Raw genomic sequence first — 144,179 nt, 5'->3', positions numbered from 1 at the left:
GAGCATTCCCTGTGTGTGTGCTGTGTGTCGGTACGTGTGTGTCGACAGGTAGGAGGACGATGTTGGTGAGGAGGCGGAGCAATTGCCTGTAATGGTGATGTCACTCTCTAGGGAGTCGACACCGGAATGGATGGCTTATTTAGGAAATTACGTGATAATGTCAACACGCTGCAAGGTCGGTTGACGACATGAGACGGCCGACAAACAATTAGTACGGTCCAGACGTCTCAAAAACACCGTCAAGGGTTTTAAAACGCCCGTTTACTTTAGTCGGTCGACACAGACACAGACAGGGACACTGAATCCAGTGTCGACGGTGAATAAACAAACGTATTCCTTATTAGGGCCACACGTTAAAGGCAATGAAGGAGGTGTTACGTATTTCTGATACTACAAGTACCACAAAAGAGGGTATTATGTGGGATGTGAAAAAACTACCATAGTTTTTCCTGAATCAGATAAATTAAATTTCCCCCCGATAGAAAATTATGGGCGGTATACCCTTTCCCGCCAGAAGTTAGGGCGCGTTGGGAAACACCCCTTAAGGTGGATAAGGCGCTCACACGCTTATCAAAACAAGTGGCGGTACCGTCTATAGATAGGGCCGTCCTCAAGGACCAGCTGACAAGGCTGGAAAATATAATAAAAAGTATATACACACATACTGGTGTTATACTGCGGCCAGCGATCGCCTCAGCCTGGATGTGCAGAGCTAGGGTGGCTTGGTCGGATTCCCTGACTAAAAATATTGATACCCTTGACAGGGACAGTATTTTATTGACTATAGAGCATTTCTATATATGCGAGATGCACAGAGGGATATTTGCACTCTGGCATCATGAATAAACGCGATGTCCATAACTGCCAGAAGATGTTATGGACACGACAGTGGTCAGGTGATGCAGATTCCAAACGGCACAGTATGGCCGTATAAAGGAAGAGGACTTGTTTGGGGTCGGTCCATCGGACCTGGTGGTCACGGCAACTGCTGGAAAATCCACCGTTTTTTACCCTAAGTCACATCTCTGCAGAAAAAGACACCGTCTTTTCAGCCTCAGTCCTCTCGTCCCTATAAGATCATATCTGCCCAGGGATAGAGGAAAGGGAAGAAGACTGCAACAGGCAGCCTATTCCCAGGAACAGAAGCGTTCCACCGCGTCTGACAAGTTCTCAGCATGGCGCTGAGACCGTACAGGACCCCTGGATCCTACAAGTAGTATCCCGGGGGTACAGATGGGAATGTCGAGACGTTTCCCCTTCGCAGGCTCCTGAAGTCTGCTTTACCAAGTCTCCCTCCGACAAGGAGGTAGTATGGGAAAAAAATTCACAAGCTGTGTTCCCAGCAGGTGACAATTAAATTACCCCTCCTACTACAGAAAAGGGGTATTATTCCACACTATATTGTGGTACTGAAGCCAGAAGGCTAGGTGAGACTTATTCTAAAAAAAATTTTGTTTTGAACACTTACAAAGGTTCAAATTAAGATGAAGTCACTCAGAGCAGTGATAACGAACCAGGAAGAAGGGGACTATATAGTGTCCCGGGACATCAGGGATGCTTACCTCTATGTCCCAAATTTGCCCTTCTCACTAAGGGTACCTCAGGTTCGTGGTGCAGAACTGTCACTATCAGTTTCAGACGCTGCCGTTTGGATTGTCCACGGCACCCCGGGGTCTTTACCAAGGTAATGGCCGAATTGATGATTCTTCTTCGAAGAAAAGGCGTCTTAATTATCCCTTACTTGGACGATCTCCTGATAGGGGCATAGTCCAGGGAACAGTTGGAGGTCGGAGTAGCACTATCTCGGATACTGCTACAATCAGCACGGGTGGTTTCTAAATATTCCAAAATCGCAGCTGATCCCGACGACACGTCTGCTGTGCCTAGGGATGATTCTGGACACAGTCCAGAAAAAGGTGTTTCTCCCGGAAGAGAAAGCCAGGGAGTTATCCGAGCAAGTCAGGAACCTCCTAAAAACAGTGCATCATTGCACAAGGGTCCTGGTAAAAATGGTGGCTTCCTACGAAGCAATTCCATTCGGCAGATTTCACGTAAGAACTTTTCAGTGGGATCTGCTGGACAAATGGTCCGGATCGCATCTTCAGATGCATCAGCGGATAACCCAATATCCAAGGACAAGGGTGTCTCTCCTGTGGTGGTTATAGAGTGCTCATCTTCTAGAGGGCCGCAGATTCGGCATTCAGGATTGGATGCTGATAACCACGGAGCCCAGCCTGAGAGGCTGGGGAGCAGTCACACAAGGGAAAAAATTTCCAGGGAGTGTGATCAAGTATGGAGACTTTTCTCCACATAAATATACTGGAGCTAAGGGTAAATTTATAATGCTCTAAGCTTAGCAAGACCTCTGCTTCAAGGTCAGCCGGTATTGATCCAGTGGGAAAAAACATCACGGCAGTCGCCCACGTAAACAGACAGGGCGACACAAGAAGCAGGAGGGCAATGGCAGAAACTGCAAGGACTTTTCGCTGGGCGGAAAATCATGTGATAACACTGTCAGCAGTTTTTCATCCCGGGAATGGAAACTGGGAAGCAGACTTCCTCAGCACGACCTCCACCCGGGAGAGTGGAAACTTCATTGAGAAGTTTTTTCCACATGATTGTAAACCGTTGGGAAATACCAAAGGTGGACATGATGGCGTCCCGTCTGAACAAAAAACGGGACAGGTATTGCGCCAGGTCAAGGGACCCTCAGGCAATAGATGTGGACGTTCTGGTAACACCGTGGGTGTACCAGTCGGTGTATGTGTTCCCTCCTCTGCTTCTCATACCTAAGGTGCTGAGAATTATAAGACGTAGAGGAGTAAGAACTATACTCATGGCTCCGGATTGGCCAAGAAGGACTTGGTACCCGGAACTTCAAGAGATGCTTACAGAGGTCTTATGGCCTCTGCCGCTAAGAAGGGACTTGCTTCAGCAAGTACCATGTCTGTTCCAAGACTTACCGCAGCTGCGTTTGTCGGCATGGCGATGGAAAGCCGGATCCTAAGGGAAAAAAGGCATTCCGGAAGAGGTCATTCCTACCCTGGTCAAAGCCAGAAAGGAGGTGACCGCACAACATTATCACCACGTGTGGCGAAAATTTGTTGCGTGGTGTGAGGCCAGGAAGGCCCCACAAAGAAATTTCAACTCGGTCGTTTCCTGCATTTCCTGCAAACAGGAGTGTCTATGGGCCTCAAATTGGGGTCCATTAAGGTTCAAATTCGGCCCTGTAAATTTTCTTCCAGAAGGAATTGGCTTCAGTTCCTGAAGTCCAGAAGTTTGTCAAGGGAGTATTGCATATACAAACCCCTTTTTTTGTGCCTCCAGTGGCACTGTGGGATCTCAACGTAGTTCTGGGATTTCTCAAATCACATTGATTTAAAACCAGTCAAATATGTGGATTTGCAGCATCTCACATAAAAAGTGACCATGCTCTTAGCCCTGGCCTGGACCAGGCGAGTGTCAAATTGGTGTTTTTTTCTCAAAAAAGCCCATATCTGTTTGTCCATTCGGACAGGGCAGAGCTGCGGACTCGTCCCCAGTTCTCTCCCTAAGGTGGTGTCAGTGTTTCACCTGAACCAGCTTATTGTGGTGCCTTGCACCTACTAGGGACTTGGAGGACTCCAAGTTGCTAGAAGTTGTCAGGGCTCTGAAAATATATTCCAGGACAGCTGGAGTCAGAAAATCTGACTCGCTGTTTATACTGTATGCACCCAACAAGTTGGGTGCGCCTGCTTCTAAGCAGTCGATTGCTCGTTGGATTTGTAACACAATTCAACTTGCACATTCTGAGGCAGGCCTGCCACAGTCTAAATCGGTTAAGGCCCATTCCACAAGGAAGGTGGGCTCATCTTGGGCGGCTGCCCGAGAGGTCTCGGCATTACAACTCTGCCGAGCAGCTACGTGGTCAGGGGAGAACACGTTTGTAAAATTCTACAAATTTGATATCCTGGCAAAAGAGGACCTGGAGTTCTCTCATTCGGTGCTGCAGAGTCATCCGCACTCTCCCGCCCGTTTGGGAGCTTTGGTATAATCCCCATGGTCCTTTCAGGAACCCCAGCATCCACTAGGACGATAGAGAAAATAAGAATTTACTTACCGATAATTCTATTTCTCGGAGTCCGTAGTGGATGCTGGGCGCCCATCCCAAGTGCGGATTATCTGCAATACTTGTACATAGTTACAAAAATCGGGTTATTATTGTTGTGAGCCATCTTTTCAGAGGCTCCGCTGTTATCATACTGTTAACTGGGTTTAGATCACAAGTTGTACGGTGTGATTGGTGTGGCTGGTATGAGTCTTACCCGGGATTCAAAATTCCTCCCTTATTGTGTACGCTCGTCCGGGCACAGTACCTAACTGGCTGGGAGGAGGGTCATAGGGGGAGGAGCCAGTGCACACCACCTGATCCTAAAGCTTTACTTTTTGTGCCCTGTCTCCTGCGGAGCCGCTATTCCCCATGGTCCTTTCAGGAACCCCAGCATCCACTACGGACTCCGAGAAATAGAATTATCGGTAAGTAAATTCTTATTTTATATTATAACAAGTCAGACCTTGTGGTTTACATGAAAAATAACATATGGCTGACATGGAATAAACATCAGCGGCTGACGTGTGGAAATCTGTGGGATGAATATAAACTACACAAATAACATGGTAGCGTGCCGCATCTCCAGTTTGCACTAAATAATTCCTGTCTGGTCTTACCCATATAAATTATTTAAATTTAGCACATCTACGATCACTTTCACAGACGTGCGGGGAGACGCCCAGCACAGGGCTAGTCTGCCCGCATGTCTGGCTCCGCATCCCCCCCACCCCCCCACCCCCCGCACAGGTACAAAAACATCGCACAGCAGGGATGCTTTTGCACCTGAAGAGTAGCTCCCAGCCAGCGCAGCTCCTGTGGGCTGGGAGGGAGCTACACGTCGCTCTCCGGTCACAGCGGCTGCGTGTGACATCATGCAGCCACCTCGGCCCGCCCCCCGCACGGTCAGGGCACGCCTGCATTGCACGGACTGCACCCCCAAAACGGTGGCCCAACACCGCCAGCCCGCCACCTCCCACCCAACGAGTGCCTCTGCCTGTCAATCAGGCAGTGGCGAACGCTGGGCTGAGATGCCGATCACATTTCTGTCATGTGCTGGTGCACTGCGGCACATGCGCAGTTCAGACCTGATCGCCCGCTTTGCGAAAAAGCACAGTAGCGATCAGGTCTGATTTAGCCCTTATGTACAGTCCCTGTGGAAAGATTGATAAATCTGAAACATTGCCCTGGACATTTACTGTGACCAGAATTTGATTTGGGTATCGAAAGTAGAGATGAGCGGGTTCGGTTTTACTCGGATTTACCCGAATCTCCTTATTGGCTATCGGACGTCACGTGTTTTGGATAGCCAATAAAAAAAATCCAGAAAATAAGAAATGGCGATAATTCTAGCGTAAAAAACTGAGTAAATCCGAACCCGCTCATCTCTAATTGAAAGTCCTGTGAGTGGCGGCTCTACGTGCTGAAAAAATTAAACCTTTTGCTTTCTGATGGCTCAGTGTACACACACTTTGTTTAATGCACAAAATTATTAAACACATTCTAAAACATTACCTTCAGGCCATAGGCAAACGCAGGTTTTTTTTTTTTCCAGTTGCTCGAAAACCCCCCTCCTCTTGGCAAGTGTTTAAAATTATGACAATAGTAATTGTATATAATACTATTACTAGAGCTGCCGCCACATCATGCAGTGTAAGGGACAGAGCAAAGCTGCTGCACTTGCCCAGTGGTAGCAGCTTTTATTTTACCAAGTTTGCTGTGTGTGTGGATCTGAGTCCTCAGTCAGTGCTCTGGACCAGAGAGTAGCTGCCAGGAAGAAGAGACAGGAGCCTTCCCATGAGGTGGGAGAATGTGTGCTTAGAAAATGCAGTATTGGTTCTAAAAGACCAATGTTTGCATTAATGTCCAGGGTCGTTACTGGGTTCTTCTACCGCTCCCCCAGACTCCCACACTTGCTCCAATGTTCCGCAGAGTGGTAGATTGTGGGCTGCATTTGGACCCCCTACCCCCACCCCACTCCTTCAGGCTATGTGTATAAGAAACATAAGTGCATCCTGTGTTTATACTTGGGTCCCTAAGATATCTCATTATGGGATGCAAACATTCCAAACTACAGAAACATCTGCTATCTGAAATACTTCTGGTTCCAAGCATTTTAGATATGGGAAACTCAACCTGTATATACAGTATATTTTTTGTATGCCTCGCCTCCTTTTTCTCTTTTTTTTAATATTTATTAAATGATCAGGAATTTACCCTGATAATGAAAAAAAAATTATTGTCGCTTATTGTAGCAATAAGAAATTAAGGATCGCCGGAATATAACGCCGGGGTGATTGCAGCATTCTTGCTGGAGCAATGACAGCAGAAAATATCTTTGCAGCTCAACACTGATTTGATTTATTGAGCTATTTATCTAGATTTGTCTAGTTGCAAATACCCAGAAAATGTGTTTTGTGCACACTCTATAATCTGTGCCAATGCATTGCGCTTTAATGTCCTTGTAAGGTAATCAAATCTTTGTAGGAACTAAGTGTATATGACTTTGATACAGTGTCCGATAAATGAATAAAACTGCTAGCTATGTATCCAAGACACATCTGTTAGAGATTTATGGAGTCAGGTATAACCAATACATTTTCATGACTGAAGTGGAAAAACTATGATGATGTGTATACAATGGCCCTCATTCCGAGTTGTTCGCTCTCTAGCTGCTTTTAGCAGCATTGCACACGCTAAGCCGCCGCCTACTGGGAGTGTATCTTAGCATAGCAGAATTGCGAACGAAATATTAGCAGAATTGCGAATAGAAATTTCTTAGCAGTTTCTGAGTAGCTCGAGACTTACTCCTACACTGCGATCAGTTCAATCAGTTTCGTTCCTGGTTTGACGTCACAAACACACCCAGCGTTCGCCCAGACACTCGCCCGTTTCTCCAGCCACTCCCGCGTTTTTCCCAGAAACGCCAGCGTTTTTTTCGCACACACCCATAAAACGGCCAGTTTCCACACAGAAACACCCACTTCCTGTCAATCACACTCCGATCACCAGAACGATGAAATTTCTTCGTTAAGCCATGAGTAAAATTCCAAACTTTTTTGCAAATTTACTTGGCGCAGGCGCACTGCGAACGTTGCGCATGCGTAGTTTGCGACTAATCGCTCTGTTGCGAAAAAAACTTACGAGCGAACAACTCGGAATGAGGGCCAATATATGGCCCCCTGGCCATAGTGACCAACGAAGAGATAATGTTGGAGTCGCCATCTGCTGTCCAGATGTGGTACTGCAATTGGTACTATCTCCTCGTCCAGTGTTCCCGGAAATTCCTACGCCGGAACATGTTTTGCCAGACACATATGTTAAACATCACTGTGATAATTCTGGTCTATCTGCTGAATCTAAGAGCAGGACTCCAATCCCCTAATGCACATTTGAAAAAAAAAAAACCCTGTTTATGGCTGTGTCGTTTGTAGTTGATGCAGATAAGGAAAATCATAAAAACATAAAAATAGAAACATTTTAGTGTGGCTGATTACAGAACAAAGATACAAATGAACAAGCTGGGAATTATGACAGTTCTCTAAAAGCTCATTGCTGCCCCCTAGTGACTGGTTCTATAAGTGATCCGGCTGCTAGTTTACTTGTCAGTCTTCTTGTGAACTTTAAGGGGCAAGCAGAAAAGTGCATGGGCCCTCATTCCGAGTTGTTCGCTCGTTGCCGAGTTTCGCTATATTGCGATTAGTCGCTTACTGCGCATGCGCAAGGTTCGCAGAGCGCATGCGCTTAGTTATTTTACACAAAAGTTAGGTATTTTACTCACGGCATAACGAAGATTTTTCATCGTTCTGGTGATCGGAGTGTGATTGACAGGAAGTGGGTGTTTCTGGGCGGAAACTGGCTGTTTTATGGGTGTGTGCGGAATAACGCTGCCGTTTCTGGGGAAAACGCGGGAGTGGCTGGAGAAACGGAGGAGTGTCTGGGCGAACGCTGGGTGTGTTTGTGACGTCAAACCAGGAACAAAAAGGACTGAACTGATCGCAGTGGCAGAGTAAGTCTCGAGCTACTCAGAAACTGCTAAGAAATTTCTATTCGCAATTATACGAATCTTTCGTTCGCAATTCTGCAAAGCTAAGATTCACTCCCAGTAGGTGGCGGCTTAGCGTGTGCAATGCTGCTAAAAGCAGCTAGCGAGCGAACAACTCGGAATGAGGACCATGGTGTGGTTTCCTATTTATTATAGATAATAAATAAGACAGTTGTTTGCCAAAGTTTTCTTGGTCCATAGTGGTAAACTCTAGGCTGTCTCAGGACATCAGAGATACAATGCTTTGCAAACCTACACATCTTACTTACACTAGGACATATGTGTAATCAGGGTGGGACTGGTCCACATGGGTACAGGGGAAACCACCGGTGGGCCCCACTGCCTGAGGGCCCACTCCTTCCTCTATCTCCCCATGTCTGCCTCTCCCCCTGTGTCTCCCCATGGCTGCCTCTCCCCCGTCTCCCCATGGCTGCCTCTCCCCCTGTGTCTCCCCATGACTGCCTCTCCCCCTGTGTCTCCCCATGGCTGCCTCTCCCCCTGTGTCTCCCCATGGCTGCCTCTCCCCCTGTGTCTCCCCATGGCTGCCTCTCCCCATGGCTGCCTCTCACTCTGTGTCTCCCCATGGCTGCCTCTCCCCATGTGTCTCCCCATGGCTGCCTCTCCCCCTGTGTCTCCCCATGGCTGCCTCTCCCCCTGTGTCTCCCCATGGCTGCCTCTCCCTCTGTGTCTCCCCATGGCTGCCTCTCCCCTTGTGTCTCCCCATGGCTTCCTCCCCTCTGTGTCTCCCCATGGCTGCCTCTCCCCTGTCTCCCCATGGCTGCCTCTCCCCCTGTGTCTCCCCATGGCTGCCTCTCCTCCTGTGTCTCTCCATGGCTGCCTCTCCCTTTGTGCATCCCCATGGCTGCCTCCCCCCTGTATCTCCCCATGGCTGCCTCCCCTCTGTGTCTTCCCATGGCTGCCTCTCCCCCTGTGTCTCCCCATGGCTGCCTCTCCCTTTGTGCATCCCCATGGCTGCCTCTCCCCCTGTATCTCCCCATGGCTGCCTCTCCCCCCCCCCCCGTATCTCCCCATGGCTGCCTCCCCCCTGTGTTTCCCCATGGCTGCCTCCCCTCTGTGTCTCCCCATGGCTGCCTCTCCCCCTGTGTCTCCCCATGGCTGCCTCTCCCCCTGTGTCTCCCCATGGCTGCCTCTCCCCCTGTGTCTCCCCATGGCTGCCTCTCCCCCTGTGTCTCTCCATGGCTGCCTCTCCCTTTGTGCATCCCCATGGCTGCCTCCCCTCTGTGTCTCCCCATGGCTGCCTCTCCCCCTGTATCTCCCCATGGCTGCCTCCCCCCCCCCCCCTTTGTCTTGTCTCCATATGGCTGCCAGGAAGCCTGACCTAAATTTACCTCAGAGTGGCTCTTACTCTCCTCCTATACCGTGTGTGCGTGCACATTCCGCCTGGTGAACATTTTCCCTACTTATCATATGACTTTTTTCATGTTGGTAAAGCTGCGGCCTATGAATACACTAATAATATAATCCAATTTCTCCACAACTCGTTAATGTATAAAGGACAAAGTAAATTGAGTCTAAAGCGCCTCTGTGACCGCCACCCCGGGGACGTCTCATGACAGAGCCATGCCGATATTGCTAACGGGAGAGAGCGGACAACTCACCCAGATTATGCAAATAGGTCTGTAAAGTTATGTCATTAACTTCACGCGTTTCTGTGGTAATCCTGAGTGAGTGCTCTGCAGCATTGTAAGTACATCATCATAACAAACAAATGCTGAAAATGAAATATAATTTCTAATGATCATTATTACTATGATATTAAGTGCAGTTCACTTCACTGAGGGGAATGGCTATTAATAAAATGACACCTTCATTTGTTATCGTGCAATCTGGCTATGCTCTAATGACGGACGTGAGCCGTTCCCTGCGCCGGTTACTGCATGCTTGTACTGTTGAGGACTTTGAAAAGAGAGAAAAGAATTAGCTTCATAACAGCAGCACTCTTTCCCTTCCATAAGAAATAAAATATATATTTTTCTATTTAATTACTACGTAAATACTTTATTGATAAACCTTATAAAATCTAGAAGAAATATCCATATGTGATATGTGATATGTGTTTCTTTAATATTATTTCCTGTGATATTTCAGATTTATTGTTCTGCTCTTGAATGATCGGGTGGTTTTCAGTATGCCGACGCGGATCCCGGCGACCGGCATGCCGACACATATTCTCCCTCTTGGGGGTCCACGCTATTCATAGGGTGGCACGCTTGCCCGCAGCATGGCGAGCGCAAGCCCGCAGGGGGCTCATTAGTGCTCGCCCAGATGTCGGTCTGCTGGCGGTCGGGATCCCAGCCGCCGGCCACTCATACTACACCCGAATGATCACTAGATTATTTCTAGCAGTGATATCTAGTGAAGGTTGCAGATGTAACAATATTATGTCTAGTGTTTATGAATTCCTCGTTTAGGAGTTAGAAATGTTACATTTGTTACTTTCCTGTAGCATAATAGAGATGTTTCTAACAATACTGCAATATTAGGTATATTCCTGGTATCTCTCTGCTGGATGATTGAGTATATTCCTGATTTCTAAATCTTGGATAATTCCAGCTATTAATCCAGCTATTGGTTTCTATATGCTGGATAATTCCAGCTAATAATAAACATTATACCAGGACCTGTGCAAACATACTGTAAGTGCCCAGGCTTGGACTGGCCCACAGAGGTGCAGGGGAAACCACCGGTGGGCCCTACTGCCTGGGGGCCCACCTCCTGCTCTAAGGATCAGGTTCCAGACTGTGCACTTGAATTATACATTATACATATTTTACCTTATACTGGACTGTGGTGTATTTTCTACAGTGCATTGCTGTTATTATTCTGTTATTACTCTGGTACATTATCATACATGCAGCAGCTGAATTTACTGTATATATTTATGAAGGGGCCCAGACATTGCACTCTCTAATGGTTAGTCAAACCAATGAGGTGGCAGGCCACACCCCCTCAGCAGACTGGCCACACCCCTAACATGGGCCAGTCCGACACTGTAAATTCCTGTTTTCCTTACATATCAAGCAGACTTAATCCGTGCTGTGTTATTTCTTCCTCATATATCCAGAAAACAGTAATTTCTACCACATATTCCTGTATAAATCCCAAGATCATATTATGTTAAATAACACGGGTGTGCACTCTTAATGATCTATTCTTTCACATTAGGATTTTAATGAGTTCACCAATATTTTTATATGTAAATAGCTATATTGCTAACAGATCAGTCTCAGATTCGTATATGGTGCCCCAATTTCCTCGTTTGATCAGAAAACTATACACCACAAATGTAAGCGTTACACGTATACATGGATGGATACACAGTAGCTTTATACAATCACTGTTCTGTAAGGAGGACTTCTAATTAAAGCTAGATGATTGCTTAGGAATCACGGCATTGCACGTGGAGATTTAAACTCCTCTTAATACATCTATATCGCCAGCGTTGATCTCACTTGCTACATTCTTAACAGCACATTAGTAAGTTATTGTAATTGAAAACACAGGATTAAACATTTCCTATTATGACAGTACAGACAGCGCACAGCGATGCCTATGTGCATTTCACTTCAATTAAGCTTCGTCAGGGTTATGGTACCATATCTTGGCAATGCCCCATAGAGTCTCTATGGGGCTCAGGTCAGGCGAGTGTTGGGGAGCTTAACAAGGAGTGGAGTGAGGCTGGAGTTAGTGCATCAAGAGCCACCATATACACAGACAAATCCTGGACATGGGCTTCAAACGTCGTATTCCTCTTGTCAAGCTGCTCCTGAACAACAAACAACGTCAGAAGTGTCTTACCTGGGCCAAAGAAAAAAGAGAATCTATGGGGCATTGCCAAGAGAAAGATGGAGGACATGAGACGGAACAATGCAGAAGAGCTGAAGGCCGCTATTGAAGCACCCGGGTCTTCCATAACACCTCAGCAGTGCCACAGGCTGATAGAATCCATGACACGCCGCATTGCGTCAGGAATTCATGCAAAAGGGCCTAAACCAAGTACAGAGTACATATGCATGATTATACTTTTCAGAGGGGCGACATTTCTGTATTTAAAATCCTTTTTTGACTGAGTTTACGTAATATTCTAATTTTCTGAGATTTTGGATTTGGGGTTTTCTTAAGCTGTAAGCCACAATCATCAAAATTATAACAAAAAAGGCTTAAAATATCTCACTTCACATGTAATGAGTCTATATAATATATTAGTTTCACCTTTTAAGTTGAATTACTGAAATAAATGAACTTTTGCGCAATATTCTAATTTTCTGAGTTTCACCTGTACAGTTATTTTTCTAAAGCCATAAAGCACACAAAGTACAATAACATATGTGGTGCAGACACTTCCAGCAACACATAGTACACACTCAGGGTGGGACTGGCCCACAGGGGTACCAGGGAAACCACCGGTAGGCCCCTGTCTGAGGGCCCACTCCTTCCTCTAGGGATCAGGTTCCAGACTATGCACTTGTATTATACATAGTAGATATGTTGCATTACACTGCACTAAACTATTGTGTTTCAAGCCCCTTTGTAGGCTGGCCACACCCCTAAGTAAGGGCCCCGATAACTGCATTCCCCCGGTGGGCCCTTCATGCTCCAGTCCAACACTGTACACACTGTGTGACTTGCGACAGTCGTCGTTCCCATGAAGGCCCCAGATGTCCTGCTTTCAATAAACAATGCAATGCTTGTGGCAAACTAAACCATTTTGCGCAGTGGTGCAGGTCCAAGCCTAATGCAGATGTCAGACAACCTTACACTGCACATTCCAGCAGCCCACCGCCCTTGTGGACATTCCGCACAGAAATACCCCAGACCCCGGCCACACCACTAGCACGTTTGTCACCAGGTCTGGACAGGGACAGATCTAGACTTTTCTTTTAGGGGGGGGGCGGTTTACTGTTTAATCTTGACTCCTCCTCTCTCTAGTCCCAACTCCTCCCATCTGCAATCCTAACTCCTCCTCTCTCAATTCCTGAAAAACTGAACTTTTTGAGTGAGACTGAGATAGTGCTTTGTGATTGTTCTATGTACATGTGACTGCGCTGTGGGGTAGTTGTATTTATTAGCCCTAGTACCCACACACCTGCAAGTGAGAGGCATATGCTCTGTAACCCATGCTCTCCTGGCTCCTCTGTGCTGCTGTGGTATAGACTGCAGCACAGCGTTCTGCCTCAGGCTCTCCCTGGAGAGCTCTCTTCCGCTCAAAAGTGGGCGTGGCTATGACTGTGTTAGGGGTGGTGGTCGCCCCCTTCGCCCCCCCCTAAATCCGGCCCTGGATCTGGAAATCCTTCCATACATATATATCCAGGAGACTTAGGAAGGGGAAGTCACGCAGGTGGAGGTAGGCAGCAGTGGTAGGGAGCGATCGCTACTGTACACACAGGGAGGGCAGACACAGGTCAGTGGATCTCAGCCCTTTCTGGCTGTGCTGTGTTTGGCCAATGTCCAGCACTGGGGCCACATACACATCACACACATCTGGCGCAGTTCACCAGCAGGGCCTCCGCTAGCTACCGACGCTCAGTTTATACTTCTATGAAATATGACAGCGTTCTGTCATGCGTGGGGAAGATATAAACACATACACTATGTATATACATTCCTCTGTCATAACACACGTACTCAATTGCATCACACCAAGAAAAACGGACATGGCTCTGCAGTAGAGGGAGGCAAGTAATGTAAATGCAGCTGCGGTGGAACTACAAGGCCCAGAGTGTCCGTGAAGCTGATGGATGGCAGGATCCGTAGAGACTCCACCAATGCTGAAGAGTGTTAGGCGGCCTCCTTCTGCTCTAGAACAATCTATCTTGCTGTGAAAGACTAGTAGTGCTTGCTGGGACTTGTAGTTCCACATCAGCCGAAGGCAAAAGGTTGCAAATGAAGGTGTGGAGCTGTTTTCTCTTCTGGTCCTAATAGGGCCTAGTTATCATTACAGCCTGATCGCAGTGACAGTGTTTTTTGTTGCTTATTGTGTCATTAAAAATGATATTTATTGCTGTAATTTAACACTAGCGTGCCTCCTCTGACCAGCTCCCCCGCACCATAGGCTGTAGACGCGTCCGTTAGACCTGTCCCTAGTGAGACAGGTGTAACTCAGGGGGGCTCAGTAGTTGCACAGAATCCCTGCAGCCATATGAGGGTGATTCAGTAGCACCCAAGTCAGCATCTCCCAATTTGTAGTCACAATTACTGACCCCGCACTGCCACCTTGTGACGGGACTGAGTTACTGCCCTCTGCCTGTTACATACACAGTAGTGACTCAACTATATGATGACAAAGGAAAATTAATGAAGGTCCATAAATGAATCTTTTTTGCTTTGAAAGCGTTTTTTTTTTTCTGTTATATTCTATATGATAATGTTTAGCTTTGTATGCCAGATTCCCTGCATCGCGTGTTCAGATAAATGTGACAAGCTTAGTGTTCTGTCCTTAGCAAAGCAGCATTGTACAGTAGATCAGTCCCCAGCGATACAGCAATCAGTTCCCAGAGATACAGAGGCATTGTAGACCAAGTGTGGTTCCAGGAATCACATCAGCAAAGTATTTCCAAGACTCTGTCGCTGCCTATACACCGGTCACCTAGCTAGTCACTAGCCAACTAGTGCAGAATATGTCGCTCTGCTCCAAACACAGAACAGTCTATTTAACCTCTTGCCTGGCATAGTCAAATCAGATGCGAGGATGCCTGCAAGAGCGTTTATCTGACCTGGTCGCACTGGATGCGACCAGTCAGATAAACAGTGTTAGCAGCGGCAGAGAAGGGAAACTTCCCTCCGCTGCTGCTCACATCTCCCTCCCTGCACCCTCCCCCCTTGTGTCTGCTGATCATTGTGGATCGGTCAGCACGGCGGGACCCCCACCCTCAGCGGCTGCAGACAATAGCAGCTGCTAGTAAGTGTAAATCTTCACCCCCAAGTCATCCCCAGACCCCCCCCCCCCCCGTGTACCCGGCAGTTGTCCGGGCTCTAAAAACTAAAGTCGCGATGGTCGCGATGTTAGCGATGTTCCGAGGGTCGCAATGTTCCTGATCGATGTTTGGATGTTTGTAAACAAAAATATTATTTAAAAAAATATATATAATTTCTATTTTTTTTTTTACTAAAATCATTTTGGATAGAGGTAAATTCATGTTCTTCACCTAATTCACTCATAAAAAACCCCTGACAATTTCTGAGCGGTTTTTAGGGAAAAAATCGTCAGTTAAGTGGTTAAGCCTCCTCCCCAAGCACTACCATCTAATTACTCACACCCATGTGATGCACCTGTGCAGCGGTGCATTGTGTGTAGGTATATGGGGAGAATCAACCCTGTCTTTACCAGGAGTCAGCAGACTCCCAGAAAAGGCATTAGTCTCTTTCACAAGAGACAGGGACAAACTACCCTGCTCGTCACAAAATAGATATGGAATAAATAAATAAATATATATATATATATATATATATCTCCTATATATCTCCTATATATTAGCCCAGATCTGTGACTTTGTGCCTCATTTGCTCACAACACTGGGCGGAGTTAGTCAAATGAGTCACAGATCTGGGCAAATCTATAGGAGACTTGGAGCAGAAGCAGATGGTATGGGCATGGCACAGGCAGAGGTGCATACCTCCCAGCTTTCTTCAGGCAGAAGGAGGGACACACTTGCGGCGAAAATGGGCGTGGACAACAAAAAGGGGCATGGCTTTACGGAGGACCCGCACTCACGAGCCACGCCCCCGTTTTCGTCAGTGAGGGGGCATGCCCAGCGCTCTGTGAGCTGCTGGCATGCCCCCAGGGGCGGATTATGAGTCCGGGGGGCCCAGGGTACTTGAGATGGGGGGCCCTATCTGATTGCTGTGCCTGCTGCGGGTTCGGGAGCGTGGTCTAATTGCGGACCGCGTGGTCACGCCCCCTTATGCAAATTCCGGAAATTGGTATTTTTTTTTTTTATGGGATTTTGGCCCCTCAGCTAGAGGTAAATCCAGAGGAGGTGGTCGCTCCCCCCTACACACCCGCACAGGCAGAAGAAAGCATGGAGACTGCTGCCTCCCTGCAACACCACAGACCTGCCAATATGCAGCAGCGTGTGCTGACTGTAGCACAATGCTGCTGCTGCTGTTGCTGGCAGGACGGGGGGGGGGGGGGAGCTTCTGAGCTGGGACAGAGCTACTCCAGCCGGGGGGCCCCCTAAAACTGTGAGGCCCACGGAACGGGCCTCCCCTTAGTCCGGCTCTGCTGCCGGACCCCCCCCCCCCCCCTTAATCCGTACCCCCTGATGCCCCTCTCCCTCTGTCTTCACTAAATAGACGCTGTGCGCATGCGCACAGCGTCTATTCACCGCTGCTCTGCTAAGCAGAACAGCGAGTACAGGAGCTTCCCAACTCCCCCCCCCACACCGCGGGACACTGCGGCCCGCGGGTGGGACAGCGGGACAGACCCCAAAAAATGGGACTGTCCCACGAAAATCGGGACATTTGGGAGGTATGGGGGTGTGTGAGGGGTATGTCATACAGACAGACGGGCACCGGCTCACTGTGTGCTTGACCCCCCACATCAGCATACTCAGCAGGGGCTCTCTGGCGCGGAGGAGCGTCACTTTCTGACACACTCCACGCTTCTTAGCTGCAGTTTTGTGGGGCACCTGCCGCTGTGCAGGTTCCATACTGCCTCTGTTATCTCCAGCCCCGGCAACCTCACCGCTAGCTGCAGCGCTGCCGCCCGCAGTGAGTTGCGCCCAGCTCCTTCACACACTTTAGCCGGTGGGCAGCGCTGCAGAAGTCCGTGCTGCTTGCAGGCTCCAACCCCCTCCTCCCTCCAGCCGCAGCGTCTCCTGGGGGCTAACCAGTCACTCCCAGTCTCCCCTTATCACAGTGCCCAGCAGCCGCGAGGTCTGCGCCGCGTGCATACTATGACCCCCTCCTCCCTCCAGCCGCAGCGTCTCCTGGGGGATAACCAGTCACTCCCAGTCTCCCCTTACCACAGTGTCCGGCAGCCGCGAGGTCCGCGCCGCGTGTATGCCATGACCCCCTCCTCCCTCCAGCTGCAGCGTCTCCTGGGGGGCTAACCAGTCACTCCCAGTCTCCCCTTACCACAGTGCCCGGCAGCCGCGAGGTCCGCGCTGTGTGACTGAGGAGTGGGGGGAGGGATGCGGACGGGCAGAGGAAGCAGGACTCCAGCCTGAGAGAGTCAGCCATGCCAAGTCTCCACCAGCAGCAGATCCCAACAGGTTGGAGTGGAACAGCAGCAGCCAGCAGCAGTGACTCTGGTAATACACATCTGTCTGTCACTGTCACCACTGTTTTGTCCCTAATACCAATCTCTCCCATGCCCTGTGTTCTGTCATGTCCCTGTCACCCCTTGCTATGGTAGCCAATCCCGGGATCGGGATCGGCGGGATCCCGGGATTTAGGGCCAAAAATGGCCGGGATTCAATCCCGGGATTGGAAGCTCCAATCCCGGGGATTAAGGGATCAGTGTTGAGTGTCCACAGGACGCTCAGACGCTGCCCGGCTTCCTCCTTCCAGGTCCCCAGCGCAGCGTGAGAGGTTACACTGCGCTGTCAGCCGCTGCTGGGAACCGCCAGCAGTGTTCAAAAGATGTTCCCCTCCCACCCGCCCCCGGTATATGGTGAGATATATGCGCGGGGCAGGGTGGGGCGAGGGGGCGGCCACCTAGTTAAAAGCCAATCCCGGGTATCCCGGGAATCCCAGGATTGGCTATTTTTCATTCCCGATACCCGGGATTGAAAAAAATGGCCCGGGATTGGCTTCCTTACCCCTGGCCTTGCCCTGTCACCTTTATCCTGGCCCTGTCACCCTTATCCTGGCCCCGTTAACCCTATCCTGGCCCTGTCACCCCTGTCCTGGTCCTGCCGCCCCTACCCTGGCCCTGTCACCCCTATCCTGTCCCTGTAATTTCTGTCCTGGCCCCGTCGCCCCTGTCCTGGCCCCGTCACCCCTGTTCTGACCCTGTCACCCCTGTCCCGGCCCTGTTACTGCATATCCTCCAACTACCTTTTTGGCAGGTACAGTACCCGCAGCGCCTCCAGACCCCTCCCCAATGCATCACACCTCCGCACCTTCCCCTCCACCACATGCGGCACTCCACCTCTCCCTCACACGTTGTGCCTCCAAACCCCCTACACCACCCGCGGCTCCCACTCCCCCACCCCTCCACCACCCACAGCACCTCCAGACCCCCTCCACCATCCACCCCCCATATATGTCTCCCCCACACCTGCCCCCCCTCCACCCGCAGCACCTCCAGACCCCCTCCACCATCCAAGCCCCATATATGTCTCCCCCCACACCTGCCTCCCCTCCACCTGCAGCACCTCCAGACCCCCTCCACCATCCAAGCCCCATATATGTCTCCCCCCACACCTGCCTCCCCTCCACCTGCAGCATCTGCAGACACCCTCCTCCATCCGCGGTCCCTCACCCACCCATGGCACCCCCGCACCCGCCCCTCCACCACCTCCGGACCCCCTTCCCCATCCGCCGCACCACCCGCACCTGCCCCACCCGCGGCGCCTCCGGACCCCCTACCCCACCCCTGACACCCCCGCCCTTCCCATCCCACAGCACCTCCGGAATCCTTCACCCATCCGCAACATCCCCGCACCTGCCCCTCCCCACCCGTGGCACCCCCGCCCCTCCCCCACCTGCAGTGCCTCCGGACCCCTCCCCCATCTGCAGCACCCACTCCTCTGCCCCTCCCCCACCCGCAGCACCTCCTGACCCTTCCCCATCTGGGCCCCTCCCCCCGCATCCGCCCCCCCCTCCACCCGCAGCATCTACAGACACCCTCCCCCATCCGTAGTCCCCCCCGCACCCGCTACATTCTGTACATCGTGCCCTGCAGGTGCTGTTCACGCCGTCGCAAGGGGCTGTGCCTCCTTCAGCATCGCACGCCCTTTCATTGTGCAATATTTAACCACTAACAAAGGAATGCAGGTAATACTCCATATAATACAAATATTGAACCCCAGAAAGGCATGCAAGGGTTAAGGGGGCGTAGCCCCTTGCGACGGTGTGAAGAGCGCCCGTAGGGCGCGATGAAGCACCTAGTATATATATATATATATATATATATATATACCCCCGGTATGCTGTTTTCAAAAGGCGTCTTTTTTTGCGAACAAAGAAATGATCCGCGGCACTGAATAGTTTAAATTGAACGGTGTACCATTATGACATGGAGTAAGTTATAATACACCATTCTAATTAAACTATTTGGAGTGGCACAGATCATTTCTTCATGTGTATATGTATATATATATATATATGTATGGAAAAGAGGCGGCACTCAGGCAGGCTTCTTGCAAAAGAAGATAGGTCAGTTTAATAGTACCATTAAACTGATCTATCTACTTTTGCAAGAAGCCTGCCTGAGTGCCGCTTCTTTTCCATACCCATGTACTGAGGAGCAACACCTTTGGGAGGGCACCACAGCACCATACACTTAAAGAGGAGTGCCGGGATTATTGTGTATATATATATATATATATATATATATATAAACTGCTCAAAAAAATAAAGGGAACACTAAAATAACACATCCTAGATCTGAATGAATGAAATATTCTTTTCTCTAACGTCCTAAGTGGATGCTGGGGACTCCGTAAGGACCATGGGGAATAGCGGCTCCGCAGGAGACTGGGCACAAAGTAAAAGCTTTAGGACTAGCTGGTGTGCACTGGCTCCTCCCCCTATGACCCTCCTCCAAGCCTCAGTTAAGATTTTGTGCCCGATCGAGAAGGGTGCAATCTAGGTGGCTCTCCTGAGCTGCTTAGAGTAAAAGTTTTAAATAGGTTTTTTTATTTTCAGTGAGACCTGCTGGCAACAGGCTCACTGCATCGTGGGACTAAGGGGAGAAGAAGTGAACTCACCTGACTGCAGAGTGGATTGGGCTTCTTGGCTACTGGACATTAGCTCCAGAGGGACGATCACAGGTTCAGCCTGGATGGGTCCCGGAGCCGCGCCGCCGGCCCCCTTACAGAGCCAGAAGAGCGAAGAGGTCCGGAAAAATCGGCGGCAGAAGACGTTCCTGTCTTCAATAAGGTAGCGCACAGCACTGCAGCTGTGCGCCATTGCTCTCAGCACACTTCACACTCCGGTCACTGAGGGTGCAGGGCGCTGGGGGGGAGCGCCCTGAGACGCAATAAAACATGTTTAAACCTTATATGGCTAAAGAAATACATCACATATAGCTCCTGGGCTATATGGATGCATTTCACCCCTGCCAGTTTTCCTAAAAAAAGCGGGAGAAAAGGCCGCCGTGAAGGGGGCGGAGCCTATCTCCTCAGCACACAAGCGCCATTTTCCCTCACAGCTCCGTTGGAGGGAAGCTCCCTGGCTCTCCCCTGCAGTCACTACACTACAGAAAGGGTTAAAAAAGAGAGGGGGGCACTAATTAGGCGCAGTATTAACTATACAGCAGCTATAAGGGGAAAAACACTTATATAAGGTTATCCCTGTGTATATATATAGCGCTCTGGTGTGTGCTGGCAAACTCTCCCTCTGTCTCCCCAAAGGGCTAGTGAGAACTTTCCAGTGGGACCTGCTGGACAAATGGTCCGGGTCGCATCTTCAGATGCATCAGCGGATAACCCTGTCACCAAGGACAAGGGTGTCCCTCCTGTGGTGGTTGCAGAGTGCTCATCTTCTAGAGGGCCGCAGATTAGGCATTCAGGACTGGGTCCTGGTGACCACGAATGCCAGCCTGCGAGGCTGGGGAGCAGTCACACAGGGAAGGAATATCCAGGGCTTATGGTCAAGCCTGGAGACATCACTTCACATAAATATCCTGAAGCTAAGGGACATTTACAATGCTCTAAGCTTAGCAAGACCTCTGCTTCAAGGTCAGCCGGTGTTGATCCAGTCGGACAACATCACGGCAGTCACCCACGTAAACAGACAGGGTGGCACAAGAAGCAAGAGGGCAATGGCAGAAGCTGCAAGGATTCTTCGCTGGGCGGAAAATCATGTGATAGCACTGTCAGCAGTATTCATTCCGGGAGTGGACAACTGGGAAGCAGACTTCCTCAGCACGACCTCCACCCGGGAGAGTGGGGACTTCACCCAGAAGTCTTCCACATGATTAAAAACTCGACAGGTATTGCGCCAGGTCCAGGGACCCTCAGGCAATAAGCTGTAGACGCTCTGGTAACACCGTGGGTGTACCAGTCAGGGTATGTGTTCCCTCCTCTGCCTCTCATACCCAAGGTACTGAGATTGATAAGATGGAGAGGAGTAAGCACTATATTCGTGGTTCCGGATTGGCCAAGAAGGACTTGGTAACCGGAACTTCAAGAGATGCTCACGGAGGATCCGTGGCCTCTACCTCTAAGAAGGGACCTGCTCCAGCAAGGACCCTGTCTGTTCCAAGACTTACCGCGGCTGCGTTTGACGGCATGGCGGTTGAACGCCGGATCCTGAAGGAAAAAAGGCATTCCGGATGAAGTCATCCCTATCCTGATCAAAGCCAGGAAGGATGTAACCGCAAAAACATTATCACCGCAATTGGCGAAAATATGCTGCGTGGTGCGAGGCCAGTAAGGCCCGACGGAGGAAATTCAACTGGGTCAATTCCTACATTTCCTGCAAACAGGAGTGTCTATGGGCCTGAAATTGGGGTCCGTTAAGGTTCAAATTTCGGCCCTGTCAATTTTCTTCCAAAAAGAACTAGCTTCAGTCCCTGAAGTTCAGACGTTGTAAAAGGGGTACTGCATATACAGCCTCCTTTTGTGCCTCCAGTGGCACTTTGGGATCTCAATGTAGTTTTGGGTTCCAAAAGTCACATTGGTTGGAACCACTTAAATCTGTGGAGTTAAAATATCTCACATGAAAAGTGGTCATGCTGTTGGCCCTGGCCTGGGCCAGGCGCGTGTCAGTATTGGCGGCTTTATCCTGAAAAAGCCCTTATCTGATTTTCCATTCGGACAGGGCGGAATTGAGGACTCGTCCTCAGTTTCTCCCCAAGGTGGTTTCAGCGTTTCACCTGAACCAACCTATTTGTGGTGCCTGCGGCTACTAGGGACTTGGAGGATTCCAAGTTGCTGGACGTAGCCAGGGCCCTGAAAATATATGTTTCCAGGACGGCTGGAGTCAGAAAATCTGACTCGCTGTTTATCCTATATGCACCCAACAAGCTGGGTGCTCCTGCTTCTAAGCAGACTATTGCTCGTTGGATTTGTAGTACAATTCAGCTTGCACATTCTGTGGCAGGCCTGACACAGCCAAAAATCTGTAAATGCCCACTCCACAAGGAAGGTGGGCTCATCTTGGGCGGCTGCCCGAGGGGTCTCGGCTTTACAACTTTGCCGAGCAGCTACTTGGTCAGGAGCAAATACGTTTGTAAAATTCTACAAAATTGATATCCTGGCTGAGGAGGACCTGGAGTTCTCTCATTTGGTGCTGCAGAGTCATCCGCACTCTCCCGCCCGTTTGGGAGCTTTGGTATAATCCCCATGGTCCTTACGGAGTCCCCAGCATCCACTTAGGACGTTAGAGAAAATAAGAATTTACTTACCGATAATTCTATTTCTCATAGTCCGTAGTGGATGCTGGGCGCCCATCCCAAGTGCGGATTGTCTGCAATACTTGTACATAGTTATTGTTACAAAAATCGGGTTATTATTGTTGTGAGCCATCTTTCAGAGGCTCCTCTGTTAACTGGGTTCAGATCACAGGTTATACGGTGTGATTGGTGTGGCTGGTATGAGTCTTACCCGGGATTCAAAATCCTTCCTTATTGTGTACGCTCGTCCGGGCACAGTATCCTAACTGAGGCTTGGAGGAGGGTCATAGGGGGAGGAGCCAGTGCACACCAGCTAGTCCTAAAGCTTTTACTTTGTGCCCAGTCTCCTGCGGAGCCGCTATTCCCCATGGTCCTTACGGAGTCCCCAGCATCCACTACGGACTATGAGAAATAGAATTATCGGTAAGTAAATTCTTATTATTAAATACTTTGTTCTTTACATAGTTGAATGTGCTGACAACAAAATCACACAAAAATTATCAATGGAAATCAAATTTATTAACCCATGGAGGTCTGGATTTGGAGTCACCCTCAAAATTAAAGTGGAAAAACACACTACAGGCTGATCCAACTTTGATGTAATGTCCTTAAAACAAGTAAAAATGAGGCTCATTAGTGTCTGTGGCCTCCACGTGCCTGTATGACCTCCCAACAACGCCAGGGCATGCTCCTGATGAGGTGGCGGATGGTCTCCTGAGGGATCTCCTCCCAGACCTCGACTAAAGCATTCGCCAACTCCTGGACAGTCTGTGGAGCAACGTGACATTGGTGGATGGAGCGAGACACGATGTCCCAGATGTGCACAAATTGGATTCAGGTCTGGGGAACGGGCGGGCCAGTCCATAGCATCAATGCCTTCGTCTTGCAGGAACTGCTGACACACTCCAGCCACATGAGGTCTAGCATTGTCTTGCATTAGGAGGAACCCAGGGCCAACCGCACCAGCATATGGTCTCACAAGGGGTCTGAGGATCTCATCTTGGTACCTAATGGCAGTCAGGCTACCTCTGGCGAGCACATGGAGGGCTGTGCGGCCCCCCCAAAGAAATGCCACCCCATACCATTACTGACCCACTGCCAAACCGGTCATGCTGGAGGATGTTGCAGGCAGCAGAACATTCTCCTTGGCGTCTCCAGACTGTCACGTCTGTCACATGTGCTCAGTGAGAACCTGCTTTCATCTGTGAAGAGCACAGGGCGCCAGTGGCGAATTTGCCAATCTTGGTGTTCTCTGGCAAATGCCAAACGTCCTGCACGGTGTTGGGCTGTAAGCACAACCCCCACCTATGGGTGTCGGGCCCTCATACCACCCTCATGGAGTCTGTTTCTGATCGTTTGAGTAGACACATGCACATTTGTGGCTTGCTGGAGGTCATTTTGCAGGGCTCTGGCAGTGCTCCTCCTGTTCCTCCTTGCACAAAGGCTGCAGTAGCGGTCCTGCTGCTGGGTTGTTGCCCTCCTACGGCCTCCTCCACGTCTCCTGATGTACTGGCCTGTCTCCTGGTAGCGCCTCCATGCTCTGGACACTACGCTGACAGACACAGCAAACCTTCTTGCCACAGCTCGCATTGATGTGCCATCCTGGATGAGCTGTACTACCTGAGCCACTTGTGTGTGTTGTAGGGAGGTCATACAGTCACGTGGAGGCCACAGACACTAATGAGCCTCATTTTTACTTGTTTTAAGGACATTACATCAAAGTTGGATCAGCCTGTAGTGTGTTTTTCCACTTTAATTTTGAGGGTGACTCCAAATCCAGACCTCCATGGGTTAATAAATTTGATTTCCATTGATAATTTTTGTGTGATTTTGTTGTCAGCACATTCAACTATGTAAAGAACAAATTATTTAATAAGAATATTTCATTCATTCAGATCTAGGATGTGTTATTTTAGTGTTCCCTTTATTTTTTTGAGCAGTATATATATATATATATATATATATATATATATATACATACTGGCATGGAATAGAGGCGACACTCAATCAGGCTTATTGCAGTAGTAAATGGATCAGTTTAATAAATCCGACATGTTTCGGGTACTAGCCCCGTCCTCAGGGCCTAAACAACCCAAACTGAATAACTGAACATGCCTATATACAGAACCCAGAACAATCATGACATAATGTGACTCACCTGCTCCATGGCACCAGTCTGACCATCCGGACGCTCAGCAGCGCTCCCGCGTCGCCCTCCCCTGACGTCATCCAGCCGCGCCGTAGTTTCGTCACCATGGTAACAAAAGTACAGCACTTACTGGACGCTGGAGGTTCCCTGCGGTCTCGCGCTGCCGGCCCGTGACGTCATCCGGCGTCGCGTTGCAGGGCGGTAGCCTAGGCAACCGCATAAACTCTGAAAGACAAAAAGTGAAACAGAAATACACAAAATACTGTATATAACAATATCTTAAAAACACTATATCTCTACAAGCAGACTAAGTTAAGGCACAGCAAATTCCAACTAATGACATGATTAGATCAATAACATAATAAACGGACTGTGGAGAAAAACACAATATTACGATCTAGACACAGTATGATAAAATCTCACAATACTACAGGTCCAAAGTTAGATGCAAACTACAGGGGCCACTGGCGTGCGCAGCACATTTTATTAGGGGGTGCACCGTCGGAGGGGTGTGTCTAGCACCGCCTTTTGGGCGTATCTAGCACCATCTATTGATGGTCAACGCATATAAAATATCCACCTTTGTACCAATCCTAATAAAGCAGATACATTGTCAGATGTTGTGGTGTGCTCAAAACAAACACCCCTGATGGCACTCACTGCAATTACACTGTTCCTCCTCAGCCTGGTCTGGCTCTCCCTCTCTTTCCCCTGCAAGATACAGCAGCTTACTTACAAGTCAGTCTCTCACTGACACTGACAGTCGCAGACTAGTATTGCCGCTGCTGGAAAAACAAGTGACGTGTCCATGCTGCTGCCGGCCGTCTGCCAGTATTGAATTTGTCTTCCTAAGAGGAACGCTGGCTGCATGCTGCTTCTCATCAGTGGCTGGCGTTGGCGTAGCATAGAAGGAGAGAGGTGGGCATGTGGCGGGTGCGACGGATGGGCGTGCGAGCAGCATGACGTAATCATGTCACATCACACTGTTTTTATACATGGAGGTGGAGCTGGGAATTTGAAAGCCGGTGTCAGTGGCACCCTTGATTAACCCAGACGTCCAGTCAGTAATGCAGTCCTGACAGGGTGCAGTGCAGAGGGGACAGTAATCAGCCTGCTCGGCGATCGCTGCATCAGGCATGTGAGATCGGGATGCCGGACATTAGGGGGTGCCTGTGCGCACCAGGCACCCCCCCTGCGCACACCTATGACAGGGGCTAAATAGCTTCACACCTTTACCAGCTACAGTGTGCTCCAGCCCTCTGCAGTAGAGACTCTCCTCCAGGTGCATCTCGTCATCTACACCTGTTCATCAGCCTGCAAGCTGCCAGTGTTATTCAAACTGCACTGAGAACTTTAACACTCGTCTCCTGCAATTACTACCAGGTTTGCTATTCCACCAACATCTCTGCTGGCTCCACGGTCCAACAACTATCGGTTCCCATACCGACACATCGATCCCCTGATCAATTGAACTTATCATACAGACTTTGCCATAGACTCTCAGCTTCCACGCTGCATATTTACAATTGCATTTGTTTCTGTTGTTATCAAGTATTCCTGCTGCCATATTTTTTAAAGCCTACTGTTTAATAAACAACATTGCGCACATGCGCAGGAATCCAATCCGGCCTCCTCACTTCTTCCATCCTACCTCCACTGACCCACTAGCGCCCCCTCCGGGGACACAAACTAAACAGAACCTGACAGTAAGTTCCAGTTCCTGCAAGGAATGTCCTCCCGTCTCGATACACTACAACAATCTCTGCCCAGTGCTCTTGTTTATTTAGTTCCAGTCACCCCTGTGCCTGCAAGTGCAGCGGGTTCTCCTTCACCGGCTGCATCAACTCCAGTGTCACGCTTGCACCTGCCCGTGCCCAGCAAATATGATGGCAGTCCTAAGCTATGTCGCGGGTTTCTTAATCAATGTGAAATCCAGTTTGAGTTGTTATCACACAATTTCCCCACGCCAAGATCCAAGGTTGCCTACATCATATCACTGCTCTCTGGATCAGCTTTGAGTTGGGTGTCTCCTCTGTGGGAACGTGCCGACCCTCTTATGAATAACTATACCGAATTTGTGTCAACCTTCAGACGCATCTTTGATGAACCAGGTCGCGCAACATAAGCTTCTGCAGATCTTATCCAACTTCGTCAAGGTACCCGTAGCATGGGTCAATACGTCATCCAGTTCCAGACGTTAGCCGCAGAGATTCAATGGAATAACCAAGCACTGGTAGCAGCCTTCTGGCATGGACTCTCTGATCGGATTAAAGATGAACTAGCCACCCGTGACATTCCTGAGCAATTATCAGAGTTAATTTCTTTGTGTATCAAGTTGGACTCTCGCATTCGCGAACGCAACAGTGAGCGTGCTCGTAGTGAGTCTCGCAAGCCAAGAATGGTACCTCCGACACAATTTCAGCCTCCACCTTCTGACGAGCCTATGCAAATTAATAGGTCCCGCTTAACCCCTGAGGAGCGGTCAAGAAGACTTCGAGAGAGACTGTGTCTTTATTGTGCGGCTACAGGTCATCAAATTAATTCTTGTACAGCGCGTTCGGGAAACGCCATATCCTGACTTGTAAAGGAGGAGTCAAGTTGGGATCTTCTAGACAAGCTCCTTCAAACCAAGACCTTATCCTTCCTGTGACTTTAGAGACTAGGGCTGGACTCCAGTCTGTAACTGCATTAGTGGACTGTGGAGCTGCTGGAAACTTCATTACTCAAGCTGCAGTTGATAAGTTCCGTCTGCCTGTCTGCGAACTCACATATCCAGCCTACATCACTGCAGTGGATGGTAGCCGAATTTCCAAGGGTAACATCTCTCATCAAACCAAGTCAGTGGTGCTGGGAGTCGGGTTCCTGCATTCTGAATTAATTGAGTTCCTAGTCATCCCTCAGGCAACCCAGGAGGTCGTTTTGGGTATGCCCTGGCTTCAGCTACATAATCCGCAGATTGACTGGTCCACGTTACAATTGACTTCTTGGGGTTCACACTGCCATCAGTCCTGCCTAGCCCAAGTTCGTCCTGTGAGGTCTTCAGAAGTTAAAGTTCAGTCAAGTCTTCCTGTGGCCTACCAAGATTTCTCTGACGTCTTCAGCGAAAAGGCCGCCAATGTTCTGCCGCCCCATAGAGAGTGGGATTGCCCCATCGATCTCATTCCCGGCAAGAAGCCACCTAGAGGGCGTACTTATCCGTTATCCGTACCTGAAACCGAGGCAATGAGTGAGTACATCAGGGAGAATTTACAGAAAGGATTCATCCGCCCTTCGTCTTCACCCGCTGGAGCGGGTTTTTTCTTCGTTAAAAAGAAAGATGGAGGAATACGTCCATGCATCGATTACCGGGGGCTCAACGATATTACCGTCAAAAACAGCTATCCATTACCACTCATCACTGAATTATTTGACAGAGTCAAGGGAGCCCGCATCTTCACCAAGTTAGATCTCCGCGGTGCCAACAATCTCATCAGGATCCGAAGTGGTGATGAATGGAAAACTGCCTTTAATACTCGGGATGGTCATTACGAGTACCTAGTAATGCCATACGGGTTGAGCAATGCCCCAGCAGTGTTCCAGCGCTTTGTTAACGAAATCTTCCGTGATGTTCTGTACAAATATCTCGTAGTCTACCTGGATGATATCCTTATCTTCTCTCAAGATCTCTCCTCACATCGCCTACAAGTTCGTGAGGTCCTCAGACGTCTTCGTGAGAACCGTCTCTACGGCAAGTTGTCTAAATGTACCTTCGAAGTTTCTTCCATACCCTTCCTAGGGTATATAATTTCTGGATCGGATCTCCAGATGGACCCGACAAAATTAGAAGCTATTGCCAATTGGTCTATTCCGAGTACTCTCAAGTCCATTCAGCGATTCCTGGGATTCGCTAATTATTATAGGAAGTTCATCAGAGGATTCTCAACTCTCATTGCTCCTATTACCAGCCTAACTCGAAAGGGGGCAGATCATTCCAACTGGTCAGAAGATGCCTTGGCTGCGTTTCAGAAAATCAAGCAGGCTTTTATGACCGCCCCAGTTCTGTCACAACCAGACGTTAACAAGCCATTCGAGTTGGAGGTAGATGCTTCTACAGTGGGAGTCGGAGCTGTTCTCGCCCAAGTGGGGGTTGATGGAAAGATTCACCCTTGTGGGTTCTTCTCTCGCAAATTCCTTCCTGCGGAAGTTAATTACTCCATCGGTGACCAAGAACTACTGGCAATCAAGCTGGCTCTTGAGGAGTGGAGGTATCTCCTGGAAGGAGCAAAGTTCCCATTTAACATCTATACGGATCACAAGAACCTCCTCTACCTAAAGGCAGCCCAGTGTCTTAATCCTCGCCAGTCCCGGTGGGCAATGTTCTTCTCTCGTTTCGACTTTAAGCTTCATTTCCGTCCAGGTTCTCAGAATACCAAAGCTGATGCTCTGTCTCGTTCTATGGAATCCGAAGAGATTTCCGATCCAGTTCCGCATTCCATTCTGAATCCAGTTGTGTTTGCTTCGTCTCAAGTTACTCCTGTTCCGCCTCCTGGCAAGATTTTTGTTTCTCCTGAGCTTTGTTCCAAGTTACTGTCTTGGGCTCATCAGTCTAAGTTCACTGGGCATCCTGGTGTCCTAAAGACTTTCAAGTTCCTGTCTGAAACTTACTGGTGGCCGAAAATGAAGGTCGACATCAAGGACTTCGTGGCGTCCTGCCCCAAGTGTGTTCAACACAAGACTCCCCGTCAGTCTCCGGCAGGTCAGTTACAGCCATTATCAGTACCCAGCCGTCCCTGGTCACACCTGTCCATGGACTTTATCTCTGATCTTCCCTCCTCTCAAGGATTCAATACCATCTGGGTAGTTGTCGACAGGTTTACCAAAATGGCCCATTTTGTTCCACTCCAAGGTCTTCCTTCTGCTCCGAAACTTGCTCAAGTCTTCCTACGGGAGATCTTTGGTTTACATGGACTGCCTACTGAAATTATATCTGACCGTGGAGTTCAGTTCGTGGCAAGATTTTGGAGAGCCCTTTGTTCTGCCCTGCAAGTCAACCTTAAGTTTTCGTCAGCCTACCACCCTCAGACGAATGGACAGACGGAAAGGGTGAATCAAGATTTGGAGACCTTCTTGAGACTTTATGTTTCATCTTCCCAAGATGACTGGGTAGACCTGCTTCCGTGGGCTGAATTCGCTCACAACTTTCGCTATCATACTGCCACGGAAACCACTCCGTTCTTTGCTGTATATGGACAACATCCTCGTGTCCCAGATTTCCAAGACCTTCCTAACATCGATGTTCCTGCAGCCACTTCTGTTCTAAGTCAGTTTTCATCAACTTGGAAGAAAATTCATGTTTCCCTTATAAAGGCTTCAAGTCGATACAAGTTCTTTGCCGACCGCAAAAGACGTGCAGTTCCCAGCCTAAAACCCAAAGATAAGGTTTGGCTTTCCACTCGGAATCTTCGTCTCAGAGTGCCGTCGATGAAGTTTGCACCACGCTTCATTGGTCCTTTTCCCATTGACAAAGTCATCAGTCCTGTGGCCTACAAGCTCAAATTGCCTCCTTCTTTACGAATACCTAATGCCTTTCATGTCTCTCTCCTCAGACCTTTGATCCTGAATCGTTTCCAAAGAGCTCTTCCAGTTGGTCCCAAAATACAAACCCAGCGGGGCATTGAGTTCGAAATAGAGAAGGTTCTGGATTCCCGTTGCCGGTACGGTCGTCTGCAATATCTCATCGACTGGTCCGGTTATGGTCCTGAGGAGAGGAGTTGGGTAAATGCTACAGATGTCCATGCTCCAAGGTTGGTCCATGTTTTCCACAGAACTCATCCTTCCAAGCCACGTGGGTGGTCGGTGCCCACCCGTAAAGGAGGGGGTACTGTCAGGAATCGACTTACCACAGCTGCATCTGTCTGTCGGTGCGGACTCCGTCCGGGGTTCCTACGTCTCGCTGTCGCTGGTCTCCCTGTCGCCGGATGCCATCCTGGGCCTAGGAACACTCCTGTTGTCAGCGGGCCGCGGCATGGGCGCCGCCATGACAGCTTTCCTCAGACTGCCGCATCAGCCAATCCGGAGCTTGGCCGCACCTCCTCATTTACCTTCCAGCCAATGCCTGCAGACCGGGGGGTATATCAGGAGCAGCAGGGTGAGTCAGTCCTTGTCCTGGACTTCGTGTCACTCCTATGACCTGTGTCTCTGGCTCCGTTCTCCAGTTCCTCCGTTTACCTGCTTTGTCTTCCAGTTTGTTCCTGTACTACCGTGGAACCACAAGCACCAGCAACCCTTGCACTTGAGTTCTAGCTTCACACCTTTACCAGCTACAGTGTGCTCCAGCCCTCTGCAGTAGAGACTCTCCTCCAGGTGCATCTCGTCATCTACACCTGTTCATCAGCCTGCAAGCTGCTAGTGTTATTCAAACTGCACTGAGAACTTTAACACTTGTCTCCTGCAATTGCTACCAGGTTTGCTATTCCACCAACATCTCTGCTGGCTCCACGGTCCAACAACTATCGGTTCCCATACCGACACATCGATCCCCTGATCGATTGAACTTATCATACAGACTTTGCCATAGACTCTCAGCTTCCACGCTGCATATTTACAATTGCATTTGTTTCTGTTGTTATCAAGTATTCCTGCTGCCATATTGTTTAAAGCCTACTGTTTAATAAACAACATTGCGCACATGCGCAGGAATCCAATCCGGCCTCCTCACTTCTTCCATCCTACCTCCACTGACCCACTAGCGCCCCCTCCGGGGACACAAACTAAACAGAACCTGACAGTGCTATAATACACCACGGACTGTCCCCAATCATGTACCTATCCCCAACTCTGCAGGACGTATGACAGTAAGTCACCCTGTGCTATAATACACCACGGACTGTCCCCAATCATGTACCTATCCCCATCTCTGCAGGACGTATGACAGTGACAGTAAGTCACCCTGTGCTATAATACACCACGGACTGTCCCCAATCATGTACCTATCCCCATCTCTGCAGGACGTATGACAGTGACAGTAAGTCACCCTGTGCTATAATACACCACGGACTGTCCCAAATCATGTACCTATCCCCATCTCTGCAGGACGTATGACAGTGACAGTAAGTCACCCTGTGCTATAATACACCACGGACTATCCCCAATCATGTACCTATCCCCATCTCTGCAGGACGTATGACAGTGACAGTAAGTCACCCTGTGCTATAATACACCACGGACTGTCCCCAATCATGTACCTATCCCCATCTCTGCAGGACGTATGACAGTGACAGTAAGTCACCCTGTGCTATAATACACCACGGACTGTCCCCAATCATGTTCCTATCCCCATCTCTGCAGGATGTATGACAGAAACAGTAAGTCACCCTGTGCTATAATACACCACGGACTGTCCCCAATCATGTACCTATCCCCATCTCTGCAGGACGTATGACAGTGACAGTAAGTCCCCCTGTGCTATAATACACCATGGACTGTCTCCAATCATGTACCTATCCCCATCTCTGCAGGACGTATGACAGTAAGTCACCCTGCGCTATAATACACCACGGACTGTCCCCAATCATATACCTATCCCCATCTCTGCAGGACGTATGACAGTAACAGTAAGTCACCCTGTGCTATAATACACCACGGACTGTCCCCAATCATGTACCTATCCCCATCTCTGCAGGATGTATGACAGTGACAGTAAGTCACCCTGTGCTATAATACACCACGGACTGTCCCCAATCATATACCTATCCCCATCTCTGCAGGACGTATGACAGTAACAGTAAGTCACCCTGTGCTATAATACACCACGGACTGTCCCCAATCATGTACCTATCCCCATCTCTGCAGGATGTATGACAGTGACAGTAAGTCACCCTGTGCTATAATACACCACGGACTGTCCCCAATCATGTACCTATCCCCATCTCTGCAGGACGTATGACAGTAAGTCACCCTGTGCTATAATACACCACGGACTGTCCCCAATCATGTACCTATCCCCATCTCTGCAGGACGTATGACAGTGACAGTAAGTCACCCTGTGCTATAATACACCACGGACTGTCCCCAATCATGTACCTATCCCCATCTCTGCAGGACGTATGACAGTGACAGTAAGTCACCCTGTGCTATAATACACCACGGACTGTCCCCAATCATGTTCCTATCCCCATCTCTGCAGGATGTATGACAGAAACAGTAAGTCACCCTGTGCTATAATACACCACTATAATACACCACGGACTGTCCCCAATCATGTACCTATCCCCATCTCTGCAGGACGTATGACAGTAAGTCACCCTGTGCTATAATACACCACGGACTGTCCCCAATCATGTACCTATCCCCATCTCTGCAGGACGTATGACAGTGACAGTAAGTCACCCTGTGCTATAATACACCACGGACTGTCCCCAATCATGTACCTATCCCCATCTCTGCAGGACGTATGACAGTAAGTCACCCTGTGCTATAATACACCACGGACTGTCCCCAATCATGTACCTATCCCCATCTCTGCAGGATGTATGACAGAAACAGTAAGTCACCCTGTGCTATAATACACCACGGACTGTCCCCAATCATGTACCTATCCCCATCTCTGCAGGACGTATGACAGTAACAGTAAGTCACCCTGTGCTATAATACACCACGGACTGTCCCCAATCATGTACCTATCCCCATCTCTGCAGGACGTATGACAGTGACAGTAAGTCACCCTGTGCTATAATACACCACGGACTGTCCCCAATCATGTACCTATCCCCATCTCTGCAGGACGTATGACAGTGACAGTAAGTCACCCTGTGCTATAATACACCACGGACTGTCCCCAATCATGTACCTATCCCCATCTCTGCAGGACGTATGACAGTAACAGTAAGTCACCCTGTGCTATAATACACCACGGACTGTCCCCAATCATGTACCTATCCCCATCTCTGCAGGACGTATGACAGTGACAGTAAGTCACCCTGTGCTATAATACACCACGGACTGTCCCCAATCATGTACCTATCCCCATCTCTGCAGGACGTATGACAGTGACAGTAAGTCACCCTGTGCTATAATACACCACGGACTGTCCCCAATCATGTACCTATCCCCATCTCTGCAGGACGTATGACAGTGACAGTAAGTCACCCTGTGCTATAATACACCACGGACTGTCCCCAATCATGTACCTATCCCCAACTCTGCAGGACGTATGACAGTAAGTCACCCTGTGCTATAATACACCACGGACTGTCCCCAATCATGTACCTATCCCCATCTCTGCAGGACGTATGACAGTAACAGTAAGTCACCCTGTGCTATAATACACCACGGACTGTCCCCAATCATGTACCTATCCCCATCTCTGCAGGATGTATGACAGTGACAGTAAGTCACCCTGTGCTATAATACACCACGGACTGTCCCCAATCATGTACCTATCCCCATCTCTGCAGGACGTATGACAGTAAGTCACCCTGTGCTATAATACACCACGGACTGTCCCCAATCATGTACCTATCCCCATCTCTGCAGGACGTATGACAGTAAGTCACCCTGTGCTATAATACACCACGGACTGTCCCCAATCATGTACCTATCCCCATCTCTGCAGGACGTATGACAGTGACAGTAAGTCACCCTGCGCTATAATACACCACGGACTGTCCCCAATCATGTACCTATCCCCATCTCTGCAGGATGTATGACAGTGACAGTAAGTCACCCTGTGCTATAATACACCACAGACTGTCCCCAATCATGTACCTATCCCCATCTCTGCAGGACGTATGACAGTAAGTCACCCTGTGCTATAATACACCACGGACTGTCCCCAATCATGTACCTATCCCCATCTCTGCAGCACGTATGACAGTAAGTCACCCTGTGCTATAATACACCACGGACTGTCCCCAATCATGTACCTATCCCCATCTCTGCAGGACGTATGACAGTGACAATAAGTCACCCTGTGCTATAATACACCACGGACTGTCCCCAATCACGTACCTATCCCCATCTGTGCAGGACGTATGACAGTAAGTCACCCTGTGCTATAATACACCACGGACTGTCCCCAATCATGTACCTATCCCCATCTCTGCAGGACGTATGACAGTGACAGTAAGTCACCCTGTGCTATAATACACCACGGACTGTCCCCAATCATGTACCTATCCCCATCTCTGCAGGACGTATGACAGTAAGTCACCCTGTGCTATAATACACCACGGACTGTCCCCAATCATGTACCTATCCCCATCTCTGCAGCACGTATGACAGTAAGTCACCCTGTGCTATAATACACCACGGACTGTCCCCAATCATGTACCTATCCCCATCTCTGCAGGATGTATGACAGTAAGTCACCCTGTGCTATAATACACCATGGACTGTCCCCAATCATGTACCTATCCCCATCTCTGCAGGATGTATGACAGTGACAGTAAGTTACCCTGTGCTATAATACACCACGGACTGTCCCCAATCATGTACCTATCCCCATCTCTGCAGGACGTATGACAGTAAGTCACCCTGTGCTATAATACACCACGGACTGTACCCAATCATGTACCTATCCCCATCTCTGCAGGACGTATGACAGTGACAGTAAGTCACCCTGTGCTATAATACACCACGGACTGTCCCCAATCATGTACCTATCCCCATCTCTGCAGGACGTATGACAGTGACAGTAAGTTACCCTGTGCTATAATACACCACGGACTGTCCCCAATCATGTACCTATCCCCATCTCTGCAGGACGTATTACAGTGACAGTAAGTCACCCTGTGCTATAATACACCATGGACTGTCCCCAATCATGTACCTATCCCCATCTCTGCAGGACGTATGACAGTAAGTCACCCTGTGCTATAATACACCACGGACTGTCCCCAATCATGTACCTATCCCCATCTCTGCAGGATGTATGACAGTAAGTCACCCTGTGCTATAATACACCACGGACTGTCCCCAATCATGTACCTATCCCCATCTCTGCAGGACGTATGACAGTGACAGTAAGTTACCCTGTGCTATAATACACCACGGACTGTCCCCAATCATGTACCTATCCCCATCTCTGCAGGACGTATGACAGTAACAGTAAGTCACACTGTGCTATAATACACCACGGACTGTCCCCAATCATGTACCTATCCCCATCTCTGCAGGACGTATTACAGTGACAGTAAGTCACCCTGTGCTATAATACACCACGGACTGTCCCCAATCATGTACCTATCCCCATCTCTGCAGGACGTATGACAGTGCTATAATACACCACGGACTGTCCCCAATCATGTACCTATCCCCATCTCTGCAGGACGTATGACAGTGACAGTAAGTCACCCTGTGCTATAATACACCACGGACTGTCCCCAATCATGTACCTATCCCCATCTCTGCAGGATGTATGACAGTGACAGTAAGTCACCCTGTGCTATAATACACCACGGACTGTCCCCAATCATGTACCTATCCCCATCTCTGCAGGACGTATGACAGTGACAGTAAGTCACCCTGCGCTATAATACACCACGGACTGTCCCCAATCATGTACCTATCCCCATCTCTGCAGGACGTATGACAGTAAGTCACCCTGTGCTATAATACACCACGGACTGTCCCCAATCATGTACCTATCCCCATCTCTGCAGGACGTATGACAGTGACAGTAAGTCACCCTGTGCTATAATACACCACGGACTGTCCCCAATCATGTACCTATCCCCATCTCTGCAGGACGTATGACAGTGACAGTAAGTCACCCTGTGCTATAATACACCACGGACTGTCCCCAATCATGTACCTATCCCCATCTCTGCAGGACGTATGACAGTAAGTCACCCTGTGCTATAATACACCACGGACTGTCCCCAATCATGTACCTATCCCCATCTCTGCAGGACGTATGACAGTAAGTCACCCTGTGCTATAATACACCATGGACTGTCCCCAATCATGTACCTATCCCCATCTCTGCAGGACGTATGACAGTAAGTCACCCTGTGCTATAATACACCACGGACTGTCCCCAATCATGTACCTATCCCCATCTCTGCAGGACGTATGACAGTGACAGTAAGTCACCCTGTGCTATAATACACCACGGACTGTCCCCAATCATGTACCTATCCCCATCTCTGCAGGACGTATGACAGTGACAGTAAGTCACCCTGTGCTATAATACACCACGGACTGTCCCCAATCATGTACCTATCCCCATCTCTGCAGGACGTATGACAGTAAGTCACCCTGTGCTATAATACACCACGGACTGTCCCCAATCATGTACCTATCCCCATCTCTGCAGGACGTATGACAGTAAGTCACCCTGTGCTATAATACACCATGGACTGTCCCCAATCATGTACCTATCCCCATCTCTGCAGGACGTATGACAGTAAGTCACCCTGTGCTATAATACACCACGGACTGTCCCCAATCATGTACCTATCCCCATCTCTGCAGGATGTATGACAGTAACAGTAAGTCACCCTGTGCTATAATACACCACGGACTGTCCCCAATCATGTACCTATCCCCATCTCTGCAGGACGTATGACAGTGACAGTAAGTCACCCTGTGCTATAATACACCACGGACTGTCCCCAATCATGTACCTATCCCCATCTCTGCAGGACGTATGACAGTAAGTCACCCTGTGCTATAATACACCACGGACTGTCCCCAATCATGTACCTATCCCCATCTCTGCAGGATGTATGACAGAAACAGTAAGTCACCCTGTGCTATAATACACCACGGACTGTCCCCAATCATGTACCTATCCCCATCTCTGCAGGACGTATGACAGTAAGTCACCCTGTGCTATAATACACCACGGACTGTCCCCAATCATGTACCTATCCCCATCTCTGCAGGACGTATGACAGTGACAGTAAGTCACCCTGTGCTATAATACACCACGGACTGTCCCCAATCATGTACCTATCCCCATCTCTGCAGGACGTATGACAGTGACAGTAAGTCACCCTGTGCTATAATACACCACGGACTGTCCCCAATCATGTACCTATCCCCATCTCTGCAGGACGTATGACAGTGACAGTAAGTCACCCTGTGCTATAATACACCACGGACTGTCCCCAATCATGTACCTATCCCCATCTCTGCAGGACGTATGACAGTAAGTAACCCTGTGCTATAATACACCACGGACTGTCCCCAATCATGTACCTATCCCCATCTCTGCAGGATGTATGACAGAAACAGTAAGTCACCCTGTGCTATAATACACCACGGACTGTCCCCAATCATGTACCTATCCCCATCTCTGCAGGACGTATGACAGTAAGTCACCCTGTGCTATAATACACCACGGACTGTCTCCAATCATGTACCTATCCCCATCTCTGCAGGACGTATGACAGTGACAGTAAGTCACCCTGTGCTATAATACACCACGGACTGTCCCCAATCATGTACCTATCCCCATCTCTGCAGGACGTATGACAGTAAGTCACCCTGTGCTATAATACACCATGGACTGTCCCCAATCATGTACCTATCCCCATCTCTGCAGGACGTATGACAGTAAGTCACCCTGTGCTATAATACACCACGGACTGTCCCCAATCATGTACCTATCCCCATCTCTGCAGGATGTATGACAGAAACAGTAAGTCACCCTGTGCTATAATACACCACGGACTGTCCCCAATCATGTACCTATCCCCATCTCTGCAGGACGTATGACAGTAAGTCACCCTGTGCTATAATACACCACGGACTGTCCCCAATCATGTACCTATCCCCATCTCTCCAGGATGTATGACAGTAAGTCACCCTGTGCTATAATACACCACGGACTGTCCCCAATCATGTACCTATCCCCATCTCTGCAGGACGTATGACAGTGACAGTAAGTCACCCTGTGCTATAATACACCACGGACTGTCCCCAATCAAGTACCTATCAGCATCTCTGCAGGATGTATGACAGAAACAGTAAGTCACCCTGTGCTATAATACACCACGGACTGTCCCCAATCATGTACCTATCCCCATCTCTGCAGGACGTATGACAGTGACAGTAAGTCACCCTGTGCTATAATACACCACGGACTGTCCCCAATCATGTACCTATCCCCATCTCTGCAGGACGTATGACAGTGATAGTACGTCACCCTGTGCTATAATACACCACGGACTGTCCCCAATCATGTACCTATCCCCATCTCTGCAGGACGTATGACAGTAAGTCACCCTGTGCTATAATACACCATGGACTGTCCCCAATCATGTACCTATCCCCATCTCTGCAGGATGTATGACAGAAACAGTAAGTCACCCTGTGCTATAATACACCACGGACTGTCCCCAATCATGTACCTATCCCCATCTCTGCAGGACGTATGACAGTGACAGTAAGTCACCCTGTGCTATAATACACCACGGACTGTCCCCAATCATGTACCTATCCCCATCTCTGCAGGACGTATGACAGTGATAGTACGTCACCCTGTGCTATAATACACCACGGACTGTCCCCAATCATGTACCTATCCCCATCTCTGCAGGACGTATGACAGTAAGTCACCCTGTGCTATAATACACCACGGACTGTCCCCAATCATGTACCTATCCCCATCTCTGCAGGACGTATGACAGTGATAGTACGTCACCCTGTGCTATAATACACCACGGACTGTCCCCAATCATGTACCTATCCCCATCTCTGCAGGACGTATGACAGTAAGTCACCCTGTGCTATAATACACCATGGACTGTCCCCAATCATGTACCTATCCCCATCTCTGCAGGATGTATGACAGAAACAGTAAGTCACCCTGTGCTATAATACACCACGGACTGTCCCCAATCATGTACCTATCCCCATCTCTGCAGGACGTATGACAGTAAGTCACCCTGTGCTATAATACACCATGGACTGTCCCCAATCATGTACCTATCCCCATCTCTGCAGGACGTATGACAGTAAGTCACCCTGTGCTATAATACACCACGGACTGTCCCCAATCATGTACCTATCCCCATCTCTGCAGGACGTATGACAGTAACAGTAAGTCACCCTGTGCTATAATACACCACGGACTGTCCCCAATCATGTACCTATCCCCATCTCTGCAGGACGTATGACAGTAAGTCACCCTGTGCTATAATACACCATGGACTGTCCCCAATCATGTACCTATCCCCATCTCTGCAGGACGTATGACAGTAAGTCACCCTGTGCTATAATACACCACGGACTGTCCCCAATCATGTACCTATCCCCATCTCTGCAGGACGTATGACAGTAAGTCACCCTGTGCTATAATACACCACGGACTGTCTCCAATCATGTACCTATCCCCATCTCTGCAGGACGTATGACAGTAAGTCACCCTGTGCTATAATACACCACGGACTGTCCCCAATCATGTACCTATCCCCATCTCTGGAGGACGTATGACAGTGACAGTAAGCCACCCTGTGCTATAATACACCACGGACTGTCCCCAATCATGTACCTACCCCCATCTCTGCAGGACGTATGACAGTGACAGTAAGTCACCCTGTGCTATAATACACCACGGACTGTCCCCAATCATGTACCTATCCCCATCTCTGCAGGACGTATGACAGTGACAGTAAGTCACCCTGTGCTATAATACACCACGGACTGTCCCCAATCATGTACCTATCCCCATCTCTGCAGGACGTATGACAGTGACAGTAAGTCACCCTTCGCTATAATACACCACGGACTGTCCCCAATCATGTACCTATCCCCATCTCTGCAGGACGTATGACAGTGACAGTAAGTCACCCTTCGCTATAATACACCACGGACTGTCCCCAATCATGTACCTATCCCCATCTCTGCAGGACGTGTGACAGTGAGTCACCCTGTGCTATAATACACCACGGACTGTCCCCAATCATGTACCTATCCCCATCTCTGCAGGACGTATGACAGTGACAGTAAGTCACCCTGTGCTATAATACACCACGGACTGTCCCCAATCATGTACCTATTCCCATCTCTGCAGAATGTATGACAGTGACAGTAAGTCACCCTGTGCTATAATACACCACGGACTGTCCCCAATCATGTACCTATCCCCATCTCTGCAGGACGTATGACAGTGACAGTAAGTCACCCTGTGCTATAATACACCACGGACTGTCCCCAATCATGTACCTATTCCCATCTCTGCAGAATGTATGACAGTGACAGTAAGTCACCCTGTGCTATAATACACCACGGACTGTCCCCAATCATGTACCTATTCCCATCTCTGCAGAATGTATGACAGTGACAGTAAGTCACCCTGTGCTATAATACACCACGGACTGTCCCCAATCATGTACCTATTCCCATCTCTGCAGAATGTATGACAGTGACAGTAAGTCACCCTGTGCTATAATACACCACGGACTGTCCCCAATCATGTACCTATTCCCATCTCTGCAGGACGTATGACAGTGACAGTAAGTCACCCTGTGCTATAATTCACCACGGACTGTCCCCAATCATGTACCTATCCCCATCTCTGCAGGACGTATGACAGTGACAGTAAGTCACCCTGTGCTATAATACACCACGGACTGTCCCCAATCATGTACCTATCCCCATCTTTGCAGAACGTATGACAGTAAGTCACCCTGTGCTATAATACACCACGGACTGTCCCCAATCATGTACCTATCCCCATCTCTGCAGGACGTATGACAGTGACAGTAAGTCACCCTGTGCTATAATACACCACGGACTGTCCCCAATCATGTACCTATCCCCATCTCTGCAGGACGTATGACAGTAAGTCACCCTGTGCTATAATACACCACGGACTGTCCCCAATCATGTACCTATCCCCATCTCTGCAGGACGTATGACAGTGACAGTAAGTCACCCTGTGCTATAATACACCACGGACTGTCCCCAATCATGTACCTATCCCCATCTCTGCAGGACGTATGACAGTGACAGTAAGTCACCCTGTGCTATAATACACCACGGACTGTCCCCAATCATGTACCTATTCCCATCTCTGCAGGACGTATGACAGTGACAGTAAGTCCCCCTGTGCTATAATACACCACGGATTGTCCCCAATCATGTACCTATCCCCATCTCTGCAGAACGTATGACAGTGACAGTAAGTCCCCCTGTGCTATAATACACCACGGACTGTCCCCAATCATGTACCTATCCCCATCTCTGCAGAACGTATGACAGTAAGTCACCCTGTGCTATAATACACCACGGACTGTCCCCAATCATGTACCTATCCCCATCTCTGCAGGACGTATGACAGTGACAGTAAGTCACCCTGTGCTATAATACACCACGGACTGTCCCCAATCATGTACCTATCCCCATCTCTGCAGGACGTATGACAGTGACAGTAAGTCACCCTGTGCTATAATACACCACGGACTGTCCCCAATCATGTACCTATCCCCATCTCTGCAGGACGTATGACAGTAAGTCACCCTGTGCTATAATACACCACGGACTGTCCCCAATCATGTACCTATCCCCATCTCTGCAGAACGTATGACAGTAAGTCACCCTGTGCTATAATACACCATGGACTGTCCCCAATCATGTACCTATCCCCATCTCTCCAGGATGTATGACAGTGACAGTAAGTCACCCTGTGCTATAATACACCACGGACTGTCCCCAATCATGTACCTATCCCCATCTCTGCAGGACGTATGACAGTGACAGTAAGTCACCCTGTGCTATAATACACCACGGACTGTCCCCAATCATGTACCTATCCCCATCTCTGCAGGACGTATGACAGTGACAGTAAGTCACCCTGTGCTATAATACACCACGGACTGTCCCCAATCATGTACCTATCCCCATCTCTGCAGAACGTATGACAGTAAGTCACCCTGTGCTATAATACACCACGGACTGTCCCCAATCATGTACCTATTCCCATCTCTGCAGGACGTATGACAGTAAGTCACCCTGTGCTATAATACACCACGGACTGTCCCCAATCATGTACCTATCCCCATCTCTGCAGGACGTATGACAGTAAGTCACCATGTGCTATAATACACCACGGACTGTCCCCAATCATGTACCTATCCCCATCTCTGCAGAACGTATGACAGTAAGTCACCCTGTGCTATAATACACCATGGACTGTCCCCAATCATGTACCTATCCCCATCTCTCCAGGATGTATGACAGTGACAGTAAGTCACCCTGTGCTATAATACACCACGGACTGTCCCCAATCATGTACCTATCCCCATCTCTGCAGGATGTATGACAGTGACAGTAAGTCACCCTGTGCTATAATACACCACGGACTGTCCCCAATCATGTACCTATCCCCATCTTTGCAGGACGTATGACAGTGACAGTAAGTCACCCTGTGCTATAATACACCACGGACTGTCCCCAATCATGTACCTATCCCCATCTCTGCAGGACGTATGACAGTAAGTCACCCTGTGCTATAATACACCACGGACTGTCCCCAATCATGTACCTATCCCCATCTCTGCAGGACGTATGACAGTAAGTCACCCTGTGCTATAATACACCACGGACTGTCCCCAATATTGTACCTATCCCCATCTCTGCAGGACGTATGACAGTGACAGTAAGTCACCCTGTGCTATAATACACCACGGACTGTCCCCAATCATGTACCTATCCCCATCTCTGCAGGACGTATGACAGTAAGTCACCCTGTGCTATAATACACCACGGACTGTCTCCAATCATGTACCTATCCCCATCTCTGCAGGACGTATGACAGTGACAGTAAGTCACCCTGTGCTATAATACACCACGGACTGTCCCCAATCATGTACCTATCCCCATCTCTGCAGGACGTATGACAGTAAGTCACCCTGTGCTATAATACACCACGGACTGTCCCCAATCATGTACCTATCCCCATCTCTGCAGGACATATGACAGTGACAGTAAGTCACCCTGTGCTATAATACACCACGGACTGTCCCCAATCATGTACCTATCCCCATCTCTCCAGGATGTATGACAGTGACAGTAAGTCACCCTGTGCTATAATACACCACGGACTGTCCCCAATCATGTACCTATCCCCATCTCTGCAGGACGTATGACAGTGACAGTAAGTCACCCTGTGCTATAATACACCACGGACTGTCCCCAATCATGTACCTATCCCCATCTCTGCAGGACGTATGACAGTGACAGTAAGTCACCCTGTGCTATAATACACCACGGACTGTCCCCAATCATGTACCTATCCCCATCTCTGCAGGACGTATGACAGTAAGTCACCCTGTGCTATAATACACCACGGACTGTCCCCAATCATGTACCTATCCCCATCTCTGCAGGACGTATGACAGTAAGTCACCCTGTGCTATAATACACCACGGACTGTCCCCAATCATGTACCTATCCCCATCTCTGCAGGACGTATGACAGTAAGTCACCCTGTGCTATAATACACCACGGACTGTCCCCAATCATGTACCTATCCCCATCTCTGCAGGACGTATGACAGTAAGTCACCCTGTGCTATAATACACCACGGACTGTCCCCAATCATGTACCTATCCCCATCTCTGCAGAACGTATGACAGTGACAGTAAGTCACCCTGTGCTATAATACACCACGGACTGTCCCCAATCATGTACCTATCCCCATCTCTGCAGGACGTATGACAGTAAGTCACCCTGTGCTATAATACACCACGGACTGTCCCCAATCATGTACCTATCCCCATCTCTGCAGGACGTATGACAGTAACAGTAAGTCACCCTGTGCTATAATACACCACGGACTGTCCCCAATCATGTACCTATCCCCATCTCTGCAGGACGTATGACAGTGACAGTAAGTCACCCTGTGCTATAATACACCACGGACTGTCCCCAATCATGTACCTATCCCCATCTCTGCAGGATGTATGACAGTGACAGTAAGTCACCCTGTGCTATAATACACCACGGACTGTCCCCAATCATGTACCTATCCCCATCTCTGCAGGACGTATGACAGTGACAGTAAGTCACCATGTGCTATAATACACCACGGACTGTCCCAATCATGTACCTATCCCCATCTCTGCAGGATGTATGACAGTAAGTCACCCTGCGCTATAATACACCACGGACTGTCCCCAATCATGTACCTATCCCCATCTCTGCAGGACGTATGACAGTGACAGTAAGTCACCCTGTGCTATAATACACCACGGACTGTCCCCAATCATGTACCTATCCCCATCTCTGCAGGACGTATGACAGTGACAGTAAGTCACCCTGTGCTATAATACACCACGGACTGTCCCCAATCATGTACCTATCCCCATCTCTGCAGGACGTATGACAGTGACAGTAAGTCACCCTGTGCTATAATACACCACGGACTGTCCCCAATCATGTACCTATCCCCATCTCTGCAGGACGTATGACAGTGACAGTAAGTCACCATGTGCTATAATACACCACGGACTGTCCCAATCATGTACCTATCCCCATCTCTGCAGGATGTATGACAGTAAGTCACCCTGCGCTATAATACACCACGGACTGTCCCCAATCATGTACCTATCCCCATCTCTGCAGGACGTATGACAGTAAGTCACCCTGTGCTATAATACACCACGGACTGTCCCCAATCATGTACCTATCCCCATCTCTGCAGGACGTATGACAGTGACAGTAACTTTATATAGAAAGTTTTATTTCTTCGGTATGGAAAAAACATTTGTACAAAACTTTTTTTTCTTCTTATCAACAAAAGTAATTTCTGTTCCTGCTTTGTGTTATTGGAAGTTGTGCAGGATCTGCAGCCAGTGGCTGATGGAAGGGATGGGCCGGGACCTGTAACCTCTGTGACCAGGAGAAGGTCACAGCTTTTCGAATGGAAATAAGTGCTTCTCTTCTCCCCTCTTCTCCCTCCTGCTCTTCTGCTTAGCTTTCCTTCCCTGCTGGTCCTCCTGGCGGTTTTGGGGCCAGGATACAGCGGCGTCCTGAGCTGGGGTCTCCATGGCTGGACCGTCCTCATCGGATGACAGTCCCCCTTCTCCCAGTGCCGAGCTCAGCGTCTCCGTACCCTGTACCAAAATAATGTCAGAAATGCAGAATAATGGAGGTGAAGGTACACCTTCGCTGTCAGTCAGATGTAACAGGCAACAGTAGGCGTCCGGGTAACCCGCCATAAGGCGAGGCTTAACGTGTCTGCCAAGGGAAACCCTGACACAGCCAGCTTCATTTAGTACCAGCCAGATATCGGTCCCTTTGGGGACTACATTGACCAAATTTGTTCTGATGTGCTGTAACCAGCCAATGGCTGCCATGATGTGCCATCTAGCCGCAGCTCGCCTCTCTGCCATCTAGCCGCAGCTCGCCTCTCTGCCATCTAGCCGCAGCTCGCCTCTCTGCCATCTAGCCGCAGCTCGCCTCTCTGCCATCTAGCCGCAGCTCGGTTCCGGTATGAATGGTCGACCATGTTATGGTCGACAGTCATTAGGTCGACCACTATTGGTCGACATTGGCATGGTCGCTTCGCTCGCCATGCTTCGGGCACATTACTGTTCCCAATCGTAGTCCACGTGGATCGTAAAGTATGGAAAAGTTCCCCAAAAGAAAAAAAAATGTGAAAAACTCATGTCGACCTTTTCAGGTGTCGACCATTTTCATGTGTCGACCATGTGTCCATGTCGACCAATAGTGGTCGACCTAATGACTGTCGACCATAACATGGTCGACCATCCAAACGGATACCCCGTAGCTCACCTCTATGCCATCTAGCCGTAGCTCACCTCTGTGCCATCTAGCCGTAGCTCACCTCTTTGCCATATCGCGCTTTCAGCCTCTCTCTGATCAGAAGTCCCTTTATCAGCAGTTTCCAGTTCCCCAGTGCTCGCTTCTCCCGCTTCTACAAGACACAGAAGGACCTTGATTAGTGGTATTTGAAAATAGATAGTTGCAAGAATACATGTGCTGTAACCCACGGCAACCAGATGCTGTCTATAATTAGTCTGATTGGTTGCTATGGATTACAGAACCTGGACTGGTCTTTGCACCATGTTAGATACCTCCCCAATGGTAAACACTCTGGGATGCGACTTACCTCTTTCTGCTTGCGCTCTATCTCGACCTGTTCATTTTCCCAGGCGGCCAGCAAGACGTCTTTATACTCCTCACAGACTATATAGCCATCCGTTCTGGGAGAGAAGAACAAGAATCGCATAAAATAATGATAAATAAAGCCTACGTTCTGGAGATCAACATACGCATATGTGTCAAGCAACTTGGATGGTATGATGTGCCGTGCTGTAGCAACTCTGCGGCACAGTGGTTAGTACTGCTGGCTCACACCACTGTGGACATGGGTTTAAGTCTGACCATGGAGCGTGATCTGCTTGGGTTTCGTGTTAGACCCTGGATGTGGAATTTTGGAACCACTGAATAAACTCAGCGCATCACTGAATAAACTCAGCGCTTGGCAGAACTGCTGGTCTGACAATTCCATAAACTCCATTAGAACAGTTTAGAATTATTGGAGAAGAAGTTTTCCTATAAGTAAAGTGATCCACGCAGCTCTCCTATGCGGGGTACGCTCAATGTGTATTACGGGTGTATTAGGCAGGAACCCCAACCTTTATGTCTGAAGGTCTTACACAGGATGCGAGAAGCCGCAGTGAAAGTCAAAGCCGGTGATGGCGCTGACGCAGTCGATGTCCAGCTTCCTGGCCACGCGGTGCAGGTTGGGCACTTGTAAGTGGGCGCAGCCAATTGGCAGCATGGTAGGTCTGAACAGATAGACATTCCCAAACTCATTGCGTGGAACCTGGGAATCAAAGAGAAGGCGACCTGGCAATAATTATGTACCAACACAACAGAAAGAGGCTTGTCTGATTCCATAATTACTATTATATTCAACCACATTGTATCATCGTTAGCCACACGTCTTATATTAGCAAATGCAAATGCTGAAAGCTGCGTAACACTTCACTGGAGTCATATCTGCAGTCAGGCAGAGCAGCAAACCATGAAAATGTCCCGTTATCACAGAGGATATCCAGTAGTAAGTGAAAGGCCTTGTCCCGGTTGCCAAGAAAAAATAAATTAAATTAAATTATATAATATACAGATAAATATATATATATATATATATTTTTTTTTTACTGTGTGGAAACTCCCCCATATGGGAGATATAATTATGTATAAGGTTTGTGTTCCACGCTGAGAGTAAAGGTTTGTTTAATACTAACATCCCACACAACATTTGTAATTAAACACTGGGGGTGATTCAGTAAGGATCACTGATCCCGATGGTTGATTGACAGGCAGAGGCGCTTACTGGGAGGGACAGGGGCGAGGTAGGCCTGCGTTGGGAAAAATGAGGGCATGTCGCCCCCATTTTCTGGGGGTGGCGAGGCCAAGGACTGTGTTGCAAGACGTTTCCTTGGCCTCGCAAGCCGCCCAGTGACAGCAAGGCTGAGAAAGCTTAGACTTACTCAGCCTGCCATCGTAGATGGTTGCAATGCGATCGCATTGCAAACGCAGGGTATGCACCTCATCCTGCATTTGCATTGCTAACGATTGCAATTGCAAAGCTGCTGCAAATAGCTTTGCAATTGCAATCCTTAGTTATTTAGGCCCATTGTGCAGAGATAGGACAGACGCTGCAGGTCAGACTGTGCAGACATAGGGGGTCATTCCGAGTTGTTCACTCGTTATTTTTTTTCTCGCAACGGAGCGATTAGTCGCTAATGCGCATGCGCAATATCCGCAGTGCGACTGCGCCAAGTAAATTTGCTATGCAGTTAGGAATTTTACTCATGGCATTACGAGGTTTTTTCTTCGTTCTGGTGTAGTAATGTGATTGACAGGAAGTGGGTGTTTCTGGGCGGAAACTGGCCGTTTTATGGGCGTGTGTGAAAAAACGCTACCGTTTCTGGGAAAAACGCGGGAGTGGCTGAAGAAACGGGGGAGTGTCTGGGTGAACGCTGGGTGTGTTTGTGACGTCAAACCAGGAACGACAAGCACTGAACTGATCGCACTGGAAGAGTAAGTCTCGAGCTACTCAGAAACTGCACAGAGAAGTCTTTTCGCAATTTTGAGAACCTTTCGTTCGCAATTCTGCTAAGCTAAGATTCACTCCCAGTAGGCGGCGGCTTAGCGTGTGCAATGCTGCTAAAAGCAGCTTGCGAGCGAACAACTCGGAATGAGGGCCATAGGACAGACGCTGCAGGTCAGACTGTGCAGACATAGGACAGGCACTGCAGGTCAGACTGTGCAGACATAGGACAGGCACTGCAGGTCAGACTGTGCAGACATAGGACAGGCACTGCAGGTCAGACTGTGCAGACATAGGACAGGCACTGCAGGTCAGACTGTGCAGACATAGGACAGACACTGCAGGTCAGACTGTGCAGACATAGGACAGACGCTGCAGGTCAGACTGTGCAGAGATAAGACAGGCACTACAGGTCAGACTGTGCAGAGATAGGACAGGCACTACAGGTCAGACTGTGCAGACATAGGACAGGCGCTGCAGGTCAGACTGTGCAGACATAGGACAGGCGCTGCAGGTCAGACTGTGCAGACATAGGACAGGCGCTGCAGGTCAGACTGTGCAGACATAGGACAGGCGCTGCAGGTCAGACTGTGCAGACATAGGACAGGCACTAGAGGTCAGACTGTGTAGACATAGGACAGACGCTGCAGGTCAGACTGTGCAGACATAGGACAGGCACTAGAGGTCAGACTGTGCAGACATAGGACAGGCGCTGCAGGTCAGACTGTGCAGACATAGGACAGGCACTACAGGTCAGACTGTGCAGACATAGGACAGGCACTGCAGACTGTGCAGACATAGAACAGGCACTACAGGTCAGACTGTGCAGACATAGGACAGGCGCTGCAGGTCAGACTGTGCAGACATAGGACAGGCGCTGCAGGTCAGACTGTGCAGACATAGGACAGGCGCTGCAGGTCAGACTGTGCAGACATAGGACAGGCACTACAGGTCAGACTGTGCAGACATAGGACAGGCACTACAGGTCAGACTGTGCAGACATAGGACAGGCACTGCAGGTCAGACTGTGCAGACATAGGACAGGCGCTGCAGGTCAGACTGTGCAGACATAGGACAGGCGCTGCAGGTCAGACTGTGCATACATAGGACAGGCACTACAGGTCAGACTGTGCAGACATAGGACAGGCACTACAGGTCAGACTGTGCAGACATAGGACAGGCGCTGCAGGTCAGACTATGCAGACATAGGACAGGCGCTACAGGTCAGACTGTGCAGACATAGGACAGGCACTACAGGTCAGACTGTGCAGACATAGGACAGGCACTGCAGGTCAGACTGTGCAGACATAGGACAGGCACTACAGGTCAGACTGTGCAGACATAGGACAGGCGCTACAGGTCAGACTGTGCAGACATAGGACAGGCACTACAGGTCAGACTGTGCAGACATAGGACAGGCGCTGCAGGTCAGACTGTGCAGACATAGGAAAGGCGCTGCAGGTCAGACTGTGCAGACATAGGACAGGCACTACAGGTCAGACTGTGCAGACATAGGACAGGCACTACAGGTCAGACTATGCAGACATAGGACAGGCACTACAGGTCAGACTGTGCAGACATAGGACAGGCACTGCAGGTCAGACTGTGCAGACATAGGAAAGGCGCTGCAGGTCAGACTGTGCAGACATAGGACAGGCACTACAGGTCAGACTGTGCAGACATAGGACAGGCACTACAGGTCAGACTATGCAGACATAGGACAGGCACTACAGGTCAGACTGTGCAGACATAGGACAGGCACTGCAGGTCAGACTGTGCAGACATAGGACAGGCGCTGCAGGTCAGACTGTGCAGACATAGGACAGGCGCTGCAGGTCAGACTGTGCAGACATAGGACAGGCGCTGCAGGTCAGACTGTGCAGACATAGGACAGGCGCTGCAGGTCAGACTGTGCAGACATAGGACAGGCGCTGCAGGTCAGACTGTGCATACATAGGACAGGCACTACAGGTCAGACTGTGCAGACATAGGACAGGCGCTGCAGGTCAGACTGTGCAGACATAGGACAGGCGCTGCAGGTCAGACTGTGCAGACATAGGACAGGCGCAGCAGGTCAGACTGTGCAGACATAGGACAGGCGCTACAGGTCAGACTGTGCAGACATAGGACAGGCGCTACAGGTCAGACTGTGCAGACATAGGACAGGCACTACAGGTCAGACTGTGCAGACATAGGACAGGCACTGCAGGTCAGACTGTGCAGACATAGGACAGGCGCTACAGGTCAGACTGTGTAGACATAGGACAGGCACTACAGGTCAGACTGTGCAGACATAGGACAGGCACTACAGGTCAGACTGTGCAGACATAGGACAGGCGCTGCAGGTCAGACTGTGCAGACATAGGACAGGCACTGCAGGTCAGACTGTGCAGACATAGGACAGGCTCTGCAGGTCAGACTGTGCAGACATAGGACAGACGCTGCAGGTCAGACTGTGCAGACATAGGACAGGCGCTGCAGGTCAGACTGTGCAGACATAGGACAGGCACTACAGGTCAGACTGTGCAGACATAGGACAGGCGCTGCAGGTCAGACTGTGCAGACATAGGACAGGCACTAGAGGTCAGACTGTGCAGACATAGGACAGACGCTGCAGGTCAGACTGTGCAGACATAGGACAGACGCTACAGGTCAGACTGTGCAGACATAGGACAGGCGCTACAGGTCGGACTGTGCAGACATAGGACAGGCACTACAGGTCAGACTGTGCAGACATAAGACAGGCACTACAGGTCAGACTGTGCAGACATAGGACAGGCACTGCAGGTCAGACTGTGCAGACATAGGACAGGCACTACAGGTCAGACTATGCAGACATAGGACAGGCACTACAGGTCAGACTGTGCAGACATAGGACAGGCACTACAGGTCAGACTATGCAGACATAGGACAGGCACTACAGGTCAGACTGTGCAGACATAGGACAGGCACTACAGGTCAGACTATGCAGACATAGGACAGGCACTACAGGTCAGACTGTGCAGACATAGGACAGGCACTGCAGGTCAGACTGTGCAGACATAGGACAGGCGCTGCAGGTCAGACTATGCAGACATAGGACAGGCACTACAGGTCAGACTGTGCAGACATAGGACAGGCGCTGCAGGTCAGACTGTGCAGACATAGGACAGGCGCTGCAGGTCAGACTGTGCAGACATAGGACAGGCGCTGCAGGTCAGACTGTGCAGACATAGGACAGGCGCTACAGGTCAGACTGTGCAGACATAGGACAGGCGCTACAGGTCAGACTGTGCAGACATAGGACAGGCGCTACAGGTCAGACTGTGCAGACATAGGACAGGCACTGCAGGTCAGACTGTGCAGACATAGGACAGGCACTACAGGTCAGACTGTGCAGACATAGGACAGGCGCTACAGGTCAGACTGTGCAGACATAGGACAGGCACTACAGGTCAGACTGTGCAGACATAGGACAGGCACTACAGGTCAGACTGTGCAGACATAGGACAGGCGCTGCAGGTCAGACTGTGCAGACATAGGACAGGCACTGCAGGTCAGACTGTGCAGACATAGGACAGACGCTGCAGGTCAGACTGTGCAGACATAGGACAGGCGCTGCAGGTCAGACTGTGCAGACATAGGACAGGCGCTGCAGGTCAGACTGTGCAGACATAGGACAGGCACTACAGGTCAGACTGTGCAGACATAGGACAGACGCTGCAGGTCAGACTGTGCAGACATAGGACAGGCACTACAGGTCAGACTGTGCAGACATAGGACAGGCGCTGCAGGTCAGACTATGCAGACATAGGACAGGCACTGCAGGTCAGACTGTGCAGACATAGGACAGGCACTACAGGTCAGACTGTGCAGACATAGGACAGACGCTGCAGGTCAGACTGTGCAGACATAGGACAGGCACTACAGGTCAGACTGTGCAGACATAGGACAGGCGCTGCAGGTCAGACTATGCAGACATAGGACAGGCACTGCAGGTCAGACTGTGCAGACATAGGACAGGCGCTACAGGTCAGACTGTGCAGACATAGGACAGGCACTACAGGTCAGACTGTGCAGACATAGGACAGGCACTACAGGTCAGACTGTGCAGGCATAGGACAGGCGCTGCAGGTCAGACTGTGCAGACATAGGACAGGCACTACAGGTCAGACTGTGCAGACATAGGACAGGCGCTGCAGGTCAGACTGTGCAGACATAGGACAGGCACAGGACAGGCGCTGCAGGTCAGACTGTGCAGACATAGGACAGGCACTACAGGTCAGACTGTGCAGACATAGGACAGGCACTACAGGTCAGACTGTGCAGACATAGGACAGGCACTACAGGTCAGACTATGCAGACATAGGACAGGCACTGCAGGTCAGACTGTGCAGACATAGGACAGGCACTGCAGGTCAGACTGTGCAGACATAGGACAGGCACTGCAGGTCAGACTGTGCAGACATAGGACAGACGCTGCAGGTCAGACTGTGCAGACATAGGACAGGCGCTGCAGGTCAGACTGTGCAGACATAGGACAGGCGCTGCAGGTCAGACTGTGCAGACATAGGACAGGCGCTGCAGGTCAGACTGTGCAGACATAGGACAGGCGCTGCAGGTCAGACTGTGCAGACATAGGACAGGCACTACAGGTCAGACTGTGCAGACATAGGACAGACGCTGCAGGTCAGACTGTGCAGACATAGGACAGGCACTACAGGTCAGACTGTGCAGACATAGGACAGACGCTGCAGGTCAGACTGTGCAGACATAGGACAGACGCTGCAGGTCAGACTGTGCAGAGATAGGACAGACACTACAGGTCAGACTGTGCAGACATAGTACAGGCACTGCAGGTCAGACTGTGCAGACATAGGATAGGTGCTGCAGGTCAGACTGTGCAGACATAGGACAGGTACTACAGGTCAGACTATGCAGACATAGGACAGGCGCTGCAGGTCAGACTGTGCAGACATAGGACAGGCACTACAGGTCAGACTGTGCAGACATAGGACAGGCGCTGCAGGTCAGACTGTGCAGACATAGGACAGGCGCTGCAGGTCAGACTATGCAGACATAGGACAGGCGCTGCAGGTCAGACTGTGCAGACATAGGACAGGCGCTGCAGGTCAGACTGTGCAGACATAGGACAGGCGCTGCAGGTCAGACTGTGCAGACATAGGACAGGCGCTGCAGGTCAGACTGTGCAGACATAGGACAGGCGCTGCAGGTCAGACTGTGCAGACATAGGACAGGCGCTGCAGGTCAGACTGTGCAGACATAGGACAGGCGCTGCAGGTCAGACTGTGCAGACATAGGACAGGCGCTGCAGGTCAGACTGTGCAGACATAGGACAGGCACTGCAGGTCAGACTGTGCAGACATAGGACAGGCACTACAGGTCAGACTGTGCAGACATAGTACAGGCGCTGCAGGTCAGACTGCGCAGACATAGTACAGGCGCTGCAGGTCAGACTGTGCAGACATAAGACAGGCGCTGCAGGTCAGACTGTCCCCTACACTGTGCTGATCTAGGCCGAGTATGCAGCTTATAATTGGACTCACTGGGGCAGATGTATTAACTCGGAGAAGGCATACGGAAGTGATAAACCAGTGATAAGTGCAAGGTGATAAACGCACCAGCCAGTCAGCTCCTGTCAATTTACATATTGGAGCTTATTGGCTGGTGCGTTTATCACCCTGCACGTATCACTGGTTTATCACTTCCGTATGCCGTCTCCAGGTTAATACATCTGCCCCACTGTGTGATAACTGGAGGACACAGAGCCTTCCAATACAGAAGTGACAGAATAACTACAACACACTGTCTCACCTTCCCATCCACAGCGACAGGCGGCTGGTAGTCCTCAGTCTGCCACAGGCCAAACAGGGCAAGGTCATTGCAGTCCTTCTCTGGATCTGCCAGACGGGCTTTCCTGGCCCGGTTAGACTGGCCTTTCACCATCTGTGCAGCAAACAAATCAGAGGAAACGTTATACAAATTTCCACTGCGCGCCCTGAAACTTTATTTTCAAAACGTTTCTTCTAAATGGTCTTAGAAAATGATTTACCCGTCCGATCTCATTTGTTCCGCAGGCTGGAGTGAAATACTATGTACAAGAGATTATATTTATTCCTATACACTGCTGGCATTCATTGTGTTAGATAGCACGGTGATAGTTTTTCTGATTAAATAAGTAAATAAAGTTCCATTTTGATATTACATGTAACAAGACTGTGGGCCTGTCAGAAGCGCACGTAGTGTTGACGCCATACGCTGGTGGTCCATGTGCCTGCGTCCAGGTGGAAACTACGTAGAGAGAGAGATGCAATTTTGGTAGGCGCTTCGGGAAGGTAGCTAACCCGGCACGGGTGTCGCGGTCAGCGGCTGCAACTAAGACGCAGGTGCAGTTGCAGAAAAAGATGCAGTTGCGGTTACACATACTCAGAAGTGGTTCCAGGTGCTTTTGTAGGAGCCTGGTGAGGGCAGTAAGTTACCCACTCAGGACGCAGTGGAAGGAGCCGTTAACCGGCAGTTACTTATAGCAACAAGGAATCTCTATACCCCAGGATAGTAAGCCCAATCAGGTTGCTCAGTAATAGCGTGACGTCTCTGCAATCTGCACCAGTCAACAGAGACAGGCCATCTGGTCACATTAATTAATATTGTGATTTAGTCAGGAGACACGAGCTTTGGTTCCACACAGGAATAAAAAGGTGAAAAATCCTTACCTTGTACGGCATCTCCCCGAGCCGCACCACGCGCGCCTCTTTGAGCCATGTGTCCCTGGAGTGGAGGCTGTGGACACAAGACCTGAAGAAACGAGCGGATATTAACCACAACCGACAGATTAAACTGTTGCTCAGCGCGTCGTTAAACCAACTCCGGACAACATGATTCCCACGACAGCAAGCAATAAGCCCCTCACCCCAGCAGAAAACAAGGAGGCTGGCTGACACTGGGAGAGGGACAGCTTGGGACATAAGTAGGACCAGGGATTTTGGCCCTAGATATTGTGCTATATACAGAACAAAAGAGTATAGTTTTTAACAGATGACTCCACAATTTTGAATGGTCACTAAAGAGATTCCGAGGACGTAATATGAGGTACTCTGGGATATGGAGGGGAGGAGAGTTCTAAATTTGAATATTCAGTGCCTTGTTCCTGCGGAAACCGTCCATATCCCAAGAGTACTCCAGTGACCCCTAGTGGATGAAAAAGAAATAATGTCAGCATTGGGACCACCAACTCCCTACCTGGAATACACGGCTTCCCCCCTGCAGTAGCCCAGGATGGCCGCAGATTCTGGGTAGATGGCCTCATATTTCAGCAGGTGCCTCTTTAGAGCATAAAGTGGATGATTCTTAAGCTCGGTGATTGACGTGGGCAGAGGTTGGTCCAGTAATTTAGCTTCAAACTACAGACAGGAGAGATCAGGCATTAATTTCCCTATTCGGCGGTGATCTGACGCTAGAGTCAAAAAAAATAAGAATTTACTTACCGATAATTCTATTTCTCGTAGTCCGTAGTGGATGCTGGGAACTCCGTAAGGACCATGGGGAATAGCGGCTCCGCAGGAGACAGGGCACATCTAAAGAAAGCTTTAGGATCACCTGGTGTGCACTGGCTCCTCCCCCTATGACCCTCCTCCAAGCCTCAGTTAGGATACTGTGCCCGGACGAGCGTACACAATAAGGAAGGATTTTTGAATCCCGGGTAAGACTCATACCAGCCACACCAATCACACTGTACAACTTGTGATCTGAACCCAGTTAACAGCATGATAATAGAGAAGCCTCTCGAAAAGATGGCTCACTACAACAATAACCCGAATTTTTTGGTAACAATAATTATGTACCAGTATTGCAGACAATCCGCACTTGGGATGGGCGCCCAGCATCCACTACGGACTACGAGAAATAGAATTATCGGTAAGTAAATTCTTATTTTCTCTGACGTCCTAGTGGATGCTGGGAACTCCGTAAGGACCATGGGGATTATACCAAAGCTCCCAAACGGGCGGGAGAGTGCGGATGACTCTGCAGCCCCCAATGAGAGAACTCCCGGTCCTCCTCAGCCAGGGTATCAAATTTGTAGAATTTTACAAACGTATTTGCTCCTGACCAAGTAACTGCTCGGCAAAGTTGTAAAGCCGAGACCCCTCGGGCAGCTGCCCAAGATGAGCCCACCTTCCTTGTGGAGTGGGCATTTACAGATTTTTGGCTGTGGCAGGCCTGCCACAGAATGTGCAAGCTGAATTGTACTACAAATCCAACGAGCAATCGTCTGCTTAGAAGCAGGAGCACCCAGCTTGTTGGGTGCATACAGGATAAACAGCGAGTCAGATTTCCTGACTCCAGCCGTCCTGGAAACATATATTTTCCGGGTCCTGACAACGTCTAGCAACTTGGAGTCCTCCAAGTCCCTAGTAGCCGCAGGCACCACAATAGGTTTGGTTCAGGTGAACGCTGAAACCACCTTAGGGAGAAACTGAGGACGAGTCCTCAATTCCGCCCTGTCCGAATGGAAAATCAGATAAGGGCTTTTACAGGATAAAGCCACCAATTCTGACACGCGCCTGGCCCAGGCCAGAGCCAACAGCATGACCACTTTTTCTGTGAGATATTTTAACTCCACAGATTTAAGTGTGTCAAACCAATGTGACTTTTGGAACCCAAAAACCACCTGGAGATCCCAAAAGTGCCACTAAAGGCACAAAAGGAGGCTGTATATGCAGTACCCCTTTAACAAATGTCTGAACTTCAGGGACTGAAGCTAGTTCTTTTTTGGAAGAAAATTGACAGAGCCGAAATTTGAACCTTAATGGACCCCAATTTCAGGCCCATAGATACTCCTGTTTGCAGGAAATGTAGGAATCGACCCAGTTGAATTTCCTCCGTCGAGCCTTACTGGCCTCGCACCACGCAACATATTTTCGCCAAATGCGGTGATAATGTTTTGCGGTTACATCCTTCCTGGCTTTGATCAGGATAGGGATGACTTCATCCGGAATGCCTTTTTCCTTCAGGATCCGGCGTTCAACCGCCATGCCGTCAACGCAGCCGCGGTAAGTCTTGGAACAGACAAGGTCCTTGCTGGAGCAGGTCCCTTCTTAGAGGTAGAGGCTACGGATCCTCCGTGAGCATCTCTTGAAGTTCCGGTTACCAATTCCTTCTTGGCCAATCCGGAGCCACTAATATAGTGCTTACTCCTCTCCATCTTATCAATCTCAGTACCTTGGGTATGAGAGGCAGAGGAGGGAACACATACACTGACTGGTACACCCACGGTGTTACCAGAGCGTCTACAGCTATTGCCTGAGGGTCCCTTGACCTGGCGCAATACCTGTCGAGTTTTTCCCAACGGTTTATAATCATGTGGAAGACTTCTGGGTGAAGTCCTTACTCTCCCGGGTGGAGGTCGTGCTGAGGAAAACTGCTTCCCAGTTGTCCACTCCCGGAATGAAAACTGCTGACAGTGCTATCACATGGTTTTTCGCCCCGCGAAGAATCCTTGCAGCTTCTGCCATTGCCCTCCTGCTTCTTGTGGCACCCTGTCTGTTTACGTGGGTGACTGCCGTAATGTTGTCCGACTGGATCAACACCGGCTGACCTTGAAGCAGAGGTCTTGCTAAGCTTAGAGCATTGTAAATGGCCCTTAGCTTCAGGACATTTATGTGAAGTGATGTCTCCAGGCTTGACCATAAGCCCTGGATATTCCTTCCCTGTGCGACTGCTCCCCAGCCTCGCAGGCTGGCATCCGTGGCCACCAGGACCCAGTCCCGCATGCCGAATCTGCGGCCCTCTAGAAGATGAGCACTCTGCAACCACCACAGGAGGGATACCCTTGTCCCTGGTGACAGGGTTATCCGCTGAAGCATCTGAAGATGCGACCCGGACCATTTGTCCAGTAGGTTCCACTGGAAAGTCTTGCGTGGAATCTGCCGAATGGGATTGCTTCGTAGGAAGCCACCATTTTTACCCAGAACCCTTGTGCATTGATGCACTGAGACTTGGTTCGGTTTTAGGAGGTTCCTGACTAGCTCGGATAACTCCCTGGCTTTCTCCTCCGGGAGAAACACCTTCTTTCTGGACTGTGTCCAGGATCATCCCTAGGAACAGAAGACAAGTCGTCGGAACCAGCTGCGATTTTGGAATATTGAGAATCCAATCGTGCTGCCGCAACACTACCTGAGGTAGTGCTACACCGATCTCCAACTGTTCCCTGGATCTCACCCTTATCAGGGAATCGTCCAAGTAAAGGATAACTAAAATTCCCTTCCTTCGAAGGAATATCATCATTACGGTCATTACTTCAGTAAAGATTCGGGGTGCCGTGGACCATCCCTACGGCAGCGTCTGAACTGATAGTGACAGTTCTGTACCATAACCTGAGATACCCTTGGTGAGAAGGGTAAATTTTGACATGAAGGTAAGCATCCTTGATGTCCCGAAACATCATGTAGTCCCCTTCTTCCAGGTTTGCAATCACTGCTCTGAGTGACTCAATTTTGAATTTGAACCTCTGTATGTAAGTGTTCAAAGATTTTAGATTTTAAAATCGGTCTCACCGAGCCGTCTGGCTTCGGTACCACAATAGTGTGGAATAATACCCCGTTCCCTGTTGCAGGAGGGGTACCTTAATTATCACCTGCTGGGAATACAGCTTGTGAATGGCTTCCAAAACTGCCTCCCTGTCAGCGGGAGACGTCGGTAAAACAGACTTTTGGAAACGGCGAGGGGAATACGTCTCGAATTCCAATTTGTACCCCTGAAATATTACCTGAAGGATCCAGGGGTCTACTTGCGAGTGAGCCCACTGCGCACTGAAATTCATTGAGAACGGGCCCCCACCGTGCCTGAACTTGTAAAGCCCTAGCGTCATACTGAGAGCTTGGCAGAGGCGGAAAAGGGTTTCTGTTCCTGGGAACTGGCTGATCTCTGCAGCCATTTTCCTCTCCCTCTGTCACGAGCAGAAAAGAGGAACCCTTTTGTCCGCTTGCCAACCAGGAGACTGCGCCTGATAATACGGCGTCTTATTTTGAGAGGCGACCTGGGGTACATCCCCCTTTTTTTTTTTTTTTTTAAGGCAATACTTCCAAATGCCGTTTGGAATCCGCATCACCTGACCACTTTACTGGTATAATTGGACAACGCACTTATACTTGATGCCAGTCGGCAAATATTCCGCTGTGCATCATGCATATATAGAAATGCATCTTTTAATTGCTCTATAGGCAATAATATACTGTCCTTATCTAGGATATCAAATTTCCAGTCAGGGAATCCGACCACGCCAACCCAGCACTGCACATCCAGGCTGAGGCGATTGCTGGTCGCAGTATAACACCAGTATGTGTGTAAATACATTTTAGGATACCCTCCTGCTTTCTATCAGCAGGATCCCTAAGGGCGGCCATCTCCAGAGAGGGTAGAGCCCTTGTTCTTACAAGCGTGTGAGCGCCTTATCCCCCCTAGGGGGTGTTTCCCAACGCACCCTAACCTCTGGCGGGAAAAGGTATACTGCCAATAACTTTTTAGAAATTATCAATTGTTATCGGGGGGAAACCCACGCATCATCACACACCTCATTTTATTTCTCAGATTCAGGAAAACTACAGGAAGTTTTTCCTCACCAAACATAATACCCCTTTTTTTGGTGGTATTTATATTATCAGAAGAGTGTAAACTTTTTCCATTGCCTCAATCATGCAATGTGTGGCCCTATTGGAAATCACGGTTGTCTCTTCACCGTCGACACAGGAGTCAGTATCCGTGTCGGCGTCTGTATCTGAGGTAACGGGCGCTTTAGAGCCCCTGTATGAGACGTCTGGACATGCACAAGCTGAGTAGCCGGCTGTCTCATGTCAACCACTGTCTTTTATACAAAGCTGACACTGTCACGCAATTTCAACAGTACATCCACTCAGGTGTCGACCCCCCAGGGGGTGACAACACTATTACAGACACTCTACTCCGTCTCCTCATCATTTTTCTCCTCATACATGTCGACACAAACGTACCGACACACAGCACACACACAGGGAATGCTCTGATAGAGGACAGGACCCCACTAGCCCTTTGGGGAGACAGAGGGAGAGTTTGCCAGCACACACCAGAGCGCTATATATATACAGGGATAACCTTATATAAGTGTTTTTCCCTTTATAGCTGCTGTATTGTTTATACTGCGCCTAATTTGTGCCCCCCTCTCTTTTTTAACCCCTTTCTGTAGTGTAGTGACTGCAGGGGAGAGCCAGGGAGCTTCCCTCCAACTGAGCTGTGAGGGAAAATGGCGCCAGTGTGCTGAGGAGATAGGCTCCACCCCTTTCTCGGCGTCCTTATCATCCGTTTTCTTGTATGTTTTGGCAGGGGTTAAATGCATCCATATAGCCCAGGAGTTATATGTGATGCATTTATTTTAGCCATAAAAGGTTTTCTATCGATTTATTGCGTCTCAGGGCGCTGCCCCCCCAGCGCCCTGCACCCTCAGTGACCGGAGTGTGAAGTGTGCTGAGAGCAATGGCGCACAGCTGCGGTGCTGTGCGCCTACCTTTATCTGAAGACAGGAAAGTCTTCTGCCGCCGATTTTTCCGGACCTCTTCGCTCTTCTGGCTCTGTAAGGGGGCCGGCGGCGCGGCTCCGGTGACCCATCCAGGCTGAACCTGTGATCGTCCCTCTGGAGCTAATGTCCAGTAGCCTAAGAAGCCCAATCCACTCTGCACGCAGGTGAGTTCGCTTCTTCTCCCCTTAGTCCCTCGATGCAGTGAGCCTGTTGCCAGCAGGTCTCACTGAAAATAATAAACCTAAACTAAAACTTTCACAAAGAGCTCAGGAGAGCCCCTAGTGTGCACCCTTCTCGTCGGGCACAGAAAATCTAACTGAGGCTTGGAGGAGGGTCATAGGGGGAGGAGCCAGTGCACACCAGGTGATCCTAAAGCTTTCTTTAGATGTGCCCTGTCTCCTGCGGAGCCGCTATTCCCCATGGTCCTTACGGAGTTCCCAGCATCCACTAGGACGTCAAGAGAAACAAAGACAAACATGAATTTCAAGATTTACGTTCAACCAAAAGTATCTCAGAGGACAATGCAAAGTGGCACTGCCACTAATGATGCGAGAACATAACTAGCCGAGACACCAAGATCCAACCATAAAAGCATGGCAATGATTATTTAGCAATAAAAATGGATTTACAAATACCCAAATCCTGCCCACATATATGAGTGATGAGGAGTCATACCTCTACATCTTCCTTATCCTCCTGTTTGGGGTCCTTGCTCCTGTAAGGCCTCAGTGTCTCCTGCCACCACTCTGGATCAATGCGGCGTTTGCGTGTCCCGGTCATCCACCCCGGATCATATCTCTGCGTCACATCTTTAACAGAGCCAGAATTGTCAAACCCCACCACATAAGTTACAGGTTTGGTGGCAGCCTTAAAGCACAACGGAGGCCGATTAATTGTCCCACGCACACAGTCCACACATACCCACCGCTCATCTTTCTCCAAATATACTTCCACCCACTGGTCGCTACCACTAGGTGGCGACAGTATCCCCTCTTCTTCGTCATCCGTGGAGATGATCTTGCCTCTCCCCTTAGGCTGCACCTTGTCATTTTTGGGGGTGCTCTTTGATTTAGGCTGTCCGTGAGCTACAGGGCTTTTTGCTGTTCCCTCGCCAGACTTTCTTCTGTTTCCCTTTAATAGGGGTGATACTTTTGTCACTTTTCTGTTAAATGACTTGTCTGAATCGCTGTCCGAGTAGGTGAATTCGGAATCACTGCTGCCGCTGCAACTCTCGCTTTCTTCCTTATACGTAACTTTTGAGGCCGCCTTTCTCCGAAGCTGGTTCTTTGGACGAGCTCTCCGCTTAGTGTCCTCATCACTCTCTACCTTAACACTCTTCTTATTGGCTACTTTCCTGGACGCAGCTGTATCTGCTAGTTTCCCTTCTTCGTCACTTTCCTCTGCAACGGCCTCTTCTTTCTTCACCGCTTTCTCTGCCTTCTGTTTTGGGTCTATTTTAGATTTGCCTTTGGGGGATTTCTGGGATTTGCGGGACTTTTTGGTGGTTTTGGAGAAGGACTTCTCTCTGGGACTGTGTTTTACCTGAAATAGGACATAAATATACACTGCATTAGCTGAGTGAGGGGAAACTAGCATTGAGCATTACATGTAACATCAGGACGGAACATTAAAATCTATCTAATGGTATTCATGTTTTTGTGTTTATGATTTTCTGTCACCTGGCAACTGACTTATCACAATCCTGCAAATACAGTGCTCTACTGAAAAAAATAAGAATTTACTTACCGATAATTCTATTTCTCATAGTCCGTAGTGGATGCTGGGAACTCCGTAAGGACCATGGGGAATAGCGGCTCCGCAGGAGACTGGGCACAAAAGTAAAAGCTTTAGGACTAGCTGGTGTGCACTGGCTCCTCCCCCTATGACCCTCCTCCAAGCCTCAGTTAGGATACTGTGCCCGGACGGGCGTACATAATAAGGAAGGATCTTGAATCCCGGGTAAGACTCATACCAGCCACACCAATCACACCGTACAACTTGTGATCTGAACCCAGTTAACAGTATGATAAACGTTGGAGCCTCTGAAAAGATGGCTCACAACAATAAACAACCCGATTTTTGTAACAATAACTATATACAAGTATTGCAGACAATCCGCACTTGGGATGGGCGCCCAGCATCCACTACGGACTATGAGAAATAGAATTATCGGTAAGTAAATTCTTATTTTCTCTGACGTCCTAGTGGATGCTGGGAACTCCGTAAGGACCATGGGGATTATACCAAAGCTCCCAAACGGGCGGGAGAGTGCGGATGACTCTGCAGCACCGAATGAGAGAACTCCAGGTCCTCCTCAGCTAGGGTATCGAATTTGTAAAATTTAGCAAACGTGTTTGCCCCTGACCAAGTAGCTGCTCGGCAAAGTTGTAAAGCCGAGACCCCTCGGGCAGCCGCCCAAGATGAGCCCACTTTCCTTGTGGAATGGGCTTTTACAGATTTTGGCTGTGGCAGGCCTGCCACAGAATGTGCAAGCTGAATTGTACTACAAATCCAACGAGCAATCGTCTGCTTAGAAGCAGGAGCACCCAGCTTGTTGGGTGCATACAGGATAAACAGCGAGTCAGATTTTCTGACTCCAGCCGTCCTGGAAACATATATTTTCAGGGCCCTGACTACGTCCAGCAACTTGGAGTCCTCCAAGTCCCTAGTAGCCGCAGGTACCACAATAGGCTGGTTCATGTAAAACGCTGAAACCACCTTAGGGAGAAATTGAGGGCGAGTCCTCAGTTCTGCCCTGTCTGAATGAAAAATTAGGTAAGGGCTTTTATATGATAAAGCCGCCAATTCTGAGACACGCCTGGCTGAAGCCAGGGCTAACAGCATGATCACTTTCCATGTGAGATATTTCAATTCCACAGTGGTGAGTGGTTCAAACCAATGTGATTTTAGGAGACTCAACACTACATTGAGATCCCAAGGTGCCACTGGAGGCACAAAAGGAGGCTGTATATGCAGTACCCCTTTGACAAACGTCTGAACTTCAGGCACTGAAGCCAGTTCTTTTTGGAAGAAGATTGACAGGGCCGAAATTTGAACCTTAATGGACCCTAATTTTAGGCCCATAGATAGTCCTGTTTGCAGGAAATGCAGGAAACGACCCAGTTGAAATTCCTCTGTAGGGGCCTTCTTGGCCTCACACCACGCAACATATTTCCGCCAAATGCGGTGATAATGTTTTGCGGTTACATCCTTTCTGGCCTTGACCAGGGTAGGGATGACTTCATCTGGAATGCCTTTTTCCTTCAGGATCCGGCGTTCAACCTCCATGCCGTCAAACGCAGCCGCGGTAAGTCTTGGAACAGACAAGGTCCCTGCTGGAGCAGGTCCTTTCTGAGGGGTAGAGGCCACGGGTCCTCCGTGAGCATCTCTTGAAGTACCGGGTACCAAGTCCTTCTTGGCCAATCCGGAGCCACGAGTATAGTTCTTACTCCTCTCCTTCTTATGATTCTCAGTACTTTGGGTATGAGAGGCAGAGGAGGGAACACATACACTGACTGGTACACCCACGGTGTTACCAGAGCGTCCACCGCTATTGCCTGAGGGTCCCTTGACCTGGCGCAATATCTGTCTAGTTTCTTGTTGAGACGAGACGCCATCATGTCCACCTTTGGTTTTTCCCAACGGTTTACAATCACGTAGAAGACTTCTGGGTGAAGTCCCCACTCCCCCGGGTGGAGGTCGTGTCTGCTGAGGAAGTCTGCTTCCCAGTTGTCCACTCCCGGAATGAACACCGCTGACAGTGCTGTCACATGATTTTCCGCCCAGCGAAGAATTCTTGCAGCTTCTGCCATTGCCCTCCTGCTTCTTGTGCCGCCCTGTCTGTTTACGTGGGCGACTGCCGTGATGTTGTCCGATTGGATCAAAACCGACTGACCCTGAAGCAGAGGCCTTGCTTGACTTAGGGCATTGTAAATTGCCCTTAGTTCCAGGATATTTATGTGAAGAGACGTTTCCATGCTTGACCACAAGCCCTGGAAATTTCTTCCCTGTGTGACTGCTCCCCAGCCTCTCAGGCTGGCATCCGTGGTCACCAGAATCCAGTCCTGAATGCCGAATCTGCGGCCCTCTAGAAGATGAGCACTCTGCAACCACCACAGGAGAGACACCCTTGTCCTTGGAGATAGGGTTATCCGCTGATGCATCTGAAGATGCGATCCGGACCATTTGTCCAGCAGATCCCACTGAAACGTTCTTGCATGGAATCTTCCGAATGGAATCGCTTCGTAAGAAGCCACCATCTTTCCCAGGACCCTTGTGCATTGATGCACTGACACTTGTCCTGGTTTCAGGAGGTTCCTGACTAGCTCGGATAACTCCCTGGCCTTCTCCTCCGGGAGAAACACCTTTTTCTGGACTGTGTCCAGAATCATCCCTAGGAACAGTAGACGTGTTGTTGGAATCAGCTGCGATTTTGGAATATTTAGAATCCACCCGTGCTGACGTAGCACCACCTGAGATAGTGCTACTCCGACCTCTAACTGTTCCCTGGACCTTGCCCTTATCAGGAGATCGTCCAAGTAAGGGATAATTAAGACGCCTTTTCTTCGAAGAAGAATCATCATTTCGGCCATTACCTTGGTAAAGACCCGTGGTGCCGTGGACAATCCAAACGGCAGCGTCTGAAACTGATAATGACAGTTCTGTACCACAAACCAGAGGTACCCTTGGTGAGAAGGGTAGATTGGGACATGGAGATAAGCATCTTTGATGTCCAGAGACACCATATAGTCCCCTTCTTCCAGGTTCGCTATCACTGCTCTGAGTGATTCCATCTTGAATTTGAACCTTTTTATGTAAGTGTTCAATGATTTCAGATTTAAAATCGGTCTCACCGAGCCGTCCGGCTTCGGTACCACAAACAGCGTGGAATAATACCCCTTTCCCTGCTGTAGGAGGGGTACCTTGATTATCACCTGCTGGGAATACAGCTTGTGAATAGCTTCCAATACTGCCTCCCTGTCGGAGGGAGACGTTGGTAGAGCAGACTTTAAGGAACCGGCGAGGGGGAGACGTCTCGAATTCCAATTTGTACCCCTGTGATACTACCTGCAGGATCCAGGGGTCCACTTGCGAGTGAGCCCCCTGCGCGCTGAAATTCTTGAGACGGCCCCCCACCGTGCCCGAGTCTGCTTGCAGAGCCCAAGCGTCATGCTGAGGACTTGGCAGAAGCGGGGGAGGGCTTCTGCTCCTGGGAAGAGGCTGCATGGTGCAGTCTTTTTCCCCTTCCTCTGCCCCAGGGCAGGAACGAGCGGCCTTTTTCCCTCTTTCCCTTATAGGGACGAAAGGACTGGGTTTGAAAAGACGGTGTCTTTTTCTGCTGAGAGGTGACCTGGGGTAAAAAGGTGGATTTTCCAGCCGTTGCTGTGGCCACCAGGTCCGATAGACCGACCCCAAATAACTCCTCCCCTTTATACGGCAATACTTCCATATGTCGTTTGGAATCCGCATCACCTGACCACTGTCGCGTCCATAACGTTCTTCTGGCAGAAATGGACATCGCACTTACTCTAGATGCCAGGGTGCAAATATCCCTCTGTGCATCTCGCATATATAGTAATGCATCCTTCAAATGCTCTATAGTTAATAATATACTGACCCTATCCAGGGTATCAATATTTTCAGTCAGGGAATCCGACCAAGCCACTCCAGCGCTGCACATCCAGGCTGAGGCGATCGCTGGTCGCAGTATAACACCGGTATGTGTGTATATACCTTTTAAGATATTTTCCAGCCTTCTATCAGCTGGTTCCTTGAGAGCGGCCGTATCAGGAGACGGTAACGCCACTTGTTTTGATAAGCGTGTGAGCGCCTTATCTACCCTAGGGGGTGTTTCCCAACGTGCCCTAACCTCTGGCGGGAAAGGGTATAGTGCCAATAATTTATTAGAAATCAGCAGTTTTTTATCGGGGGAAACCCACGCTTTATCACACACCTCATTTAATTCATCTGACTCAGGAAAAACCACTGGTAGTTTTTTCACACCCCACATAATACCCTTTTTTGTGGTACTTGTAGTGTCAGAAATGTTCAATGCCTCCTTCATTGCCGTGATCATGTAACGTGTGGCCCTACTGGACATTACGTTTGTCTCGTCACCGTCGACACTGGATTCAGTATCCGTGTCAGGGTCTGTGTCGACCATCTGAGGTAACGGGCGTTTTAGCGCCCCTGACGGTGTCTGAGACGCCTGAACAGGCACTAATTGATTTGTCGGCTGTCTCATGTCGTCAACAGTTTTTTGCAAAGTGCTGACATTGTCACGTAATTCTTTAATTACCACCATCCAGTCAGGTGTCGACTCCCTAGGGGGTGACATCACTAACACAGGCAATTGCTCTGCTTCCACATCATTTTCCTCCTCATACATGTCGACACAATCGTACCGACACCCAGCACACACACAGGGAATGCTCTGATAGAGGACAGGACCCCACTAGCCCTTTGGGGAGACAGAGGGAGAGTTTGCCAGCACACACCAGAGCGCTATATATATACAGGGATAACCTTATATAAGTGTTACTCCCTGTTATAGCTGCTGTATTTATATATTAGCTGCCAATAGTGCCCCCCTCTCTGTTTTACCCTGTTTCTGTAGTGCAGGACTGCAGGGGAGAGTCAGGGAGCCGTCCTTCCAGCGGAGCTGTGAAAGAAAATGGCGCTTGTGTGCTGAGGAGAAAGGCTCCGCCCCCTTCACGGCGGCCTTTTCTCCCGCTTTTTTCAGGAAACTGGCAGGGGATAAATGCATCCATATAGCCCAGGAGCTATATGTGATGCATTTTTTTTTAGCCATATAAGGTTTACATATCGTTTTTATTGCGTCTCAGGGCGCTCCCCCCCAGCGCCCTGCACCCTCAGTGACCGGAGTGTGAAGTGTGCTGAGAACAATGGCGCACAGCTGCAGTGCTGTGCGCTACCTTATTTGAAGACAGGAACGTCTTCTGCCGCCGCTTTCTCCGGACCTCTTCGCTCTTCTGGTTCTGTAAGGGGGCCGGCGGCGCGGCTCCGGGACCCATCCAGGCTGAACCTGTGATCGTCCCTCTGGAGCTAATGTCCAGTAGCCAAGAAGCCCAATCCACTCTGCAGTCAGGTGAGTTCGCTTCTTCTCCCCTTAGTCCCACGATGCAGTGAGCCTGTTGCCAGCAGGACTCACTGAAAATAAAAAACCTATTTAAACTTTTACTTCTAAGCAGCTCAGGAGAGCCACCTAGCTTGCACCCTTCTCGTTCGGGCACAAAAATCTAACTGAGGCTTGGAGGAGGGTCATAGGGGGAGGAGCCAGTGCACACCAGCTAGTCTAAAGCTTTTACTTTTTGTGCCCAGTCTCCTGCGGAGCCGCTATTCCCCATGGTCCTTACGGAGTTCCCAGCATCCACTAGGACGTCAGAGAAAGGTGGATTTTCCAGCCGTCGCCGTGGCCACCAGGTCTGATAGACCGACCCCAAATAACTCCTCCCCTTTATACAGCAAAACTTCCATATGCCGTTTTGAATCCGCATCACCTGACCACTGTCGTGTCCATAAACTTCTTCTGGCAGAAATGGACAACGCACTTACTCTTGATGCCAGGGTGCAAATATCCCTCTGTGCATCTCGCATATATAGTAATGCATCCTTTAAATGCTCTATAGTCAACAATATACTGTCCCTATCCAGGGTATCAATATTTTCAGTCAGGGAATCCGACCAAGCCACTCCAGCGCTGCACATCCAGGCTGAGGCGATTGCTGGTCGTAGTATAACACCAGTATGTGTGTATATACCTTTTAGGATATTTTCCAGCTTTCTATCAGCTGGTTCCTTGAGGGCGGCCGTATCAGGAGACGGTAACGCCACTTGGTTTGATAAGCGTGTGAGCGCCTTATCTACCCTAGGGGGTGTTTCCCAACGCGCCCTAACCTCTGGCGGGAAAGGGTATAATGCCAATAATTTATTAGAAATCAGCAGTTTTTTATCGGGGGAAACCCACGCTTTGTCACACACCTCATTTAATTCATCTGATTCAGGAAAAACTATGGGTAGTTTTTTCACACCCCACATAATACCCTTTTTTGTGGTACTTGTAGTATCAGAAATGTTCAAAGCCTCCTTCATTGCCGTGATCATGTAACGTGTGGCCCTACTGGACATTACGTTTGTCTCGTCACCGTCGACACTGGAGTCAGTATCCGTGTCTGGGTCTGTGTCGACCATCTGAGGTAACGGGCGCTTTAGAGCCCCTGACGGTGTTTGAGACGCCTGTACAGGTATTAACTGATTTGCCGGCTGTCTCATGTCGTCAACAGTTTTTTGCAAAGTGCTGACACTGTCACGTAATTCCTTCCATACGACCATCCAGTCAGGTGTCGACTCCCTAGGGGGTGACATCACTATTACAGGCAATTGCTCCGCCTCCACATCATTTTCCTCCTCATACATGTCGACACAATCGTACCGACACACAGCACACACACAGGGAATGCTCTGATAGAGGACAGGACCCCACGAGCCCTTTGGGGAGACAGAGGGAGAGTTTGCCAGCACACACCAGAGCGCTATATATATGCAGGGATAACCTTATATAAGTGTTTCTCCTTTAAAACTTTTACTCTAAGCAGCTCTGGAGAGCTACCTAGCATGCACCCTTCTCGGCCGGGCACAAAAATCTAACTGAGGCTTGGAGGAGGGTCATAGGGGGAGGAGCCAGTGCACACCAGCTAGTCCTAAAGCTTTTACTTTTGTGCCGAGTCTCCTGCGGAGCCGCTATTCCCCATGGTCCTTACGGAGTTCCCAGCATCCACTAGGACGTCAGAGAAATAGGGCTTTGGAGCCTCCTAATAATTTTAAAATCAGCGTTATTTCCTGAGAATATAGGGGGTCATTCCGACCCGTTCGCTCGCAGCGGTTCTTCGCTGCGGTGCGAACGGGTCCGGAATGCGCATTGCGCATGTGCGTTGTTGCCCGGCAACAGAGGTCGCCGGGCAACGACGCTAACAACGATGAAAGCGGTGTCAAAGTCAGAAAAATATCACGATGCACACTACCATATTTGCACCTCATACAGGTCCGCGCTGCGCATGCGTGCGCTCTCCCGTGCGTGCGCATTCCCGCTGTTACGTGCACCCGCAGGCGCATGGTATGCGCATTTACGGTAGAGTTTCTGTGTGCCCAGCGTGCGACTCAATCGTTACATATTTTAACTATATAATGTATTTTGTAGATCATGGTCCCCTTGATAGATTCTGAAAGTTTAGTTAATATAGCATGTTCATGGACAAAGAGATCCCTCTTTGTTTGATACGAAGGGTCAGACATGGGTCATACAGTGGTGTTTAGTATCCATCGGAAGAGTATTTAATTAGCAATATTCCGGTGTTGGTTTGAAGCAGATTAATCGCTCGTGCGAATAGTTATGGACATAAGAAGTTTATGTACATTTACTATTATTTGCACTTACTTATCCATGCGGCGGGAAACCCAGTTTCCCTCCCACCTGAGCAGTTGGAAATAGACACAGCCCACCTGTATGAATCAACCTATGACCTTTTGTTATAATGCGAAGACGAATTCCTGTGTCCAATGAACAATGAGATTGTAGGGACCATTGAATTGTATTGTGTGTGGGGCATACATAGACAAGCCGACCTGATCCAGCTCACTCTCTTCAACGGTTCTCATCACTGATAATCGGGAGCTGGATATTCAGAAAGGCGCATGCGATCGTTCCCTTTGTGCGTAAGTTTTCTCCGCAATCATATTGTCTTTATTGTTATTGTGAGCCATATCTCTCTCTCTCTCTCTCTCTCTCATTTTCCCTTAAACGTAATTGTATTGTATTGTATTTCCTGTGTAGTTATCTGGTTAGTTAGTCTATGTTATATTGTAGTGTATGACTTGTATTGTATTATTCTTTTTTCAAGTATAACATTCACATAAGGCGTTAGACCCTAAGCCCGGTATTGGTGTATTTCTTATAGTGTTAAGTATTCTCAGAGCGTCGGTGACGCTCGAACAGCTTTTAAGTTAATAAGGTTACACTGTGTTGCATCTACACTCTATCACTACACTAAGGTTTTCCTGTATAATACATTGTTCATGGTTTACATATAAAGGTTTAAATAAGAATTTACTTACCGATAATTCTATTTCTCGTAGTCCGTAGTGGATGCTGGGGACTCCGTCAGGACCATGGGGATTAGCGGCTCCGCAGGAGACAGGGCACAAAAATAAAGCTTTAGGATCAGGTGGTGTGCACTGGCTCCTCCCCCTATGACCCTCCTCCAAGCCTCAGTTAGGATACTGTGCCCGGACGAGCGTACACAATAAGGAAGGATCTTGAATCCCGGGTAAGACTCATACCAGCCACACCAATCACACCGTACAACTTGTGATCTGAACCCAGTTAACAGTATGACAAAACGTAGGAGCCTCTGAACAGACGGCTCACAACAATAACAACCCGATTTTTTTGTAACAATAACTATGTACAAGTATTGCAGACAATCCGCACTTGGGATGGGCGCCCAGCATCCACTACGGACTACGAGAAATAGAATTATCGGTAAGTAAATTCTTATTTTCTCTAACGTCCTAAGTGGATGCTGGGGACTCCGTCAGGACCATGGGGATTATACCAAAGCTCCCAAACGGGCGGGAGAGTGCGGATGACCCTGCAGCACCGAATGAGAGACTCCATGTCCTCCTCAGCCAGGGTATCAAATTTGTAGAATTTAGCAAACGTGTTTGCCCCTGACCAAGTAAATGCTCAGCAAAGTTGTAAAGCCGAGACCCCTCAGGCAGTCGCCCAAGATGAGCCCACTTCCTTGTGGAATGGGCTTTTTCTGATTTTGTCTGTGGCAAGCCTGCCACAGAATGAGCAAGCTGAATTGTACTACAAATCCAGCGAGCAATCGTCTGTTTAGAAGCAGGAGCACCCATCTTGTTGGGTGCATACAGGCTAAACAGCGAGTCAGATTTTCTGACTCCAGTCGTCCTGGAAACATATATTTTCAGGGCCCTGACAACGTCAAGTAACTTGGAGTCCTCCAAGTCCCTAGTAGCCGCAGGTACCACAATAGGTTGGTTCATGTGAAAAACAGAAAACACCTTAAGGAGAAATTGAGGACGAGTCCTCAATTCTGCCCTGTCAGAATGAAAAATTAAGTAAGGGCTTTTATATGATAAAGTCGCCCATTCTGACACACGCCTGGCTGAAGCCAGGGCTAATAGAATCTTCACCTTCCATGTGAAATATTTTAAGTCCACAGTGGTGAGTGGATCAAACCAATGTGACTTTAGGAAACTCAAAACAACATTGAGATCCCAAGGTGCCACTGGGGGCACAAAAGGAGGCTGTATATGCAGTACCCCTTTTACAAACGTCTGAACTTCAGGCACTGAAGCCAGTTCTTTCTGGAATAAATTTGCCAGGGTCGAAATTTGAACCTTAATGGACCCTAATTTTAGGCCCATAGACAGTCCTGTTTTCTGGAAATGTAGGAAACGACCCAGTTGGAATTCCTCTGTAGGGACCTTCTTGGCCTCACACCACGCAACATATTTTCGCCAATTGCGGTGAAAATGTTTTGCGGTTACATCCTTCCTGGCTTCGACCAGGGTAGGGATGACTTCATCTGGAATGCCCTTTCAGGATCCGGCGTTCAACTGCCATGCCGTCAAACGCAGCCGCGGTAAGTCTTGGAACAGACAAGGCCCCTGCTGGAGCAGGTCCTTTCTTAAAGGTAGAGGCCACGGTTCTTCCGTGAGAATCTCTTGAAATTCCGGGTACCAAGTCCTTCTTGACCCATCCGGAACCACGAGTATCGTTCTTACTCATCTCCTTGATTCTCAGTACTTTTGGTATGAGATGCATAGGAGGGAACACATACCATGACTGGTACACCCACAGCGTTACCAGAGCGTCCACCGCTATTGCCTGAGGGTCCCTTGACCTGGCGCAATATCTGTCTAGTTTTTTGTTCAGGCAGGACGCCATCATGTCCACCTTTGGTTTTTCCCAACGGTTTACAATCATGTGGAAGACTTCCCGCTGAAGTCCCCACTCTCCCGGGTGGAGGTTATGCTGAGGAAGTCTGCTTCCCAGTTTTCCACTCCCGGAATTAACACTGCTGAGAGTGTTATCACATGATTTTTCGCCCAGCGAAGAATCCTTGCAGTTTCTGCCATTTCCCTCCTGCTTCTTGTGCCGCCCTGTTTTCGTGGGCGACTGCCGTGATGTTGTCCCACTGGATCAATACCGGCTGACCTTGAAGCAGAGGTCTTGCTAAGCTTAGAGCCTTGTAAATTGGCCTTAGCTCCAGTATATTTATGTGGAGAGAAGTCTCCAGACTTGATCACACTCCCTGGAAATTTTTTCCTTGTGTGACTGCTCCCCAGCCACTCAGGCTGGCATCCGTGGTCACCAGGACCCAGTCCTGAATGCCGAATCTGCGGCCCTTTCATAGATGAGCACTCTGCAGCCACCGCAGAAGAAACACCCTTGTCCTTGGAGACAGGGTTATCCGCTGATGCATCTGAAGATGCGATCCGGACCATTTTCCCAGCAGATCCCACTGAAAGGTTCTTGCGTGAAATCTACCGAACGGGATCGCTTTGTAAGAAACCACCATTTTTCACAGGACCCTTTGTGCAATGATGCACTGATACTTTTCCTGGTTTTAGGAGGTTCCTGACTAGCTCGGATAACTCCCTGGCTTTCTTCTCCGGGAGAAAACATCCTTTTCTGGACTGTGTCCAGAATCATCCCTAGGAACATTAGACGTGTCGTCGGAAAAAGCTGCGATTTTGGAATATTTAGAATCCACTCGTGCTGTCGTAGAACTACTTGAGATAGTGCTACTCCGACCGCCAACTGTTCTCTGGACCTTGCCCTTATCAGGAAAGCGTCCATATTTCTTTTAGGAAGAATCATCATTTCGGCCATTACCTTGGTAAAGACCCGGGGTGCCGTGGACAATCCAAACGGCAGCGTCTGAACTGATAGTGACAGTTCTGTACCACGAACCTGAGATACCCTTGGTGAGAAAGGCAAAATTTGGACTTGTAGGTAAGCGTCCCTGATATCCAGTGACACCATATCGTCCTGGTTCGCTATCACTGCTCTGAGTGACTCCATCTTTATTTGAACCCTTGTATGTAATTGTTCAAATCTTTTAGATCTCACCGAGCCGTTTGGCTTCAGTACCACAATATAGTGTGGAATAATACCCCTTCCCTTGTTGTAGGAGGGGTACTTTGATTATCACGTGCTGGGAATACAGCCTGTGAATTTTTTTCCAATACTGCCTCCCTGTCGGAGGGAGACGTTGGTAAAGCAGACTTCAGGAACTTGTGAGGGGAAGACGTCTCGAATTTCCAATGTACACCTGGGATACTACGTGTAGGATCCAGGAGTCCACTTGCGAGTGAGCCCACTGCGTGCTGAAACTCTTGAGATGACCCCCCCCACCGCACCTGAGTCCGCTTGTATGGCCCCAGCGTCATGCTGCGGACTTGGCAGAAGCTGTGGAGGACTTCTGTTCCTGGGAATGGGCTGCCTGCTGCAGTCTTCTTCCCTTTCCTCTAACCCTGGGCAGATATGACTGGCCTTTTGCCCGCCTGCCTTTATGGGTACGAAAGGACTGAGACTGAAAAGACTGTGTCCTTTTCTGCTGAGATGTGACTTGGGGTAACCAAAGTGGATTTTCCAGTTGTTGCCATGGCCACCAGGTCCGATGGACCGCCCCTTTATACGGCAATACTTCCATGTGCCGTCTGGAATCTGCATCACCTGACCACTGTCGTGTCTATAAACATCGTCTGGCAGATATGGACATCACATCTACTCTTGATGCCAGAATGCAAATATCCCTCTGCGCATCTCGCATATATAGAAATGCATCCTTAAAATGCTCTATAGTCAATAAAATATTGTTCCTGTCAAGGGTATCAATATTTTCAGTCAGGAAATCCGACCAAGCCCCCCCAGCGCTGCACATCCAGGCTGAGGCGATTGCTGGTCGTAGTATAACACCAGTATGTGTGTATATACTTCTTAGGATATTTTTCAGCTTCCTATCAGCTGGCTCCTTGAGGGCGGCCGTATCTGGAGACGGTAACGCCACTTGTTTTTATAAGCGTGTGAGCGCCTTATCCACCCTAAGGTGTGTTTCCCAACTCGCCCTCACTTCTGGCGGGAAAAGGTATACCTCCAATAATTTTCCATCGGAGGAAACCCACGTATCATCACACACTTTAATTTATCTGATTCAGGAAAAACTACAAGTAGATTATTCCCACCCTACATAATACCCTTATTTGTGGTACTTGTAGTATCAGAAATATGTAACACCTCCTTCATTGCCCTTAACATGTAACGTGTGGCCCTAAAGGAAAATACGTTTGTTTCTTCACCGTCGACACTGAAGTCAGTGTCCGTGTCTGTGTCTGTGTCGACCACTGAGGTAAATGGGCGTTTTTACAAGCCCCTGACGGTGTCTGAGACGCCTGGACAGGTACTAATTTGTTTGCCGGCCGTCTCATGTCGTCAACCGACCTTGCATCGTGTTGACATTATCACGTAATTCCTAAATAAGCCATCCATTCCGGTGTCGACTCCCTAGAGAGTGACATCACCCATACAGGCAATTTGCTCCGCCTTCTCACCAACATCGTCCTCCTACATGTCGACACACACGTACCGACACACAGCACACACACAGGGAATGCTCTGATAGAGGACAGGACCCCACTAGCCCTTTGGGGAGACAGAGGGAGAGTTTGCCAGCACACACCAAAAACGCTATAATTATACAGGGACAACCCCTTATACAAGTGTTTTCCCTTATAGCATTTTCACATATGTAATCATATCGCCAAATAAGTGCCCCCCCTCTCTGTTTTAACCCTGTTTCTGTAGTGCAGTGCAGGGGAGAGCCTGGGAGCCTTCCTCTCAGCAGAGCTGAGCAGGAAAATGGCGCCGTGTGCTGAGGAGAATAGGCCCCGCCCCCTAAAACGGCGGGCTCTTCTCCCGGAGTTTGTGAGATCTGGCAGGGGTTAAATACATCCATATAGCCTCAAGGGCTATATGTGATGTATTTTAGCCATAAAAAAGGTATAATACATTGCTGCCCAGAGCGCCCCCCCCAGCGCCCTGCACCCTCAGTGACCGCTGGTATGAAGTGTGCTGACAACAATGGCGCACAGCTGCAGTGCTGTGCGCTACCTTATGAAGACTGAAAGTCTTCTGCCGCCTGTTTCTGGACCTCTGGACCTCTTCAACTTCGGCATCTGCAAGGGGGGTCGGCGGCGCGGCTCCGGGACGAACCCCAGGGTGAGACCTGTGTTCCGACTCCCTCTGGAGCTAATGGTGTCCAGTAGCCTATGAATCCAATCCATCCTGCACGCAGGTGAGTTGAAATTCTCTCCCCTAAGTCCCTCGATGCAGTGAGCCTGTTGCCAGCAGGACTCACTGAAAATAAAAAACCTAAAAAACTTTTTCTAAGCAGCTCTTTAGGAGAGCCACCTAGATTGCACCCTGCTCGGACGGGCACAAAAACCTAACTGGGGCTTGGAGGAGGGTCATAGGGGGAGGAGCCAGTGCACACCACCTGATCCTAAAGCTTTATTTTTGTGCCCTGTCTCCTGCGGAGCCGCTAATCCCCATGGTCCTGACGGAGTCCCCAGCATCCACTTAGGACGTTAGAGAAACATTGTGAGCGTCAGCGCCGCTGGTGATCTCCTCGTGGTCCCGAGCGTCCGCTACGCTATAGCGAACCATTACGTTAGTCAGCAGCCAATAGCGTGCCTGCCTGTGATCTCTTGGCCGTGAGCGAACGTGACGCTTGAGCGTCTCGACTACGGCTAAGCGATTGCTACGCAACGTGCGTACCCTTACGGTACTCCATACGTCAATAGCGTACAGTGTTCTTAGACCTCTTAAAGGGTTTTAAATATTGATAAATATTTGGCTTTATCAATTGGCGGCTCGTCCGTCCTTCACATATCTCTGCTAGGTAATTTCAGCAGACATTATCCATCAGCAAAGGGCGGGAGATCATATTCCTCGTAGTGCTGCCTGGATAAGCGTCTGCTTCGCTTAGTAAAGGGTGCTGAGGGAATCCGGAACCGGAGGTAAGAACAACACGCTAGTGTCTTTTAAAACTGTTTATTTCTGTCTTGCGTACGCACACACGCATATCTGCATTTCTTTTTCATTCGTGTATTTTCATATATCACTCTCCTGTTTGCCATTTTATAATTGATAAACGTGCTAAGAGAGATCTGACGCTATTTCATAGTTAAAGTGTAAAAGTAATACATTAAGGGATAAATTGCAAAGCACGCACGCAGCTCTACCTAAAGATACAAGGAGAGATTGGTGTGGTGTTCGGTAGATGATCGAGGATCATCTACATTGATAAACGTGTAAATTGTGTTACGGTGGATATTTGCTTTGTGTACACGTGTCTCTAACAAAGGGCTGAGACTCGCGTACGCAACTCAAAGGCCGACGCACGCAGCGTATATTACGCAACGGAGCGTCCGGGTACGCCCACGTAACTCAAATCACACGCTAGTGTTATTTTAACAGGCGAAAAGGTGGCAACGCGATAAATAGCGCAAATCGATTTTAGTGTCCGAAATTTAGACTAACAGATCCTTCTCCAAATTTACAACACATCTGGTCTAAAGGAAAGAAAATTTCTGCGCAGAAATAGAAATAGAAACAAAAGTGTACATGTGGTGAGTGAGTGTTTGCAATTATATAAGTTCTACAATTTTTGAGGTTGAACCACAAGTCGTCGAGTTCTCGTGAGGTACATGCATGTAAGTGACGTACATGGTGGCTAGGGAGGCATCCCTTGTTAAACATAAAATTTGAGCATTAGAGTGTAGCAGACCAGGAGGTCACACTGTAGCAGCAGACCAGGAGGTCTTATAACAAGACCAGGAGGTCCAGTTACAGCAGACTAAGAAGTCCGCTATAGAGACAAGTAGCACAACACCAGGAAGGGTTGGTGCGGAACCCATATAGGCCATAAAGCTCTGGCTGAAGGAATTCGCAGCCGTAATTTTCGATTCCACTGGTCGCTCCGCACATAAGATTAGTTGCTTATGTGCAGAACGATTGTACCGCACGTAATTGTGTGCATTAGTTAGTAATCTGACCCAGTGCCATTTGTGTACGAAAGGGGTCATAAACGCTATTTGTACATTCTAACGTGATTTGTGTAATTTTTTTTATTTTAAGGGAGGTTCGCCAGTCACTTGGGAACTATCCAGCAACCAATAGTTACTGGAAAGAGTAAGTGCTCTGCGGATCACCCTCACATGTTCCAGTAAATAGCGGTTCAGGTCGCAGGGGCCCTGGGTCGAGTACGCCAGCACTAGGACAGTGTGTAGGTTGTATTGGTCGGCGTGGGCGAGTGAGTGGGGTACTCGGTAAACCGCCACCGTCAGCCTATCTTGAACATTTTGGTTTTGTAAGGGTTCGCTGAAGAAAGCAACACCTACAGGTATGGGGGCCAATTGTTCAGGTAGGGGGCGATCAACCTCGGTTCGGGTTGATTCAGTGAACCGACCAATCGGGTCGGCAAGGTACGTAATGTGTGAAAAATACGGTTCACACACAGAAGTTTTATGTGATGAATGGGAGAGAATGACGGTACATGACGGGGAGAAGTTCCCAAGAGTAGGCAGCTTAAGCCCAGAAGTGTTACAAAATCTAAGGAGGAGGATATGTCTCATTAAATCAACAAAGAGACGGATCAAACATTATGATTATTTGCAGTTATGGCAACAGGAGGGTGAAATACAGAGAGGATTGGCTCAGGCGGCGGGATCTAACCCTATCAGGAAACTGATAGCCACGGCACCACCGCCACCTTACGTAACAGGAGAGAAATTGGTTGCGGAGAATGACGCACTAGGGTGTAACAAACAAACACTTAGCAACTGTGTAAATGTTAATAAGTTAACCAATGCAAGTATTAACCCGTGCAAGTTGTACCCTGTTTTGAACTTTCCCCAGGAGTGTGATCAAGAGGACGAATCGGCAACAATATCGGCGCTCTCTCTAGCAGCCACCATATCAGAAACTACAGTAGGCACGGCCCAACCCTTAAGATTAGTAACAAAGGCCCCTAGCGGAGGGACAGGCGAGGTCGTATCTACGGGTAAGTACGGCACCATACACTATGCTGAAACCATTTCACCACAGGCTGTAGAATCTACACAGAATGATGTTGCTAGACTAAATCCTGTTAGGGTAATAGCAGTGCCAAATGGAAAAACTGACACTTCAGGAGTCACTCCTGTTAGGAACATTGCCATGTACAGCCCATTTTCCCGAATGGAATTAAGAACCATAGTGTCTGAATTCCCTGACCCTAGGAAAGACTTAGTTGCTAGCCAGAAATACATCAGAGACCTAGGGAACACTTTAGAGCCCAATAACAAAGACTGGCAGGTATTGCTGAGGGCTTGTTTACCCTCCAATGTCGACTCGGCTAAATTTTTAGCTGACTGTGGATTGGATCAGGATGTACCTCTTACAGATGTGTACAACAAAGACAACGTAAAAAGAATAAATTTACAGTTAAAGGAGTATTTTCCAGCTGTAGTTAAATGGAACAAGATTTTCTCCATTAAACAAAAAGAGTCAGAAACAGCTGCTGAGTATTTTCACCGGGCACTATTAGAAATGGCAAAATACACTGGCATAGAGGACATTAAAACCAACATAAACCATAGAGAAGTAGCAGTATCTGTGTTAATGGATGGTTTGAAAGAAGCATTAAAAACAAGGGTACAGACCACGCAACCATGTTGGCGAGGTCTGTCGGTGGCTACTTTGAGAGAGGCAGCTATTGATCACGATCAGAATATCACCAGACACAGGGAATTACAAGGTGATAAATTAATGGCCGTAAGTATACAGGCCCTGACCACAAGGCAGCCTTTGTATAAATCACCAAACCCTGTGGGTAAGTCAAATGTGGTAACTTGTTATTCTTGTCATAGACAGGGACACATGGCACGAGACTGTAGAGTGAAAAATTCACAAAAATCATACCAACCCCCTAGACCACGACAGGACACACGAAATTGGGATCAGGGTCCACAAAGACGGAGTTATGAGCCACATGCAGGGGAAACAAAAAGATACCCCCCCGAACAGAGACTGGCAAGCCTCTGCTAGTTCCCAGTTAACTCCTTCACAAGTAGTTGCTGCCAGCGGGATTCAGGGAGGTCACCATACCCAATAGGGGTGTGGCCATACCTGTAATCTGCAGCCAGTAAAATTGATTGCAAGTCTTGGAAGTGAACCCGAAATTGCAATTAATGTAGCTGGTAAATCATTAAACTTTCTTGTAGATACGGGGGCGGCCAAATCAGTGATAAATTCGACAGTGGGCATGAGAACCACTGGTAAGACAATTCCAGCCATGGAAGTAACGGGAGTAGTCCAGCATTACCCTGTTAGCAAACCAGCCGAGATTACAATAGGGCCTTTACATACCAAGCATTCCTTTTTGCTGGCTGCATCGGCACCGACTAATCTCCTGGGAAGAGACTTATTGTGTAAAATGGGGTGCGTCATTTATTGTACTCCTGAAGGTGTATTCTTGGACATACCTGAGAATCACGCTCAGGAAGTGCGAGACATGTTAGACTCCCCATCAAAATTAATGTCACATACCATTATGACAAATAGGACTCCATCCCAAGTAGAAGAAATGACATCCCAGATACCAGAGTCACTTTGGACTAAAGATGGACAGGACACTGGATTAATGGCAAACGTAGCTCCGGTAGTTGTACAAGTAAAAGATGGTAGGATAGCTCCAAAAATCCCACAATACCCTCTGAAGCCAGAGGTGGAGTTAGGAGTGTACCCAGTAATAGAGCGCTTGCTACAACAGGGCATTCTGGTAAGAACATCCAGCACTGCCAATAGTCCCATCTTCCCTGTGAAAAAGAGCGGGGGGAGGGGTTACCGGCTAGTGCAGGATCTAAGGGGGATTAACAAAATAGTTGAGAGTCAGTTCCCCGTAGTGCCAAATCCAGCTGTCATCCTTATGCAAATCCCTCCCACTGCGAAATTTTTCACTGTTATTGACCTCTGCTCCGCTTTCTTTTCGGTACCTCTGCACCCTGACAGCCAATATTTGTTTGCATTTACATACAGAGGAGTCCAATACACCTGGACTCGATTACCACAAGGTTTCATAGACAGTCCAAGTATATTTTCCCAGGCTTTGCATGATTGTTTACAGTCTTTCCAACCAGAGAGTGGATCAATATTGATACAGTACGTGGATGATTTACTACTGTGTTCAGATTCATTGGAAGCGTCCCTGAAGGATACGAAACAGCTCCTGTTTCATCTTTCAGACACAGGACACAAGGTTTCCAAAGACAAAATTACAATTATGCCAAACTAAAGTAAAATATTTGGGACACTGTCTAACACAAGGACTGAGACACCTGACCGCTGATAGAATTCAAGCAATTAGAGACATGACTCTGCCTCAAACCCAGCAACAGATCAGAACGTTTTTAGGAATGTGTGGGTATTGCCGTAACTGGATCCCAGGATTTTCCATTCTGGCATTACCTTTGCAGGAGATGGTCTCCTCAAACAAACCTGATCGGATTTCGCATACAGACGAGTCCGAAATGGCATTTGAGAGACTTAAACAGTGCCTAACGCAGGCGCCAGCATTAGGTATGCCGGACTATGGGAAACCCTTTGAGCTGTACGGAACAGAAAGTGCTGGTTGCGCGGCAGGCGTCCTAACCCAAAAGCATGGTGATGCCAGCAGGCCGGTAGCATACTACAGCGCTCAGCTAGATACGGTAGCGCGATCCCTCCCCACATGCTTGCGAAGCGTTGCTGCGATAGCATTGCTAGTAACGAAAAGCGAAGATGTAGTGCTAGGTCACAACCTCACAATTCATACACCACATACAGTGTCAGCCTTGCTAAATTCTGCCCAAACCAGGCACGTCTCATCAGCGCGGTTTACAAGATGGGAATTGGCACTAATGGCCCCCGTAAACATCACCATAAGGAGATGCAGTGCATTAAATCCTGCAACATATCTCCCAGGTGTGCCTGGACAGGCACAAAGGGTGGAGGATGAGAGTGGCGAGGAAGGAGGATTTAATACAAAGGAGGACACACATGATTGTATGGAATATTTGACCCAAAATTTCACCGCAAGGCCTGACATCAGTGACAACCCACTGGAAGATGTAGATCTTACCTTCTACACGGGAGACTTGTGTACTGGATACGCAGTCATAGATGACCAAGGCACCATAGAAGCTGAACCGCTAGGCCTACCTCACTCAGCCCAGGTTGCTGAACTGGTCGCCCTAACCAGAGCATGTGAATTGGCTAAGGGCAAGTCAGCCAATATCTACACCGATTCTAGATACGCCTTCGGGGTAGTCCATGATTTCGGAGCCCTATGGCGCCTCAGAAATTTCATGACGGCAGCTGGTACACCGGTAGCGCATGCAGCTCACATCAAAAGGCTTCTAACAGCGATACAGGAACCCGACAGAGTGGCTGTTATCAAGTGTAAAGCACACACATATAGCCAGGACCCAGTATCACTTGGTAACAGCCGAGCAGACGAAGCTGCTAAGCTAGCAGCTGGTACCCCCAGACAGACAGACACCACACAACTGATGGTATTTAATACCATCAACACACAGAAGTTGTGTGAAATGCAAAATTTGTGTTCCACACAGGAAAAGGCAGTCTGGAAGGCAAAGGGATATGGCCAGGAGTCCTCAGGACTCTGGACGGATGGACAAGGTAAACCAGTGGCCCCCAGAGCATATCTTCCATGTTTAGCTGAGGCAGCACACGGGCTGACTCATCTGGGCAAGGAGGGAATGTGCAAGTTGGTAAGAGCATATTGGTGCGCCCCAGGATTTTCATCTCATGCGAGTAAGAGAGCAATGTCATGCCTTACCTGCTTGAGAAAGAATATCGGAAAGGCAATACCAACAGAACCATCTCATATCCCACCTACGGGCGGCCCTTTTCAGGTAATACAGATTGACTTTATTCAATTACCCCCTTGTCGAAATTTGAAATATGTACTTGTTTGTATAGATGTATTCTCAAATTGGGTCGAAGCATTTCCTGCGGCCACAAACACCGCTATGTTTACTGCTAAGAAAATTGTGCAGGAATTTGTGTGTAGATATGGTATCCCTAGAATAATTGAAAGTGATAGGGGTACCCATTTTACAGGTGATGTCTTTCAAGGAATGTGTAAGTTGATGGGAATTGATAGCAAGCTGCACACTCCATACCGTCCCCAGGCGAGTGCGAAGGTGGAAAGAGTGAACAGCACTATTAAAAATAAACTGAGCAAAGTTATGGCAGAGACAGGATTGACATGGCCAGAAGCTTTACCCATTGTACTATACAGCATCAGAACCACTCCCAGGTCCCCTCTTAATCTGTCTCCCTTTGAAATCTTGTTTGGTCGACAACCGCATGTTATGATTAACCCTCAGGATGATTTGAAGTGTAACAATGAAGTGACTGTAAAGTACCTGGTTAACATGAGTAAACAGTTAAGGAAGCAAAATGATAATTTGAAGTTAATGATTCCTGAGTTACCAGATAGTAATTGTCATGACATTGAACCTGGGGATTATGTAATGATACGGAATTTTCTACGCTCAGGTTGCCTTATTGACAGATGGGAAGGACCATACCAAGTCTTATTGACTAGCACTACAGCATTGAAGGTTGCCGAGAGAGAGACTTGGGTTCATTCGTCCCACTGTAAGAAGGTTGCTGATCCAGAGAGGTCCCGTGATAAGGAACAGACGGTAGAGGAAGTTGTATCACTGGAGTGCCTGTTTCAGGAGGACTGAGACGGCACCTGAGCATTGAAAATAATAAGATCGGAAGCAGTTGTCGATTCCCTGTTCCCTTTTATTGTTTTTCTCCACTTCCCATCCCCTCTCCCTCAACTATTTTTTTTCCCCCTTCTCATTCTTCTCCGTTTCCTCCTATAAGATGGACTTGCCCCAAGAGACTGTGATCCGGATTTTCCTGTTGACCATGATGTTGACCAGAGCAGTCTGTTCCGGCGAGAGTACCATGGAGGTCGAGAGAGGTTCTGGAATGGGTTCTGATGATAAAGATGGAGGCGTGGTTTTCCAAGAACAACTTAACCAACAAGTAAAGGCGAGTATCAGAAAACGATCCGATAGCATTGACAATAGAAGGAATTGTGAAGGATTGTTAGCTGAAGAAAACTGTATCTGTAGGCTCTGTGACAATGTAGTTGAGGATGGGTGCATCAAGAAATGCCAATCCAGTTTTAATATCCACATGGACCGGCATCCATTGAGTGACTATCACTCCTTAGTGGGTAGTGTGTTAAATCAAACAGATTGTTGGGTATGCTCTCAAGTACCTCAAGGTCATAGCAAATCAGGACTAGTACCATTCCCTTTAACGGTAGGAGAGGTACTTGAGCTAAAGGGTGGGAGACCGGTGGACAGGAGGTTTAATATCTCCAGTCCTCCTAGTTTGAAGCTCCACCAATATCATGTGGATAGATCCCTAATATGTTTTAACATTACCAATCCCCGAAAGCCGGGAAATTGGGAAGTGTCATGGAGTAACCAAACCATGACCTTTTCATATAGAGCAGATAGAATGCCTACAGATACAGAGCTTATACGCCACATAGCCAGTAGAGAAAAATCTTTCCGATATAGGTATACCCTAGGAAGTAGGATTACGAGAGTTGGAGAGGTATCACCAGGATACTGTGCACATATCGTACAAACGGATACGTGTACTAGACAGATGGGAGAATTAGGGGTAGGAGATTTCACATGGAAGATGTGTAATATGGTTATGTCCTACTCTGTCCCATATGTTCTCCCCGATGATGCATATTTCATATGCGGGAGGAAGGCGTATAATAAGAATTTACTTACCGATAATTCTATTTCTCGGAGTCCGTAGTGGATGCTGGGGTTCCTGAAAGGACCATGGGGAATAGCGGCTCCGCAGGAGACAGGGCACAAAAGTAAAGCTTTCCGATCAGGTGGTGTGCACTGGCTCCTCCCCCTATGACCCTCCTCCAAGCCAGTTAGGTACTGTGCCCGGACGAGCGTACACAATAAGGGAGGAATTTTGAATCCCGGGTAAGACTCATACCAGCCACACCAATCACACCGTACAACTTGTGATCTAAACCCAGTTAACAGTATGATAACAGCGGAGCCTCTGAAAAGATGGCTCACAACAATAATAACCCGATTTTTGTAACTATGTACAAGTATTGCAGATAATCCGCACTTGGGATGGGCGCCCAGCATCCACTACGGACTCCGAGAAATAGAATTATCGGTAAGTAAATTCTTATTTTCTCTATCGTCCTAGTGGATGCTGGGGTTCCTGAAAGGACCATGGGGATTATACCAAAGCTCCCAAACGGGCGGGAGAGTGCGGATGACTCTGCAGCACCGAATGAGAGAACTCCAGGTCCTCCTTAGCCAGGGTATCAAATTTGTAGGATTTTACAAACGTGTTTGCCCCTGACTAATTAACCGCTCGGCAAAGTTGTAAAGCCGAGACCCCTCGGGCAGCCGCCCAAGATGAGCCCACCTTCCTTGTGGAATGGGCATTTACATATTTTGGCTGTGGCAGGCCTGCCACAGAATGTGCAAGCTGAATTGTATTACACATCCAACTAGCAATAGTCTGCTTAAAAGCAAGAGCACCCAGTTTGTTGGGTGCATACAGGATAACAGCAAGTCAGTTTTCCTGACTCCAGCCGTCCTGGAACCTATATTTTCAGGGCCCTGACAACATCTAGCAACTTGGAGTCCTCCAAGTCCCTAGTAGGTGCAAGGCACCACAATAAGCTGGTTCAGGTGAAACACTGACACCACCTTAGGTAAAGAACTGGGGACGAGTCCTCAGCTCTGCCCTGTCCGAATGGACAAACAAATATGGGCTTTTTTGAGAAAAAAACCACCAATTTGACACTCGCCTGGTCCAGGCCAGGGCCAAGAACATGGTCACTTTTCATGTGAGATGCTTCAAATCCACAGATTTGACTGGTTTTAAACCAATGTGATTTGAAGAATCCCAGAACTACGTTGAGATCCCACAGTGCCACTGGAGGCACAAAAGAGGGTTGTATATGCAATACTCCCTTGACAAAGTTCTGGACTTCAGGAACTGAAGCCAATTCTTTCTGGAAGAAAATTGACAGGGCCGAAATTTGAACCTTAATGGACCCCAATTTGAGGCCCATAGACACTCCTGTTTGCAGGAAATGCAGGAATCGACCGAGTTGAAATTTCTTTGTGGGGCCTTCCTGGCCTCACACCACGCAACATATTTTCGCCACATGTGGTGATAATGTTGTGCGGTCACCTCCTTTCTGGCTTTGACCAGGGTAGGAATGACCTCTTCCGGAATGCCTTTGTCCCTTAGGATCCGGCGTTCCACCGCCATGCCAACAAACGCAGCTGCGGTAAGTCTTGGAACAGACATGGTACTTGCTGAAGCAAGTCCCTTCTTAGCGGCAGAGGCCATAAGACCTCTGTAAACATCTCTTGAAGTTCCGGGTACCAAGTCCTTCTTGGCCAATCCGGAGCCATGAGTATAGTTCTTACTCCTCTACGTCTTATAATTCTCAGCACCTTAGGTATGAGAAGCAGAGGAGGGAACACATACACCGACTGGTACACCCACGGTGTTACCAGAACGTCCACAGCTATTGCCTGAGAGTCTCTTGACCTGGCGCAATACCTGTCCCGTTTTTTGTTCAGACGGGACGCCATCATGTCCACCTTTGGTATTTCCCAACGGTTTACAATCATGTGGAAAAAACTTCCCGATGAAGTTTCCACTCTCCCGGGTGGAGGTCGTGCCTGCTGAGGAAGTCTGCTTCCCAGTTTCCATTCCCGGGATGAAACACTGCTGACAGTGCTATCACATGATTTTCCGCCCAGCGAAAAGTCCTTGCAGTTTTTGCCATTGCCCTCCTGCTTCTTGTGTCGCCCTGCCTGTTTACGTGGGCGACTGCCGTGATGTTTTTCCCACTGGATCAATACCGGCTGACCTTGAAGCAGAGGTCTTGCTAAGCTTAGAGCATTATAAATTTACCCTTAGCTCCAGTATATTTATGTGGAGAAAAGTCTCCAGACTTGATCACACTCCCTGGAAATTTTTTCCTTGTGTGACTGCTCCCCAGCCTCTCGGGCTGGGCTCCGTGGTCACCAGCATCCAATCCTGAATGCCGAATCTGCGGCCCTCTAGAAGATGAGCACTCTATAACCACCACAGGAGAGACACCCTTGTCCTTGGATATAGGGTTATCCGCTGATGCATCTGAAGATGCGATCCGGACCATTTGTCCAGCAGATCCCACTGAAAAGTTCTTGCGTGAAATCTGCCGAATGGAATTGCTTCGTAGGAAGCCACCATTTTCTACCAGGACCCTTGTGCAATGATGCACTGTTTTTAGGAGGTTCCTGACTAGCTCGGATAACTCCCTGGCTTTCTCTTTCGGGAGAAACACCTTTTTCTGGACTGTGTCCAGAATCATCCCTAGGCACAGCAGACGTGTCGTCGGGATCAGCTGCGATTTTGGAATATTTAGAATCCACCCGTGCTGTTGTAGCAGTATCCGAGATAGTGCTACTCCTACCTCCAACTGTTCCCTGGACTATGCCCTTATCAGGAGATCGTCCAAGTAAGGGATAATTAAGACGCCTTTTCTTCGAAGAAGAATCATCATTTCGGCCATTACCTTAGTAAAGACCCGGGGTGCCGTGGACAATCCAAACGGCAGCGTCTGAAACTGATAGTGACAGTTCTGCACCACGAACCTGAGGTACCCTTAGTGAGAAGGGCAAATTTGGGACATAGAGGTAAGCATCCCTGATGTCCCGGGACACTATATAGTCCCCTTCTTCCTGTTCGTTATCACTGCTCTGAGTGACTCCATCTTGATTTGAACCTTTGTAAGTGTTCAAAAAATTTTTTTTAGATTTAGAATAAGTCTCACCTAGCCTTCTGGCTTCAGTACCACAATATAGTGTGGAATAATACCCCTTTTCTTGTAGTAGGAGGGGTAATTTAATTATCACCTGCTGGGAATACAGCTTGTGAATTTTTTCCCATACTGCCTCCTTGTCGGAGGGAGACCTTGGTAAAGCAGACTTCAGGAGCCTGCGAAGGGGAAACGTCTCGACATTCCAATCTGTACCCCTGGGATACTACTTGTAGGATCCAGGGGTCCTGTACGGTCTCAGCGCCATGCTGAGAACTTGTCAGAAGCGGTGGAACGCTTCTGTTCCTGGGAATGGGCTGCCTGCTGCAGTCTTCTTCCCTTTCCTCTATCCCTGGGCAGATATGATCTTATAGGGACGAAAGGACTGAGGCTGAAAAGACGGTGTCTTTTTCTGCAGAGATGTGACTTAGGGTAAAAACGGTGGATTTTCCAGCAGTTGCCGTGGCCACCAGGTCCGATGGACCGACCCCAAATAACTCCTCTTCCTTTATACGGCAATACACCTTTGTGCCGTTTGGAATCTGCATCACCTGACCACTGTCGTGTCCATAACATCTTCTGGCAGTTATGGACATCGCATTTACTCTTGATGCCAGAGTGCAAATATCCCTCTGTGCATCTCGCATATATAGAAATGCATCCTTTAAATGCTCTATAGTCAATAAAATACTGTCCCTGTCAAGGGTATCAATATTTTTAGTCAGGGAATCCGACCAAGCCACCCCAGCTCTGCACATCCAGGCTGAGGCGATCGCTGGTCGCAGTATAACACCAGTATGTGTGTATATACTTTTTATGATATTTTCCAGCCTCCTGTCAGCTGGTCCTTGAGGACGGCCCTATCTATAGACGGTACCGCCACTTGTTTTGATAAGCGTGTGAGCGCCTTATCCACCCTAAGGGGTGTTTCCCAACGCGCCCTAACTTCTGGCGGGAAAGGGTATACCGCCCATAATTTTCTATCGGGGGGAACCCACGCATCATCACACACTTTATTTAATTTGTCTGATTCAGGAAAAACTATGGTAGTTTTTTCACATCCCACATAATACCCTCTTTTGTGGTACTTGTAGTATCAGAAATATGTAACACCTCCTTCATTGCCTTTAACGTGTGGCCCTAATAAGGAATACGTTTGTTTATTCACCGTCGACACTGGATTCAGTGTCCCTGTCTGTGTCTGTGTCGACCGACTAAAGTAAACGGGCGTTTTAAAAACCCCTGACGGTGTTTTTGAGACGTCTGGACCGGTACTAATTGTTTGTCGGCCGTCTCATGTCGTCAACCGACCTTGCAGCGTGTTGACATTATCACGTAATTCCCTAAATAAGCCATCCATTCCGGTGTCGACTCCCTAGAGAGTGACATCACCATTACAGGCAATTGCTCCGCCTCCTCACCAACATCGTCCTCCTACATGTCGACACACACGTACCGACACACAGCACACACACAGGGAATGCTCTGATAGAGGACAGGACCCACTAGCCCTTTGGAGAGACAGAGGGAGAGTTTGCCAGCACACACCAAAAACGCTATAATTATATAGGGACAACCTTATATAAGTGTTTTCCCTTATAGCATCTTTTTTATATATTTCTAACGCCAAATTAGTGCCCCCCCTCTCTGTTTTAACCCTGTTTCTGTAGTGCAGTGCAGGGGAGAGCCAGGGAGCCTTCCCTCCAGCCTTTCTGTGAGGGAAAATGGCGCTGTGTGCTGAGGAGATAGGCCCCGCCCCTTTTTCGGCGGCCTCGTCTCCCGCTCTTAACGGAGTCTGGCAGGGGTTAAATATCTCCATATAGCCTCCGGAGGCTATATGTGAGGTATTTTTAGCCAAAATAGGTTTTCATTTGCCTCCCAGGGCGCCCCCCTCCCAGCGCCCAGCACCCTCAGTGACTGCCGTGTGAAGTGTGCTGAGAGGAAAATGGCGCACAGCTGCAGTGCTGTGCACTACCTTTAGAAGACTGAGGAGTCTTCTGCCGCCGATTCTGGACCTCTTCTTATTTCAGCATCTGCAAGGGGGCCGGCGGCAAGGCTCCGGTGACCATCCAGGCTGTACCTGTGATCGTCCCTCTGGAGCTGATGTCCAGTAGCCAAGAAGCCAATCCATCCTGCACGCAGGTGAGTTCACTTCTTCTCCCCTAAGTCCCTCGTTGCAGTGATCCTGTTGCCAGCAGGACTCACTGTAAAATAAAAAACCTAAGCTAAACTTTTCTAAGCAGCTCTTTAGGAGAGCCACCTAGATTGCACCCTTCTCGGCCGGGCACAAAAATCTAACTGGCTTGGAGGAGGGTCATAGGGGGAGGAGCCAGTGCACACCACCTGATCGGAAAGCTTTACTTTTGTGCCCTGTCTCCTGCGGAGCCGCTATTCCCCATGGTCCTTTCAGGAACCCCAGCATCCACTAGGACGATAGAGAAAAGTGGCTTGCCCCAAACTCTGAAGGATTGTGTTATATTGGAAAAGTATTGCCTGAAGTAATGACTGTATCGCATACCAAAATGAAAGATATACACCGTGGTGCCCAAGCTCCTTATACTCACACCCACTACGAGCACGTAGTTAAAAGGCAACTGACAGAAAGGACAGAGCATTCGGCCTCTGACATGATCCATGAATCCACCGGGATTCAGGTTCTACTTGCGTTAGATTTCACTCGCACCGCTAGAGGAGTGCTGAACTATAGATACATATCTGCGCTTGCAAATTTGTTAGACAATATCACAGAAATGTATGATGACTCTTTTAGGTATACTGGAAGAGAGCTTCAAGCTTATAAAACAGAACTGGTTCAGCATAGAATGGTTCTTAATTATCTCACAGCAGTGACAGGTGGATATTGTGTCACACTGGCAACGCAGTACGACGTGAAATGCTGCACATATATTACGAATAGTGCCGAGGACCCGGTCGAGGTCATAGACCAAAAGATGGACGACATTCTCCAATTAAAGTGGGAATTTCGCAGGAGACACAATCTCACCCTTGCTGCTGTGGGTAATGAGCTGACTGGTTGGGTGTCATGGTTGAACCCGCGAAATTGGTTCTCTGGTTTAGGAGAATGGGCTCAAGGAGTCATAATGGATGTAGGGAAGTTTCTCCTATGTATCTTGGGTGTCGTCATATCGATTGGCTTGATATTTAGATGCGGACAGGCTTTAACGAAGTGCAAACGTAGTACCAGGGTAATGAGTCTAAGGAGTGAGGAAATTGTAATTCCAATGGATTTGATTTATGACCCAACGGTAGAGACAATGATGTGATGAAAATGCGATTATACGGTCCGTTTCTTTCACCTGTTTTTCCGTTTTCTCCAAGGTAAAAAGACCCACTTGGACAAGGAATTTGATGATCCTGTATACAGACAACTGATGGATTAAAGAAGAAGTTTTGACAACCTTATACACAGATATTTGATGAACTATGCCATAGACCCCCAGTTTCCCTAGAAATTTTAAAATTACGCTAGCCCAACACCTTTGTAAGTCTATGGACATTGACAAAGCTTTTGCCCACACTTTTTGGCAAAAGCCCAAAGAAGACTGCATTCAACAGACACCGAACAAGACTTCAACCGACAAATGTTCATTAACCTGACATAGAATACCACTGCATTTACCATAATTGTTCTTTATCTTCATCTCTACAACCTTCAGGTAATGACACACATAGTCGATAGGGAATACAGGTACAGATATCAGCAATCACATATCCCCCCCATTCATGTATCATCAACTAAAATGTGCTCCCCCATTTTGTTGCAACCAAAATCCGAAAAGAGCTCGGTAAAGTTTGACAGCCCATCCACAGACCCGCACCGCGGGATAAGAAGGAATTTAAATGTATACTTCGCAATACCTCGAAGCTTGATCTAAAACACGTACGGCACGATGATACATGACCCCCCAAACATGGATTCATACACACATGCTACTGCTATCTCACTAGGTCATACCCTTTTCACACCTTCTTCTCTCCTCCCTTACCCAATCATGGAAATGTATTTACACCTGACATATATTTTTCTCGTTTTGAAATGTTTTAGGAAGTGGCAGTTATTGTTGACTGCCAAAGGGTGGACTGTCAAAGTCAGAAAAATATCACGATGCACACTACCATATTTGCACCTCATACAGGTCCGCGCTGCGCATGCGTGCGCGCGCATACCCGCTGTTACGTGCACCCGCAGGCGCATGGTATGCGCATTTACGGTAGAGTTTCTGTGTGCCCAGCGTGCGACTCAATCGTTACATATTTTAACTATATAATGTATTTTGTAGATCATGGTCCCCTTGATAGATTCTGAAAGTTTAGTTAATATAGCATGTTCATGGACAAAGAGATCCCTCTTTGTTTGATACGAAGGGTCAGACATGGGTCATACAGTGGTGTTTAGTATCCATCGGAAGAGTATTTAATTAGCAATATTCCGGTGTTGGTTTGAAGCGGATTAATCGCTCGTGCGAATAGTTATGGACATAAGAAGTTTATGTACATTTACTATTATTTGCACTTACTTATCCATGCGGCGGGAAACCTAGTTTCCCACCCACCTGAGCAGTTGGAAATAGACACAGCCCACCTGTATGAATCAACCTATGACCTTTTGTTATAATGCGAAGACGAATTCCTGTGTCCAATGAACAATGAAATTGTAGGGACCATTGAATTGTATTGTGTGTGGGGCATAAATAGACAAGCCGACCTGATCTAGCTCACTCTCTTCAACGGTTCTCATAACTGATAATCGGGAGCTGGATATTCAGAAAGGCGCATGCGATCGTTCCCTTTGTGCGTAAGTTTTCTCCGCAATCATATTGTCTTTATTGTTATTGTGAGCCATATCTCTCTCTCTCTCTCTCTTCCTCTTTCTCTCTCATTTTCCCTTAAACGTAATTGTATTGTATTGTATTTCCTGTGTAGTTATCTGGTTAGTTAGTCTATGTTATATTGTAGTGTATGACTTGTATTGTATTATTCTTTTTTCAAGTATAACATTCACATAAGGCGTTAGACCCTAAGCCCGGTATTGGTGTATTTCTTATAGTGTTAAGTATTCTCAGAGCGTCGGTGACGCTCGAACAGCTTTTAAGTTAATAAGGTTACACTGTGTTGCATCTACACTCTATCCCTACACTAAGGTTTTCCTGTATAATACATTGTTTATGGTTTACATATAAAGGTTTAACATTGTGAGCGTCAGCGCCGCTGGTGATCTCCTCGTGGTCCCGAGCGTCCGCTACGCTATAGCGAACCATTACGTTAGTCGGCAGCCAATAGCGTGCCTGCCTGTGATCTCTTGGCCGTGAGCGAACGTGACGCTTGAGCGTCTCGACTACGGCTAAGCGATTGCTACGCAACGTGCGTACCCTTACGGTACACCATACGTCAATAGCGTACAGTGTTCTTAGACCTCTTAAAGGGTTTTAAATATTGATAAATATTTGGCTTTATCAGCGGTCGCAGCAGCGACAGCAAGAAGATGGACAGCAAGAGGGCGTTCCTGGGAGTCACCTTACCATTTCCTGCAGTTTTCGGGGAGTGGTAAGTAAAACGCAGGCGTGTCCAGGCGAACGGAGGGCGGAGGTGTTACGTCAAAGACGGCCCCATCAACCCCAAGATCGTCGCACAGGGTAAGTATGTCCAGGGCTGGTCTTGTTTTACACAAAACTTTTTTAGCTAAGCAGGGCTGCACAAGCATTCGCAGCCCTGCTCAGCTAAAATACACTCCCCCATAGGTGGGGATTAGTTGATTGCACCAGCAGCAATAAGTTGCTGGCTGCGATCAACTCGGAATGACCCCCATTGTTTGTATGCCAATCCACTTTTTAATATAATTAATAGTGTTTGCCCTAAAACAGTCTTAATACATATCACTAAAAATCATTATGTCTCATATTTATCCAGTGCACCCATCAATGTTTAAGTCTAACATTGGGTACCAGTGTGGCACCTGCTGATATTCTGCTGCTCTGGAATGGATCTCAGATTAAGGGGGGTATTTAATTAGTGCCATTTTTTCAAGCAGTCAAAAAAACGATACTTTCCGCCCGTTTCTATGTCGAATTCACATTCGACCTATTCAAAGGCCGCTCCGATTTTTCGACTTGCCAAAAAATCCGCCCAGGCGAATTCACCACCGATCCACGTGTTTTGTCAAATTCCGACTGTCGTAAAGCTCGGCACTATTTGAATATCCCCCTATATCTCTACTGTATCACTGGTGCTGATGACTTCCACACTTCTGCAGAGGCCTCAGATGGACCATGATCTTACCTTGGCGGATGGCTCCTTCAAGGGGATGGGCTGCAGGGAAAAAACCAAGCGACTCAGGAGTTGTAATGCTCTTAGGAGGATCAGAAAGATCTGTGGAGAAACAGCACGGCAGGGAAGAGAGTAATGTAAATGTCCAAGACAGGGAGACTGTAGGTTATGCAGCTCTCAGTAGTGGATCAATACAGAGGAATACAGGTGTCAGTAGACTATGGGGGTCATTCAGAGTTGATCTTAGCTGTGCTAAATCATCTTCCATGACATGCGGGGTGGGGGACGCCCAGCACAGGGCTAGTCCGCCCCACATGTCAGTGCCGCCCCCCTCCGCACAAATACAAAAGCATCACAAATAGGCAATGCTTTTGTATATCTGGAGTAACTCCCGGCCAGCTCAGCTCCTGCTGCTGGCCGGGAGTTGTTTGTCGCTGCCGCTGGCCTCAGTGGCTGCGTGAGACGTCACGCAGCCGCCACGGCCCGCCCCCCCCCCCAACGGTCCAGCTATGCCTGCGTTGGCCGGACCGCTCCCCCTAAACGACTGCTTAACGCCGCCGTCAAGCCCCCTCCCGCCCAGCGACCGCCTCTGTCTCAGAGGCGATCGCTAGGTAATGACGACTGCCATGCGCTGGCGCAGTTCTGACCCGATCGCTGCGACAAACTGCAGCGAGCGATCGGGTCGGAATGACCTCCTATGGTTCTTACGGCACGCAAAGTTGATGTTTAACTGCACTTGTGCAAAAATCCGTAAAATCTCATATGGCGCATGTTCTACACAGTGTGTACGCACCAAAGAGATGCTGCGATGCGTGTTGCTGGGCGGGGACTGGTAGTGCATGCACAGGTGGCCCGTTATGGCAGTATCGGTGTACACAGCCGCAGGCATAGGAGGCCACAGTCTGATAGAGACACTGCACGTTTCACAATTTCAAATATTTTAAACCACATCTAGCCGGGAATTAGTATTTTCTTGTGTACACAAATAAAGAGCAGCAGGCTGCAAAATTATTTACTTCTAGCTCCTGTGCGTCAAGGGAGTACCATGATTACTCAGAGAGATCCCTACAAGACATGTACGTGTTGTGTAAATGAAACGAAGTGTATCTTACATGGATCATCTCCTCTTCATCTCGCACTCCGTAAGCCCCAAATCTCCGCTCTAGAGTGGCTGACAAGAGCTCGCGCTCATCCAGAGACATTTCTGGGTTCAAAGTAAATGTGGTTTTGAACCTGGAACGATAGAGAGGTTCTAGGTGGGACATGCTCGTGGACTGCCAGGAAAAACACACAGCGCAGCATATACGGTGATCATTCCAGAGACGGCAATTAAATGTCTGTAGGTTTCTATATCAAGAGAGACAAGACCTTAACACTGAAGCAATTTTATTTCAATAGGGCAACGTCAGGCTCCTGCCCTCCGAGGGGGTAATTCAGACCAGAGCACTGGGCAGCGATTTTTGCAGCCTGCGATCAGATAGTCGCCGCCTACAGGGGGAGTGTATTTTCGCTGTGCAGGTGCGATCGCATGTGTAGCAGAGCTGCACAAACTGATTCTGCGCAGCCCAGGACTTACTCAGCCGCTGCGATCACTTCAGCCTGTCTGGGACCGGAGTTGACATCAGGAACCCTCCCTGCAAACGCTTGGGGCCGCCTGCGTTTTCCCAAACACTCCCTGAAAACGCTCAGTTGCCACCCACAAACGCCTTCTTCCTGTCAGTCCCCTTGCGATCGCCCGTGCGTATGGATCCTTCGCACAAACCCGTCGTTGACCGGCGAACCCCGTTGCTGCAGTCCGTCATGCCTGCGCATTGCGGTGCATGCGCAGTACAGACCTGATTGCCCGTTGTGCGATAACGCACAGCAGCGATCAGGTCTGAATTACCCCCCATGTCTTTACAACAGCCTCGCACAGCAGTCAGCCTAGTCTGGTAACATCTCTCACGGTCATGTAGACGGGTGTAGTATGGTATGCCGGCGGCCGGGCTCCCGGCGACCAGCATACCGGCGCCGGGAGCCCGACCGCCGGCATACCGACACCGTGGCGAGCGCAAAGGAGCCCCTTGCGGGCTCGCTGCACTCGCCACACTACGGGCACGGTGGCGCGCGTAGCTATTTTATTCTCCCTCCAGGGGGGTCGTGGACCCCCACGAGGGAGAATATGTGCCGGTATGCCGGGTGTCGGGATTCCGGCGCCGGTATACTGTGCGCCGGGTTCCCGACATTCGGCAAACTGAAGACCACCCATGTAGACTGCTGCAGGCACTAGACTTGCTGGTGAAACAGGACAGGTAGAGCTATAGAGAGGCTTACCGCATGGCTACAGCTCCCCGGGATTAACACGTATTCAATCAGAAGCCTTTTTCTTACGCGGCAACCCATATATTTTGGATTAAAGTGCCCAGACTTATTAAATGCTCATGGGCAGCCACGGTAAGCCTTGATAGCCCTGCTTACCATGGATTTCTGTTTGCACCTCAGGAGGGTGGAAACAGAAATCTGTGTTAAGTGCAGCCCTGCCGGGCACTTACTGCAGGCTGTGTTGAACAGCCCCCCAGCAGTTAACCTGGGAGCTACAAGCTTAAGTGCCAGGGGTAATTGAATTCTATGCATTGTATTTCCAATCCATGACCAACACATTTACCGTGGCTTAGAGGGTTCGTGTTCCACCCGATTGCCACAGCACTTTCTCTTGTTGCGTTCTGCGGGCCTAATTCAGAGTTGATCGCAGCAGCAAATTTGTTAGCAGTTGGGCAAAACCATGCGGTTGGGCAAAACCATGTGCACTGCAGGTGTGGCAGATGTAACATGTGCAGAGAGAGTTAGATTTGGGTGGGGTGTGTTCAAACTGAAATCTAAAATGCAGTATAAAAATAAAGCAGCCAGTATTTACCCTGCAGAAACAAAATAACCCACCCAAATCTAACTCTCTCTGCACATGTTACATCGGCTCCCCCTGCAGTGCACATGGTTTTGCCCAACTGCTAACAAATTTGCTGCTGCGATCAGATCTGAATTAGGCCCTGTGTGGAGTGCAATGAGGGAAATCGCTCATCTAGACAACTACTGGGAACAATTGTAGCGAATAATCACAACACAGTAGGGATCAACCGCAGATGAGTAGGTCCAAGTCACGGTTATAACAGTATTTTATTCAGGATACTGTGGCTTATAATGCAATACTTACAGTGTAATGTGAACATCTCAGCCATAGGAATTATTCCATGTCAGGCCTGCCTGGAACTTCAATCTCATTGATAAAGATTCCCCGTCACTGAATACTGCACTGCACAAAGTGAGACAGAAGGGCAGAGGACAACTTACCACTTGACTAGGTTTGTCAGGTAGATCACGTCCACACGAGCGGCTGGAATATTGACAAACTTGACGGGAACCACAGACAGCGCCACAGCCTGGAGATTGGGCAAGTTGCATATGTCATTGTGGTAGAAACCACTGGCCAGAAGGCAGAGCAGGTGAACCTGGAGGGTGACAGAGGTATCACAAAACAGGTGAATGCGGGAGACACCGTAACACAGAGTAACAATGTGCAGTACAGAGCGTCTATAGGATGGAATGTATTTCCTTATGTAACCTATCATTATGTGTCTCACATGGTTCTGCCAGTTACAGGATTGGTCACTCAGGGGCAGATGTATTAACCTGGAGAAGGCATAAGGAAGTGATAAACCAGTGATATGTGCAAGGTGATAAATGAACCAGCCAATCAGCTCCTAACTGTTAATTTACATATTGGAGCTGATTGGCTGGTGCCTTTATCACCTTGCACATATCACTGGTTTATCACTTCCTTATGCCTTTTCCAGGTTAATACATCTGCCCCTCAGTCCTGCAACATTAACAGATGAAGGCAGCTGTCCTATATGAATAATTTTGAAACAATAAATTCATTTTGTATCACCTAATATACAACTGGGAAATATTTGTTCACATATTTTACTCTTGATGGAATACTGGATTCCTCGTGCCTCTGTCACAAACTACGCTCTTATCGAAGCGTAGCCACGGATCCTAGCCCTCAACATCATTATATGTAAAGGTTTCAATTCTAGGGTTTAATGGGTATAAGAATAATCCCGCTGTACAGTAAATCTCACAGATGTGCGTATCTGTGGGATATAGTAAAGGCTACATCCCTAATTTTCCTCCATTGCTACATATTATTGCTAAATATTTCACAACTGTGGAGTCATTCCGAGAGGCACGGAGTATATATCATGTGTGGGTTCTGCCGTCTGTCCGTCTTATTTCTCAGCACTCTGCCTATAACAACCCTAGGGGGTAATTCAGACCTGATCACAGCAGCAAATTTGTTAGCAGGTGGGCAAAACCAAGGGGGTCATTCCGAGTTGATCGCTCGCTAGCTACTTTTAGTAGCCGTGCAAATGCATAGTCGCCGCCCACGGGGAAGTGTGCGAACGCCTGTGCAGCCGAGCGGGTACAAACACATTTCGTGCAGAACAAGACCAGCCCTGTAGTTACTTATTCCCAAGGCCGGTACAAGATCTCGCTGCACCCTAGGCAAAGCTTCAGCCTAGTGCCCCATAACCTGCAACCTCCCCCCACCCCACCCCATCACCATCTCTAGAACGAGAGATGCAGGTGGCCACTAGGGGGGCCGGAGTGAATTGCATCATTATATCTATATAAATGGACAACACTCAAGAACTTTTAAAGTGAAAAAATCATATTGTAAACAAAGTCACAAAATTTTGTCAGCACGGAGGAAGCTCCGAGGCACTGGTGCAGCCTGATAGCGGCGGCTGTACCTGATTAGACCTGCAGCAGCATCCAGCACAGTGTACAAGAAGGCCGCATACAGAGACATACTTTAGTTTTGTAATAGATTAATTCAGTGGGGCCCTCCAGGAGTAGCCGCCTAAACCTGCCTAATGGTAGAGCCGGCCCTGCTTATTCCGTGCGACGATTGCAGCGACGAAGATCCCGGAACTTGAAGTCAGACACCCGCCCTGCAAACGCCTGGACACGCCTGTGTTTTTCCAAACACTCCCAGAAAACAATCAGTTGACACCCAGAAACTCCCACTTCCTGTCAATCTCCTTTGCGATTGGCTGTGCGAATGGAATCGTCGCTAGAAGCAGTGCAAAACAACGATGCTCTTTGTACCCGTACGCCGAGCGTGCGTATTGCGCGCCATACGCATGCGTAGTTTTGCAGTTTTTTTAAATGATCTCTACGCAGCGACCATCGGTAGCTAGCGATCAACTCGGAATGACCCCCCCATGTGCAGTGCAGGTGAGGCAGATATAACATTTGCAGAGCGTTAGATTTTGGTGGGTTATTTTGTTTCTGTGCAGGGTAAATACTGGCTGCTTTATTTATACACTGTAATTTAGATTTCAATTTGAGCACACCCCACCCAAATCTAACTCTCTCTGCACATGTTACATCTGCCCTCCCTGCAGTGCACACGATTTTGCACCAACTGCTAACAAATTTGCTGCTACAATCAGGTCTGAATTCCCCCCATAGTTTTCACTCTCGCTATCTCATCTCTCACCTTATGCGTATCGTCCCGCAAATCCTTGCTGAATCGGTTCATTATTCTGCGCATATACGCAGCAAACTCCGCTTTCCTTTTCTCTCTGCACGGCATTAAAAGAGATATGTCAGCCTTTCAAGCATCTTATAGTCCACTCCTGCAGTCTTTACCGTATTATCTCCACCTTCGCTTTTTGCAGCCACTCCAAAATATAGGTAGGACTTTAACCCCTGCCCTTCCCTCACCAAACAATACAATAATAAAAAAATAAAATCTGCAAGATTTTATATTATGACAGTAATATTACAGACACAACAAAGACAAGGAAGTACACACGGTTACATTACAGATCAGTGATTACAGTCAATCATTCTAGAGTGATTAATGAATGACCTCCTCATCCGTTTCCTCGCCGCCTCCGCTGTCTCGATTTCTATCTCTACCGGCTTTGTGGGTAAACCCGGATCATCAGATGTCGTGGCTTGTAACGCCTCCAATGCCGGCACATTGAGCTCTGAAAAAAAGAGATTTACTGAGATTTTCAGACACTCACGTGAGCCTGCATCAGAGAGGCCGAGAAAGATCTTCACTGCATAGAAGGGAACAAGCCAGGTATTTATAATAAAGGGGTCCTGGACTAGACACAAAGTGACTCAGCTTATACAACGCTAAATGCTGAATATTAAGGGGCTGTTTAAGAGTAAAGGGCAAACACCCCCGACCCCCCCCCCCCCCCCCACAAACACACAAATACACAGGATGCAAATGAACACAATTCTTCTGAAGAGTGGCAAGAACACAATGATAAGTTCTACTTTTAAAAGTTTATAGTTTACACCCAACTAAAATCAACCCCTGGGCATCATTCGATATAACACGTCAGACATGTACTGTAACTCACAGGTAGAGGGCGCTGCAACACAAAGTTTGGCAAACTTGAAAAAAAAAATCACCACAACATACTCGAACAGAGAAAGCGCAGAATAATTCTACTTTCACGCCCTCATTTCCAGAGATTACACATTTAACAATACCTTCCACGTCCTCCCACTCCTCGTCACTGTCCTCCGCATCCTCTTCGCTACTGCAGCCATCTTTAACGGTTGCATCTGGAACGATCGCTATGGACTCCAAACTTAGCAAGTCTCTGAACAAAGCAGACACAGTATAAAGTATACACGACACCTAGATGAAAACGCTCCACACAGCCTTCAGCGACATGAACACAAAATAAGAATTTACTTACCGATAATTCTATTTCTCATAGTCCGTAGCGGATGCTGGGAACTCCGAAAGGACCATGGGGAATAGCGGCTCCGCAGGAGACTGGGCACAAAAGTAAAAGCTTTAGGACTAGCTGGTGTGCACTGGCTCCTCCCCCTATGACCCTCCTCCAAGCCTCAGTTAGGATACTGTGCCCGGACGAGCGTACACAATAAGGAAGGATTTTGAATCCCGGGAAAGACTCATACCAGCCACACCAATCACACCGTACAACCTGTGATCTGAACCCAGTTAACAGCATGATAACAGAGGAGCCTCTGAAAAGATGGCTCACAACAATAATAACCCGATTTTTGTAACTATGTACAAGTATTGCAGACAATCCGCACTTGGGATGGGCGCCCAGCATCCACTACGGACTATGAGAAATAGAATTATCGGTAAGTAAATTCTTATTTTCTCTGACGTCCTAGTGGATGCTGGGAACTCCGAAAGGACCATGGGGATTATACCAAAGCTCCCAAACGGGCGGGAGAGTGCGGATGACTCTGCAGCACCGAATGAGAGAACTCCAGGTCCTCCTCAGCCAGGGTATCAAATTTGTATAATTTAGCAAATGTGTTTGCCCCTGACCAAGTAGCTGCTCGGCAAAGTTGTAAAGCCGAGACCCCTCGGGCAGCCGCCCAAGATGAGCCCATCTTCCTTGTGGAGTGGGCATTTACAGATTTTTTGTCTGTGGCAGGCCTGCCACAGAATGTGCAAACTGAATTGTACTACAAATCTAACGAGCAATAGTCTGCTTAGAAGCAGGAGCACCCAGTTTGTTGGGTGCATACAGGATAAACAGCGAGTCAGATTTTCTGACTCCAGCCGTCCTGGAAACATATATTTTCAGGGCCCTGACAACGTCTAGCAACTTGGAGTCCTCCAAGTCCCTAGTAGCCGCAGGCACCACAATAGGTTGGTTCAGGTGAAACGCTGAAACCACCTTAGGGAGAAACTGAGGACGAGTCCTCAATTTCGCCCTGTCCGAAAGGAAAATCAGATAAGGGCTTTTACAAGATAAAGCCGCCAAATTCTGACACGCGCCTGGCCCAGGCCAGGGCCAACAGCATGACCACTTTCCATGTGAGATATTTTAACTCCACAAATTTAAGTGGTTCAAACCAATGTGACTTTTGGAAACCAAAAACTACATTGATAACCAAAGGTGCCACTGGAGGCACAAAAGGAGGCTGTATATGCAGTACCCCTTTTTACAACGTCTGAACTTCAGGGACTGAAGCTAGTTCTTTTTGGAAGAAAATTGACAGGGCCGAAATTTGAACCTTAATGGACCCCAATTTCAGGCCCATAGACACTCCTGTTTGCAGGAAATGTAGGAATCGACCCAGTTGAATTTCCTCCGTCGGGCCTTACTGGCCTCGCACCACGCAACATATTTTCGCCAAATGCGGTGATAATGTTTTGCGGTTACATCCTTCCTGGGTTTGATCAGGATAGGGATGACTTCATCCGGAATGCCTTTTTTCCTTCAGGATCTGGCGTTCAACCGCCATGCCGTCAAACGCAGCCGCGGTTCTTGGAACAGACAGGGTCCTTGCTGGAGCAGGTCCCTTCTTAGAGGTAGAGGCCACGGATCCTCCGTGAGCATCTCTTGAAGTTCCGGTTACCAAGTCCTTCTTGGCCAATCCGGAGCCACGAGTATAGTGCTTACTCCTCTCCATCTTATCAATCTCAGTACCTTGGGTATGAGAGGCAGATGAGGGAACACATACACTGACTGGTACACCCACGGTGTTACCAGAGCGTCTACAGCTATTGCCTGAAGGTCCCTTGACCTGGCGCAATACCTGTCGAGTTTTTCCCAACGGTTTATAATCATGTGGAAGACTTCTGGGTGAAGTCCCCACTCTCCCGGGTGGAGGTCGTGTCTGCTGAGGAAGTCTGCTTCCCAGTTGTCCACTCCCGCAATTGCTGACAGTGCTATCACATGATTTTCCGCCCAGCGAAGAATCCTTGCAGCTTCTGCCATTGCCCTCCTGCTTCTTGTGCCACCCTGTCTGTTTACGTGGGTGACTGCCGTGATGTTGTCCGACTGGATCAACACCGGCTGACCTTGAAGCAGAGGTCTTGCTAAGCTTAGAGCATTGTAAATGGCCCTTAGCTTCAGGATATTTATGTGAAGTGATGTCTCCAGGCTTGACCATAAGCCCTGGAAATTCCTTCACTGTGTGACTGCTCCCCAGCCTCGCAGGCTGGCATCCGTGGTCACCAGGACCCAGTCCTGAATGCCGAATCTGCGGCCCTCTAGAAGATGAGCACTCTGCAACCAACACAGGAGGGACACCCTTGTTCTTGGTGACAGGGTTATCCGCTGATGCATCTGAAGATGCGACCCGGACCATTTGTCCAGCAGGTCCCACTGGAAAGTTCTTGCGTGGAATCTGCCGAATGGGATTGCTTCGTAGGAAGCCACCATTTTATCCAGAACCCTTGTGCATTGATGCACTGAGACTTGGCTCGGTTTTAGGAGGTTCCTGACTAGCTCGGATAACTCCCTGGCTTTCTCCTCCCGGAGAAACACCTTTTTTTTTTTTTTTGGACTGTGTCCAGGATCATCCCTAGGAACAGAAGACGAGTCGTCGGAACCAGCTGCGATTTTGGAATATTGAGAATCCAATCGTGTTGCCGCAACACTACCTGAGATAGTGCTACACCGACCTCCAACTGTTCCCTGGATCTTACCCTTATCAGGGAATCGTCCAAGTAAGGGATAACTAAAATTCCCTTCCTTCGAAGGAATATCATCATTTCGGCCATTACCTTGGTAAAGACCCGGGGTGCCGCGGACCATCCATACGGCAGCGTCTGAACTGATAGTGACAGTTCTGTACCATAAACCTGAGGTACCCTTGGTGAGAAGGGTAAATTGGGACATGAAGGTAAGCATCCTAGATGTCCCGAGACATCATGTAGTCCCCTTCTTCCAGGTTCGCAATCACTGCTCTGAGTGACTCAATCTTGAATTTGAACCTCTGTATGTAAGTGTTCAAAGATTTTAGATTTAGAATCGGTCTCATTGAGCCGTCCGGCTTCGGTACCACAACAGTGTGGAATAATACCCCGTTCCTTGTTGCAGGAGGGGTACCTTGATTATCACCTGCTGGGAATACAGCTTGTGAATGGCTTCCAAAACTGTCTCCCTGTCAGAAGGAGACATCGGTAAAGCCGACTTTAGGAAACGGCGAGGGGGAGACGTCTCGAATTCCAATTTGTACCCCTGAGATATCACCCGACGGATCCAGGGGTCTACTTGCGAGTGAGCCCACTGCGCGCTGAAATTCATTGAGACGGGCCCCCCACCGTGCCTGATTCTGCTTGTAAAGCCCCAGCGTCATACTGAGGGCTTGGCAGAGGCGGGAGAGGGTTTCTGTTCCTGGGAACTGGCTGATTTCTGCAGCCTTTTTCCTCTCCCTCTGTCACGGGGCAGAAATGAGGAACCTTTTGCCCGCTTGTCCACGAAAAGACTGCGCCTAATAATACGGCGTCTTCTCATGTTGAGAGGCGACCTGGGGTACAAACGTGGATTTCCCAGCTGTTGCCGTGGCCACCAGGTCAGAAAGACCGACCCCAAATAACTCCTCCCCTTAATAAGGCAATACTTCCAAATGCCGTTTGAAATCCGCATCACCTGACCACTGTCGTGTCCATAACCCTCTACTGGTAGAAATGGACAACGCACTTAGACTTGATGTCAGTCGGCAAATATTCCGCTGTGCATCACGCATATATAGAAATGCATCTTTTAACTGCTCTATAGGCAAAAATATACTGTCCCTATCTAGGGTATCAATATTTTCAGTCAGGGAATCCGACCACGCCAACCCAGCACTGCACATCCAGGCTGAGGCGATTGCTGGTCGCAGTATAACACCAGTATGTGTGTAAATACATTTTAGGATACCCTCCTGCTTTCTATCAGCAGGATCCTTAAGGGCGGCCATCTCAGGAGAGGGTAGAGCCCTTACAAGCGTGTGAGCGCTTTATCCACCCTAGGGGGTGTTTCCCAACGCACCCTAACCTCTGGCGGGAAAGGATATAATGCCAATAACATTTTAGAAATTATCAGTTGTTATCGGGGGAAACCCACGCATCATCACACAGCTCATTTAATTTCTCAGATTCAGGAAAACTACAGGTAGTTTTTCCTCACCGAACATAATACCCCTTTTTGGTGGTACTCGTATTATCAGAAATGTGTAAAACATTTTTCATTGCCTCCATCATGTAACGTGTGGCCCTACTGGAAGTCACATTTGTCTCTTCACCGTCGACACTGGAGTCAGTATCCGTGTCGGCGTCTATATCTGCCATCTGAGGTAACGGGCGCTTTAGAGCCCCTGACGGCCTATGAGACGTCTGGACAGGCACAAGCTGAGTAGCCGGCTGTCTCATGTCAACCACTGTCTTTTATACAGAGCTGACACTGTCACGTAATTCCTTCCAACAGTTCATCCACTCAGGTGTCGACCCCCTAGGGGGTGACATCACTATTACAGGCAATCTGCTCCGTCTCCACATCATTTTTCTCCTCATACATGTCGACACAAACGTACCGACACACAGCACACACACAGGGAATGCTCTGATAGAGGACAGGACCCCACTAGCCCTTTGGGGAGACAGAGGGAGAGTTTGCCAGCACACACCAGAGCGCTATATATATACAGGGATAACCTTATATAAGTGTTTTTCCCCTTATAGCTGCTGTATTGTTTATACTGCGCCTAATTAGTGCCCCCCTCTCTTTTTTAACCCTTTCTGTAGTGTAGTGACTGCAGGGGAGAGCCAGGGAGCTTCCCTCCAACGGAGCTGTGAGGGAAAATGGCGCCAGTGTGCTGAGGAGATAAGGCCGCCGATAAGGGGGCGGAGCCTATCTCCCGTTTTTCTATGTATTCTGGCAGGGGTTAAATGCATCCATATAGCCCAGGAGCTATATGTGATGCATTTTTTTGCCATCCAAGGTGTTTTTATTGCGTCTCAGGGCGCCCCCCCCCCAGCGCCCTGCACCCTCAGTGACCGGAGTGTGAAGTGTGCTGAGAGCAATGGCGCACAGCTGCAGTGCTGTGCGCTACCTTGTTGAAGACTGACGTCTTCTGCCGCCGATTTTCCGGACCTCTTCTGCTCTTCTGGCTCTGTAAGGGGGACGGCGGCGCGGCTCTGGGACCCATCCATGGCTGGGCCTGTGATCGTCCCTCTGGAGCTAATGTCCAGTAGCCTAAGAAGCCCAATCCACTCTGCACGCAGGTGAGTTCGCTTCTTCTCCCCTTAGTCCCTCGATGCAGTGAGCCTGTTGCCAGCAGGACTCACTGAAAATAAAAAACCTAATTTAAACTTTTACTCTAAGCAGCTCAGGAGAGCCACCTAGATTGCACCCTTCTCGTTCGGGCACAAAAATCTAACTGAGGCTTGGAGGAGGGTCATAGGGGGGAGGAGCCAGTGCACACCAGCTAGTCCTAAAGCTTTTACTTTTGTGCCCAGTCTCCTGCGGAGCCGCTATTCCCCATGGTCCTTTCGGAGTTCCCAGCATCCACTAGGACGTCAGAGAAATATTGCTTGTGAAATAGCTGAAAATAGGGATTACTGACAGCTATGAAGAATGTAGATTCCATATGTAGGGAGGTTGACAAGAACATAGTATAGGTTGAGTGTGCTACTGCACCCATGCATTATGTTAGTAAATCCAGTTGTATACTGTTAATAATCATTTACACTGAGCAAATGTTAGATTTTATTAACAAAGCTGGCAGGGTTGAAACCGGTTTCATAGTATTACACATAGCTGCAAGTGTCTCGGCTGCCAGGAGATCTTCTGAGCCTAGCGGGTAACTTTATTAAGATGGGAGTTCTATTTAAGATACGATGTTGCCCATAGCAACCAATCAGAGTCTACTTCTCATTTATCTACCACCTTCTAGAAGATAATACCTGGAATCTGATTGGCTGCTCTGGACAACATCCCGTCTTAAATAGAACTCCCATCTTAGTAAAATGACCCCTAGGTAATTAGCACATGAGAGCTGTGGCCACACCCAAATGTCAATTCCAGGGCACTCGGTACATGTTACACAACAGAAAGAGGTGTGGTCACACCTATTGGGGGTGTGATTGTGCCTCCCTGGAAGGCCGGGACCTTATACCTCCTGCATACAGTGTTGAATAAGGGGTCTATTCATGAAGTAGTGAAACGAGTGGAGAAGTGAGCCAGTGGAGAAGTTGCCCATGGCAACCAATCAGCTGCTCTGTATAATTTCATAGTATGCAAATTATAAATGTTACTTCAATGCTGATTGGTCGCCATGAGCAACTTCTCCACACTTTTCACTGCTTCATGAATAGACCCCTATGTCTTGCATCAAGTACTATGGGGGTAATTTAGAGTTGATCGCAGCAGCAAATTTGTTAGCAGTTGGACAAAACCATGTGCAGTGCAGGTGGGGCAGATGTAACATGTGCAGAGAGAGTTAGATGTGGGTGGGGTGTGTTCAAACTGAAATCTAAATTGCAGTGTAAAAATAAAGCAGCCAGTATTTACCCTGCACAGAAACAAAATAACCCACCCAAATGTAACTCTCTCTGCACTTGTTACATCTGCCGCAACTGCAGTGCACATGGTTTTGCCCAACTGCATATGCCTGCCGGTTTATAAGTGATAAAGATCAATCAACATGCAGCATCTCATCTGTATAACGATGACTATAGACTGCTCAATATGACAAACGGAGCAGCTTTAAATATTACACAACATTATCTGGGTAATGTCATCATTATCCATAAAACACGCACATACCAGAGATGGTCAATCCCACAATTCATGCAAGCATATATGACATTACACTGCCAGCGCTGAGACTTGTAGTGCAGTCAGGTGAGCGCTACTCACTCGATCTCCTTCTCTGTGTCTTCTGTTTTTACTAGTTTGGCGGCTGCTTTCTTGGCTTTAGGAGGTGGTTTCTGCACGCCGTCCCCGGCAGGTGCCTTGTCTGCGCCTCTAACAGCCTTTCTTGTGGTTCGTGCAGCTGGGGCTGCATCCTTGCTCTTCTTATTCTGGGCCTTCCCGTATTCAGGTGCCTCCCCCTTACCATCTGGGGTTTTATAAACCACCGGAGAATACAGAAGACAGTGAATGAAACCAGTTAACATTGATAAACACAGAGAACGGCTAGAAACAAACTAATGCAAGAAAACATTTACACAGCAAGAAGTACAGTGATGTGTAACAAGCAGCTAGCTGCTGGGTACTGGGATACCTCCGTATCTCCCCCTCCCATCCAGGCTTAGGGCTGTCACATAATGGGGGAGATTTATCAAAGCTTGCAGAGAGATAAAGTACCAGCCAATCAGCTCCTAATTGTCATTTTTCAAACACAGCCTGTAACATGACAGGTAGGAGCTGATTGGCCGGTACTTTCTCTCTGTCCAAGGCTTAGTAAATAGATCCCTTTATCTCTCTCCAAGGGGTCTATTCACGGAGCAGTGAAAGAGGGGAGAAGTGAGCCTGTGGAGAAGTTGCCCATGGCAACCAATCAGCTGCTCCGTACAATTGTATAGTATGCAAATTATAAATGATACCTCAATGCTGATTGGTTGCCATGGGCAACTTCTCCACTGGCTCACTTCTCCACTCTTTTCACTGCTTCGTGAATAGACCCACAAGCCTTAAAAAATCTCCAACAATAACTTTCACTCAGACTGGAAATAGCGGCAGGTGAGTGAACACAACACATCAATACATACAGACAAGGACAACGATCAACTCTAGTGACGACACAGCTGCTTTAATGAGTACCACCCAGACAAGGACAACGATACGAATAGAGAACATAATGATGACATTAATAGTGACATACAGAAAAGTGTACATTGGGAGAGGTGCAGGCGGAACGTTCTTATTACTTACAGAGACTGTATAATGTACTGTACGTTATACAGGGTCAGGCATGATGTGCTACAGAAAGCATATTATTTATATACATATAACAAGCATCGTTATATTACTGATTGCAGGAGATGCCGCTGATAATAATAATATTATTACTGATTGCAGGAGATGCCGCTGATAATAATAATATTATTACTGATTGCAGGAGATGCCGCTGATAATAATAATATTATTACTGATTGCAGGAGATGCCGCTGATAATAATAATATTATTACTGATTGCAGGAGATGCCGCTGATAATAATATTATTACTGATTGCAGGAGATGCCGCTGATAATAATATTATTACTGATTGCAGGAGATGCCGCTGATAATAATAATATTATTACTGATTGCAGGAGATGCCGCTGATAATAATAATATTATTACTGATTGCAGGAGATGCCGCTGATAATAATAATAATATTACTGAATGCAGGAGATGCCGCTGATAATAATAATAATATTACTGAATGCAGGAGATGCCGCTGATAATAATAATATTATTACTGAATGCAGGAGATGCCGCTGATAATAATATTATTACTGAATGCAGGAGATGCCGCTGATAATAATAATATTATAACTGATTGCAGGAGATGCCGCTGATAATAATAATATTATTACTGATTGCAGGAGATGCCGCTGATAATAATAATATTATAACTGATTGCAGGAGATGCCGCTGATAATAATAATATTATAACTGATTGCAGGAGATGCCGCTGATAATAATAATATTATTACTGATTGCAGGAGATGCCGCTGATAATAATAATATTATAACTGATTGCAGGAGATGCCGCTGATAATAATAATATTATTACTGATTGCAGGAGATGCCGCTGATAATAATAATATTATTACTGAATGCAGGAGATGCCGCTGATAATAATAATATTATAACTGATTGCAGGAGATGCCGCTGATAATAATAATATTATTACTGATTGCAGGAGATGCCGCTGATAATAATAATATTATTACTGATTGCAGGAGATGCCGCTGATAATAATAATATTATTACTGATTGCAGGAGATGCCGCTGATAATAATAATATTATTACTGATTGCAGGAGATGCCGCTGATAATAATAATATTATTACTGAATGCAGGAGATGCCGCTGATAATAATATTATTACTGATTGCAGGAGATGCCGCTGATAATAATAATATTATTACTGATTGCAGGAGATGCCGCTGATAATAATAATATTATTACTGAATGCAGGAGATGCCGCTGATAATAATAATATTATTACTGAATGCAGGAGATGCCGCTGATAATAATAATATTATTACTGATTGCAGGAGATGCCGCTGATAATAATAATATTATTACTGATTGCAGGAGATGCCGCTGATAATAATAATATTATTACTGATTGCACGAGATGCCGCTGATAATAATAATATTATAACTGATTGCAGGAGATGCCGCTGATAATAATAATATTACTGATTGCAGGAGATGCCGCTGATAATAATAATATTATTACTGATTGCAGGAGATGCCGCTGATAATAATAATATTATTACTGAATGCAGGAGATGCCGCTGATAATAATAATATTATTACTGATTGCACGAGATGCCGCTGATAATAATAATATTATTACTGATTGCACGAGATGCCGCTGATAATAATAATATTATAACTGATTGCAGGAGATGCCGCTGATAATAATAATATTATTACTGAATGCAGGAGATGCCGCTGATAATAATAATATTATTACTGATTGCAGGAGATGCCGCTGATAATAATAATATTATTACTGAATACAGGAGATGCCGCTGATAATAATAATATTATTACTGATTGCAGGAGATGCCGCTGATAATAATAATATTATTACTGATTGCAGGAGATGCCGCTGATAATAATAATATTATTACTGATTGCAGGAGATGCCGCTGATAATAATAATATTATAACTGATTGCAGGAGATGCCGCTGATAATAATAATATTATTACTGATTGCAGGAGATGCCGCTGATAATAATAATATTATTACTGATTGCAGGAGATGCCGCTGATAATAATAATATTATTACTGATTGCAGGAGATGCCGCTGATAATAATAATATTATTACTGAATGCAGGAGATGCCGCTGATAATAATAATATTATTACTGATTGCAGGAGATGCCGCTGATAATAATAATATTATTACTGATTGCAGGAGATGCCGCTGATAATAATAATATTATTACTGAATGCAGGAGATGCCGCTGATAATAATAATATTATTACTGAATGCAGGAGATGCCGCTGATAATAATAATATTATTACTGAATGCAGGAGATGCCGCTGATAATAATAATATTATTACTGATTGCAGGAGATGCCGCTGATAATAATAATATTATTAATGAATGCAGGAGATGCCGCTGATAATAATAATATTATTACTGAATGCAGGAGATGCCGCTGATAATAATAATATTATTACTGAATGCACGAGATGCCGCTGATAATAATAATATTATTACTGAATGCAGGAGATGCCGCTGATAATAATAATATTATTACTGAATGCAGGAGATGCCGCTGATAATAATAATATTATTACTGATTGCAGGAGATGCCGCTGATAATAATAATATTATTACTGAATGCACGAGATGCCGCTGATAATAATAATATTATTACTGAATGCAGGAGATGCCGCTGATAATAATAATATTATTACTGATTGCACGAGATGCCGCTGATAATAATAATATTATTACTGATTGCACGAGATGCCGCTGATAATAATAATATTATTACTGATTGCACGAGATGCCGCTGATAATAATAATATTATTACTGAATGCAGGAGATGCCGCTGATAATAATAATATTATTACTGAATGCAGGAGATGCCGCTGATAATAATAATATTATTACTGATTGCAGGAGATGCCGCTGATAATAATAATATTATTACTGAATGCAGGAGATGCCGCTGATAATAATAATATTATTACTGATTGCAGGAGATGCCGCTGATAATAATATTATTACTGATTGCAGGAGATGCCGCTGATAATAATAATATTATTACTGATTGCACGAGATGCCGCTGATAATAATATTATTACTGATTGCAGGAGATGCCGCTGATAATAATAATATTATAACTGATTGCAGGAGATGCCGCTGATAATAATAATATTATTACTGAATGCAGGAGATGCCGCTGATAATAATAATATTATTACTGAATGCAGGAGATGCCGCTGATAATAATAATATTATTACTGAATGCAGGAGATGCCGCTGATAATAATAATATTATTAATGAATGCAGGAGATGCCGCTGATAATAATATTATTATTACTGAATACAGGAGATGCCGCTGATAATAATAATATTATTACTGATTGCAGGAGATGCCGCTGATAATAATAATATTATTACTGAATGCAGGAGATGCCGCTGATAATAATAATATTATTACTGAATGCAGGAGATGCCGCTGATAATAATAATATTATTACTGAATGCAGGAGATGCCGCTGATAATAATAATATTATTACTGAATGCAGGAGATGCCGCTGATAATAATAATATTATTACTGATTGCAGGAGATGCCGCTGATAATAATAATATTATTACTGATTGCAGGAGATGCCGCTGATAATAATAATATTATTACTGAATACAGGAGATGCCGCTGATAATAATAATATTATTACTGAATACAGGAGATGCCGCTGATAATAATAATATTATTACTGATTGCAGGAGATGCCGCTGATAATAATAATATTATTACTGAATGCAGGAGATGCCACTGATAATAATAATATTATTACTGATTGCAGGAGATGCCGCTGATAATAATAATATTATTACTGATTGCAGGAGATGCAGTGAATTGTATAAATATTACTGATGTAAGGAGAGGTTGCAGTGATACTGTTATTATGGTGATTATTACAGATGACAGGAGAGGATGTGTCTGACAGTAATACTCTGACCACCAACACCAATATAATCACTGTGACTGGCCCCAGGATCATGTACTGATAATTATAGTGATGGTAATGGTGATAAGTGATGACAGTGGTGATAACTGTAATGGTGATGATGATAGTGATCATGATGATAAGTGGTGATAACAATGGCGGTAATGGTGATGATGGAGATAATAATGGAAATAGTGACAAAATTATAGTGATAGTGATAATGACAATGGTGATATTGGCGACGATAGCAATGGTGATAATATTGGTGATAATGACATCAGTGGTGATAATGATAGTAGTGGTGATAATATTGGTGATGACAATAAAAGTGGTGATAATAATGGCAATAGTGATAAAAGCAGTGGTGATAATCTTGGCGATAATGACGGCAGTGGTGATAATCTTGGCGATAATGACGGCAGTGGTGATAATCTTGGCGATAATGACGGCAGTGGTGATAATCTTGGCGATAATGACGGCAGTGATGATAACATTGGCGATAATGATAGCAGTGGTGATAATCTTGGCGATAATGATGGCAGTGGCGATAATGATGGTGACCATCCCCCCCAACCCCCCGGGCAGTAGACTCACCCCCCCGCGCTGCACCTCCGCTCTCCCCTCCGCGGTTCCTCTTGGCCGGCTGCTTCCTCGGCTTTTTGCCCCCGACTTTGGAGTCCACGGAACCCCGGCGCTTGGCCATCACACCCCGGCAGCGGATCACCCCCTCCCCGTACTCTCCCCTTACATGCTGCTGCTGCTGCCGCGGTTGTTGTATAACACAAACTCCGGGGGGGACACGTGTCCCCGGAGCCGCCCTGTGATTGGCTGATCCACCGCCCGAGGTCGACGGCAGCATAAATCTCCGGTCACTTCCGGTGCGCGCGCGATCCAAGATGGCGGACGACGGGGAGCAGGTGAGCACCGGGGAGACCAAACCGCCGGACCCAGAAACCGGCCACCGGCGGCCGCTGCTTCCTAAGGAGGGAGGGGGTGGGGTCTCATGCTCAGGCAGGCCACGTTGGGCGGCGTGGGTGCTCAGCCCTCCTGCTACATGTGTGACAGGGGCTGCACTGCTGTGCCCACGTTTATGTGTGTATATATATATATATATATATATACACACACACACACACACACACACATAATATATTTATTTATTTATTGCAGTCTCACCATGTCATGGAGGTATGTAGTAACAGTGGGGTGCATCACTTTATGCTGTGTTCTGGCAGGGTACCGGTGTCCCCGGGAATAATGTACGTGCGCTGTACCTTGGGCTGGCAGGATACCGGTGTCCCCGGGAATAATGTACGTGCGCTGTACCTTGGGCTGGCAGGATACCGGTGTCCCCGGGAATAATGTACGTGCGCTGTACCTTAGGCTGGCAGGGTACCGGTGTCCCCGGGAATAATGTACGTGCGCTGTACCTTAGGCTGGCAGGGTACCGGTGTCCTCGGGAATAATGTACGTGCGCTGTACCTTAGGCTGGCAGGATACCGGTGTCCCCGGGAATAATGTACGTGCTCTGTACCTTAGGCTGGCAGGGTACCGGTGTCCTCGGGAATAATGTACGTGCTCTGTACCTTAGGCTGGCATGGTACCGGTGTCCTCGGGAATAATGTACGTGCGCTGTACCTTGGGCTGGCAGGATACCGGTGTCCCCGGGAATAATGTACGTGCTCTGTACCTTAGGCTGGCAGGGTACCGGTGTCCCCGGGAATAATGTACGTGCGCTGTACCTTAGGCTGGCAGGATACCGGTGTCCCCGGGAATAATGTACGTGCGCTGTACCTTAGGCTGGCAGGATACCGGTGTCCCCGGGAATAATGTATGTGCTCTGTACCTTAGGCTGGCAGGGTACCGGTGTCCTCGGGAATAATGTACGTGCTCTGTACCTTAGGCTGGCAGGGTACCGGTGTCCCCGGGAATAATGTACGTGCGCTGTACCTTAGGCTGGCATGGTAACGGTGTCCTCAGGAATAATGTACGTGCGCTGTACCTTAAGCTGGCAGGATACCGGTGTCCTCGGGAATAATGTACGTGCTCTGTACCTTAAGCTGGCAGGATACCGGTGTCCTCGGGAATAATGTACGTGCGCTGTACCTTAGGCTGGCAGGGTACCGGTGTCCTCGGGAATAATGTACGTGCGCTGTACCTTAGGCTGGCAGGATACCGGTGTCCCCGGGAATAATGTACATGCTCTGTACCTTAGGCTGGCAGGATACCGGTGTCCTCGGGAATAATGTACGTGCGCTGTACCTTAGGCTGGCAGGGTACCGGTGTCCCCGGGAATAATGTACGTGCGCTGTACCTTAGGCTGGCAGGATACCGGTGTCCCCGGGAATATTGTACGTGCGCTGTACCTTAGGCTGGCATGGTACCGGTGTCCTCGGGAATAATGTACGTGCTCTGTACCTTAGGCTGGCAGGGTACCGGTGTCCCCGGGAATAATGTACGTGCTCTGTACCTTAGGCTGGCAGGATACCGGTGTCCTCGGGAATATTGTACATGCGCTGTACCTTAGGCTGGCATGGTACCGGTGTCCTCGGGAATAATGTACGTGCGCTGTACCTTAGGCTGGCAGGGTACCGGTGTCCTCGGGAATAATGTACGTGCTCTGTACCTTAGGCTGGCAGGATACTGGTGTCCTCGGGAATAATGTACGTGCGCTGTACCTTAGGCTGGCAGGGTACCGGTGTCCTCGGGAATAATGTACGTGCTCTGTACCTTAGGCTGGCAGGATACCGGTGTCCTCGGGAATAATGTACGTGCGCTGTACCTTAGGCTGGCAGGGTACCGGTGTCCTCGGGAATAATGTACGTGCGCTGTACCTTAGGCTAGCAGGATACCGGTGTCCCCGGGAATAATGTACGTGCTCTGTACCTTAGGCTAGCAGGATACCGGTGTCCCCGGGAATAATGTACGTGCTCTGTACCTTAGGCTGGCATGGTACCGGTGTCCTCGGGAATAATGTACGTGCTCTGTACCTTAGGCTGGCAGGATACCGGTGTCCTCGGGAATAATGTACGTGCTCTGTACCTTAGGCTGGCAGGGTACCGGTGTCCTCGGGAATAATGTATGTGCGCTGTACCTTAAGCTGGCAGGGTACCGGTGTCCTCGGGAATAATGTACGTGCTCTGTACCTTAGGCTGGCATGGTACCGGTGTCCTCGGGAATAATGTACGTGCGCTGTACCTTAGGCTGGCATGGTACCGGTGTCCTCGGGAATAATGTACGTGCTCTGTACCTTAGGCTGGCATGGTACCGGTGTCCTCGGGAATAATGTACGTGCGCTGTACCTTAGGCTGGCAGGATACTGGTGTCCCCGGGAATAATGTACGTGCTCTGTACCTTAAGCTGGCAGGGTACCGGTGACCCCGGGAATAATGTACGTGCTCTGTACCTTAAGCTGGCAGGGTACCGGTGACCCCGGGAATAATGTACGTGCGCTGTACCTTAGGCTGGCAGGATACCGGTGTCCCCGGGAATAATGTACGTGCTCTGTACCTTAAGCTGGTAGGATACTGGTGTCCCCGGGAATAATGTACGTGCTCTGTACCTTAAGCTGGTAGGATACTGGTGTCCCCGGGAATAATGTACGTGCTCTGTACCTTAGGCTGGTGTGCAAAAAAAAAAGTGCATTCCCTCCTAGGGGTCTATTTTATATTTTAAAACCCTAATAAATTAAAAACAAACGAGGAGGAGACTTCTTATGCCAATTGCTGTCTATGCTTGTTTCATTGTTGATTTCTGGCTGCCTCAGAAGAGCTTTGGGGGTTTATGCAAAAGCATCTGGCTGTAGAACGCGGCACTTCTGAGCCTGATAGAAGGGCAAAGCTTTTACTAACACAGTCTCGCAAGTAAAAGCATTGCCCTCTGCCATGACCTGTAAACGCCTGTGAAGTCATTAGTGCCGGATGCATTTATTCATGGCACCTAACACCATATTTGGTATGTTTAATGCTGGGAATTTCTAATGGTTTTTCCTGTTATTTGCATAATAGCAACAGACCACGAACACTGTAGAGGAGCCTCTGGACTTGATCCGGCTGAGCTTGGACGAGCGGATTTATGTGAAGATGAGGAACGAGCGGGAGCTCCGAGGACGGCTACACGTGAGTGATCAGTTACTCGTTGTGTGTCCTGCTTGAGTAGTAGACCCCTGAACCGACCATTGCTCACCCTCCACTCTCTAACCAGGCATATGACCAGCACCTTAATATGATACTGGGAGATGTTGAAGAAACGGTGACAACCATTGAGATCGATGAGGAAACCTATGAGGAGATCTACAAGGTATCTTAAGACCTGTAGCTGCATGTGCAAAAAAAAATGTAAAGCATTGCAAATGCTCAGATGTTCTGCCTTGCCCAGATACCAATGTCCCTGGTTTATTGGGCAGTTGTCCTGCTGTTAGGCTGGCTCTGCGGGGAAGTTGCTGATGACTGCTGTCATTGTTAATTAAACTTGCAGCATAAAATAGTTACCTAGCTCTAGCCGAGTACAGCCTGTTATTTATGATACCAGGTGGACAGTGAGTATGGGATTTCATTGCAGGAGGTCCTGGGTTTTTTTTAATCTGCTGCCATGTATTCATGCATTTCACCTGTGGTCCGTGATAATCTACCATCTAAAGGCCAGTACTCACTGACCGATGTGAGAGAGATGTGTGCTGAGCGAACCGCTCAGCACACATCTCTCCCGCCGCTCAGCACAGCGCGATGTGTGCTGAGCGTGCGGGGGGAGACGGGGGGGCCGCGCACTTCACCCAATCTAGCAGCAGCGGTAGCGATGCGCGGGGCTGCGCATCGCTATCGCTGTGGGGGGTACACATGGAGCGATCATGCTTAAAATCTAAGCAAGCAATCTAGTCAGATTGCTTAGATTTTAAGCAGCGATCGCTCCGTGAGTACCCCCCTTTACGTAAATAGTAATCTAGTTCATTGAGATTAACAGGGAATCAGAGCATAAGAGTTTGCTTAGCCATCTTTCAGCTGTTTTGTATGTAAGCTGAACACTCGAAGTTCTTTCCCTATCCACAAAACTGTGTAAATGCCATTTTTTATTTTTTCCTTTCTTCCAGTCTACGAAGAGGAACATCCCCATGCTGTTTGTTAGAGGAGACGGTGTTGTACTTGTTGCTCCTCCCCTGAGGGTCGGCTGATGAACCCGCAAACACATGGCGTCCGTAACGCACCAGAATATCCGTAACTGGCCGCCTCCCTAACAGCTTAGGTTCTGGGTTGAGTTGGCAAAACACCTTTACCTGTCCTGGTCTCTCTTGGTGCCGAGTGTGTCTGCAGAATATTGGGCAGCCGTGTGTTCCGCAATTAATATCATTGTCATAATTGTCAGCCTAAATACGGCTCCACTTCCCTACAAAGTTTTTTCTAGATTTTCTTTTCTTTTTAATATTCAGTTTGTGGAAAGTCAGACGTCCACTGTTTTCACCTCCTTGGCAGATGCCACAGACTTTAGTTGTTTTTTACATTATTTAGAAATATGATATTTTGTGAAATACTGAAAAGTTCTTTTTATATTTGACTCTGCAACAGAAGGCTGGTACAGGTTTTACTGTATACAGAAGATATACTTCATTTGAGAATTGCCGTGAAATGATCATTGGTGCCATCATTTGTTTTGAGCTGGTTTGTGATGACTTGTAAAGTAAACTGTTCATGAGCTGAAAATCTGTTTGTGTATTTTTTTTTCCCCTTTATAACCCCCATCCGCCCCTCATCCCTCCCCTCCCCCAGCAAGTACTTATTGTCATGTCTTTTCTCATTCTCGCCAATATTGGAATATTTTCATGGGCTAAGTGATCATCTTTTATTCTTATTCATCATGGACAAAGAGCAAGAAGTCGTACATACAGTTTCTACACTTGCCCACCACATGTGCGGCTTGCGGGAACCGAAGTGCCGGTATGAAAGTCCGTTGGATCTTGGCAGAGAGCTGCTGGTGTAGATACCTGGATCAAGGTGGATAATGAGGCGGGGTCCTAACGCGTTTCGTCACGTATCACGTGACTTTTTCAAAGGTGTATTCCTACCTCTGTGCTCAGCAGTATTTAAAGCCAAAGTGGCTAAGTGTATACAGGTGTACAAGATAAAAGAAGTAATCATTAAGAAACTGTTGTGGTTTAAAACGTCAGCTCATACACTAAAGTGCCTAATAAATTTTAGTAGAGGCAGTTTAGAAATGTCTCAATAAAGTAGTTATAAACATCTACTTCAGTCTATTACAGATCTATTACACCTGTATACACTTAGCCACTTTGGCTTTAAATACTGCTGAGCACAGAGGTAGGAATACACCTTTGAAAAAGTCACGTGATACGTGACGAAACGCGTTAGGACCCCGCCTCATTATCCACCTTGATCCAGGTATCTACACCAGCAGCTCTCTGCCAAGATCCAACGGACTTTCATACCGGCACTTCGGTTCCCGCAAGCCGCACATACCAGCACGCGGCTCCTATCAGCTACATCCGTCTCACGTACTACATCAGCCCGGCGGCTTTTACCATCTCCTTGCTGCATAGCACGAGTGGGCATTGCAGGATCAAGAACCGGGGACGCCCGGTCTCGGACCAGCCCACAGGAGAGGTATACATTACAGCAACACAGCTTTGTGACGGGCACATTGTGCACTATTTGGGACCGTTTTTCATTTATCATCTATACAAATGAATCCACAAGTGAAAACCTTGTGAGTAATTACGGATCTTCAACAAGTCTCCTTATATAAGCTGCTCCTAAATTTCCTACGATACCTATATTCATCAAGGTGTGTTTCATTATACAGTTATACATACTACTAACTTTTAAATTACTAGTTTTATGAAAAGCATATTTTTATTCAGTATTCATGGTTAATAAATTGTGTTAATTTTTAAACAAAACGTCGGCTCTTTTCATTTTTTCCCTGATACACTGCGCAGCCGTTTCCCTGTTTTTTTGCAATCTCTATATAACACACACTTAGTGTTGTCGGCTGCGCGCCATATCAGGGAAATTTTGGTATTTTATAGTCTATTACTTGGGCGCTTTTAAGCAGTTATTTAGTTTTTTTTGTTTCGTCAACTCTCTACACGTGCAGGTGTGTGGCTGCTGCTTGTACGTGGCAGAAACTCGGCAGGACACTTGCGCACTAATATTTCTCGAACGTCCTTGAGGATGCTGGGACTCCGTAAGGACCATGGGGAATAGACGGGCTCCGCAGGAGATAGGGCACTTTAAGAAAGTTTTGGATTTTGGGTGTGCACTGGCTCCTCCCTCTATGCCCTTCCTCCAGACCTCAGTTTTTACACTGTGCACTGCAGAGAGCTCCCCAGAGTTCTCTGCCTGAAAGCATTTTTGTTTGGATTTCTTTCTACTTTTTACTACTTTCACAGGGAGCACTGCTGGCAACAGGCTCCCTGCATCGAGGGACTGAGGAGAGAGGAGCAGACCTTCTTGTCAAAGATAGGCTCTGCTTCCTCGGCTACTGGACACCATTAGCTCCAGAGGGGGTTGAACGCAGGTTCTTACTGGGCGTCCACCCCCGGAGCCGCGCCGCCGTTCTCCTCACAAAGCTAGAAGTACAGAAGACAGAAGTAGTCAGGCGGCAGAAGCCTTCAGCTTCACTGAGGTAACGCACAGCACTGCAGCTGTGCGTCATTGCTCCCATACACCTCACATACTCCGGTCACTGTAAGGGTGCAGGGCGCAGGGGGGGCGCCCTGGGCGGTAATATAAACCTCTGTATGGCAAAAAGACTATATACATGTACAGGTGGGCTCTGTACATGTATATAAAAGAGCCCCCGCCATATTTTGCTAAGTTTGAGCGGGACAGAAGCCCGCCGCCGAGGGGGCGGGGCTTCTCCCTCAGCACTCACCAGCGCCATTTTCTCTCCACAGCACTGCTGAGAGGAAGCTCCCCGGACTCTCCCCTGCTTACACACGGTGAAAGGGTGCTTAAAAGAGAGGGGGGGCACATAATTGGCGGTTTTCATATTATACAGCGCTGCTGGGGAAAAACAATTTGTGTTGGTCTCCAGGGTTATTGTGCTGGGGTGTGTGCTGGCATAATCTCTCTCTGTCTCTCCAAAGGGCCTTGACAGGGATACTGTCTTCAGGAAAGGGGTTCCCTGTGTGTTTGTGTGAAGTGTTGGTACGCGTGTGTCGACATGTTTGACGAGGAAGGCTCGTTTAATGTGGAGGGGGAGTGCTTGAATGACAGGTCGCCGTCGGCAACGCCGACACCGAAATGGGTGGATATGCTGAATGTCTTGAATGCAAATGTCAATCTATTGCATAAAAGATTAGACAAGGCAGAAGCTAGGGATCAGTCAGGTTGCCAGTCCATGCCTGTCCCTGGGGCGCCAGGTCCTTCGGGGTCTCAGAAGCGCACCATATCCCAGATCGATGACACAGATACCGACAAAGATACTGACTCTAGTGTCGACTATGAAGATGCAAAATTACAGCCAAAGGTGGCTAAGGGTATACGGTACATGATTATGGCCATTAAAGAGGTTTTGCATATTACTGAGGAACCCCCTGTCCCTGACACGAGGGTACACATGTATAAAGGGAAAAAGCCTGAAGTCACTTTTCCATCCTCATTTGAATTAAGTGACTTATGCGAAAAGGCTTGGGAATCTCCGGATAGGAGACCACAAGTTCCCAAAAGGATTCTCATGGCGTATCCTTTTCCACAAACTGATACGCTGGGAATCTTCGCCAAAAGTTGACAAGGCGCTGACACATTTGTCCAAAAAGGTGGCACTGCCTTCTCAGGATACGGCTTCCCTCAAGGAACCTGCTGATCGCAGGCAGGAAATTACCTTAAAGCTCATTTACAATCATTCCGGTACTATTGCTCGACCGGCTATGGCGTCGGCCTGGGTTTGTAGTGCGGTTGTAGCATGGGCAGATTCCTTATCTACGGAAATTGACACCTTAGATAGGGACGCCATTCAAATGACCATAGAGCATATCAGAGATGCTGCCTTGTATATGAGGGATGCTCAGAGAGACATTTGTTTATTAAGCTCCAGAATAAATGCTATGTCTATTTCTGCTAGGCGGCTCTTGTGGACCCGACAGTGGACGGGAGATGCCGATTCAAAGCGGCATATGGAGTCCTTGCCTTACAAAGGGGTGGAGTTGTTTGGAGACGGCCTCTCGGATCTTGTCGCTACAGCTGGTATGTCAAATTTCTTACCTTATGTCTCCCCGCAGCATACAAAAAAGGCACCTCATTATCAAATGCAGTCCTTTCGTTCCAATAAAAACAAGAAAGTACGTGGATCATCCTTTGTTGCCAGACGGAAAGGCAGGGGAAAAAAGCTGCACACAGCTAGTTCCCAAGAGCAGAAGTCCTCCCCTGCGTCTGCAGAGTCCACCGCATGACGCTGGGGTTTTCCGGGGGGAGGTAGATCTGGTGGGGGCTTGTCTTCGATTTTTCAGCCACGTCTGGGTTCACTCGCAGGTGGATCCCTGGGCATTAGAGATTGTTTCCCAGGGATACAGGCTGGAATTCGAAGACTTGCCTCCTCGCCGATTTTTCAAATTGGCTCTGCCGGCTTCCCCGTCAGAGAGGGAGCTAATGTTGGCAGCACTCCTAAAATTGTATATTCAACAGGTGATTGTCACAGTTCCTCATCTCCAGCAAGGAGAGGGCTATTACTCAACCCTGTTTGTGGTCCCGAAACCGGACGGTTCGGTCAGACCCATTTTAAACCTGAAATCTCTGAACCTGTACTTGAAGAGGTTCAAGTTCAAAATGGAATCACTCAGGGCGGTCATCGCCAGCCTGGAGGGGGGGGGGATTGGATGGTGTCCCTGGACATAAAGGATGCATACCTTCATGTTCCGATTTTCCCCCCTCACCAGGCATTCCTGAGATTTGCAGTGCAGCACTGTCACTACCAATTTCAGATGTTGCCGTTTGGGCTTTCCACGGCCCCGAGAATTTTCACCAAGGTAATGGCGGAAATGATGGTGCTCCTGCGCAGGCAGGGGGTCACAATTATCCCATACTTGGACGATCTCCTCATAAAGGCGGGATCTCGGGAGAGGTTGCTGGACAGCGTGTCTCTGTCCATGAAGACGTTGCAGTTACACGGCTGGATTCTCAATATACCGAAGTCCCAGCTAGTCCCTACAACGCGTCTGACCTTTTTGGGGCTGATTCTAGACACAGACCAGAAAAAGGTTTTTCTTCCGATCGAAATGGTTCAGGAACTCATAGCCATGGTCAGGAACCTATTAAAACCAAAAAAGGTTTCAGTGCATCATTGCACGCGGGTCCTGGGGAAGATGGTGGCTTCCTACGAAGCCATCCCTTTCGGCAGGTTCCATGCGAGGATCTTTCAATGGGACCTTTGGGACAAGTGGTCCGGGTCCCATTTACAAATGCATCTAAGGATCACACTGTCTCCCAGGACCAGGGTATCTCTCCTGTGGTGGCTGAACAGTGCTCACCTACTAGAAGGTCGCAGGTTAGGCATTCAGGACTGGGTCCTGGTGACCACGGACGCAAGCCTCCGAGGCTGGGGAGCAGTGACACTGGGAAGAAATTTCCAAGGTCTCTGGTCAAGCCTAGAGTCTTTTGTCTCCACATCAACGTCCTGGAGTTGAGGGTCATATACAACGCCCTGCGTCAAGCGGAGGAATTGCTTCGGAGAAGACCGGTTCTGATTCAGTCAGACAATGTCACGGCAGTGGCTCATATAAACCGCCAAGGCGGAACAAGGAGCAGAATGGCCATGGCAGAAGCGACCAGGATTCTACGCTGGGCGGAAGGCCATGTAAGCGCGCTGTCAGCGGTGTTCATCCCGGTGGTGGACAACTGGGAGGCAGACTTCCTCAGCAGGCACGACCTGCATCCGGGAGAGTGGGGACTTCATCAAGAAGTCTTCGCACAGATCACGGATCGTCGGGGACTGCCTCAAATCGACATGATGGCATCCCGTCTCAACAAAAAGCTAAAGCGGTATTGCGCCAGGTCAAGGGACCCTCAGGCGGTAGCGGTAGATGCTCTGGTGACACCTTGGGTGTTCAGATCGGTCTATGTGTTTCTTCCTCTCATACCCAAGGTGTTGAGAATAATACGAAGAAGCAGGGTCAGAACAATACTCATTGTTCCGGATTGGCCACGGAGGATTTATTATCCGGAGCTGCAAGAGTTGCTCGCAGGGGATCCGTGACCTCTTCCTCTAAGGCAGGACCTGCTGCGGCAGGGGCCCTGTCTGTTCCAAGACTTACCGCGGCTGCGTTTGACGGCATGGCGGTTGAACGCCGGATCCTAGCGGAAAATGGGATTCCGGAGGAGGTCATTCCTACCCTGATCAAGGCTAGGAAAGACGTGACGTTAAAACATTATCACCGTATATGGCGGAAATATGTTTCTTGGTGTGAGGCCAGAGCTGTTTCTACGGAGGAGTTCCATTTGGGCCGTCTACTCCACTTCCTTCGAACAGGAGTGACTTTGGCCCTAAAATTAGAGTCCATAAAGGTCCAGATTTCGGCCTTATCCATTTTCTTTCAAAGAGAATTGGCCTCTATTCCTGAAGTACAGACCTTTGTGAAGGGAGTGCTGCATATTTAGCCTCCTTTTGTGCCTCCGGTGGTGCCTTGGAATCTTAACGTGGTGTTACGTTTCCTCAAGTCACCTTGGTTTGAACCACTCAAAACTGTGGAGTTGAAATACTTCACGTGGAAAGTGGTCATGTTGGCATTAGCTTCGGCAAGACGTGTTTCCGAATTGGCGTCTTTATCACATAAAAGTCCATACTTGTTTTTTCACGTGGATAGGGCAGAGTTGAGGACTCGCCCTTACTTTCTGCCAAAAGTGGTCTCATCTTTTCATGTGAACCAACCTATTGTCGTGCCTGTGGCTACACGGAACTTGGAGGATTCCGAGTCCCTGGATGTAGTCAGGGCTTTGAAGATTTATGTGACCAGTACGGCTAGAATCAGGAAGACTGAAGCTTTGTTCGTTCTGTATGCGGCCAACAAGGTTGGCGCTCCTGCTTCAAAGCAGACTATTGCTAGCTGGATCTGTAACACGATTCAGCAGGCACATTCTACGGCAGGATTGCCGTTACCGAAATCGGATAAGCTCCACTAGGAAAGTGGGCTCTTCTTGGGCGGCTGCCCGAGGGGTCTCGGCATTACAGTTGTGCCGAGCAGCTACTTGGTCGGGGACAAACACCTTTGCAAAGTTCTATAAGTTTGATACCCTGGCTGAGGAGGACCTCCTGTTTGCTCATTCGGTGCTGCAGAGTCATCTGCACTCTCCTGCCCGTTTGGGAGCTTTGGTATAATCCCCATGGTCCTTACGGAGTCCCAGCATCCTCAAGGACGTTAGAGAAAATAAGATTTTACTTACCGGTAAATCTATTTCTCGTAGTCCGTAGAGGATGCTGGGCGCCCGTCCTAAGTGCGGACTTCTTCTGCAAGACTTGTATATAATTATTGCTTACATAAGGGTTATGTTATAGTTTTTGGTGGTACCGTGGCTATGTTGTTGTTAGTACTGTTAACTGGGTAAGTTTATCACAAGTTATACGGTGTGATTGGTGTGGGTGGTATAAATCTTGCCCTTAGATTAACTAAAATCCTTTCCTCGTACTGTCCATCTCCTCTGGGCACAGTTTCCCTAACTGAGGTCTGGAGGAGGGTCATAGAGGGAGGAGCCAGTGCACACCCAGAATCCAAAGCTTTCTTAAAGTGCCCTATCTCCTGCGGAGCCTGTCTATTCCCCATGGTCCTTATGGAGTCCCAGCATCCTCTACGGACTACGAGAAATAGATTTACCGGTAAGTAAAATCTTATTTTTCTGATAATTAATACTTGACGTGTGGGTGATTTAAAATAAATAACTCACTGGAGTTAGAGTTTAAACTGAGGAGAATCCCAACATTTTTCTACTATTCATAGTACTGTAGTGTCAGTAAAATAACCAGTCAATGCTGTCTACAGGGTATTTTGTTCCTTAGCTAGAAATGTAGTAAGGCCTGACAGTAGGGGTCATTCCGAGTTGATCGCTAGCTGCATTTGTTCGCAGCGCAGCGATCAGGCTAAAAAACTGCACTTCTGCACATGCGTATGTGGCGCAATGTACGGGTACAACAATGTATTTTCACACAGGGTCTAGCGATGCATTTCACTCGCACTGGTTGCCGCAGAGTGATTGACGGGAAGTGGGCGTTTCTGGGTTGCAACTGACCGTTTTCAGGGAGTGTTTGGAAAAATGCAGGCATGCCAGGGTAAAAACGCGGACATGGCTGGGTGAATGCTGGGCGGGTGTATGATGTCAAATCCGGGAACTGAACAGTCTGAAGTGATTGAAAGCGCTGAGTAGGTTTTGAGCTACTCTGAAACTACACCAAAATTTTTTGTAGCCGCTCTGCGATACAACCGTTCGCACTTCTGCTAAGCTAAAATATACTCCCTGGGGGTGGGGGCATAGCGTTTGCACGTCTGCTAAAACTAGCTAGCGAGCGATAAACTCGGAATGACCCCCTGTATACATATGATCCTGGTCGTTGGCAGTATTGTCATTTGCATACAGCCAGGGCTCCCGTTCCTGGTGCTCTAGTTACAGAGTTGGAAAGAGCTCCCCAGATTTGGATGTGTCATTATTTGGGTCCTGTACCTCCCTATCCTGCTGTCTATCATCAGGTATGCTCTCCTTGCTAATTGTTACAAATATTTATTGCTGCGGTGGGTTTTCATCCCCTCTATAATAAGTAGCTATACCTCAATAATGCTGGAGTTTTAACTTCATTACACCACCATGCTCAGTGTAGAACAAGTGTCCTCGATGTGACCATAAAGTGCCTTCGCTCTGCAAATAACCATACACACACATCTCAAGACACTGAGCTCTCACATCCCTGTTTTGAACCTGTGAATTATTTTTATTTTACATCTCTTTAAGCACACCTAAATCTATTCTATAGACCAGGCATTCCCAACCACGGTCCTCAAGGCACACCAACAGTGCAGGTTTTAGTGATATCCAGGCTTCGGCACAGGTGACTTAATTAGTAGCTCAGTTATTTTGATTTAACCATCTGCTGCAGCCTGGATATCACTAAAACCTGCACTGTTGGTGTGCCTTGAGGACCGTGGTTGGGAATGCCTGCTATAGACAGTAACAAAGCCATTACATGATGGCGGTGTAGCTCCCGCTGTCCCCATCCATTTGCAACCTATACTTTAATGTGCTGCAAAACAGCTGCTGAGTAAGTACTGTGGTTCCTAGCTCTTTAACAGCAGAACTGATCCATTGCTATTTGATTAGGGATGTAGTTATGTGACCGGCGGTCTGGATACCAACGCCTACAGCCCGCCAGATCTAAATCCCGATAGTTGGCACGCCGACTATCATCGACTATTCCCACTCGTGGGTGACCACGACACAACGCAGCCACGCGAGGGGCTCACTGTAAAACCAAAGCGGCGCAGCAGGTGTGTGCTACATGTACAAGCAGGCAGAAATAGTAACTTGTACCCCTTATCTAGCAAAGTGGTTTGTTGCAGGAGCAAATGGCGTGTTTGTTTCATCTTTGCTCCTGTAGCTGGGTACACCCTGTAACTCGGTGATGGGCTGATGTTATGTATCAATAGATCACATCTGCTCACACACTGTAATTCACCCTACGATCATGCAGTATATTGTTACCGGATTAATGTAACCGAACCGCATTGTACAGACGTGTGGCACATGAGATGCAAACACACACTACCTCATTATGAATTGTGTACACATTACACAAAGGTTTCACATAGGGAGGCCAGTCCCGAGATCGGTGGAATCCCAGAATTTAGCCCAAAGACGGCCGGGAATGGAAGCTCCAATCCCGGCAATTGAGGGATCAGCATTGAGCGTCCTCAGGATGCTTAGATGCTGCCCGGCTTCCTGCTCCCGGCTCCGCAGCGTAAGAGGTCTCGCTGCGCCGTCACACGCCGCCGAGAGAGAGCTTCTGAGGTTTCCTACCCGCCCCCCGGTGTATGGTGAGTTATGTGGGCGGGGGGGGGGGGCCACACAGGGAAATGCCAATCCAGGGAATCCCGGGATTAACCATTTTTCAATCCAGATTGGCCTCCCTAGTTGCACAGATTGTAGGTACCACTATTACCAATTGTGCGGTATGTACTTAATGATCGCATCCTATAATGAGTAACCATTTAAAAGACTTTCTTTCATCTGACGCTTTTTTAAAAACATCAATTTCATGGATAACAATATAATTTTCATCAACCTCTCAGGACACGCTCTATATACAAACAGGCTCTTGTGTTGTCTTACGCCTGTGTTGGATGTGTGCAACAAAACTATTTTGCTTCATGGTTTTAAGTTTCCTTTACTTCAATTCCACTGTGGCATGGTGTGGATTTTAAAGTATCGCAGTCCAATAAAAACATTCTGCACAGTCATGTGACATCTTCCATTCTTTTTGCATAAATCATGCACTACAGGGTTAAATGTTTATGTGCTAATGCATTGTATCATTCATTCATCACTCAGCTGAGGAGAGATGAGGTAACGGAATACTGACGCAATGCACCTACTACCGAAACATTTTCCGCTCCAGCCCCCCCCTGGGGTATTGATTCTAAAATGGGCCCTCATTAGATCACAAGGGGCAAATAGAGTATTCCCATGTCACCACTCTGTTATTATATGTAGCAAACAAATTGTGGCCAGTAATCAAACACATCTGTGTACTGTAAGGCATCAGGTCTTCTGTATAAATAATACCGCATTCAGTTCGCAAACGCCGGATCCCACCCGGTAAAAGAAACGTGTCCTTACCGGGTGGGATCCGGCATTTGCTCTGCTATGCTGGCTTTCCGACCCGGCAATATACGGGGTCGGTTGCCATAGCAGCGGGGGGGGGGGGGGGGGGGGTGCAGCAGGGGCGGGGTTGGAGGCGGTGCTGGGAGATGAGCTCATCTCCTGCGCTGCCTCTCCCTATGCTGTGAATGGGAACCATGTCGCATCGATGCGGCTCCCATTCACACTGCACATGACCCGGTATTCAACCCGGGTATAATCCTTCTTTCTCTGACGTCCTAGTGGATGCTGGGGACTCCGTAAGGACCATGGGGAATAGACTGCTCCGCAGGAGACTGGGCACATCTAAGAAAGATTTAGGACTATCTGGTGTGCACTGGCTCCTCCCCCTATGACCCTCCTCCAAGCCCCAGTTAGATTTCTGTGCCCGGCTGAGCTGGATGCACACTAGGGGCTCTCCTGAGCTCCTAGAAGAAAGTATAGTTTAGGTTTTTTATTTTCAGTGAGACCTGCTGGCAACAGGCTCACTGCAACGAGGGACTAAGGGGAGAAGAAGCGAACCTACCTAAGTGGTGGTAGCTTGGGCTTCTTAGGCTACTGGACACCATTAGCTCCAGAGGGATCGAACACAGGACCCGACCTCGTCGTCCGTTCCCAGAGCTGCGCCGCCGTCCCCCTTACAGAGCCAGAAACAAGAAGGTGGTCTGGAAAATCGGCGGCTGAAGACTTCTGTCTTCTCCAAGGTAGCGCACAGCACTGCAGCTGTGCGCCATTGCTCCTCATGCACACCACACACTGCGGTCACTGATGGGTGCAGGGCGCTGGGGGGGGGGGCGCCCTGAGCAGCAATAATAACACCTTGGCTGGCAAAACTAACACCATATATAGCCCCAGAGGCTATATAGGTGTATATTAACCCCTGCCAGAAACGATAAAATAGCGGGAGAAAGCCCGCCGAAAAAGGGGCGGAGCCAACTCCCTCAGCACACTGCCGCCATTTTCCCTCACAGCTCCGCTGGAAGGATCGCTCCCTGGCTCTCCCCTGCAGTCCTGCACTACAGAAAGGGTAAAAAAGAGAGGGGGGGGCACAATTTAGGCGCAGTATATATATATTATAGGCAGCAATAGGGGAAAACACTCTGTATAGTGATATCCCTGTGTTATATAGCGCCCTGGTGTGTGCTGGCATACTCTCCCTCTGTCTCCCCAAAGGGCTTTGTGGGGTCCTGTCCTCTGTCAGGGCATTCCCTGTGTGTCTGCTGTGTGTCGGTACTGCTGTGTCGACATGTATGATGAGGATAATGATGTGGAGGCGGAGCAAATGCCTGTGAATGTGATGTCACCCCCTGCGGGGTCGACACCAGTGTGGATGGACTTATGGAAGGAATTATGTGACAGTGTCAGCTCCTTACATAAAAGGTTTGACGACATAGGACAGCCGGCTACTCAGCTTGTGCCTGTCCAAGCGTCTCAAATGTCATCAGGGGCTATAAAACGCCCGCTACCTCAGATGACAGATACAGATGTCGACACGGATACCGACTCCAGTGTCGACGATGATGAGACGAGTGTACCCTCCAATAGATCCACCCGTTATATGATTGAGGCTATGAAAAATGTTTTACACATTTCTGATGATACCCCAGGTACCACAAAAAAGGGTATTATGTTTGGTGAGAAAAAACTACCAGTAGTTTTTCCTGCATCTGACGAATTAAATGAGGTGTGTGAGGAAGCGTGGACTTCCCCAGATAAGAAATTGATCATTTCTAAACGGTTAATGGCTGCATACCCTTTCCCGCCAGAGGATAGGTCACGCTGGGTAACACCCCCTAGGGTAGATAAAGCATTGACACGCTTATCAAAGAAGGTGGCACTACCGTCTCCGGATACGGCCGCCCTAAAAGAACCTGCTGATAGAAAGCTGGAAAGTACCCTAAAAGCTATATACACACACACACTGGCATTATATTGAGACCCGCTATTGCATCAGCTTGGATGTGCAGTGCTGCTGCTGCGTGGTCAGACTCCCTGTCGGAAAACATTGATACCATGGATAGGGACAATATTTTGCTAACGATTGACCATATAAAAGACGCGGTCTTATACATGCGTGATGCACAGAGGGATATTTGCCGGCTGGCATCAAAAATAAGCGCTATGTCCATTGCCGCCAGACGGGGGTTATGGACTAGGCAATGGTCAGGTGATGCCGACTCCAAGCGGCACATGGAAGTTTTACCCTATAAAGGGGTGGAACTTTTTGGGGAAGGTCTTTCAGACCTCGTTTCCACAGCTACTGCTGGGAAATCGACTTTTTTGCCACAGGCTACCCCACAGCAAAAGAAAGCACCGTATTATCAGGTACAGTCCTTTCGGCCCCAGAAAAATAAGCGGGCTAGAGGCTCATCCTTTCTGCCGAGGGGCAGAGGAAGGGGGAAAAAGCTGCAGCACACAGCTAGTTCCCGGGAGCAGAAGTCCTCCCCTGCGTCCGGTAAGTCCACAGCATGACACTGGGGCTGCTCAGGCGGAATCGGGAACGGTGGGGGCACGTCTCAGGTTTTTCAGCACACAGTGGGCTCTCTCACAAGTGGATCCCTGGGTCCTTCAAGTAGTATCTCAGGGGTACAGGCTGGAATTCGAGACGTCTCCCCCCCGCCGTTTCCTAAAATCTGCCTTGCCGGCAACTCCCTCTGCCAGGGAGGCAGTGTTGGTGGCTATTCAAAAACTGTATTCACAGAAAGTGATCGTCAAGGTACCCCTCCTTCAGCAAGGAAAGGGTTACTACTCCACAATGTTTGTGGTACCGAAACCGGACGGTTCGGTAAGACCCATCTTAAATTTAAAAACCTTGAACACTTATATCAAAAGGTTCAAGTTCAAGATGGAATCGCTCAGGGCGGTTATTGCGAGCCTGGAGGAGGGGGATTACATGGTATCCCTGGACATCAAGGATGCATACCTGCATGTCCCCATTTACCCTCCGCACCAGGAGTACCTCAGATTTGTGGTACAGGACTGTCACTATCAGTTCCAGACGCTGCCGTTCGGGTTATCCACGGCACCGAGGGTCTTTACCAAGGTAATGGCCGAAATGATGATACTCCTTCGCAAGAAGGGAGTTTTAATTATCCCGTACTTGGACGATCTCCTGATAAAGGCGAGGTCCAAAGAACAGTTGATAGTGGGGGTGGCACTTTCTCAGGAAGTGCTACAACAGCACGGCTGGATTCTAAACATTCCAAAGTCACAGCTGGTCCCGACGACACGTCTTCTGTTCCTGGGAATGATTCTGGACACAGACCAGAAAAGAGTGTTTCTTCCACTGGAAAAAGCCGAGGAATTGTCATCTCTTGTCAGAGACATCCTAAAACCAGGAAAAGTGTCGGTACATCAATGCACACGAGTCCTGGGAAAAATGGTAGCTTCGTACAAAGCAATTCCATTCGGAAGGTTCCACGCAAGGACGTTCCAGTGGGACCTGTTGGACAAATGGTCCGGGTCCCATCTCCAGATGCAACAGCGGAAAACCCTATCGGCCAGAACCAGGGTGTCGCTGCTGTGGTGGCTGCAGAGGGCTCATCTACTAGAGGGCCGCAGATTCGGAATACAGGACTGGGTCCTGGTGACCACGGATGCCAGCCTTCGGGGCTGGGGGGCAGTCACAAAGGGAATAAATTTCCAAGGACTGTGGTCAAATCAGGAGATTTCTCTTCACATAAATATCCTGGAGCTAAGGGCCATTTACAATGTCCTAAGCCAGGCAAGACCCCTGCTTCAAAACCAGCCGGTACTGATCCAGTCAGACAACATCACGGCGGTCGCCCATGTAAACAGACAGGGCGGCACGAGAAGCAGGATGGCGAAGGCAGAGAATCATGTGTTAGCACTGACGGCAGTGTTCATTCCGGGAGTGGACAACTGGGAAGCAGACTTCCTCAGCAGGCACGACCTCCACCCGGGAGAATGGGGACTTCATCCAGAAGTCTTCCAAATGCTGGTCAACCGGTGGGAAAAACCACAGGTAGACATGATGGCGTCCCGCCTCAACAAGAAGTTGAAAAGATATTGCGCCCGGTCAAGAGACCCTCAGGCGATAGCGGTGGACGCTCTAGTGACACCATGGGTGTACCAGTCGGTTTATGTGTTTCCTCCTCTACCTCTCATACCCAAGGTACTGAGAATAATAAGAAGGCGAGGAGTGAAAACCATACTCGTGGTTCCGGATTGGCCAAGAAGAGCTTGGTACCCGGAACTTCAAGAGATGCTTACAGAGGACCCTTGGCCTCTGCCGCTCAGACAAGACCTGCTGCAGCAGGGACCCTGTCTGTTCCAAGACTTACCGCGGCTGCGTTTGACGGCATGGCGGTTGAACACCGGATCCTGAAGGAAAAGGGTATTCCGGAGGAAGTCATCCCTACCCTGATCAAAGCCAGGAAGGATGTCACCGCAAGACATTATCACCGCATTTGGCGAAAATATGTTGCCTGGTGTGAGGCCATGAAGGCCCCGACGGAGGAATTTCAACTGGGTCGATTCCTGCACTTCCTGCAAGCAGGGGTGACGTTGGGCCTCAAATTGGGGTCCATAAAGGTCCAGATTTCGGCTCTGTCGATTTTCTTCCAAAAAGAACTGGCTTCACTGCTCGAAGTTCAGACTTTTGTCAAAGGAGTACTGCATATTCAGCCTCCTTTTGTGCCCCCAGTGGCACCTTGGGATCTCAATGTGGTTTTGGCATTCCTGAAATCACATTGGTTCGAACCACTTAAGACTGTGGATTTAAAATATCTCACGTGGAAAGTGGTCATGCTGTTGGCCGTGGCTTCGGCCAGGCTTTGTCCTATAAAAGCCCTTATCTGATTTTCCATATGGATAGGGCAGAGTTGAGGACTCGTCCTCAGTTTCTCCCGAAGGTGGTATCAGCGTTTCACTTGAACCAGCCTATTGTGGTGCCTGCGGCTACTAGGAACTTGGAGGATTCCAAGTTACTGGACGTAGTCAGGGCCCTGAAAATTTATGTTTCCAGGACGGCTGGAGTCAGGAAAACTGACTCGCTGTTTATCCTGTATGCACCCAACAAACTGGGTGCTCCTGCTTCTAAGCAGACTATCGCGCGCTGGATTTGTAGCACTATTCAGCTGGCGCATTCTGCGGTGGGACTACCGCAGCCTAAATCGGTAAAAGCCCATTCCACAAGGAAGGTGGGCTCATCTTGGGAGGCTGCCCGAGGGGTCTCGGCTTTACAACTTTGCCGAGCTGCTACTTGGTCAGGGGCAAACACGTTTGCAAAATTCTACAAATTTGATACCATGGCTGAGGAGGACCTGGAGTTCTCTCATTCGGTGTTGCAGAGTCATCCGCACTCTCCCGCCCGTTTGGGAGCTTTGGTATAATCCCCATGGTCCTTACGGAGTCCCCAGCATCCACTAGGACGTCAGAGAAAATAAGAATTTACTCACCGGTAATTCTATTTCTCGTAGTCCGTAGTGGATGCTGGGCGCCCATCCCAAGTGCGGATTGTCTGCAATACTTGTAAATAGTTATTGTTACACAAATCGGGTTGTTATTGCGAGCCATCTGTTCAGAGGCTCCGTTGTTATCATACTGTTAACCGGGGTTCCTATCACGAGTTATACGGTGTGATTGGTGTGGCTGGTATGAGTCTTACCTGGGATTCAAAATCCTTCCTTATTGTGTCAGCTCTTCCGGGCACAGTGTCCTAACTGAGGCTTGGAGGAGGGTCATAGGGGGAGGAGCCAGTGCACACCAGATAGTCCTAAATCTTTCTTTAGATGTGCCCAGTCTCCTGTGGAGCCGTCTATTCCCCATGGTCCTTACGGAGTCCCCAGCATCCACTACGGACTACGAGAAATAGAATTACCGGTGAGTAAATTCTTATTAATTGTGCGATGTGAAAGGGGTATAAGTGAGCTCTCTGTATAGTAACATCGCCGGTAGCAATGTTGGGGAGCCCTGTGTAAGACACTAACAGACATCAAATATGTGTGTAGCTGCTTAATGATTGTGTTCTGTTATCACCATCACAAAATGGCCGTAAGCTTTTGAGGTATAGTGTAAGATGAGGGGGGGGGGGGGGGGGGGGGAGTATAATTGCTGGCGAAAGCCTTATTGGAGGACTTCACACCAACTGGCTTTTCCTGGAATATTTAAATCTTTACCACTGCACATCCCAAACTTACTGACGTGCAAAAGGGGATATTTGTAATGGATGTGTACTTTTTTTATTGTAAGCAAATGAACCCATTGGAAGTGTTAGCGTTTATTTTTATATATAAAGTTGCATTTGACACTACAGTCTTCCCACATGTTTGGTGAAACACTAATCTACCTTACTGCTTCCTCCATCTCCTGACATCATGTCAACTCCACAGTCACGCTAAAGCAGGGATGGGGAACCTTTGGCCCTCCAGCTGTTGTTGAACTACACATACCAGCATGCCCTGCTACAGTTTTGCTATTTGGCCATGCTAAAACTTGCAGGGCAAGCTGAGATGTGTAGTTCAACAACAGCTGGAGGGCTGCAGGTTCCCCACCCCTGCACTAAAGCGTCACTCACCTCCTGATATACTCTGTGCTGCTGGGTACCCTGCTCCTCCCACTATATAACTGTCTATGGCTTCCTGCTGCCTCCATTCCCCTCCTCACATCATGTCTCTGCCCCAGGCACATGCAGCCCTGTCCTCACTGACACATCACTCATCTCCTGATATACTCTGTGCTGCTGTGGACCCTGCTCCTCCCACTATATAACTGTCAGTCTGTGGCTTCCTGATGCCTTTATTCCCCTCCTCACATCATGTCACTGCCCCTGTCACATGCAGCCCGGTCCTCAGTAACATATCACTCATCTGATAAACTCTGTGCTGCTGTGGACGCAGCTCCTCCCACTATATAACTGTCTGTGGCTTCCTGCTGCCTCTATTCCCCTCCTCACATCGTCACTGCCCCTGTCACATGCAGCCCTGTCCTCTATTCCCCTCCTCACATCATGTCACTGCCCCAGGCACATGCAGCCCTGTCCTCACTGACACATCACTCATCTCCTGATGGGTGTGGTATGTAAAATCGGAAGCATGATCATCGACAATCATTTTATCGGCAACGGTACTTCGGCATAGCTATTAGATCGGCACATTTTACATCGTCAGTAACTGAAGGTAGACATTATGAATGTCGACCAATGCACTATGTAGACATGAACTATATCGAATTATTAATATAGACAGGTATATAATGGCGACATAATAAAACAAGACATGGTTTTTGTTCGGCAATATAAACATCGAATGTTATTATACATCTACATGTTAATGGATCGACTAACAACATGTCCGGCACATCTTTAATCGAAACAGAATAGGTCGACAATAAGAACATCGACTAACAACATGTCCGGCACATCTTTAATCGAAACAGAATAGGTCGACAATAAGAACATCGACTAACAACATGTCCGGCACACCTTTAATCGAAACAGAATAGCGTTCCTTAAAATGCCCGGCCCAACGTCCACCCTGCAGTCACATACCTGAAGGCATGGGCACCCCAAGTCTCAGCTCTGCACCCCTTCTCCTGCCTGCCCCCCTACCCGCTAATTCCAGACGGCCAGACCCAGGCGCGCCTCGTCATGCCGTCTATACATACAGGTCTTTTTTAAGACGGTCCCCGTCTAAACCTCAACCCCCATCCGCTACTTCAAGCCGTGGCACTACAGCTCCCAGCCTGCCCTTCAACCCCTCACAGCGTTCCTTAAAATCTTCTTCTTAAAATCGTCTTAAAAAAGACCTGTATGTATAGACGGCATGACGAGGCGCGCCTGGGTCTGGCCGTCTGGAATTAGCGGGTAGGGGGGCAGGCAGGAGAAGGGGTGCAGAGCTGAGACTTGGGGTGCCCATGCCTTCAGGTATGTGACTGCAGGGTGGACGTTGGGCCGGGCATTTTAAGGAACGCTGTGAGGGGTTGAAGGGCAGGCTGGGAGCTGTAGTGCCACGGCTTGAAGTAGCGGATGGGGGTTGAGGTTTAGACGGGGACCGTCTTAAAAAAGACCTGTATGTATAGACGGCATGACGAGGCGCGCCTGGGTCTGGCCGTCTGGAATTAGCGGGTAGGGGGGCAGGCAGGAGAAGGGGTGCAGAGCTGAGACTGGGGGTGCCCATGCCTTCAGGTATGTGACTGCAGGGTGGACGTTGGGCCGGGCATTTTAAGGAACGCTGTGAGGGGTTGAAGGGCAGGCTGGGAGCTGTAGTGCCACGGCTTGAAGTAGCGGTGGGAGTTGAGGTTTAGACGGGGATCCACTTGTTGTCGATTATACTTATTGTCGATTATAATAAAGTCGATCATCTGTATTCGATTTTTATTTTGTCGTTAATACATTTTGCCTATTTTATTTTAGGTCGATCTTTCGGTTGTCGATCACATATAAATTCGATTTTCTAATTGTAGATCATTTGCTTTGTCGACCTTTCGGTTGTCGATTACATATACATTCGATTAATTTTATTGTCTCCATTTGCGTTGTCGATCTTATATACTGTCGAACACGTGATAGGTCGATAATATATGATGTCGAACATGGGGTGTTCGATTATAAATATTGTCGATCTATTGTTTGCCGATCGTCTTTCGGGTCGACCTTATGTCTTTGTCGATGTTGCATTTGTCGATTAGAAGTATTGGTCGATGTATTCTGTGTCTACTAGAGTTGTCCGTCGATGTCCGTGTAGTCGATGTTCGGTTGTCGACTAAGACATTGCCGATGTTGGTGCGTCCGACTTAACGTCCGGATCCCCTCCTGATACACTCTGTGCTGCTGTGGACCCTGCTCCTCCCACTATATAACTGCCAGTATGTGGCTTCCTGATGCCTCCATTCCCCTCCTCACATCATGTCACTGCCCCTGTCACATGCAGCCCTGTCCTCACTGACACATCACTCATCTCCTGATACACTCTGTGCTGCTGTGGACCCTGCTCCTCCCACTATATAACTGTCAGTCTGTGGCTTCCTGATGCCTTTATTCCCCTCCTCACATCATGTCACTGCCCCTGTCACATGCAGCCCGGTCCTCAGTAACACATCACTCATCTGATAAACTCTGTGCTGCTGTGGACGCAGCTCCTCCCACTATATAACTGTCTGTGGCTTCCTGCTGCCTCCATTCCCCTCCTCACATCGTCACTGCCCCTGTCACATGCAGCCCTGTCCTCACTGACACATCACTTATCTCCTGATATACTATGTGCTGCTGGGGACCCTGCTCCTCCCACTATATAACTCTCAGTCTGTGGCTTCCTGCTGCCTCCATTCCCCTCCTCACATCGTCACTGCCCCTGTCACATGCAGCCCTGTCCTCACTGACACATCACTCATCTCCTGATATACTCTGTGCTGCTGGGGACCCTGCTCCTCCCACTATATAACTCTCAGTCTGTGGCTTCATGCGGTTACTGTTCTCCTCCTCACATGATGCGGTTACATGTGACAGGGCTAATATTCTCTCACTGGCTACCTGGCCTGTGTAACTTTCAGTCAGTGGCTTCCAGCTGCCTCCAACCCCATCCAGTTCAGAAACCTGCTGGCAGGCTGCTGACCCGTATCACAGTGTGTGGCTGAGAATTTACACTGTAATCTCCACTGGGTCAGGGACTGATGTGAATAATGGCCCTCATTCCGAGTTGATCGGTCGCAAGGCGAATTTAGCAGAGTTACACACGCTAAGCCGCCGCCTACTGGGAGTGAATCTTAGCTTCTTAAAATTGCGACCGATGTATTCGCAATATTGCGATTACTAACTACTTAGCAGTTTCAGAGTAGCTTCAGACTTACTCTGCCTGTGCGATCAGTTCAGTGCTTGTCGTTCCTGGTTGACGTCACAAACACACCCAGCGTTCGCCCAGGCACTCCCACCGTTTCTCCGGCCACTCCTGCGTTTTTTCCGGAAACGGTAGCGTTTTCAGCCACACGCCCCTGAAACGCCGTGTTTCCGCCCAGTAACACCCATTTCCTGTCAATCACATTACGATCGCCGGAGCGATGAAAAAGCCGTGAGTAAAATTACTTTCTACATAGCAAAGTTACTTGGCGCAGTCGCAGTGCGAACATTGCGCATGCGTACTAAGCGGATTTTCATTGCGATGCGATGAAAAATACCGAGCGAACAACTCGGAATGAGGGCCAATATGTAGTCACTGTAAACATAAAGGCAAATTTCTCTAACGTCCTTGAGGATGCTGGGACTCCGTAAGGACCATAGGGAATAGACGGGCTCCGCAGGAGATAGGGCACTTTAGGAAAGCTTTGGATTCTGGGTGTGCACTGGCTCTTCCCTCTATGCCCCTCCTCCAGACCTCAGTTTTGCACTGTGCCCAGAGCGAGATGGGTGCACTGCAGGGAGCTCCCCTGAGTTCTCTGCCTAGAAAGTTTTTTTGTTTGGATTTTTTCTACATTTTTACAGGGAGCACTGCTGGCAACAGGCTCCCTGCATCGAGGGACTGAGGAGAGAGGGGCAGACCTTCTTCATTAAGATAGGCTCTGCTTCCTCGGCTACTGGACACCATTAGCTCCAGAGGAGGTGAACACAGGTTCTCTTACTGGGCGTCCACCCCCAGAGCCGCGCCGCCGTTCTCACAGAGCCAGAAGAAACGAAGTCAGAAGACGTCTCAGGCGGCAGAAGCCTTCAGTGCTTCACTGAGGTAACGCACAGCACTGCAGCTGTGCGTCATTGCTCCCATACACCTCACATACTCCGGTCACTGTAAGGGTGCAGGGCGCAGAGGGGGCACCCTGGGCAGCAATATAACACCTCTCATGGCAAAAGACAATATACATGTACAGGTGGGCACTGTACATGTATATAAAAGAGCCCCCGCCATTTTTTAATAACTTTGAGCGGGACAGAAGCCCGCCTCCGAGGGGGGCGGGGCTTCTCCCTCAGCACTCACCAGCGCCATTTTCTCTCCACAGCACCGCTGAGAGGAAGCTCCCCGGACTCTCCCCTGCTTACACACGGTGAAGGGGTGTTTAAAAGAGAGGGGGGCACATAATTGGCGGATAACATATTATACAGCGCGGCTGGGGAAAAACATTTGTGTTGGTCTCCAGGGTCATTGCGCTGGGGTGTGTGCTGGCATACTCTCTCTCTGTCTCTCCAAAGGGCCTTAAGGGGGATACTGTCTTCAGAAAAGAGTTTCCCTGTGTGTGTGAAGTGTGTCGATACGCGTGTGTCGACATGTTTGACGAGGAAGGCTCGCTTAATGTGGAGGGGGAGTGCTTGAATGTCAGGTCGCCGTCGGCAACGCCGACACCGGAATGGGTGGATATGCTGAATGTCTTAAATGCAAATGTCAAATTATTGCATAAAAGGTTGGACAAGGCTGAAGCTAGGGATCAGTCAGGTAGCCAGACCATGCCTGTCCCTGTGGCGCCAGGACCTTCGGGGTCTCAGAAGCGCACCATATCCCAGATCGATGACACAGATACAGACACGGATACTGACTCTAGTGTCGACTATGAAGATGCAAAATTACAGCCGAGGGTGGAAAAAGGTATTCGGTACATGATTTTCTCTAACGTCCTAAGTGGATGCTGGGGACTCCGTAAGGACCATGGGGATTAGCGGCTCCGCAGGAGACTGGGCACAACTAAAGAAAGCTTTAGGACTACCTAATGTGCACTGGCTCCTCCCACTAAGACCCTCCTCCAGACCTCAGTTAGATTCTTGTGCCCGGCTGAGCTGGATGCACACTAGGGGCTCTCCTGAGCTCCTAGAAAGAAAGTATATTTAGGTTTTTTATTTTACAGTGAGATCTGCTGGCAACAGACTCACTGCAGCGAGGGACTAAGGGGAGAAGAAGCGAACCTACCTAACAGGTGGTAGTTTGGGCTTCTTAGGCTACTGGACACCATTAGCTCCAGAGGGATCGACCGCAGGACCCGACCTTGGTGTTCGTTCCCGGAGCCGTGCCTCCGTCCCCCTTACAGAGCCAGAAGCATGAAGAGTCCGGAAAATCGGCGGCAGAAGACTTCGGTCTTCACCAAGGTAGCGCACAGCACTGCAGCTGTGCACCATTGCTCCTCATGTACACCTCACACTCCGGTCACTGATGGGTGCAGGGCGCTGGGGGGGGCGCCCTGAGGGCAATATATGACACCTTGGCTGGCAAATCTACATCATATATAGTCCTAGAGGCTATATAGATGTAAAATTACCCCTGCCAGTATTCCAGAAAAAGCGGGAGAAAGTCCGCCGAAAAAGGGGCGGGGCTTCTCCCTCAGCACACTGGCGCCATTTTCTCTTCACAGTGCAGCTGGAAGACAGCTCCCCAGGCTCTCCCCTGTAGTTTTCAGGCTCAAAGGGTTAAAAAGAGAGGGGGGGGCACTAAATTTAGGCGCAATATATGTATAAAGGAACTTTGATAAAGCTGCAATCTTTTTGGGGGAAGCAGTGAAACGCGTTAGGACCCCTTCATCTGCACCACTTCAGTTTCTCAAGACCGCCATCCAGTGTCTGAACCAACCCAGGATCCACCATCAACCCTTTGCCCATCCTAAAGAGGACGACCACAGCAATCACCATTTAAATGAGGACATCCACTTCCAACATGGAAGCACCTTCATGGAAGCCTTTCCACCTCTAATACGGTGATCGGTAACTATCAAATAACCGAACTGTGTCAATTTGTGAGCAAACCTCTGAGGGACTTGTGGACTTACCTGGGTATTTATTCAGGAACAGACACATATGGTCTAACATATTAGATGGATATGAACTGATCTAGGTGCATGTTTGTATTTTTACCAGTTAATTCTGAGGAGCGAACAAGATTCACATTCCATTTGTTGTTTTAATAAATTGATTAAGAATTTTAATATATACTTTTTAATATTGTTTATTTCAATCACTTCAATTACAGCGCTGCCCAACCTATACATCCATATTTAAGACGTTGTCTTATATATAAAGGATGCACAGAGGGATATTTGCCGGCTGGCATCCAGAATTAATGCAATGTCCATTCTGCCAGGAGGGTATTAGAAACCCGGCAGTGGACAGGTGATGCTGCCTTTAAAAGGCACATGGAGATTCTGCCTTATAAGGGTGAGGAATTGTTTGGGGATGGTCTCTGGGACCTCGTATCCACAGCAACAGCTGGGAAGAAAAATTTTTACCTCAGGTTTCCTCACAAAAGCCTAAGAAAGCACCGTATTTTCAGGTACAGTCCTTTCGGCTTCAGAAAAGCAAGCGGGTCAAAGGCGCTTCCTTTCTGCACAGAGTCAAGGGAAAAAGGAAAAGCTGCACCAGTCAGCCAGTTCCCAGGATCAAATATCTTCCCTCGTTTCCTCTGAGCCCACCGCATGACGCTGGGACTCCACAGGTGGAGGCAGGAGCGGTGGGGGCGCGTCTCGGAAACTGCAGGGACCAGTGGGCTTGCCCACAGGTGGATCCCTAGGTTCTGCAAGTAGTATCACAGGGATACAGGCTGGAGTTCGAGACGACTCCCCCTCGCCGTTGCCTCACATCAGCCTTGCCTGCTGCCCTCGGAGAAAGGTAGTACTGGCGGCAATTCACAAGCTGTACTTCCAGCAGGTGAAATCAAGGTACCCCTCCTTCAACAAGGCCGGGGTTCCTATTCCAAAATGATTGTGGTACCGAAACCAGACGGTTCGGTGAGACCCATTCTAAAATTGAAATCCTAAACACTTATATACGAAGGTTCAAGTTCAAAATGGAATCGCTCAGGGCGATTATTGCAGGCCTGGAAAATTTCAGGGTATCACTGGACATCAAGGATACTTACCTGCATGTCCCTATTTACCCTCTTCACCAGGTGTACCTCAAAATTGTGGTACAGGATTGTCATTACCAATTCCAGACGTTGCCGTTGGTCTGTCCCCGGCACCGAGGGTATTTACCAAGGTAATGGCCGAAGTACTTATCCCGTACTTGGACGATCTCCTTATAAAGGCGAGGTCCAGGGAGCAGTTGTTCGGCGGAGTAGCACTATCTCGGGAAGTGCTACAACAGCACGGCTGAATTCTGAATATTCCAAAGTCGCAGCTGGTTCCTAAGACGCGTCTACTGTTCCTGGCTATGGTTCTGGACACAGAACAGGATAAAAAGGGTTTCTCCCGGAGGAGAAGTCAAAGGAGTTGGCGTCTCTAGACGGAGACCTCCTAATACAAATACAGGTATCGGTGCATCAATGCACGCGAGCCTTGGGAAAGATGGTAGCTTCTTACGAAGAATTTCCATTCGCCAAGTCCCATGCAAGGATCTTCCAGTGGGATCTGTTGGACAAGTGGTCCGGGTCGCATCCTTAGATGCATCGGCGGATAACCCTGTCTCCAAGGGCCAGGGTGTCGCTGTGGTGGTGACTGCAGAGTGCTCATCTTCTAGGGGGCCGCAGATTCGGCATACAGGACTGGGTCCTGGTGACCACGGATGCCAGCCTTCAAGGCTGGGGGGCAGTCACACAGGGAAGAAACTTCCAAGGCCTATGGAAAAGTCAGGAGACTTCCCTACACATAAATGTTCTGGAACTATGGGCCATTTACAACGCCCTAAGTCAGGCTAGACCCCTGCTTCAACACCGGCCGGTGCTGATCCAGTCAGACAACATCACGGCGGTCGCTCATGTAAACCGACAGGGCGGCACAAGAAGCAGGATGGCGATGGCAGAAGCCACAAGGATTCTCCGATGAGCGGAAAATCATGTGTTAGCACTGTCAGCAGTGTTCATTCCCGGAGTGGACAACTGAGAAGCAGACTTTCTCAGCAGACACGACCTCCACCCGGGAGAGTGGGGACTTCATCCAGAAGTCTTCCAAATGATTGTACACCGTGGGGAAAGGCCACAGGTGGACAGGATGGCGTCCCGCCTCAACAAAAAGCTACAAAGATATTGCGCCAGGTCAAGGGACCCTCAGGCAATAGCTGT

General features: G+C 48.5%; 2 protein-coding genes across 4 annotated transcripts; one reads left to right on the top strand and one right to left on the bottom strand.

Moving 5' to 3' along the window:
• Nucleotides 1-45,462: 45,462 nt before the first annotated feature.
• Nucleotides 45,463-114,223, bottom strand: XPC (XPC complex subunit, DNA damage recognition and repair factor). 3 transcript variants are annotated; one of them, XM_063941256.1, is made up of 16 exons: nucleotides 114,014-114,223; nucleotides 108,413-108,614; nucleotides 101,277-101,389; nucleotides 100,636-100,756; nucleotides 100,261-100,345; nucleotides 98,043-98,200; nucleotides 95,831-95,951; nucleotides 94,731-94,820; nucleotides 62,047-62,913; nucleotides 56,064-56,224; nucleotides 55,538-55,619; nucleotides 54,639-54,770; nucleotides 47,422-47,591; nucleotides 46,872-46,965; nucleotides 46,587-46,676; nucleotides 45,463-45,852 (listed from the first exon to the last, which is right to left on the bottom strand). In XM_063941256.1, exons 1-16 carry the CDS (start codon nucleotides 114,120-114,122, stop codon nucleotides 45,646-45,648), a joined length of 2,802 nt encoding a protein of 933 aa, XP_063797326.1. In that variant the 5' UTR covers nucleotides 114,123-114,223; the 3' UTR covers nucleotides 45,463-45,645. The 3 variants fall into 3 exon arrangements, with proteins under 3 accessions (XP_063797326.1, XP_063797327.1, XP_063797328.1); XM_063941257.1 differs by lacking the exon at nucleotides 94,731-94,820; XM_063941258.1 differs by lacking the exons at nucleotides 45,463-45,852; nucleotides 46,587-46,676 and having other exon boundaries at nucleotides 46,879-46,965; nucleotides 47,401-47,591.
• Nucleotides 114,224-114,237: 14 nt separating this feature from the next.
• LSM3 (LSM3 homolog, U6 small nuclear RNA and mRNA degradation associated) lies at nucleotides 114,238-119,112 on the top strand. The gene is made up of 4 exons (XM_063941259.1): nucleotides 114,238-114,336; nucleotides 117,427-117,537; nucleotides 117,623-117,718; nucleotides 118,506-119,112. The coding sequence occupies exons 1-4, from the start codon at nucleotides 114,316-114,318 to the stop codon at nucleotides 118,584-118,586; spliced, it is 309 nt and encodes a 102-aa protein (XP_063797329.1). The 5' UTR covers nucleotides 114,238-114,315; the 3' UTR covers nucleotides 118,587-119,112.
• The last annotated feature ends 25,067 nt before the right edge of the window (nucleotides 119,113-144,179 follow it).

This window comes from Pseudophryne corroboree, chromosome 9 (assembly GCF_028390025.1).
Source record: "Pseudophryne corroboree isolate aPseCor3 chromosome 9, aPseCor3.hap2, whole genome shotgun sequence".
Classification (NCBI taxonomy): domain Eukaryota; kingdom Metazoa; phylum Chordata; class Amphibia; order Anura; family Myobatrachidae; genus Pseudophryne; species Pseudophryne corroboree.
The sequence above is the reverse complement of the archived record's forward strand: the minus strand, read 5'-3'. Positions and strand labels throughout refer to the sequence as shown.

What these genes read in the sequence shown, in the direction of transcription:
- XPC (XM_063941256.1), bottom strand. Translation starts at nt 114,122, where the DNA reads ATGGCCAAGCGCCGGGGTTCCGTGGACTCCAAAGTCGGGGGCAAAAAG. An exon ending in GCGAGGAAACGGATGAGGAG is followed by an intron (nt 100,346 to 100,635) that starts GTCATTCATTAA and finishes AATGCCGTGCAG; the next exon opens with AGAGAAAAGGAAAGCGGAGT. An exon ending in TGAAGGAGCCATCCGCCAAG is followed by an intron (nt 62,914 to 94,730) that starts GTAAGATCATGG and finishes GTCCTATTTCAG; the next exon opens with GTAAAACACAGTCCCAGAGA.
- LSM3 (XM_063941259.1), top strand. Translation starts at nt 114,316, where the DNA reads ATGGCGGACGACGGGGAGCAG. An exon ending in TGGCGGACGACGGGGAGCAG is followed by an intron (nt 114,337 to 117,426) that starts GTGAGCACCGGG and finishes TTTGCATAATAG; the next exon opens with CAACAGACCACGAACACTGT. An exon ending in AGCTCCGAGGACGGCTACAC is followed by an intron (nt 117,538 to 117,622) that starts GTGAGTGATCAG and finishes CTCTCTAACCAG; the next exon opens with GCATATGACCAGCACCTTAA.